The 127,985-nt window shown below is 40.7% G+C and overlaps 2 protein-coding genes and 1 pseudogene across 2 annotated transcripts; 1 reads left to right on the forward strand and 2 right to left on the reverse strand.

Annotated features, from left to right (window-relative positions):
• Positions 1 to 19,929: 19,929 nt before the first annotated feature.
• Positions 19,930 to 92,168, reverse strand: LOC118840629 (annotated as a pseudogene).
• Positions 92,157 to 108,217, forward strand: MED9 (mediator complex subunit 9). The gene is made up of 2 exons (XM_036742013.1): positions 92,157 to 92,579; positions 105,253 to 108,217. The coding sequence occupies exons 1-2, from the start codon at positions 92,167 to 92,169 to the stop codon at positions 105,467 to 105,469; spliced, it is 630 nt and encodes a 209-aa protein (XP_036597908.1). The 5' UTR covers positions 92,157 to 92,166; the 3' UTR covers positions 105,470 to 108,217.
• Positions 108,218 to 109,348: 1,131 nt separating this feature from the next.
• Positions 109,349 to 111,116, reverse strand: RASD1 (ras related dexamethasone induced 1). The gene is made up of 2 exons (XM_036751184.1): positions 110,659 to 111,116; positions 109,349 to 110,256 (listed from the first exon to the last, which is right to left on the reverse strand). The coding sequence occupies exons 1-2, from the start codon at positions 110,942 to 110,944 to the stop codon at positions 109,706 to 109,708; spliced, it is 837 nt and encodes a 278-aa protein (XP_036607079.1). The 5' UTR covers positions 110,945 to 111,116; the 3' UTR covers positions 109,349 to 109,705.
• Positions 111,117 to 127,985: the final 16,869 nt, after the last annotated feature.

A 127,985-nucleotide genomic window follows, 5' to 3' on the forward strand; every position in this document is an offset into this window, starting at 1 on the left:
CTGGTTAATTTATCCTTCATGATCTAACTTGCCATGAATTTCATTGAACAGAACAAGGATATTAACAGTTGAGATCCAGCTCAAACTAGATTCTTTGCAAGGTAAGACCCCCGGGTGTGATTCAGCTCAAACTAATCCACAGCTGTGGTTAGTCCTTCCTTCTTGAAGAAGACCATGACATCATGAAGATGATGCAATGATTTGCAAGTGAATTGAATTTAAGTGAGGGAGGACTTTGAAAAGTCACAGCCTCACTTTCTCCTCCAGAGCCATCTGGATCCATTGGCCAGATATAGATCAGGGCAACTGGAGATGGCCCCTCAATCCACAGTAAATATCTTCAGAGTAGGAATGCAAGGACATTATTAGAATTCTGACATTATTAGGATTATTAAGAAGAGTGGCAGGTAATAGGTAATATTATTTGATGTTAACAATATTTCTGTCAGGGAAGGTGCTAAACTTAAGAGGAGAACCTGGAAAGGCTTCTTGCAAAAGGTGCCCTTTTAGTTGAAGCTTGAAGGAAGCCAGAGAAGCTAGGAGGTGGAGATGAGGAAGGGAAGCATTCCAAGGGTGGGGGATATGTACCCAGAGTCAAAAGGTGGAGTGTTTTGTATGAGCAACAGCAAGGAAGCTAGTCTTGCTCAACTGTAGAATAAAGAAAGTAAGGTGTAAGAAGAATGGAGAGGTAGGAAGGCAGGCAGAAGGGTAGGAAGGAAGGGAAAGAAGAAGGAAGGAAGAAAGGTAGGAAGGAAGGAAGGGAAGGAGGGAGGAAGGGAGGGAGAAAGGAAGGAAGGAAGGAAGAGAGGGAAGGAGGAAGGGGGGGAGGAAGGAAGGAAAGGAGGGAGGGAGGAGGGAAGGAAGTGAGTGGGGGATAATTCTTGTGAAGACTTCACAGAAAGAGAAAATGTAAAAGTTACTTTTTTATTTTTGGAATAAGCAGAGGCAAAGAGAGGATGGAATGGACTTGAGATTTAATCTTGTAGGAATGTGATTACCTAACTCTCAGGAATTCCAGGCCTGGGGCAATAAGTGCCTACGGGTTGTTAGTTCCCTGCTCCAGGAAGCCCCCTCCCTCTTTCCTTATTCCTCTTCTTTACCTTAGCCATATTATTGCCACATCAGCTACTAGTTACTAAATAAGGAGATATGTTTCGAATTGGCTATACTCGATTTCCTGGTTCTTTGTCTAGCTTTTCATGCCTAGATTGTAAGCCAGCCTCCCAGCCAATGGAGAGGATGGATAGTTGTGGGTGGGAGTTCTTTTGCGATAGGATATATGTTGATGCTTTGCCTTTGTGAGCTGCCTCCTTCCACTAGTCAGTCCTAGTGGAGGTGACGCCCTTTTCTCTCCAGAACTGAATAAAATTCTTTCTGTTCCTCCTCGAGACACCTCTTTGTTTTATGAATTTTTATTTCATATTGGTAGCGGTCTTGTACTCCACACAGAAGGGAGGGAGGGAGGGAGGGAGGAAAGAAGGAAGGAAGGAAGGAAGGGAGGGAGGGAGGAAGGAAGGAAGCATTTATCAAATGCTTACTCTGTTTTACATGATCGCACATGTATAAACTACATCAAATTGCTCACCATCTCAGGGAGGGGGGCGGGGAAAGGGAGGGAGGGATAGAATTTGCAACTCAAAACTTTTTAAAATGTTAAAAAATTGTTTTAATGTGTAATAGGGGAAAAATAAAATTATATATATGTATGTATGTGTACACATACATATATATATATGTATATGTGTGTATATATATATGTATATATATATGTACACACACACACACACATATATAATGCTTACTATGTGCCAGGGACTGTATTAAGTGGAAGGGGCCAGGTTATAAGGGGATTTAAAAATCAGAAGATTTTATATTTGATTCTGAAGTAATGGGGAGCCACTGGAGTTTATTGACTAGGGAGAGGGGACATGATCACAACTGCACTTTTGGAAGATGGATTTGACAGACCAATGGAGGACGAACTGGAGTCGGGGGAGACTTGAGTCAGGGAATGCAGACTATTGCACTAGTATAGGCATGAGGTGATGGAGGATTTGTACTAGGGTGGTGTCAGTATCAGGGGAGAGAAAAGAGGTTTTGTGATAGGTGTTTTGAAGGTAGAATTGTCAGGCCTTGGTAACTGACTGGATAAGGCAGGAATCAGCATGTATTGGGCAGGCCAGGCTACTGCCACCACCTTGACCATCATCTCTTCTCAGACCCTAATGGTGATATTCCAGGATCCTGGAGTCCTGGTGACTGTTCCTCATGGAAGCTGCCACCTCTGCCTGTGATTTCCCTTGGCTCTGTACCCGATGCTGTGGAGGGCAGGCCCAGAGCAGTGCAGACTCCTTGTGTGGGTTTCTACTGACCCTAATCCTTTAAGATGGGAAGGGCTAGTTCATCAGTCAATGACCAGGTCCCATCAATCAATCATAGGTTCCAGACAGTAGTGCACTTGATAAAATAGGCAACATGCTGCTTCTCTGCCAAGAGCAAGGAGGGATGTTTCCTGACCTGTTCACTAGGCCTAAGATTTATTATTACTGTTACTCAGAATTCAACTTTCTTTTCATGTTCATTATTGTAGTCACTGAGTATGTGATTCTCTTGGTTCTATTCATTTGACTCTATATGAATTCATACAGATCTTCTCAGAGTATATGCATTTTAAGGCTTACTTCTAATTGTGAAAAGGAAACAATTCTCCATTTAAGAAATTTGAGGCATCAGGGAGTAAGTAGGTGGGAGGTTTTTTTGGCAGGAGGACCTTTTCCCAATGTCCCTGAATTCATAATATGTGAAGCCTATAAGTAAGACAGGCCTAGAGCCCAGAAGACTTAGACAAAAACCTTGTACTTACATAATCCCAGTGAAAAGGCCTTAAAGGCAGAGAAGGCCAGACCACCCTTCCTACTGAAGACTTTTACTCCAGTACAGTTAGGACTCCATGACCCAAAAGACCAACTGGGCATTTGCCCAGAGACTTGTGAGGCAATGTGTACTCTTTGTGCTCTGTGGTGAGAGAGAGAAGGAGCGTTTGAGGCCTGAGCCCCTGAAAACTGCCCAGGGGGGCCTGTTGGTGACCAGCTCCTCCCAAGTCATTGTATCCTACATCTATAGAGCCCAGAAAAATGGTTGTCAGTCATTCCCTGACTCCTTTCAGTGGACCCTTTGCTATGCTGCTGCTGTCTTCCTTCTCCCCCAGGCTGTCCCATATCCTGTATTCTATTCTTATAAGGGCCTTCCACTTAACTTAGGGGCAGTATGGTTAGAGTACTGGGTGTGGAGTCAAGAAGACTCATCTTCCTGAGTTCAAACATGGCCTCAGACACTTCCTAGTTGCGTGTCCCTGGGCAGGTCATTTAACCCTATCTGTCTCAATTTCTTCATCTGTAAAATGAGCTGGAGAAGGAAACAGCAAACCACTCCAGTATCTTTGCCAAGAAAACTCCAAATAGGGTCATGAAGAGTCAGACATAACTGAAACAACTCAGCAACAGTAACGCTGGCATAATGAATTAAGTATTGGAACTGAAGTCAAGAAGATCTACCTTTGATTTTTTTTAACTGAAAATATTTTTATTGATAGCTTTTGTTATTATATCACCTTCATTTCCAAGTAAACAATTATTAAATCAACATGCATTTATTGGGCACCTACTATGTGCCAGACACTGTGCTAAGTATTGGGGATACAAAGAAAGACAAAAACAAAACAACAAAATACCTATTCTTTTTTTTTTTTAGCTATTCCAAATATTTTAATAAGAGTTCTCTGCAAGGCATTTAAAGCACCAGTTTGTGAGGATAAACTCCGTTGGAGAGAGAGAATACAAAATGCACGTAGCCATGGACCTGAGGAATTTTCTTGATTTGGGGCAGGATCTGAAAGTCCACTGTTTTCTGATCAGCCTTGCTCTGCTCTGTTATCTCATATTTCTCTTTTTCTGTGTCAAAAATCTTTCCTTCTTGGCGTCTATGTTTATGGAGCCTCTTCTTCTTGAAGTAAGCTTCAATAGGATGATTTGGAATTTTTATACCTGAAAAGGTTAACCCTGGTAGAGGTGGCAATGACAAATTTCTGATGGGTCCTTCTCAGAGGAACACAGTTGATGGTCAGAGGTCCAGTCACGAGTAGCAAGCCACTAGCCAGCTGCTTCAGGAAAACCATTCGCTTGCCCCTTTGGAGGCCAGTGAGCATGATCAGAACTGTGCCTGGGGTGATGCTAGCTCGAAGTCTCTTCATATTCTGGCTGAAGGGCTTTTTGCCATGACTTAACAGCTTTCTAGGCACTCCCTCAGTAGGGTAATACCTAGGCATTTTTCAAATTTTTACCACACAGGTTCCTCCATTCTTCTCACCACCAACTGGCTTTGAGATAGTAGCAGGCACCTTCTCTTTCTTTTTTCCTTTCAATCCGGGTTTTTGGTGCAGCGTATTTCTGCTTGTACATAGCTCTCCGGGAATACATTGCAGACCTGGAGTATCTACCAATCCCTCGGGCCAAAACTGGGTTCTGACTACAGTGCTTTTGGGGCTTTTTCACCACCTTTCCAGCCACATCTTCCTTTTTGTTCTTCCCCTTTTTTTCCTTTTTAACCTTCCTTTCCTTTGGCTCCTTTGGGGGCTTTTTGTCCGCCATCTTGAGAGAAGAGAAAGAGCAAAACATCTATTCTTAAGGAGATCATAGTTTAATGGTCTAATTTCCAAATATATTCTGTAAGCTGATGCCTCAAGTCAGGATCCTTTTCAGGAATGAATCTTATTTCTCTCCTTTTCCATTCCCAGCAAGTCATTCCTTATAACAAAGAATCAAAAAGTAATGAGAACAAAAATGCAGGTCAGCAAATCCAACCACAAATCAATCAAAACTGGCATTATGTGTAATATCCCACACATATAATTCCATCCTTTCCTGTATAAGATAAGATGCTCAGGCTGCCTATCATCTCCACCATAAGGGCCCAAACACAAAACTGGTCTGCTCAGGGTGAGAATTTTATATCCCAGCAGTTTCTTGGGGAAGAGACATGAAGATTAGAGGAGGAGGCAGGAGAGACTAGTGAAGGGGAAGAGGAGAGAGAGGAAGGAAGTATCCAGGTTCATATTCCCCTCAGTCTGACCCATCTCTCTGGATATCTGACCCAGAAACAGTTCAGAAGGGATCTTGACAGCTGCATGGCATAGTAGATAGAGTTCTAAACCCTGAATCGAGAAGACCCAAGTTCAAATACTTCCTCAGACACTAGCTGTGTGACCTTGGGCATGTCATTTTTTTTTTTTTTGCTTTTTGGCAGGGCAATTGGGGTTAAGTGACTTGCCCAAGGTCACACAGCTAGTACTTGTGTCAAGCATCTGAGGCCGGATTTGAACTCAGGTCCTCCTGACTCCAGGGCCAGTGCTCTACTGACTGTACCACCTAGCTGCGCCCTGGACATGTCATTTAATCCTTCTCAGCCTCAGTTTCCTCATCTGTAAAAGGGGGAATAAATAATAGGTCCTACCTCACAGGGTTGTTGTGAGGCTCAAATGAGTATGTATGTATATCTAATGTTTTTTCAAACTTTAAATCAATCATCAAATATTTATGAAGCGCCTACTATGTGCCCTGTTGTGGAAGTATAGGCACAAAGAATGAAATAATTTTACTCCCAAGGAACTTACATTTTAATGGGGGAGACAATAAAATATGTGTGTATATAAGTTTAATAAATACAAATATAAACAAAATAGTTTAATACAAGGTTGTTTGGGATGGAGGATGCTAACAATTGCAGGGATCAGGAAAAGATTCATGTAGAAAATGGTGCATAAGCTTTATCTTATAGAAAAAGAAGGACTCTATAAGGTAGAGGTAAGGACAAATATTTTAGTTATTAATGTTGTTGTCTTAGAGATAATTTGTCCAGAGCCATCATTTTGCACACGAAACTGCTCTCTATATTAAATGAATTGCCCAAGACCTCACATGTAGTAAGTTGCAAAGCTAAGATTAGAGCCTAAATTCCCTAAAATTTCCTAAAATCTAACACTTTCTCTTTCACTAAGTAGTGTTATAGGATTTTAGTGGCTTGTACCAATAACATTCCCTGAAGGAGAAAAAAATGAAAAAAAAATGTATTAATGTTTTACTTTGTTCCAGGCATTGTGCTACCATGGGTGGGGAACCTGTGGCCTCGAGGCCACATACGGCCCTCTAGGTCCTCAAGTGTGGCCCTTTGACTCAATCCAAATTTCACAGAACAAATCCCTTAATAAAAAGATTTGTTCTGTAAAACTTGGACTCAGTCAAAAGGCCGAACCCGAGGACCTAGAAAGCCATGTGTGGCCTTGGGGCCGCAGGTTCTCCACCCCTATTAAATTCAAATATAAGCAAAAACAAAGACAGCCTCTGCCCTCAAGGAGCTTACCTTCTTATAGACCAAGATCACACAGAAAAGGGAGCTGAAGAGGTAGGGTGGTGGGGTGGTGAAGGAGCGCACACGGGGCGCTTTGAAGAAGTATGGAGAGTCAGGAGTGTATTCCAAAAAGAAGTGAACATGGCTGGCTTGGGCACTTCCTCAAAGCGGAGGTTCGGGGTGGAATCTCACCAGTTGTAGGAGGGAGCTCCAGGGGCAGCAAAAGGACCATTGTCTTCTACTTCTTGGAACTTGGAAAAGTGCTGATGATGGATTTTCCTCAGGACACAACACATCCTCATCTCTGACAGTTGTTGTCTGCCAATTTGCACTCGGGTAAATGAGACTCGGCACTTAGCAAAGGGCAAGTGCCCACTCCAATCCATTCTCCAGGCTGCCAACAGACACATTTTCCTAGAGTACTGACAGAGCAGTCGCCTAATTCAGAGGCTATGTGTAGCTTTATCCTTTCCTTCTTCATGCTCCTCTAGGCTTTGTTTTCTGTATTATTTTTAAGGCACTTATAAGTTTGATGTTGGAGTGTGTGGAAGTTGGGGATCATAGATTGCTAAATTTTCTGCATTAGCATTTGCACCTCGGATATCAGCAAATGCTCCAAATCAGAGCTTGATTTATTGTTTTGCTGATTGTCTAAACCAGAGGTGGGGAACCTGCTGCCTCAAGGCAACATGTGGCCTTCTAGGTCCTTGGGTGAGGCCTTTTGATTGAGTCCAAGTTTTACAGAACAAATCCTTTTATTAAGGGAATTTGTTCTGTGAAGTTTGGATTCTGGCAAAGGGTCACACTTGAGGACCTACAAGGCCTTGAGACTGCAGGTTCCCCATCCCTGAACTCTAGACTGAAGAAAGGGAAAGAGAAAATGTTAACAATGCAGAATTAAACTTGAAAGTGTGTTCTATATAAATTTATTTTCCCAGACAGCTGATTTACCAGCACATCCTTAGTTTGATACATCAGAGAGAGTTATAGACCAGAAGTGACCAGCCCTGGATTCTGGACTCAGCTCTGACACTGACTTTGGGGAAATGCAATTTTGGATAAATTATTATCTAGGTCAGGAATTGGATTACATGATCTCTGGGGCTGTTTCCAGCTAAGTGATCTATGATCATAGAACTCTACTGCCTACCACTTTCCTGTAAGCTCTATGGGGGCAAAAACCATGCCTTATGCAACTTTGCATCCCTACCAAGTTCCTAGCATAGTGACCTGTTACTATTAGGTGCCTGATAGATGTTTCTTCAGTGACTGCTAACTTTATGCCTGGGTTCTGAATCCTGTCCTTTTTTGATTGTTACCTTCTGGACATGATCCAAGCTTGGATCTGGCCTTATAGACAATAGTCAATAAGCATTTATTAAGCACCTACTATGTGCCAGACACTAGGTTAAGTGCTGGAGATATAAGTACAAGAAAAGAAAGATGAAATCTTTGTCTTCAAAGACTTTACAATCTAAGTGAGGAAGATCACACGCAAACGGAAGATGAAAACGTTGAGGTAGAGGGAGGGAAAGGGAGGTACCTGATGAGTAGGGGCATGGTAGAGAAGTCAGAGATGTCCTAGGGTGGTACAGCTAGGTGAGAAATGAGAAAGTCAGAACTCAACTCCCTCCTTAAATGGAGATTTTGGAGTTCATGGCTCTGCCCTTTGATCAGAGGGCAGCTGAAAGAGTATGTTCTCAAGCTTTCCCTGTCACTAATGGAGTGAAGTAGGGCTGTGTACTTGCTCCCATGCTTTTTAGCATGATGTTTTTCATGATATCGTCAGATGCCTTTAGTGGCATCAAGGTCAAGCTACTGTACCAAAAGAAAATTATTTAACTTGAAAAGACTACAGACCAAGACCAAAGCAGAGGGAGAGGTGGTATGTGACTTTTTGTTCACAGATGATTGTGCACTCAATGCAGCCTCTGAGGCTGAGATGCAACAGAATTTGGATTGGTTCTCTGCTACTTGTGCCAATTTTGGCCTAACAATCAACACCAAGAAAACGGAGGTTCTCTACCAGCCAGCACAGTACCATTCATACGTGGAGCCGTTGGTCACAGTAAGTGGAGAAATTTTGAATGCTGTGGATAAGTTCACTTATCTTGACAGTATACTTTCCAAGGATGTACACATAGCTAAGGTTGATGCACACATTACCACAGCTAGCTCATTGTTTGGGAAGCTGTGACAATGTGGGAGAAAAGAGGTATTAGGCTGCCTAGCAAAACCAAAAGTCTACAGAGCCATTGTGCTGACCTCATTGTTGTATGCCCATGGAACCTGGATAATCTACCAGCGTCATGCCAGGAAACTGAGCCACTTCCGCTTGAATTGTCCCAGGAAGATTCTGAAGATCACCTGGCAAGATGAAGTACAGGACACTGAGGTTTTCTCTGAGCTGAATTGCCAAGCATTCAAACTCTACTGCAGAGAGTGCAACTCGGATAGGCTGTCTGGTAGTTTGAATGCCAAGTATATGTTTGCCTAAAAGACTATTTTACAGAGAACTTGTTCAAAGCAAGTACTTACACGGAGGTCAGAGAAGCAGTACAAGGACACTCTCAGATCTCTCTGAAGAATGTTAATATTGATTGTGGACTTGTCGTCAGGAAGACCTGAGTTCAAATCTTGCTTCAGACACTAGCTGTGTGACCCTGGAGAAGTCCCTTAACCTCTGTCTCAGTTTCCTCTCTGTAAGATGGAGATAATAGTAGCACCTACCTTAGAGGGTTGTTGTGAGGACCAAATGAAGTAGCAAGTGTAAATCACTTAGCAAACCTCAAAGGGCTATATAAAGACTAGATATAAACTACCATCAATAATAATGATGAGAGGGCTTAGAAAATCCTGTACATTTCCAGAAAACTCTGTGTGTGTGTGTGTGTGTGTATGTGTGTGTGTGTGCATGTGTGTGTGTGCATGTGTGTGTGCGTGCGTGTGGCTGGGTGCATGCGTGTGTGTTTGGGCACGTGGGTGTGCACGTTTGGTGCTAGGATGACAGAGCAAGTTGCGTAATCCAGAAGCCTGGAATAGCTTTACAAATTGAGACAGCTCCTCTCTTAATGTTTCCTCGAGGGAAAAGGTTAGTGACCCTCCTAGGCAAACAATGTCTGGTGTTCTTTCCAAACCACTTGGACTTTACTCCAGTCATAATCTTACCCCACGACCCCACGACATGGTGAGTTAGTCCATTAGGTCATAAATGATTCATTGTAAGGTTGCATGCTAGGTACAGCAGGGAATTGAAAGTGTTAAGACCTTGTCTCTGCTCTTGAGGAGTTTAAAATCTAGATGGGGAGATTCGTATACAAAACAAGGTAGTTCAAATTATAAATTGGTTTAGACTATGGACCGGTATGGTCTAAGGGCTATGAGCAGCAGCTCTGTGTGACAGATAGGGTACCAGACTTGAAGTCAGAAAGACTAGAGTTCAAATGCTGCCATTTACTAGCTATGTGCCTTCAAAGCAAGTCACTTCACCTAAGACTCAATTTCCCCATCTGTAAAATGGATAACAATACCTACAATGCCTCCTTCACAGGGTTGTTATAAGGTTCAAATGAGGTTAAAATATTACACTGCTAAATAAATATCAGATATTATTATTATTACTAATATAGAGGTTCAGGGGAGGGGGAGATTTATATAGGCTGTGGTATGGGAAATTACAGAAGATTTGATGGAGGTAGGACTTGAAATGGACATTGAAAAACAGTTAATCTTTAGTTAACTTGGCCTGGGAATTCTCCTCCCTGGGTAATTGCCCCCGGTGCTCACAGAATTTCTCTGCTTTTCCCCATTGCTGGACAACATTAGGAAATTGTGCTGTTTTCACTGTCTACAAAACTTAAGTTACATAACCATCCCCAGCTAGCTTACATTTTACTCTGCTCTTATCAATTCTCTACCCCATTCCCGAGGCTGACAAGGACTGTTCCAAACCTCTCCTCCCATACATCTCCTCTTCTCCTCTTCCCTTTCCTCCCCTCTCCTCTCCTCCCATTACCTTCCTTCCCCTCTTTTCCCTTCCCCTTTCCTCTTGTTCTGTCCTGGCTTCTCCTGTCCCATCTTGTCTTCTCTTCTGCCTTGTCCTTTCCTCTCTTCTCATCTCTCATCTCACATCTCATGTCTCATTTCTTCTCCTCTGGTCTCTCCTTTCTCTGTCCTCTCTTTCCCTGCCTCCTATCATCTCCTCTCTCCTCCTCTCTCTTTTCCTTTCCTCTCCCCCCATCTCAGTCTCAACACCCTGCATTTACAGCAGATGACCTAGATCCCTAAATTATTTATTGAGATGTCTGAGAATATCTGGAATGAGCTCCTTCAACTTCCCTCTGCCATTCTTCAAAACTTTTCTCTCTTCCTTCCTTTAATTCATAGAAGAGGTATTCCTGATCCTCATTAACATAGTGCCCACTGGCATCCTTGATCACATTCTACTTCCTCCAGGACCTTGCTCCAGCAGTCATTTACTCCCTCATGAAGCTTCATTTTCTTGCCACTGACTTCTACTAATCTGCTTACGAATATGCTCAAATCTCCTCAATTCTTAAAAACAAAACAAAAATCTCCCTCTATTCCATTCAACTACCATCCATGTGTTTCTGTACCTTCAAAGCTAGAGGTGTCTATAACTGATTCCTCTACTTTACTAGCAATTGTCTCTTCAACTGCCTCCTACCCAGTTTCTGCCCCATACGCACCCTCCTCTAATGAAGTGGTCACCAATAACCTCTGAATCCCCAGGTCTAATAGTGTTTTAAAATGACTCCTTCTCCTCCTTGTAGCTTTTTATACTCTTAATTTCCCCCCTCCTATTAGATTCCCTCTTCTCCTTTGGCTTCAAAACATTATTCTCTCATACTTCTCTGCCTCCTTTTTTAGTTTCTTATCTGGTTCCCAGTCCCTAAATGGTGGTTCCTCAAGGGTCTGTCCTTTTGAAATAAATGAAAAACCTTTAGAGACAGAGTTTCTGGGTACCTACTAACCAATCTATTACTTAGGCTAGACATCAGTCAATAAATTGATGGTCAGTGGTTTCTCTCAGCAACCAAAGATGACCCATGGAGAGCCTGAAAGCTTTAAATAACCCTTGCAGGGAATTCCCTTGACAACTGAAAATCAACTCTGATTGGTGGACATTTAATGAGGAAGCGCGCTATAAGTCTTCAGCTCTTCCTGCTGAGAACATGGCTTGATCGTGAGACTTAGCCATCTTCAGCAATCTAGACATGGAAATCCATCTCCATCCAGACGGACCACTCTGGTTGTTTTCTCCTTCATGAACAGGGTCACTACAACCTCTGGTGGAGGGCTACAAAGATAGAGGCTTCTTTCCCCAGGGTAAGACCTTGCCCAGAGTGGATTGTTATTTTATTTTATTTTTTAAATTAATATTTTTAATTTTTAGTTTACAACCCTCAGTTCCACATGATTTTGAGTTCCGGATTTTCTTCCCCCCTACCCCCTCCTCCCCAAGATGGCATGGAATCTGATATATCTTCTACATATAACTTTGCATTAAACTTATTTACACAATAGTCAAGCTGTAAAGAAGAATTATGACCAATGGAATGAACCATAAGAAAGAAGAAACAAAACCCCAAAAACAGAAACAAAAACAAAAGAGAAAAGAAAACCAAAAGAAAAAAAAAAGAGAGCAAATAGTTTGCTTCAACACGCATTCAGACTCCACAGTTCTGTCTCTGGATGTAGATATCTGTTCATCATGAGTCCTTTGGAGATGTCTTTAAAGCCTGCACTGCTGAGAAGAGCGAAGTCTATCAGGGTTAGTCATCACAGAATCCATATATCTGCAGTAGTGTACAATGTACTCCTGGCTCTGCTCTGCTCATTCAGCATTATATCGTGTAGGTTTTTCCAGGTTATTATGAAGTCCATATCTTCCCCATTTCTTACAGCACAATAGCACTTCACATTCATATACCACAACCTGTCCAGCCATTCCCCAGTTGATGGGCATCCCCCAATTTCCAACTCTTTGCCACCACAAACAGTCGCTATAAATATTTTTGTACATATGGGTACCCTTCCCATTTGTGTGATCTCTTTGGGATACAGCCCTAGAAATGATATTGCTTGCTCAAAGGGCATGCACATTTTTATAGTCCTTTGGGCATAGTTCCAAACTGCTCTCCAGAATGACTGAATCAGTCCACAACTCCACCAGCAATGTAACAGTGTTCCAATTTTCCCACATCCTCTCCAGCATTTATTGTTTTCCTGTTTTGTCATGTTAACCAATCTGACAGGAGAGATGTGGTACCTAAGAGTTGTTTTGATTTGCATTTCTCTGATCAGTAGTGATTTAGAGCATTTTCTCATATGCCTATAGATATCTTTAATTTCTTCCTCTGAAAACTGCCTGTTCATCTCCTTTGACCATTTCTCAATTGGGGAATGACTTGTATTCCTATAAATTTGGCTCAGTTCCCTGTATATTTTAGAGATGAGGCCTTTATCAGAGACACTAGTTGTAAAGATTTTCTCCCAGTTCTCTGCTTCCCTCCTAATCTTTGTTGCATTGGCTTTGTTTATACAAAAGCTTTTCAATTTAACATAATCAAAATTATCCATTTTGCATTTTGTAATGCTCTCTCTCTTGTTGTGTCATGAATTCTTTCCTTTCCCATAAATCTGATAAACTATTCCTTGCTTTCCCAAATTGCTTATAGTGTCAGCCTTTATTCCTAAATCATGAACTCATTTTGATTTTATTTTGGTATATGGTATAAGATATTGGTCTGTTCCCAGTTTCTGCCCTACTGTTTTCCAATTTTCCCAGCAGTTTTTGTAAAATAGTGAATTCTTAGCCCAGAAGCTGGATTCGTTGGGTTTATCAAAGAGTAGATTGCTATAGTCGTCGACTACTGTATCTTGTGTACCTAACCTATTCCACTGATCCACCACTCTGTTTCTTAGCCAGTACCAAGTAGTTTTGATGACTGCTGCTTTATGCTAAAGTTTAATATCTGGTATGGCTAGGCCACCTTCCCTAGTATTTCTTTTCATTAATTCCCTAGATATTTTAGACCTCTTGTTCTTCCAGATGAATTTTGTTATTATTTTATCCAGCTCTGTAAAATAATTTTTTGGTGGTTTGATTGGTATGATGTGGAATAAGTAAATTAATTTAGGTAAAATTGTCATTTTTATTATATTAGCTCGGCCTAACCATGAGCAACTGATATTTTTCCATTTATTTAGATCTGACTTTATTCGCGTGAAAAGTGTTTCATAGTTATGTTCATATAGGTCCTAGGTTTGTCTTGGCAGGTAGACTCCCAAATATTTTATAGTGTCTACAGTAACTTTAAATGGAATTTCTCTTTCTATCTCTTGCTGTTGGGCTTTGTTAGTAATATATAGGAATGCTGAGGATTTACGTGGGTTTATTTTATATCCTGCAACTTTGCTAAAGTTGTTTATTATTTCAAGTAGTTTTTTACTTGAATCTCTAGGATTCTCTAAGTAAATCATCATATCATCTGCAAAAGTGATAATTTAGTTTCTTCTTTGCCTATTCTAATTCCTTCAATTTCTTTTTCTTCTCTTAATGCTAAAGCTAACATTTCTAGTACCAAATTGAATAATAGGGGTGGTAATGGACACCCTTGTTTCACCCCGGATCTTATTGGGAATGCATCTAGCTTATCCCCATTACATATAATGCTTGCTGATGGTTTTAGATAGATGTTATTTAAAATTTTAAGGAAGGCTCCATTTATTCCTATGCTTTCTAGTGTTTTTAATAGGAATGGGTGTTGTATTTTGTCAAAGGCTTTTTCTGCATCTATTGAGACAATCATATGGTTTCTGCTAGTCTTGTTGTTGATATGATCAATTATGCTTGTAGTTTTCCTAATATGGAACCAGTCTTGCATTCCTGGAATAAATCCTACCTGGTTGTAGTGTATTATTCTCCTGAAAAGTTACTGCAATCTTTTTGCTAATATTTTATTTAACATTTTTGCATCAATATTCATTAGGGAAATTGGTCTACAATTTTCTTTCTCTGTTCTGACTCTTCTTGGTTTAGGTATTAGTACCATATTTGTGTCATAAAAAGAATTTGGTAGAACTCCTTCACCTATTTTCCCCAATAGTCTGTAAAGTATAGGAATTAATTGTTCTTTAAATGTTTGATAGAATTCACATGTAAAACCATCTGGCCCTGGAGATTGTTTCCTAGGGAGTTCATTGATGACTTGCTCAATTTCTTTTTCCAAGTTGAGGTTATTTAGGTATTTTATTTCCTCTTCTGTTAACCTGGGCAATTTATATTTTTGTAAATATTCATCCATTTTCCTAAGGTTGTCAAATTTATGGGCATACAATTGGGCAAGATAATTCCTAATTATTGTTTTAACTTCCTCTTCATTGGAGGTGAATTCACCCTTTTCATTTTTGATACTGGTAATTTAGTTTTCTTTATTTTTAAATCAAATTGACCACAGGTTTATCAATTTTATTGGTTTTTTCATAAAACCAGCTCTTAGTTTTATTTATTAGTTAAATAGTTTTCTTATTTCAATTTTATTAATCTCTCCTTTGGTTTTCAGTATTTCTAATTTGGTATTTAATTAGGGATTTTCAATTTGTTCTTTTTCTGGCTTTTTCAGTTGCATGCCCACCTCATAGATCTCCTTTTTATCTATTTTATTCATGTCAGCATTTAGAGATATAAAACTTCCCCTAAGAATTGCTTTTGCTGCATCCCATAAGTTTTGGTATGTTGTCTCATTATTGTCATTCTCTTGAATGAAGTTATTAATTGTTTCCATGATTTGTTCTTTGGCCCACTCATTCTTTAGAATTAGATTATTTAGTTTCCAATTAATTTTTAGTTTATTTTTCCATGGTTCCTTATTACAAATAATTTTTTTTGCATTGTGATCTAAAAAAGATGCTTTGACTACTTCTGCCTTTCTGCACTGGATTGTGAGGTTTTTATGCCCTAGTACATGGTCAGTTTTTGAGTACCAGAGTGGATTTTGTTACACTCTAAACAGACATTTGTCTCCTAGTTGGGTGGAAGTGCAAGAATGAAGAGCATGTTCCTTAAGGGTTAGGGATAATCTCCTCAATTTACTAGTTGGTCATTAACATAATAGTAAAATCGTAATTTCTCTCACTTTGATCTCTTCTCTCAACATGGACAATTGCATTCAATCTATTGCTTTCAATTACCATCACTACATAAATCACTGGCCAATCTATATCTCCAGTCTTGACCTGTCTTTGAAGTTTCAGGCCCACATCTCCGAATGTTTAAAGCAGCATGTCTTAAACTGTGGGTTGTGACCCCACGTGGGGTTATGAAAAATTTGGCAACAGTAAAAGTTTCTGAACAACGACCAAAAATTAATTCAAAATCAAACACATAATGAGTTCGAGGTGTTTCTGGCAGTGCTTGCCCATGTTGCATTGTGCAACAACATTGCAGCTTTGGTTCTGAACACAAAGCATGTGCACTTCGCACTGCACATGCTGTCATGCTATGCAATGTCAATAAACGCTGCTGAAACCTGAAAAGAGGTCTTGAGTGAAAAATGTTTAAGAAGCCCTGCTTTAAAGGATATCCTAATCTAAAGATCCCACCACCACCTTGAACCTCAACATAGCAAAACTAAGATCATTATTTTTCTCCCATCTAAAACCTCCTCCTCATAACTTCACTATTTTTATCTGTGGCCATCCTATTTACCCTATCTTTCATTTCTGTAACCTTGGAGTTTCCTTTGACTTTCCCCCCCCTCTTACTGCTCATATCCAATCAGTTACTAGTTCTAGATCTTCGAAGTTCAGAGACTTCCTTGGTGTCTTAGGACAGAGCTCTGGGGACTTCAGAAATTAAACTATGCTACATAATGGTAATCCTCCAAAGGTTTGGTACTGATTAAAAAATAGACCAATTGATGGAACAGACAAGGTTCACAAGGTACAGAGGCAAATGGGTCTAGTAGGGTGGGGAACCTGCAGTGGGAAACTTCCCTTAATAAAAGGATTTGTTCTATAAAACTTGAACCTAGTCAAAAGGCCACACCCAAGGACCTAGAAGGCCCCATGTGGTCTCAAGGTGGTGGGTTTCCCACCTCTGGCTTAGCATTTGATAATCCCAAAGATTCCAAGTACTGGGAATAGACTTACTACTGAGAAAAATCAATGAGCAAAACTAGAAAGCAGCAATTAGGTTTAGGCTGTCGGTATGCCCATGCCAAGACCACCCCTCTCTTTTTATTCCTTTCTTTTTGCTGTTAGGAGACACCCTATTTTCCAGAGCCAAGGACCAGCAAGCAAGCTGTGCCCTGAGTTTGGCATGACAACAATCCTTTGTACTCACTCTCTGGATGAACTCTGCTATAGCAAAATCCCAGAATTGTTTCACACAAACTTCAGGGGGTCTTTGAGCTTGGATGAATTCCTGCAGAAACCCATGTTCTGGTCATGAAGCCCTGCTATGAATCAAACTTGTCTTGTTGCTGTTACGCCTCATTGTCAGGACTACAGCTCACTGAGTAATCATTGCTACATGTATTAAGATTTGACCTCACTAACTTAGAGTTAATTGTGGTTGTAATAACCTGTGTGAGCTCTTTGATATTTTTCAGAGTTAATTGTGGTTGTGATAAACTGTGAGTTCTTTGGTATTTTCAGAGTTAGTTGTGGTTGTAATAACCTGTGTGAGCTCTTTGATATTTTTCAGAGTTAATAGTGGTTGTGTAACCTCTGTGACTCTTTGGCCATTTGTTTTCAGATGTGACAAGGCCAATATCTTATTCCTAGGTAAGCTCCAAATACATAAATGATTGAGATACAATAGTTCACATCATATACAGATTAGAGGAAGAAGGAAGAGATTTCCTTGGATGGATAGGTGAAGAACTCATGACTAAACAAGGATGGAGATAACTACATAAGATAAAAATAGACTATTCTGATTATGGAAAATGAAGACTTTTTGGCAAAAAAAAAAAAAAACCAACCCCAATGTAGCTAAAAATAGAAGGGAAATATTTGGGAAAAAAAAATCATCACAGTGTTTCTGATAAAGATTTAATTTCCAAGACATGCAATGAAAATGTTTCAAATTTTTAAGAACACAGTGTTTTCCCTGATTGTTTTCAAAAGAAGACGCTAGTAGGCCTATGCCTCCAAGAGGAAAAGGACCCATATATACAAGCATATATGCATGTGTGCATGTACATATATTTATATATTATATATACATAGATTTATATAAAACAGTTCTTTTATAGAACTGAAACTAAAAGAATAGCCATCAGTTGGGGAATGGCTGAATTAAAGTATATGAATATAGTGGAATATTATTCTGTCTCAAGTAATGATGAAAATGATGCTTTCAGAGAAACCTAGAAAGATTTGTATGAAGTGATACAGGTGAATGAAGCAGAACTAGGAGAACATTTAATTTTTAAAGTCAATCAACAAGGATTTATTCAACACTTTCTATTGTCAGACACTAGAGATACAAAAGTAAAACCCTAAACAGCCTTTACTCTCAGAGTTTACATTGCATCTGGGGAAGGAAAATATATACAGACATATGATTAAATACAAAGTACATACAAAGTAAATGCAAAGTAATTTAGTGGTGGGGGAGGGGGGTCAGGGAAGGCTTCCCCGGGAGCTTTTAAGGAAACTAGAGAGGCCCACTGTCCCCAGAGGCTATTCCAACGTTACAGCTGGTGTCAAGTCAAGGGCTGAACTCAGGTCATCTCTGACTGAATTCAAGTGCTTTTGCCTACATTAACAAATTCAGAATAGCATTTATCTATCTATCTATCTATCTATTTATTTATTTATGTTTATAATAGGCTGTGGTACAATTTTAATGCAGAAGATAATGCAAGCCCACTTACTAACTAGAACACACAAGATCTTATTCCAGTAAAAGGTTTAGCAGCAAAACTGGAGCAGTAAATGACTGTAGGCACTAAGTAATCCTGGGTAAATTGACTTTTTCAAACAAACACATGAGGGAACTATATATTTGGGTAACTACAAATGACAAACATACAAAAATATAAAAAAATTTTCATTATAACAAATAAAATCTTTTCTCCCTTTTCTACATAATTTCTTAATTCCCCACAATCAAATGGGATCATATATGTAAACCACTTTGCAAATGCCAAAGCACTATATAAATGTTAGTATGATGAAGCCTTGTGGGTGAAGCAATCTTTAAGAAATGCATAGCAAGCCCCACAGGAAGACTGAAATTCTAAAATTTAAATATACTAAAACACAAAATCAGTATTTGTGCAGAGACTGCCAACAAGATTTTCTTCTCTTTCCTTTAGATGAATATTTCTGCGTAAGAACTTTTGTAAACAGCTACTTTGAGTGGGGGGTAGGGGAGAGTCTTGTTTCACAACTTTTCCTCTAGTCTGCTTTCAGAAAATTAAATATACAGGGGAAAAAATCTGGATTTACAAGAGATAAATCATTTTTTTTTTGCATTGCAAAGGGATATTCACCGCAGAGTTCTTTTAAATACTGAAGTACTTTTTAGTGCGCTTATGAATTAGTTCACACATAACTTTTCAGAAACTCATTACTATATCTATTTTTTTCCTACTCTTCCATCTCATCTGGTTTCCCTCTATTTAAAAGACAGGATATAATAGCTGATGGCTAGGTCTCTAATAGCTTCTTCAGGAGGGTCAGCTTGACTTTAAGGAAGCATGACTCAGAATTGGAAGGAAGCTCAGGAGTTCAAGCCATACTTGAACCCAAATCCCTTTTGCAATAGAACCATTCAGCCTTTGCTTGGGGACCTCCTGAAAGACTCTCCAGGAAGGGAGAACTCACCCAGTCCCTCAGAGGCAGCCTATTCCACCGTTGTTTAGTTCTATTTTTCATTGTTAAGCATTTTCCCATAGATCAACCTTAAGTTTGTTTTGGTAACTTCTAACCACAGCTCCTTGTTCTATCCTATGGGGACACCAAGAACAAGTTTACTCCCTCTACCAGGTAAACCTTTCAAATACTTGAAATCAGTTGTCAGATTCCTCTCCAGAATAAATATTCTCTCAGTTTCTTCAAAAATACTCATAAGACATGAAATGAAGGAGCATCACTATCCCGACTCTCAGCTAGAAGCTTTAAGGCACCTAGTGAAGAGGTGGCTTTCCATTGTAATAAGGCACTTTGTGACCATTGAGGAAGCTGGTGGCTTGCCCCAAGTTAAAAGAGGGGCTGCTTGAGGGTCAATGAGTTAGCTGTTACAGGTCACATACACACTTTGGGCGACTGAGAAGGCACAAGTTTCTCCCTTCACCCTTAAACATTTTAGAAAAGCTCAACCACTTCACTCTAAAATACCAGTTTGTGTGGAAGCTAGGCAGCAAGTACCTGATCTGAGAACTTTTGGGAGTCTTCCTGTTACCAACAGTATCATTTGCAGAAGATTACAAGCTGTACAATATCCTTTTCAAAATACTTGGCAACCTGGGACCCTGGCCTAGTGAAGTCTCATCTCTGAAACCAGGCGGCCAAGTTGGTCATTTTCTTGGGTTGGTTTCCAGCAATCTGTAAAGCCTGGCAGGTCCGACACCAGGCTATTCCCAGAAGGACATGATGTGCCCCGCATAACGCCAGGCAAAATAGCGTTTGTGCTCATTCCGGTTTCTATCCGGAAAGCGAAGGTAGGTGGCCAGGGCAGCCTCATTGAGAAAGTCGTCCACGTGGATGAAGGTATTTCGAGCCACAAAGCGCTCGCTCGTAGTTCGCCCGGCTGGGCCCCAGCACCCCCCGCACCGCCCTAGCCAGGAAGCAGTTTCGCCACAGTTTCTCCGTGATGTAATCCAGGTGCTGAGAGTTCTCGAAAGAGAATTTGTAGCGGGCCACCCAGGGTCCGGCACTGGCTGTCCAAAACCACCGTGGCCATACACGGCCACTTTCAGGTAGTGGCAGAGCTCGTGGTAGTATCTGACCCGGACCTGCCCTCGTTCCAGCTGCTGATCACCCCGGCCACCAACCCCTGCTTTCGGGCCAGCGGTGGGTACAGCCCCGAAGGCTGGTCCTGCGGGCTGCTCCTGGGGTACAGATAGATATCCGTAGGGCACAAAGATATCGGAATCGGCCGGGTAGGGCAGCGTCCAGTTGAAGAGGCCGCCGTCGAGACTCTCTAGTCTTGGGGTGTTGGAAGGGCACTCGAAGTTCTTCCACACCCACCGCTGTCCAGGGGCCTGGCCGGCTGGCCGTTCATCGAGGCTGAGCTACTCCTTCAGCTGCTGCTGTGCCCAGCTCCAGCTTGTCTTCGGGCTCACTCCACGTCGGGGGCCAGTCCTGGGTCCACACAAGGTCCCGGTGGTGGAAGGGAACTGCCTGGGCTTCCCTATAGGCTCTCCTGTCGGTGAGCAGGCAGCAGCCGCTCAGGTTAAATAGGCGCTGGCAGTCTGGGACCGGACTGTGTCATCTGTCCTTTCTGATGAAGGGCTCCCACAACATCAGGACGGTGACCGGGCATGGCAGGGCTGGTGGCCGCAGGTATGCCCAGGGCAGTGGAGGCAGCTGGACCAAGGAGAAGTAGACGACCAGCACCGAGAACATCAGGAGCCAAGTTGTGACCAGGGGCGAGGCTCTCCCCAACAATCCTGGGCCCCCGGGCCCGCCCCGGTGCCGGCCCTTCCAGGGCACATACCTGGGCGGAGGAGGCCGAGCTGGGGCTGCTGTAGCTGTTGCAGCTGCTGCTCACCCCAGGTCCAAAGGCGGCGGGGATGGGTAGTGGCTTGCATACTGCTACAGCTCAGCCTGCCACGGGGCTCCCCCAGGAATAGCATTTTTAAAGCGCCGAATGTACACAAAGTAATTTATTGCTAATCCAGCAGTCCCTGACTTCAAGACTCTTGCACTCTCCTGGGAGTAGATCATGTCTTCTCTTTATCTTTCTCCCCAACACTGGGCACAACAGAAATCCTCATTTGGTCTTTGAATTCTGCCCATGGCCAGAGTATTTCAGAAACACAGAGCAAGGGGCCTATAAGAAATGGAATAGATAAGAGTTCACCTATTAGGTTTTCATGAGAATTGAGGGCTGTCCCAGAACTGGAGAACTGGCCACGGACAAGCCACATAAAGTCATAAGGCATAAGAGTTTAAGGCATCTCTCTCTCAAAAGTACCCCAGATTGTGTTGGCAGCTGTAGCCTCTTTCAGAGTAGGAAGACTATTAGGCTCAGAAGCAGAAGGCCTCTGGCCCAAATTCCATTCCCATGAGGGATGATTTCACCCAAAGAAGCACCTTTCATTTCTCATCTATGAAGAGGTCTCTAAGACTTCTTCTGGCCCAGTTGTGAAGACAAGCTGGGGCATAGCCTGGTCAAGGTTCCATCACTAGGTTCGGTTCCACTATATTGGGCTTTTAAGGATGCTTTGGTCTAGATATGAGCAGCTAGGTAGCACAATGGGACCTGCAGAGTTCAAATCTGCCCTCAGACACTAGTCGTGTGACCCTGGGCAAATCACTTAACTCTGTTTGACTCAGTTTCCTCAACTGTAAAATGAGCTGGAGAAAGACATGGCAAACCACTCTAGTTATATTTGCCAGGAAAACCTCAAATGAGGTCACAAAGAGTTGGACACAAAATAACTCAACAACAACACAAATGGTCTAGGTTAGCCATATTCTTTCCCAACTGCAATTGCAGAAGGTACCTAAAACTCCCCCTGGAAAGCCTCCCTGCCAGCTAAGAACAGCATGGTGTGTGGGCATACTGTAGTCAAATGATAGTGGTCCCAACTCCAGCTCTTCCATTGTTACCCTTAAACAGCCACTTAGCTTCAAGGGGCAAGGAGGGGAGAGGGGCTGGAGGATGGTTGAGCTTAGACTCATTTTGACTTCTTCTAATCCCAGGACTCCACTGAGGGCCTCTGCAGGCATCACCTCTCCTGTCCAGTGGTGACAGCTTTCTTTGCTTCTCTCTCATTCAAGGACTGATCTGAGATGAGTGGAAATTCACCATAATCCTGCTTGTTTTCCTCATGGACCCTTTTTGGTCAGAGCTGGACCTATCTGGATGTAGGCTCTCCTTTGAGGATAGCATTGATAGAAGGTGCTCCCTCATCTGTGAGTTCCCTACACCAGTGAAATCACAGGTCTGGGTTCTAGCTTTTGTGTCCTTGGAAGACAGAGCCAGTGCAACTGTTTTCAGTGATCAGATATGCAGCCAGAGAGAGAGATATGACCCTTCTGGGAGGATATACTAGCTACATCAGCTTTGCCTTCTGAGGGTATCAGTGAGACTCCTTGGTGTAGCAGTTCAACATTGCACTGTCCTTTTCTCTTGAGTCCCTGGTTCCTTTATCATATTGCCAATTGTTGCCTGTCAAGCCCATGTCTTTGATGACTCCTGCCATCCACCTCCTTGACCATGACACATGTGCTGCTGAATGTAGGTGGAGAAAATCATACTCTCTTTCTGACTGGATCCACTACAAATTTATGGTACACAACCTCAATTGAGCCCTCACTGCTGTTAGGCAATCCTTCTACATCTCCCTTATGGATTCACTATCCCACTGTCCACAGAGGCTATTCCAAACCTTTTCATCCCTCTTCAAACATCCCATAGTTCTCCCTCCCCCTCCCCTCTTAGCTGAGAAACTTGTCTCATACTTTGCCCAAAAAACTATGAGCTCCCTCTTCTCCCCTCTTCCTCAACTCCTATCACTTATATGTCACCATCTCCTCCTGTCTCACACAAAGAAGTGGCCTAACTCTTGACCAAGGCCCACTCTTCCACTTGCACTAGGGATCCTATTCCAATCCGTCTCCTCCAAGAGATTGCTCCTTCTCTCATCCCTACTCTCTCACTTATCTTCTGATTTCTCCCTGCCTACTGGCTAGTTCCCTAGTGCCTACAAATATGCCCTTGTCTCCCCCCACCTCAAAAAACCCTACTTGACCCTTCCAACACTGCTATTGCCCTCTATTCTTCCTTCTTGTGACTAAACGTCTTTAAAACTCCATCTATAATAGTTGCCCCAACTTTTCCTCCCCTCTCTTCTTAACACCTTAGTCTGGCTTCCTACCTCATCATTCCACCGAAACCCTTTTCCAAAGTTACTAATGATCTCTCAATTGCCAAATCCAATGGCCTTTTTTTGATCCTTATTTTCCTCAGACTCTTTGCAGCCTTTTACATTGTTGATCACACTCTTCTCCTTGATACTCTCTTCTCTCTAGGTTTCTGGGACCAGAAACCTGTTCTAAATCACACCCTCTAACTTGCAGGTGTCCCTAAGGGTTCTGTCCTGGGCCCTCTTCTCTTTGCCCTCTACACTACTTCAGTTGGTGATCTCATCTACCTGTATGGATTTAATTACCATGTCTATACTAATGATTCTCAAATCCACCTAACCCTAACCTCTTTGGTGAACTCTAATTTCGAACCTCCAAATACCTTTGAGACATCTCAAACTGGATGTCCAGGAGACATCTTAAACTCAATATGTCTAAAACTGAGCTCATTATTTGTCCCCCTCCTAACTCCCTAATACTGTTGAGGACAACACCATCCTCCCAGTTCCCAAGGCTCACAACCCAGGAGTCTTCCTCACTATCTCTCACCCCACCACATATACACCTGTTTCCAAGGCCCTCTAATTTCACCTCTGCAATATCTTTTGAACACCCCCCCACCTTCTCTTCTCTGTCACCACCCTAGTGTAGGCCCTTATTACCTTGTACTTGGAGTATTGCCATAGCCTGTTGGTGGGTCCTGCTGCCTCACGTATCTCCCCTCTCCAAACAATCCTCCATTCAGCCACCAAAGTAATTTTCCTTGTCCATTCCAGCCTTTGCATGCCCCTATCTGATAAACTCCAAAGCCTTTGTGTCACCTCCAAGATAAAATACAAAATGCTTTCTTTGGCATTTAAAGCTCTGCATAACTCAGCTCCTCCTCCCACCTTTCTAATCTCCTTCCATCTTACTCCTCTATTTCCATCTAGTGACACTGGCCTCCTGGCTATTCCATGAATAAGACACCCCATTTCTCAGCTTCAGGCATTCTCTCTGGCTGCCTGCCCCAATGCCTAGAAAGCTCCTCCTCATCTCCACTTACTCACTTCCTTGACTTTCTTCAAGTCCCAATTAAAATCTCATTTTCTAGAGGAAGATTTCTCAACTCCTCTTAATTCTAGTGCCTTCCCTCTTTTGATTATTTTTTTCCTTTATATAGATAGCTTTCTGTCTCTCCCATTAGATTGTGAGCTCCTTGAGGGCAGGGACTATCTTTTGCCTCTTTTTATATTTTCAGTGCTTAAAATGCCTATACATAGTTGACACTTAATAAATGTTTATTGACTGACAATGTAGTCGCCAACCAGAATTCCAGAGGTCTGCTGACAAAGCATGCTGCCCACATCCTGACAGAGAGGTGGTAGACTCAAGATGCAAAATAAACTATACATTTTTTAATATGGCAAATGTGAGAATTCATTTTGAGTAGCTATATTTGCTCAAAGTTTGCTTTTTCTTTTCAGTGGGAAGTGGGAGAGATGAGGAAAGAAAAAAATCATTGTTAATTTATTAAAAACCAAAAATTTTAAAAGTGTCAAATAAAAAAGAGACTTTAGACAGTCACATCTCCAGTCCAGAAGCCTGAATTTCCCTGGACACATGGGCTTCCCCATGCATGTGCCTTACTACTAGGTTTCTCTGTATTTAGTCCCACTCTCCCCCCTATGGATACTGTTCATTGGTGGAAGAGTATAACCTTAGTTTATGAGTGGAATGTTACATTATGATTATTCTTGAGTTTGCCTTCTCATTAGTAAATGGTTTATGTTTGGGAGTTAATGTTGCCATTATAACTGATATGTGTAAATGGAAAGCTCACAGTTGGGGGCTCATTAGTTAGAGTTGTGAGTTTGGATTGGTTTTTTCCCTCCTTATCAGGGTTATTCCCAGACTCTGAGAGTGAGGTATAGCTCTGTGGTTGCCCCTCTGTGGAACCAACCCTGTCCTGCTCAAGTGGGTACAGGGTGGAGTGAGTGAACCAGCCCAAACCCAGTAAGAGAGAAAGGGTAGAAAAAGTTGGCAAGGTCAGTATCATACCTTCTTTACAACTGCTGTAGTAGCAAAGAAGTGAAAACAAAGTGGGTACCTACCAATTTAGGAATGCCCGATCAAAATATGGTATATGGATATAGTGGAATATTATTGTTGTATAAGAAGTAATAAAAAGTGTGGATTCAGAGGAAACTTGTATGACTTGATGAAAAGTGAGCAGAACCAAGAAAACAATTTATGAAATAACTGCAATAATATAAAGGAAAGCAACTTGGAAAGACTTAAGACTTACATAAACTTCCCTGGGTCCCTGTGGCCCTGGTAGATCTATTAAATGAAATGATAAAGGGGATGGATTCAGAGAAACCTAGGAAATTTGTATGCACTGATGGAGAATTAAGTAAGAAAGAAGAACCAAGAGAACAGCTCATAAGATGACCACAACATGGTAAAGAGAAACAACTTTGAAAGACGTTAGAACTATGACTTTGATTTATATTTGTGATGGTCAAGAATTAGAAATTGAGGGGATGCCTCCATTGGGGAATGGCTGAACGAGTTGGGGTATATGATTGTCATGGAACACTATTGCGCTATAAGAAATGAAGAGCAGGCTGCTTTCGGAAAAACCTGGGAAGACTTACATGAACTGATGCATAGTGAAGTGAGCAGAACCAGTTGAACATTGTACACAGCCACGGCAACAACAACATTGTGTGATGATCAGCTCTGAATGACTTAGCTCTTTTCAGCAATACAATGATCCAAGACAATTCCAAAAGACTCATGATGGAAAATGCTATCTATCTTCAGAGAAAGAACTGATGGAGTCTGAATGCAGATCAAAGCACGTAATTTTTCACTTTATTTTTCATTTTTTCTTTTGGTCTGTGTTTTCTATTATAACATGACTAATATGGAAATATGTTTTGCATGATTGCACATGTATAAGCTATATAAAATTGCTTACTATCTCAGGGAGGAAGGAGGGAAAGGAGGGAGGGAGAAAATACATCACTCAAAATTTTAAAAAAGTGAATGTTTAAAATTGTCTTTATATTAATTGGGAAAAAAGAAAATATTTTTTAAAAAGAGCTAAGATCATTACAGTGACCAATCATGACTTCAAAAGTCTGATGATGAAGCATCCCTCCCATCTTTTGGCAGAAAGGTGATGGACTAGAGGGGTAGAATGAAAACTTGATTTCTAAGACAAAGCCTACTACCATCTTGATCACCACTTCTCCTTGGATCCTTATATGGGCAGCCCAGGACCTCAAGCCCAAGATCCCAAAGGTAGCGTCACCCCCACCCATGCCCTTCCCCCAGACCACCAGCTCTACTGTCAGCATGGCCTCCATGTCTATATTCAGGGGAACAACCTGATACCAGTTTCCTTAGCAGCCTCAGCAACTGATGACCTGGAAAAGAATGTTCTTACCACCAAAGTCCTTGATACTTCCGTCAAATGGTTCAATATCATAAAGATATTTTTTTAAATCCTAAACTCAATATGTCCAAAACAGAACTCCTTATCTTTACCCCTAAAATTCTCCCCCACCTACCTTCCTTGTTACTGCAGAAGGCAACACCAGCTTCCCAATCCCTCAGGTTTACAACCTGGAAGTCATCCTGGATTCCTCACTATCTCTCATCACTGCTCCCCCACCTCCATATCCAATCTATTGCCAAGACCTGTAGATTTCACCTTTGAAACATCTCTTGAATACGTTCCGTCTCTCCTCTGACACAGCCGCCACTATAGCATAGACCCTCTTCACCTTATCTCTTGATTATTGCAAGGTGGATCTGTCATCCTCAAGTCTTTCTTACTCTAATCCAGCCATCAGTCACCAAAATGATTTTCTTAAAATGCAGATCTGATCATGTCAGACCCCATCTCTCTCTCCCTCCCCCTCCTCCCAACTCAATAAGACTTCCTATTGTCTTCAGGAGCAAATACAAAATGATCTGTTTAGCATTCAAAGCCCTGCATAACCTAGCCCCTTCCTATCTTTCCAATCTTCTGTAAGGGCAAACAAAGTGAGGATTTTTGTTGTCTTTTGTTTTGGAGTGCTTCTCAGCACTGGGGCAATCAAGTGCCTTTGATTGAGTCTTGCTTTTGTTTGTAGGAAGGCTCACACCCTTTTGTTGGTTAGGTCATAAGACATGTGAAACCCTCAAAAAGTGTGAAACCCTCAAGAGGTGTGAAACCCTTGAGAGGTGTGAAGCACTCTGACCCTGAAGAAGTGTATATATATTCTGAGGTTAGCATTTTGTTTGGGGTTCACTCATTGGAAGAGTGTTGGTGTGGAGACTCTAAGTAGCTGTTAAGGAACCCCTCAGCTTTGAAAAACCCAGATGCTGATGCTTTTCTCTCTGATAACTATGTATGTATAACTTTGGTCAGACAGCTAGAAGCCTGTCTGTTGATTTGTGTCATTTGCTCTGTTTATAGTTTCTCTGTTTGTAATTTCTGTTTGCATTTGCTCTGAAGTTCAGGGTGCTGACTTTTTCCCCTGAACTAAGTGAATGATATATGTATGTTTAATTAAAGTGAGATTGTAAACCCCTTAAAGCTGCTTTCCTTAGAAAAGCAGATCAAATAACCTGGGCTAGCAGCCCTCCTGTGTGCTGGTGTTATTGGTCTTACACCTCCACAGCAGCTGCTAGTAACATTTTTGTTAGATCTTCTTATACCTTACTCCTCAACAAATAGTCTTCAATCCAGTGACACTGGCCTCCTGGCTCTTCCATGAACAAGAAACTCCATTTCTTCACTCCAGCCATTTTCTCTGGCTGTTCCCCATGCCAAGAATGCTCTTCTTCCTCAGATCCTACTACTGACTTCCTTGGCTTCTTTTAAGTCCCAACTAAAATCCCCCCTTTTACAGGAAGATTTTCCTAACTCCTCTTCATTCTAGTGCCTTCCTTCTGTCAATTATTTCCTATTTATAGCTTGCTTTGTATATATTTGTTTGCTCATATGTCTCCCCTTTAGAGCATAAGCTCCTTGAGGGCAGGGATTGTCTTTTGCCTCTTTTTGTATCCTGAGGCTTAGCACAGTGCCTGGTATCTAATAGTTGTTTAACAAATGTTTATTTATTGCTTGGTTGATTTTTTTTGACAAATTATAAAATTTTATTTTATTTTAAAAAATTAACAAAAATCTATTTTCTTCCTTTTCTACTCCAAACCTCCTTCCCTGACAAACCAAACCAAACCAAACCTTTGTAACGAATATACATATTCAAGCAAAACAAATTCCCACAGTGGCCATATCCAAAAAGTATCTCTCATTCTGTACTCTGGGTCTATCACTTCTCTATGAGGAGAGGAGTAGCATGCCTCATCATCTGTCCTCTGAAATTGTTTGCTGCTGGTTATTGCATTAATTAGAGATCTCAAGTCTTTCAAAGTTGTTTATCTTTACATTGTCACTATTTGATGACCTCTTGGTTCTGCTCACTTCACTCTGCTAGACAGGCTTTTTAATCAATGAAAATTACATTAAAGAAGATATACTATCATCTGCTTTGCCACTGTACCCTTAGGACCACTGGGTCTGATTTTTATTTTTATATTTTTTCCATATAAAAAAAATTTATTCATTAAACATCTTAGACAACTTCCTCTACTTACTTGAGCAATTCCACAATAAAAAGATTTTGGTCAGAATGAAGGCTATTTTTTTTGTTTCCTGCACTCACAAAGAATGATCCAGAATGAATGAAATAACATTAAGGGGGATGCATTACCATCCAATTTCTTTTTCTCTCTGTTTTTTATGACCAATGGAATGAATCATGAGACAGAAGAAACAAAACCAAAAAATAAAACAAAAGCAAAAGAGAAAAAAAAACAAAAGAAAAAAATAGGAGAGCAATTTGTATTCAGACTCCATAGTTCTTTCTCTGGATGTAGATAGCTCTCTCCATTATGAGTCCTTTGGAGTTGTCTTTGAACCTTGTATTGCTGAGAAGAGCAAAGTCTGTCAGGGTTAGTCATCACAGAATCCATATATCTGTGGTTGTGTATAATGTTCTCCTGGTTCTGCTCCACTCACTCAGCATTATATCGTGTAGGTTTTTCCAGGTTATTAAGATTTCTTCTGATTTTTAGCTGAAACCTCCCAATATATGTTGTCTTTTCCTATGAGAATGTGAGTTCCTTGGCAGCAAGAACTGACTTGCTTTTCTGTTTGTAACCCCAGGGCTTAGCACAGTGCTTTGCACATAGTAAGCTCTTAGCAAATATTTTTTCATTCATTCATTCATAATTAAAAAAGAAAATGATAAGAAATAACAAATTTTTAAAAAAGAAAAAGAAATAACAAGAAGTCTAGGACTTCACTTTGCTATCTTCAGGGAATCCTATTACACATTACTGAAGCATTTTAATTACACACTATGGAATATGCCAGGAAAGCTGAGGCCTGAGAAGACAGCTCAGTGGGTTCAGCACATGGTATTGCATGAGTATCATGCCACCAAGAATAAAACCACAGGCCCTATTCCATATCTGCTGAGGCTGGTGAATTTTCTAACTATGCTATTTCATGAAATGCCTTTATTTTGAACTTTGATTTATTCATTTATTTATTTATTTATTTGATTTATTTGAAATTTGATTTATTGTGTTGTCAGACTGACTAGAGGAAAAAAGATTAAATGATGAGTGCTTGTGAGTTTTTTTATTAAATACTTTCTTTTTTAAAAATTGTTCATATTTTATTTTCAGTTACATGTAAAAACAACATTTAAGTTTCATTTTTTACAATTCTAAGTTCTAAATTCTCTCCCACTGTCCCTTCCCTCCTCCATCATTGAGAAGGCAAGCAATTTGGTAAAGGTTATAAATGTGCAGTCATGCAAATCATATTTCCATATTAAAGCTATTATTTTGAATGGATACGGTTGCACAGAATACCTTGAACCTGTGGCAGCTATTTTGGGTGCCTCACCTGTGAGAGTGTGGTGCCTCGGGAGCTACACTCATAAATAATACATCTTTTGACTGAAGGAAGAGTTGAAAGAGGCCTTCTACCTAACTATAATTTCAACTCAGAAGACTTCAGAGAGGATCAAACCTCATAATAATGTTCAGATTAGTTACCATGGAAACCAGTCAGGAATTAAAGGCATACTATGATATCTTGCTGCCCAGGGATCAAGAGTCTGAAGGAGAGCAGGAAGAATCCTACACATGAGACCAACAAGAAGAGAGGGTGATAGCAAAAGTTGTCTCTCCTTTTAAATTCTACTACTCTTCATGTCTAGTAGTCAATCCTCTTTGGCACATCCGACCCCTTCCCCCACTCCAAACCCTCCATTGTACAGATGAATGAATGAGCTAGGAGTTTCTATTTCAAGGCACCCTTCAGAAAGAAGCAAGACCACGTATGTCATAAGAAGTGACCCAATCATGGAGCATCTGGAAGAGACCAGGAAATATGCTCAGCTCCAAGGGAAATGTCACAGCAAGGCAGATCAGGGGAGCTCTGCTGATTATCACCACCCCCACCCCTTACATCAAATATGAAGTAGAACAAATTCTTATTTAGACACAAATTGGATGAGATGGTCTGTGAGGTTCCTTCCAATTCTGTGAATCTCAGTCATGACACTTATGGAAATGGTTGAGGTCCTGTATGGACAACACTTCACAGTCCCTTGTTGTGTGTAGGAAAGTTGATTAGACTTCCTGGTAACCAGAAGTCCAGCAGTGATGAGAGTCAGGGATGAGGCTCCAACAAGGGCCTGTCCATAAGTTTTAGACAGATTAATGCCGGATGATGGTCCATATGGAAAGGGTCTAATTTGAATGATGAGAAAATCGCATGTTAAAACCCTTTTGAGGGTTGGGGAAGTCTGCCAAGTTTGTCCTGCTCTTCGGAAGATCCTGACTCAGCCAGGTAGGAATCCTTCTCTTTCTTGCTTCTAATACAGCTCTGTAGGTCCCAAGGGAGTGAGATCTCTTCATTAAGGAGCGGAGACAGTGGCATGTAGCCTGGATCAGTCATGGATCCAGGATTAGAAATGCTTGACAAATGGCCTGAGAATAACAAAAAGGCAGCAGGGCCAGGACTATTCAACCTGTGACTAGACTGAAATATCTATGCTCTGGATAATTAGTGAAGAAATTAAACATATCACCACGTGGTCCACACCCAAGTCTGACTGCTTATTTTTGCACACCTAGGAGCTAAGAATGGTTTTCACATTTGTAAATAAAGTTTTATTGTATTTAAAAATGTAAATTTTTATTTTTTTTAAATTTTTTAGTTCTCAGACCATACAAAAACAAGGCACAAGCCTGTTTGCTTTATGAGTTATAGTTGGCTGATGTTGTTGTTGTTAGTCCTTCTTTCTCAAAGAGGACCATGACATTAGGAAGGTGAATTGATTTGAGTGAGGGAGGGCTGTGCAAAGTCACCAGTCTCACTCTCTCCTCCGGAACACTGTGGATTCAAAGTGGTGGCAGGTTTGAAGAAGCAAGCCACAGAAAGAGAGAACTCATGGAAATATCCAGTACATTATGAGGGAAGTAGCTGCCCATGGAGGCCATTTATCAGCAATTGAGAATAAAATAAGAGAATTGGGAGAAAGACCCATTTTCTTGCTGTGACCTTTTAGCTGGAGTGAGGAGAAGGAGGGAGGGCTAAATGAGTGAATCTGCAGAAGCATCCCTAAGTCTTGGAAGAATCATGACAATCCTGGCAGCAGCAAAGTGAATGATTGCATCTGAGGCATCTGGAGCTCTCTGTGCTGGCTATTGAGACCAAACTGGAAGGAGATTTCCTATTTACTTCCTGCTCTGGAAGGATAATTTTTCTGTCTTGCAGAAATTTCCTTGAGAGTTGTTAATTATTTGAAGTTAAACCTATTTGTATATGGGGGTGAGAAGTGAAAATTATTCTCTTCCTATTTTTTCTTCTATTTTTCTTTTTTCTCTTCTTTAAATACTTTGCTATTTGACTTGCTTTCTAGCATGGGCTATAAATAGATTGTGTGCATAGGAATGGGGGTTTGAGCTATACTTGCTTAATTAGGATTCCTACCAGTCTGACCTGGAGGAAGCTAGGTGTCCAAAGTTAAGTATGGTCCTGATTTACACTAGTCTTAAAAGGGTTTTCCCCACTCCCACAAAAAAAAAAAGAGTATTGAATCATTTGCTTTGAAATGTAATGGAGAGAGAATATATTACAATTCAAAGCATGAGGGATAAAAAAAAGAAAGGCCGATTTTGCATTTACCTCATAACAAAAACTCCCAACCTGTCTCAAAGCTTGCTTCCAATAACAAACTGCCGGGCATATATGATAAGGAGAACCAGGAATCTGAGTCATGGCTTAATAATGGCTATAACAAGAAAAGAGCTGAAGTCAACACAGAACATTGTATTTTTATTGACTATTAAACCAAGTCAAGTATAACCTATTGATACAATCTCGTTATAAAGCAGCAAGGATTAAAAAAGCCAAAAATAATTGTTTACTATGGGCTTTATCTCCACAGGATTCCACCAAAATAATTACCCAGAGTTCTATGAGCTATTTGCCTCAGTTTGGCTTCCACAATCAAACTTGGAGAAGCTTTTGTTTTTGTAGGTAGAAGGCCCACCTTAGCAACATATCAACAGGGCCCATTTGAGTCTGTGGAAGAGGAAAGCCAGAGGGGACAAGCAACTTTCTGTCGAAGACCGTATATCACTAACTTTGAAGAGTTTCAGTTGCTCATTGCTGGTTGGGCTTATGTATCAATTAGTCCAGTAGTGAGTATTTATTAAGCACCTATCATATGCTAAGCCTTTAGATACAAACAATAAACAGCTTCTGCCCTTGAAGAGCTGGGGAAGGCACATACACACATGTAAAAATTTAAGTGGCTATGTTTGAAAATGGGATCATGTGGACTTCATTATAACCTGGAAAGACTTATATGAACTGATGCTGAGTGAGGGGAGCAGAACCAGGAGAACATTGTACATAATTACAGACGCATTGTATCTGTGATGACTAACTTTGATAGATTTGGCTCTTCTCAGCAATACAAGGTTCTAAGACAGCTCCAAAAGACTCATGATGGAAAAAGCTATGCACATCCAGAGAAAGAATTACAGAGTCTGAATGCAGATTGAGGCAAACTATTTGCTCTCTTTTTTTCCCTTCTTTTTTTGGTTTCATTTCTTCTTTCTCATGATTCATTCCACTGGTTATAATTCTTCTTTACAACTTGACTATTATGCAAATAAGTTTAATGCAAAGGTATATATAGAACCTATATGGGATTACATGCTGTCTTGGAGGGGAGGGGGAAGGAGAGGGAGAGAAAATTTGGAACTAAAGCCTTGTGGAACTGAGTGTAGTAAACTAAAAATAAAAAAGAAATAAAAAAAAGGAAATGGAATCATGAGGTCACCAAATATGTTTCAAGGGGCCCCAGATTATTGTATAGATGTGAGAAGAGAAGATATTAGACTTTATGTCTTCTGCATCACTATTCTATGGTTTTGGGATTCCTTTCTGTGGTTAGGCCCATGGGAACGTAGCATCTCTCTCCTCCCTTCCCATATCCCCTACTCCTCCTCAGGGAACTGAGCATTTCATCATAGTGCGTTTGTGGAGAACAGAGGTCATGGGGAATAGATCACCCTTCAAACTTACTGGCTCTAAACAAAAAGACATTTGCCCAAAGAGACCAATTATATTGGAAGAGATTGGTCCAAGGATAAAGAAGGTCACTCACTCAGATGACTGCTTCTCAGAGGAATCAGAATCTTTCATCAGAACATATGAATCATTTCTAACTGGGCTGGCTAAAGTTGTAGTTGTAGAGGGGAGGAGAAGGGTGGAGACCAAGCCCCTACTGGCTGAGAGAGGATAGAACTGAGATGAGAGTTGGTGATAAGGCTGTACTTAGCTCTGGTAATTTTGAAGTTCCTCCAAAGGCTCTTAAGTCCTTACACGGATCAATGATTCTTATGGGAAGTGGGCAAGAAGTCTCTGACAGGTTAGTAACTACATTTTCTGTCTATTCTCCTACAAGAAAAGAGATGGTAAACAGACATGAGATCACAAAGTTATTCATGAATGGCCCTCAATTTCTCACCTTGGTTTTGTTCCACTTGATTCTACTTCCTTTAAATTCTCAGCCTAAACCATTCCTACCATAATGAAAGACATTAAAAAGGAGACTGTTAGGCATATTTATATATATGGGGAAGGGTGGATCCCATTGAGGGAGGGAAGGAAAAAAGACAGGAAAAAAAGCATTTATTAAGTGCCTATTCTTGCTAAATGTTTTACAAATATTTTTTCATTTGATCCCTGTAACAACAGTGTTACTTGAAGCTACTGTGGCTGTGTGAGGCCAGTAACACCAGCACACAGGAGGGCTGCTAGCACAGGTTATTTGACCTACTTTTCTAAGGAAAGCAATGTAAGGGGTTTACAATCACTTTAATCAAACATACATGTATCATTCACTTAGTTCAGGGGGGAAAGTCAGCACCTTGAACTTCAGAGCACATACAAACAGAAATTACAAGCAGAAATTATATAAATAACATATAGCAAAATAACACAAATCAACAGACAGGCTTCTATCTGTCTGACCATAGCAACATATACACAGTTACCAGAGAGAGAAGCACCAACATGTGGGTTTTCAAAGCTGAGGGGCTCCTTAACAGCTACCCAGAGTCTGGTCTGGTGAAATCACAGGAGTGCTCTTCCAATGAGTGAGCCCCAAAGCAAAATGCTAACCTCAGAGCATATATTCACTCTTTAGGACCCTGAGGGGTCCACACCCAGTCAGTTGAAAGGGTGTAGACCTGGGCTTAGCACTTAGTGAGTAAAGGGTGTAGACCTGGGGCTTTTTTGTGACTTAAGCAGGTCATCAAAGACTCTTGATTGAAACAAAGGCAAGACTGAAAGGCACTTGACTGCCTTAATGCTGAGAAGCACTCCAGAACAAAGGACAACAAAAAGTCCCACTTTGCTTGACATTCCGATCCCTCAGCAACTCTAGGGTGTAGGTGCTATTATTACTCCCATTTTACAATTAAGGAAGCTGAAGTAGACAGAGGTTAAGTGACTTGCCCAGGGTCACACAGCTAATAAATGTCTGAGGTTAGAGCTGAACTCAGGTCTTCTTGACTCCAAGCTTAGCACTCTATCTACCGTGTTAACTAACTGCAAGAGGGGCAGGAAGGAGACATCCTGGAATTCTTCTTACTTGAATATTCCTGTTAATTTTGTTTGACATATATACCATAGATAGACGATCAATATTCAAATAATTAAGATGTTCCAAGCATTAAAATCTTATTGGCTACAAGTGCCAATTTCTTTTTTCTTTTTTTAAAAATATTTTATTTTCCCTCAATGTAAAGATAATTTTTTAAGATTCTTTTTTATTGGTATCATTCATTTTAACTCATCTTCATTTTTTTTTCTTTTAAATAACATTTTATTTTTTCCAATTACATGTAAAGACAATTTTTAACATTCATTTAAAAAAATTTTGAGTTCCAAATTTTCTTCCTCCCTCTCCTTGCTCTTCCCTAAGAAGGTAAGCAATTTGATATAAGATTATATAGGCACAATCAAATTAGTCATGTTGTATACGAAAAAACAGAACAAAAAGAAACAACTATGAAAAAATAACTAGTGAACTTTTTCAACTATGAAAAAACAAATAGTATGCTTTGACCTGCATTCTGACTCCATCGGTTCTTTCTCTGAATGTGGATAGCATTTCCCATGATGAGTTTTTTGGAATTGTCTTAATTCATTGTGTTGTTGAGATGAACTAAGTCATTCATAGTTGATCATTGCACAATGTTGCTATTACTGTGTACAATGTTCTCCTGGTTCTGCTCAATTCACTTTGCATCAATTCATGTATGCCTTTCCAGGTTTTTCTGAAATCAACTTGCTCATCATTTCCTATAGCACAGTAATATTCTATTACGATCATGTTCCCCAACTTGTTCAGCCATTCCCCAATTTATGGGTATCTCTCCAATTTCCAGTTCTTTGTCACTATAAAAAGAGCTGCTATAAATATTTTTGTATAAATAGGTCCTTTCCTCTAATAAGTACCTTCTCTCGGGTTCTTCCAATAACTTGTGGTCACAAGAAGCAAAGTGGTATTTGAGGCCAAGGGTCACAGAATAGTGAGTGTCTGAGGCTAGATTTGAACTCAGGTTCAAATATGTATATGTGGAGAAGGGTGGATCTCATTGAGGGAGGGAGGGAAGGAAAAAAGTATTTATTAAGTGCCTATTCTTGCTAAGTGTTTTACAGTTATTTTTTCATTTGATCCCTGTAACTGACTCCAGACCCAAGTGCTTTATCTACTAGATATGCACTATTTGTGCACCATCTGGCTGCCTGGTAATATGTTGTATCCTCCTAATGCCCCTTTGGCACTTTGGGTTACCCACAACTTTAATTCTTGGTGACTGTGATGTTCCATGACATAATCATATATCACCAATGGAAGACTATTGTTGCTTTTGTGTCAGGTAGAAGCTTGGGGTCATTAAAAGTCCTGTAATTTCTTTAAGGCAAGTCAGCCCATCTTCTTCCTCTTGAACATCCTCCATCTTCAGTGTCTAAGAGGTCAATGAATCAGCTCTACGTATTGGCCATCCAACCATATAATTAGACAATAAATATTTTTCATCTACTTTTTTCCTATGGGTATAGTTAAACTGACCTTTTTTGAGTCTTTAAGGATCTCATTCAGGACATTCTGTAAAGTTCTAGGTTATGATTCAACCTGTAAGTCACCTACAAAGACTCTTATCCAAATACTGTATAAATATCAGTGCCTTGTACATTGTCGGAACACAAACTGAACTGAATCATTATAAACATCAATCATCAGTAAAAGACTGCAAAAGAAAATCTGGTCTTTCTGAATTTTCTGTTGGGTTGGATTGTGGAAAAAACAGAATTATTCACAAATGAGGTCAGTCCTCTTACTTATAAGGATGTTTTATAATAAGCATAACACTTTTTATATGGAATTTAAAGCTGAGAAAACTGATACCCAATTTCTGGTTTCCTTTCACTTTTGTTGTTGTTAAACTATGAAATTAAAAATCATCAGAAAAAAGTAATATTTCCATAGACAAAGAAGGAAAGAAAAAGAATATTGTATATGTGTAGTAGCAATTTGGATTTGGAGATCTTTTCCACCCATTAATAGGCCATGTGACCTGCTTAAGTCACATGAAGCCTAAGTCATGTGGTGGGAGGAGCTTCCTGACAGGAAAAGGAAGTTATGTAATGGGAAATGCTGAGAGAGAGAGAGAGAGAGATGTCATGGCTGCTAATGGCTGCTAATGGCCGCCCTCGTGATTGTTAGAACTGAACAGACTGACTTAGCTCTACTGTGAGTTTATTTTGGGGAAGACCCCAGCAGATGGTCAGAGAGGTTTCAGGATGTTGAGGCTCCATGTTGTGATATTCTGTATTGAATGTTTTGGGTTTCTTGCTGTTATGATGAAGTAAACAGACTGACTGTGGGAGCTGAGCATTTGGTTATAGGATATGGTTCTCTGGTGTCTGAATAAATGGTTTCCTTCTACCTTCTTCATGGAGAGTCTTTCATACCTTGCTATACAGAACTACATAGGAATATTCATGACTATCTTTGATGTTGTGTTTATTGCCTTACTGTTTCAATATGACACTGAGAATTACATAAAACCTTGTTGTTGTTGTTTTTAAGTAATGAAGAGATTGGCCGATGAAGGTCTAGTTTTCAGATCAGGGTGAGCCTGTTTCCAGAAATGCATGTTAGAACGATCCCTTCCCTCACCACTTCAGAATACATACAGGTATTCTCTATTTCTTGTTGACTTATTTTGTGGTGCAAGATGCCTTTTAATTGACTGCTGAGATAGTGCTGAGTGTGCATATGAAAAATTTGAACAGAAAAAGTCTCTCTGTCTCTGTCTCTCTCTCTCTCTCTCTCTTTCTTGCTGGGGAGGAAGACAAGAATTGCTGTAAGCTGCTGGGTGGGGAGGTAAAGTAGTTCCAGCAGAAGGTATAAATAAATATGGAATTCATCATGCCTATCCATGAAATCTGAAGGTTCCATTGATACTCATTTTGTCTTTTTATTTTTTTGCTATCATTATCATTATCTCTCATTTCTTTCAAAAATAAAAACTCTCCTTTGTAACAAATAGGTATAGTCAAGGCAGAAAAAAAGTATGTTGTATTGATCATGTCTGAAGATATAGGCCTCATTCTCTACTTATAGTGGATCACCCTTTTGCCAAGAAATGGGAAGCATACTTCATCATCAGTCTTCTGGAGTCATACTTGGTCATTGCATAGATCAGAGTTCTTAAGTCTTTCAAAATTGTTTTCCTTTATAATATTGTGGTCATTGTATAAACTGTTCCCGGTTCTACTCACTTCACTCTCCATCAGTTCATATGCATTTCCTAGGTTTCTCTGAATCTGTCCCTTTCATCATTCTTTTAATGAATTTACAAGGGCCACAGGGACCCAGGTGTAGCCAGAATGGACTTTGTTTTCTTTGAATGACTCAGCTCGCCTCGTTGAGCTTCCCTGGACGCTAGGGCTTGCTCTTCCGGGGCAGGACGAGAGCTTCCTGTGTGATGAGTCGTGGTGCTGGCTGAGGGGAGGTGTGTTAACATGATCTACGCTGGGGGAGGGGCCAAGTCAAGAACCAATCGGCCCTGGTCGTTCAGGCGGCGCTTGATGATGTCAAAAACTCTATAAGAGGGGAGAGGACAGCTTGAAGATTCTCCTTTCCTTTTCTGGTTGGAGCCAGAGACACCTACAGCCGAAGCTAAGCTGCCGGTAGCAGAGCTGACTAGAGGCTAGTGGGTAATCTTCTTACCGTAGAGGGGAAGCATGTATACGATTTTGCCTTATACCATCTCGCTTCTCTGTGGCCTCCTGATTACCCTTGTAAGGCGGACTTATTGGGCCTGGAAGCTTTTGATGAAAATATCAAAATGGGGACGCTGGTTTGTGGGCTTGTTATTGTGGAGTGTAAATACATGCTTTAGTTCTCCTGCCTTCTGCCTAGAGAATTCCTTGTATCCTGCGGTTCCGGACCTTTTAGGCACATATGAGATTCTCTTTGAAATCATAAATTCTGCCTTCCTAATATACCAGGGCAGCCCATGTGGCCTGGGTAAATAGATATTAGGGATGTGGAAAGACACATTCTCTGCTTCCAAAGGAGACTATGATCTCCACTTTTGATCAGGAAGAGGCTGCATGTTTACTCCATGCCCTTATGTCTAAGATGTGTATTGACCTAGAATTACAGCTACTACATATCAGATATTTTCAGTCTAGGGGTACAATACTCTTTTGTGGGTTCAGAATAAAAGTTTTTTTTTTTCCAAGAAGGTTTCTCCAAATAGAAAGTAGTCCCACCCTAGACCAGGAGGATAATAGTTGGCTTACTTTCTGCCAGCTTAGCTCCTTCTCACTGAACACTTATTACACAAAAAGAAAACACAGATAGTGACCAAACATTTACTAAAAACAAATAGTAAAACAGAAATTGGGCAAGTTATTCAGGTTAGGGTAGATAGAGTAGGGAAATGAACTCTGACTTGGGAAGAAGATAATAACTCAGCTCAACCAAGAAGGAATTATCTCACTAGAGAAGTCTGCTTTTTTGCAATTGCCAATGTTGGGAATCAATGTACATGTTGGGGTTCAAACTGTCTCCAAATATCTATGGCTCCAAGGATTCCTATCATAAAATTGGTGTCTTCTCCCTAGCCCTGTGTCTCTCAAACTTAACTTTGTTCTCTCTGAAATCTCAGAGAGGGAAGCTGAAGAGGTAGCTAGCTATATGGCACAGTGTACAGAACTTTGGGCCTGGAGTCAGAAAGACTCGAGTTCAAATCTGGCCTCAGACACGCTGTGTGATCCTGGGCAAGTCACTTAACCTCTGTTTGTCTCTATTTCCTCAACAGTGAAATGAAGATAAAAACAGGACCTGCCCCAATAGGGTTGTCATGAATGTCCAAATGAGATAAATATTTGTTGTTTTTTTTTTTTCCACGGGGGAAGGCAGGGCAATTGGGGTTAAGTGTTTTGCCCAAGGTCACATAGCTGGTAAGTGGGTCAAGTGTCTGAGGTCAGAATTGAACTCAGGTCCTTCCGACTCCAGGGCCGGTGGTCTACTCACTGTGCCACCTAGCTGCCCCTGACAAATATTTGTAAAGTGCTTAGCACAGTACCTGGCACATGGTAGGCACTGTATAAATGTTAATTCTCCCCCACTCTTCTCCTTCAAGTAAGCCATACATAGCATCTCTCAGGCAATCAGCAGTCCTCCATACATTATCACAGAGCTGTCCTAACTACACAACTCTCCTGGGTTTGAGAGTATTACACTTATAGCACAATAATATTCAATTGTATTCATATACCATAATTTATTCAGTCATTTCCCAACTGATAGGCAGCCACTGGATTTTCAGTCACTTTACATAACAAAAAGTGCTGCTATAAATATTTGTGAGCATATGGCTCCTTCCTCCTGTCTCTGATCTCTATTAGCATACCTGCCATGCCCCACCCCCCCAGTCACTCTAAAATTGTCTTTTTCTTTTCTTCATCTTTGAAGTATGAGTATCAATGTTGTCTTAACATATATTTCTCTTAATATTAGTGATTTGGAGCATTTTTATATGGTGATTGATAGCTTGTATTTTTCCTTTTGAGAATTGCTTGTTGATATCTTTTGATCATTTGTTTATTGGGAGAATGATTTTTGCTCTCATATATCAGTATCAGTTCTCTATGTATCTTAGACATCAGACCTTCACCAGAAAAATTTGCCACAAAGATTTTTTCCCCAATTAACCTTTTTCCTTTTAATTTCATTAATCTTGTTTGTGCAAAATCCTTCTAATTTTACATAATTAAAATTGCTCACTTTATCTCTCTATCCTTAGTTTGATTAAAAAAAATCTCTCATATTAATATATGTATAAAGTATCTCCTTTCCTGTTTCTCTAATTTGTTTGTGATATGACCTTTTATGTATCCTGTATGTATCATGTATGTCATGTATCCATTTGAAGATTATTATGGTATATGATGTAAGATTTTGACCTAACAAAATTTCACTCAACCTGCTTTCCAGTTCTACTGTTTTCCCAGGTCTGAGTTCAATTGAGGCATGATAAATTCTGTTCTCATTTTTTATTTGAATTTTGCTAATATTCATTTTCCAAGCTTGTTTCTTGTTTTTCTGTCTCCACCTATTTTCCTTTGGTAGTTCTGCTTTTTAATCTATTCTGCTACATTCCTCTATTTTATGGGTGAGTTCATCCCATTCACATTCACTGTTATGATTACTCATTGTATTTTAACCTTTGTCATATCTTCTTATGCTTTTAACGATCTTTACCAACCTACTCCTTTCTTTATTAAGAAGGTAGTAAAGAAAAGAAATGTGATCAATATTAGTAACCTATAATGGAAGTACTCTGATTCTTCTGTGACCTTCATCTCTTTACCTAATCCAGAGCCTGATCACTGGTTCTTCTACTTTCTTTTTATTTTTATTCCCTGAACTATCTACCCTCCAAAATTAAAGTTCATTTTGCTTGTGATTACTCAACCTATGCAACTACTTTCCAACTCAACCCTCCCTCTTAAACCATTCTCACTCCTCTGTCTCCACCCATTTTCCTGTTGAATTTATTATATTTCTACACCAAATTACTTGTGTGTTCAACCATCCTTTGCCTAGTTCAGATAAGAGTGAGGTCCACAAGATATGCTTTTCTTGTCTGCACAGTCTTTTTGAATACCCCAGTTACAAAAAATAATAAATTCAGTCCCCCTTTCCCTCACTTTTCCCAGTTCTTTTTTTTCCCCTTAAAATGAATAAAATCATCCTTAGGTGCTATTTTTGTCTTTTTTTGCTTCCTCTATCAGCCTAGGAAACAGTGGGATTCTGAAAGTACACATCTATTTTCTCCCTATTAGAATGTAAATACTTCATCATCATTTAGCATCTTCCAATTGCTCAAATGTATTTACCTCTTCTAGGTTTCTCTTGTGTTTTGTGTTTGCATTTCCATGATTCTACCCTCTCTAAATTCCATCATCAGCTCTGCTTGGTTTGAACTTCAATGAACATGATGTCCCTCTCAGGATAAGTTGATTACCTAAAATCTCTACGTCATCCTGTTAATTCATCTTTGAATACTCAATACCTTCCCATCTCTCTCAGCCTCCTCTCTCCTCTGATCAGAAGACTAGAGGGTGGAACACTAAATTCCTCCCAAAGCTTTCTTTTATAGAGGGCTGGATTTGGACTCTCCAGCTAACTTTTTCATCAAGCAGTTCTGCTTGGTTTGAACTCCAAGGAATGTGATATTCCTTTGCTAGCCCCCACCCCCCACTCCACTTTCCAGCTGTCTTTTGTGGGTTGTCTTCTCTCATTAAATTATAATCTCTTTGAGGGCAAGAACTGTTTTTCTTTTTCTTATTTGTATCCCAGCATTCAGCACAGCACCTGGCACTCAGTAAATGTTTGTTTGAATTGTATTCTAGTCAACTTCAGTCTTTTCATCGAGAATGTCTGAAAATTGAAAGTTCTTTATCTGTTAAGCTGCACTTTCTCCATAGCATTATGCTCAGTTTTTCAGGGTGAGGTATTCTTGGTTGTAAGTCTTTATGTTTAATTTTTTGAAATGTCATGTTCTGTGGTCTTTTCTCCATTAAAGTTTTTGTAGCATAGTCTTGTGTGACCCTGGCTGTGGTTTCTTGGTACTTGAACTCTTTATTTCTGGCTGCTTGAAGCAACTTTTCTTTGACTTGAATGCTCTGGATTTTGGTTATGACATTCCTAGGAGTTTTCATTTTGGGGTTTATTTTAGGAGTTAATCAGTGGATTTTTCCCCTCTCTTTTTACTTTGTTTTCTGGTTCTAGTACATCTGGACAGTTTTCTTTTATATTTTTTGAAATATGGCATGCAGATTTTTTTGTTTGGTTGTAGTTTTTAAGGAGTTAATAATTGCTAAATTATATCTCCTTAACTTGTTTTTCAGGTTAATTATTTTTAAAAATATACATTACATATACTTCTATTTTTCTATCTTTTAACTTTGTTCTAATATTTCTTGTTGCCTCATAGGGTCACTAAGCTCTTTTTTACTCTGCTGTATTTTTCAGAGAGTTCACTACATGGGCAATATTTTCTGCCTTCTCTTCTGAGCTACTTAATCTCCTTTCATTTTTTTCCTTCAAGCACTCTGATTTCATTTTTTCATTTCTTGCCTTGGAGGCCTCATGGCTAAGCCATTCTGTTCTTGAGACCTCACTTGCTGTAGTTTTACTTATTCTTGGTTTACATCTCATGCTTTTCTTAACCTATGGTATTTTTAAATTTTGTTTGGCTTTTTCTTCTATTTTATTCATATCCCTCATCTCATTTTCTGGACTGAGACTTCGGAGTGGGTAGTCCCTGCCTAGCTTTTTCTCCTCTGCAGTCTGATGTTGCTGCTATTTGGCGACTAGGACTAGGCTCCACTGTCTGCAGTATCCCCAGCTTTGGGCTCCCTTTCCTCTTGTCCCAACATTAGTCTGGGCCTTGCCTAATTCTTTGTATCCTTTCCATTTCTCAATCTTCTGACAACTGGATATTGTAGATGTCACTCGTTGAAGGTCTTTTGCAAGGCTCTTGCTTCTTGTGTGGCTTGGGTGCTGATCTGACCCAACTGTGGTTCCTGTGTAGGCTTCCTGGCAATGCACTGGACCTGTATTCTGCTATGGTGCTAGTGAGGTCTGTCCAGGTGCTGCATTGGACCTATCTCCCACCATAATTATTGATGGCTCTGGCTGCCCATATGTGGTGGCTTTCATCTCCTTGGATTATCCATGCTTGGAGTATCCACAGGCTTCTGGCAGTCTCTTGTGTAGTCTTGGACTTGATGAAGAACCTTATTTTTGTTTCTCTGTTTTTAAAAAATTATCATTATTTCTTGATGGGTGACACAGTGGATAGAGTGCTGGTTCTGGAGTCAGGAAGACCTGAGTTCAAATCTGGTCTTAGATACTTACTGGCTGTGTGAACCTAGGCCAGTCACTTAACTTCCATTTGGCACAGTTTCCTCCTCTGTAAAATGAGGATAGCAATAGCACCTACCTCCCAGAGTTGTGAGGATCAAGTGAGATAATTTTTTTTTTGGCTTTGGCAAATTTTTTTTTTTGGAATTTTTTTAAAATTTATTTAACATATTTAGTTTTCAGCATTGATTTTCACAAGAGTTTGGATTACAAATTTTCTCCCCATTTCTACCCTCCCCCCCACTCCCCTCCCATCCCCTTTTCCCTTCCTTTCTTGTAGGGCAAGATAAATTTTTACGCCCCATTGCCTGTGTATCTTATTTTCTTGTTGCATGCAAAAACATTTTTGTTTGTTTTTGAACATCTGTTTTTAAAACTTTGAGTTCCAAATTCTCTCCCCTCTTCCCTTCCCACCCACCCTCCCTAAGAAGTCAAGCAATTCAACATAGGCCACATGTGTATCATTATGTATAACCCTTCCACAATACTCATGTTGTGAAAGACTAACTATATTTTGCTCCTTCCCAACCCATCCCCCTTTATTGAATTTTCTCCCTTGACCCTGTCCCCTTTTGAAAGTGTTTGTTTTTGACTACCTCCACCCCCATCTGCCCTCCCCTCCATCATCCCCCAATTTTTTTTTTATCTTCTTCCCTCTTCTTTCCTGTGGGGTAAGATTCCCACTTGGGTATGTATGGTATTCCCTCCTTAGGCCAAATCTGATGAGAGCAATGTTCACTCATTCCCCCCTCATCCGTCCTCTCCCCTCCTCCCACAGAACTGCTTCCTCTTGCCACCTCTATGGGAGATAATCCATCCCATTCTATCTCTCCTTATCTCCCTCTCTCAGTGTGTTCCTCTCTCATCCCTTAATTTGATTTTATTTCTTTTAGATATCTTCCTTTCATCTTCAACTCACCCTGTGTCCGCGCCCTCGCTCTCTCGCTCTCTCTCTCTCTCTCTCTCTCTCTCTCTCTCTATATATATATATATATACATATATATATATACATACACACATAGATATATACATACATACACATTCACCCATATATATACATAAACATATATGTATGCATATTCCCTTCAGCTACCCTAATACTGAGGTCTCATGAATCATACACATCATCTTTCCATGTAGGAATGTCAACAAAACAGTTCACCTTTAGTAAGTCCCTTGCAATTTCTTTTTCTTGTTCTTTTTCTTGATTACCTTTTCATGCTTCTCTTGATTCTTGTGTTTGAAAGTCAAATTTTCTATTCAGTTCTGGTGTTTTCACTGAGAAAGCTTGAAAGTCCTCTATTTTATTGAAAATCCATATTTTGCCTTGGAGCATGATACTCAGTTTTGCTGGGTAGGTGATTCTAGGTTTTAATCCTAGCTCCATTGACCTCCAGAATATCGTATTCCAAGCCCTTCAATCTCTTAATGTAGAGGCTGCCAGATCTTGGGTTATTCTGATTGGGTTTCCACAATACTCAAATTGTTTCTTTCTGGCTACTTGCAGTATTTTCTCCTTGATCTGGGAGCTCTGGAATTTGGCGACAATATTCCTAGGAGATTTCTTTTTGGGATCTATTTGAGGAGGCGATCGACGGATTCTTTCAATTTCTATTTTGCCCTGTGGTTCTAGAATATCAGGGCAATTCTCCTTCATAATTTCTTGAAAGATGATATCTAGGCTCTTTTTTTGATCATGGCTTTCAGGTAGTCCAATAATTTTTAAATTATCTCTCCTGGATCTATTTTCCAGGTCAGTGGTTTTTCCAAGGAGATATTTCACAGTATCTTCCATTTTTTCATTCCTTTGGTTCTGTTTTATAATATCTTGATTTCTCATAAAATCAATAGCTTCCACTTGCTCCAATCTAATTTTTAAAGTAGTATTTTCTTCAGTGGTCTTTTGGACCTCCTTTTCCATTTGGCTAATTCTGCCTTTCAAGGCATTCTTCTCCTCATTGGCTTTTTGGAGCTCTTTTGCCATTTGAGTTAGTCTATTTTTCAAGGTGTTGTTTTCTTCAGTGTATTTTTCGGTATTTTTTTGGGTCTCCTTTAGCAAATCCTTGACTTGTTTTTCATGGTTTTCTCGCATCCTTCTCATTTCACTTCCCAATTTTTCCTCTACTTCTCTAACTTGCTTTTCCAAATCCTTTTTGAGCTCTTCCATGGCCTGAGACCAGTTCATGTTTTTCTTGGAGGCTGTTGGTGTAGGCTCTTGCACTTTATTGACTTCTTTAGGCTGTATGTTTTGGTCTTCTTTGTCAGCAAAGAAAGAATGCAAAGTCTGAGACTGAATCTCAGTGCGTTTTCGCTGCCTGGCCATATTCCCAGCCAACTAACTTGACCTTTGAGTTTTTCAGTGGGGTATGACTGCTTGTAGACTACAGAGTTCTATGTTCCATGTTTGGGGGGGAAGTGCCAGCTCTGCCACACCAGCACTGCTCCTTCCCCAACCCCCAACCTGGGCTGGGCTTAGATCTTCAGCAGGCTGTGCACTCCTGCTCTGATCTGCCACTTAATTCTTCCCACCAGGTGGGCCTGGAGCCAGAAGTAACAACAGCTGTAGCTGCCCCACCTCCGCTGCCCCCGGGGCTGGAAGCCGAACGGCGAACTCCTTCTACTCCCGCAGCTTTTCCCACTAACCTTCTCCGCAGTCTTTGGTGTTTGTGGGTTAAGGAGTCTGGTAACTGCCGCAGCTCACTAATTCAGGGCGCTAGGGCCCCCTCCGCCTGGCTTCTGGTCTGGATGGTCCACGCTGCTCAGGCTGGGCTCTGAGCCACTCCATTCCCAGCTCCCAGCTCCGTGTGGGATAGACCTCACCCAGAGACCATCCAGGCTGTCCTGGGCTGGAGCCCTGCTTCCCTCTGCTGTTTTGTGGGTTCTGCCGTTCTAGAATTGGTTCAGAGCCATTTTTTATAGGTTTTTGGAGGGACTCCGTACGGAGCTCACACTAGTTCCTGCTTACCAGCCGCCATCTTGGCTCCGAAGTGAGATAATTTTAAAAAGGGCTTAGCACAGTGCCTGGCACATAGTAGGTACTTAATAAAAACTTACTCCTTCCCTCACCTCTTCTCTTTAGCCTGAAGAATAGAGCTCAGGTTCAATCTTTGCTATCAGCCTCAGTACAATTCTTCCTTATTCTGGTACATTTACTGTAACGTTTTATACTCTCCATTCGGGATTGATAATATACATATTCATGTTAAATCCAACCCCACTGACTTACACTACATGTTTAATGCTTGTTAAAGACCCTCTATCTATATTAACACATGCATCTGAACTACTCAATCTAGACTCCTGGCCAGGAGACATTTTATCCCACCGGGCATGTATGTTGGACATATTTCTTCCTCATTTCTTTTCTTGTTCCATCTTTAGCCAAATTCTCTCCCAGGACTATTCCACTTGGGTCATGCAGAGCTGATGTGGCATAAAGAAGACTGCCTATTACTAAATGACACTCTAGGGTAATTTATATGACCTTTGCACTAGCTACAAGGGCCATGATGGAAGCACAAAGCAATATTTACCCTCAAAGGAGTGAGAGCACTCATTTTGAGGACAAGAAACCCCACCTACCAAAGAAGCCTTCCAGAAAATGGCAATAGTTCAGTAGGGGAAGAAAGCATCATCTCCCAGGTACAGCAGTACTTCAGTGGAAAATCAGCCCAGTACAAAAGCAGCCCAGCAGCAGAGGACAGCTGCCCTTTAGAGGAGCAGCAGATGGTGATTTCTGAAACAGAAAGGAGCATTAGTTTGGTCCAGGTGGTGGCCTTGAGGTGCAGTGAACTGCTAAGAGACTGATCCAACAGAACCGTGAAAGGTGTTTTAGCTGGGATGCAAACTTAGGAAGATGAATTACCTAGTCAGAGTCTTTTCTGGCCCCCTCCCTTCCCCACCACCCTCTCCCACAACAAGGGAATCTGGGAGGTTGTGCCACTACCTGTATAGGATCTTCTTTTTTATCATTACTTTACTATTTATTTAATTCATAAAATGGCTTTGCTTTGAATTCAAGTGTCATCTGGCTTAGGCCAGTATGAAGTGCTCACTGGTGGGACTTAATTTTACAGGGTTGTTGTGGAACCAGCTGAACCAGGTCTGAGAACTGATGATTACACTTTTAGTGTGGGTATTTGTACCTCAGAAATATGCAAATGCTACAAATCAGGACCTGATTTATTGTTTTGTTGGTTGTTTAGACCAGGGAATCAGCAAACAGTACTCTCCCACAGGCCAAATCTAGCTCATGGCCTGTTTATAGGCCCAGTGAACTAAGAATGGTTTTTACATTTTTAAAATAAAAGTTTATTATAGTTAAAAGTGTAAAATCCATTCTTAGCTCATCAGCTAAAAACAAGGGGTGTATAGACTTGGCCCCAGGGTTATAGTTTGCCTCTCCCTGGTCTAGATTTAAGAAAGTGATGGAGAAAAATGTTAATAATGCAAATTAAATTTAGAAATGTGCCACACATACATTCTCTCTCCCCACCCCAGCTGGTTGTTCAACATTTATCAGCACTGCCCCCACCACTGTCTTTGAACAGAAAACGACTCCCAAATATACCATGAACTTGGGTATAGCTGAGGAGTGGGCCATATCAAAGAGAGCCTCAAGCGTTATTGGCAGTGCCTTTCATATTTGTTCTCCTTCCTTTCCTTTCTAAGATCATTCCCCTAACCTAACTTCCTGTTAGAATTATCATAAAATAGAATCAATCATAACTGGTTTTCCTGCTTTTGGTTCCTCCTAGCCTTTCTGAATATAGAAGGTGCATTAATCCTCCTAAAATACCACTTTCCTAACATCACTTGTAAAGAACCTACAGTCATTCTCTAGTGCCTATCATATTGAATCCACATTGGTTAAATGTAATGTTTGGAAATTTCTGTAAGTAGACTTGATCAAACCTATTAATCTTGTAATCAACCAGTCAGTCACACAAACATTTATAAGTACTTATTTGCCAGGCATTGTGCTAAGTGCTAGAGGTGTCGAAAGGGGCAAAAATTGACCTCACCCTCAAAGAGCTTACATTCTAATGAAGGAGTTATAGGTAAAGAAATAGGTACCTACTAGGGAGGAAGGTTCAAGTTGCTGGGGACATGGGCGGGGGCAGGGGGCTGGTGGTGAGGATTTGGAAAGGCTTCCATCATAAGATATCATCTGAGCTGAGTCGTTTTTAATAGTATTTTATTTTTTCCAATTACACTTAAAGACAATTTTTTAACATTCTTTTTTTTTTTTTTGGAGGAGGGAAGGCAGGCAATTTGGGTTAAGCGACTTGCCCAATGTCACACAGCTAGCAAATGTGTCAAGTGTCTGAGGCCGAATTTGAACTCAGGTTCTCCTGACTCCAGGGCTGGTGCTCTACTCACTGCGCCATCTAGCTGCCCAACATTCCTTTTTTAATAGAATTTTGAGTTCAAAGTTTCTCCCTCCCTCTTTCCCTTACTCCTCCCTAAAATGGAAGCAATTTGATATAGGTTATATATGTGCAATCATGTAAAACATATTTCCACATCAGTCATGTTGTAAAAGAAGAAACAGACCAAAAAGGAAAAAAAAAACTATGAAAAAAAATAAAGAAGCGAAAATAGTATGCTTCTATCTGCATTTAGACTCCATCAATTTTTTCTCTGGATGTGGACAGCATTTTCCATCGTGAGTCTGTTCTAATTGTCTTGGATCATGTGCTGTTGAGAAGAGCTAAGACATTCACAGTTGATCATCACACAATGTTGCTATCACTGTGTACAATGTTTTCCTGGTTCTGCTCATTTCACTTTGCATCAATTCATACAAGTCTTTTCAGTGAACCCTTCTTTGAAAGAAAGAACATTTAAACTAAGTCAACACATACTGCCGCCAAATGGAATCTATGTCATGTTCCTCTATATAGTCTCCCACCTCACTAAAGAAAGGAGGGAAGCTGGATTTTTCAGTTTTCTTCCAATTGTCTCAAATCCTTATGGTATCTTCTTAACTAGGCTGTAAGTTTTTAATCTAAGAAAGCTAGCACTTTATGGCTTGCCAAGTGTTTTATAAGTAATATTCCACTTAATCCTCATAGCAGCCCTGGGAGGGTAGCACTACTATGATGCCCATGATATGGATGAGGAAACTGGGGCACTGGGAAGTTAAAATGACTTGACCAGGTTCATAGAGTTAGTATCTCAGGCAGGATTTAAACTCAGGCCTTCCTAACTCTCAGTCCGGTGTTCTATGCATCATGCCACCTAGCTGATTAAACCACTGAAACCTGTTTTAAAATTTCATTAATTTTCTGGTGAAATGTTGTTTAAAAAGTTTTGTATTGATATAAATGTTTGTAACTAGAAAGAAGCTCTGGAAGAGAGAAAGCTGTTTGAAAAGACAAAAGAAAGGTAGGCTGGTTAATAAGGGGCGCTGTAGCTGCTAAGGAAAGTAGCTGAGGAACTGTCAACAGCTAGAAAGTTGTCTGAATTGTAAGATGGTCCTTTCTCTCTTCTAAGAGGAAAATGGACATTTTCCCTTATGATAGAGAAGAAAATAAGCTGTCAGTGATGAAAGTCCCTACTACCAATAAAAAGATTTATTTTTGAGACAGCAATTTCATAGAATTATAGAGCTGTTCATGACCTTGGAAGTCATTGAGTTCAACACATTCATGTCACATAGATGAGTAAATTGAGACCTAGATTGGAAAAAAATGACTTCCCCAGGGTCACAAAGCTATTTAGTGATACAGCTAGAACTAGAATCTCAGCTACCTCCCTATCCAGAGTGTGTGTGTGTGTGTGTGTGTGTGTGTGCGTGTGTGTGCAAGCACTTGTATGTGCATGCAAATGCATACATTTTCTCTATATTCCTCCACTGCCTCCTCTTGCAGCTCCTATACCATGAAGAAGGACAGGGAAGTATCATTCTTTCTTTTTCTCTTCTTTCCCAAGCAGTTCTTTCTTGGGTAACAGAGTCAGGGAAAAACCTGAGGTAGCAAATATAGATCCAGTGATTCAGAAAGAACCTTCTGGCTAAATCCAGAAAGAAATTATGGGGATAAAGCTCATTTTAGGAAAAAAAGCTATGGGAATGATGCTAATTCCTAGAGAAACTTGAAAACTAGATCACAAATAAGCTACAGAATTTGAAACTATGCCCAAAGGTCTATAAAAATGTGCATACTGTCTGACCCAACAATACCACTTCTAGGGCTGTATCCCAAAGAGATCATACAAATGGGAAAAGAATGTACAAAAATATTTACAACAGCTCTTTTGTAGTGGCAAAGAACTGGAAATCAAGGGGAAGCCCATCAATTGGGGAATGGTTGAAGAAGTTGCAGTATATGATTGTAATGGAAAACCATTGTGCTATAAGAAATGATGAACAGTCAGACTTCAGAAAAACCTGGAAAGACTTCTCTGAACTGATGCAGAGTGAAATGAGCACAATCAGGAGAATATTGTACACAGTTACAGCCACATTGTGCAATGACTAACTTTGATTAACTTGGCTCTTCTCAGCAATGGAAAGTTCTAAGACAACTTCAAAAGGCTCATGATGGAAAATGATACCCACATCCAGAGAAAGAATTATGGAGTCTGAATACAGATCGAAGCATACTATTTGCTTTCTCTCTTTTTTGTTTCTTCTTTCTCATGGTTCATTCCATTGGTTATAATTCTTCTTTGCAACATGACTAATGTGAAAATATGTTTAATGTGAATGTATATGTGCATACCATCTTGGAAAGGGGCAGGGAGGGGGAGAAAATTTGGAACTCAAAAGCTTGTGGAACCAAATTTTGTAAACTAAAAATAAATAAATAAACTTTTAAAAAAAGAAAGAAGCTACAGGATTTCAAGAATGAATTGAGTAGATCATAGATAAAAATCAACTTCTCTTTAAAGTTGTAAAGGGGAAAATGAAAAAGATTACAAATCAAGTAGTTAAGACATGATAATAATACCAAATTAAACTTAGCTATTTATTAATAATAATGATGATAGCTAACATTTATACAGTGTGTAAGGTTTGTGAAGTTCTTTATAAATACTATCTCATTTTATCCTCATGATAGGTCTAGGTTGTTATTGTTCTTTCATTCAGTTGTATCCAACTCTTTGTAACCCCGTGGACCACAATACAGCAGCCCCTCCTATCCTCCACTATTTCCCAAAGTCTGTCTGAGCCCATGTTCATTGCTTCCATGACACCATCTATCCATCTCATCCTCTGCTGCACCCTTCTCCTTTAGCCTTCAATCTTTCCCAATATCTGTGTCTTTTCCAATAAGTCCCTGTCTTCTCATTATGTAGCCAAAGTATTTAAGCTTCAGCTTCAGTATTTGTCCTTCCAATGAGTAGTCGGAATTAATTTCTCTAAGTGTTAACTGATTTGATCTTGCTGTCCAAAGGACTCTCAAAAGTCTTCTCTAGCACCACAATTTGAAAGTGTTGATTCCATAGTGCTCAGCTTTCCTTATAGTTCAACTCACAGACAAATATTGCTGCTGGAAAAACTCTGGCTGAATGCAGAATTCCAGAGAATAGCAATGAGATAGGAAGGATTTCTTAAATGAGTAATGCAAACAAATAGAAGAAAACAATAGAATGGGAAAGACAAGAGATCGCTTCAGGAAAATTAGAGAGCTCAAGGGAACATTTTGTGCAAAAAATGAGCATGATAAAAGATAAAAAATGATAGAGACTTAACAGAAGTAGAAGAGATTAAGAAGAGGTAGCAAAAATATGCAGAACTATACAAGAAAGATAGCTCTAGGAGGTAGGTGCTATTATGTAATCCCCATTTTACTGAGGAGAAAAGTGAGGCTACAGAAGTTAAGTGACTTGACCAGGGTTACACAGCTAGTAAGTGAGGCTGGATTTGAATTCAGGTCTTCTTGACTCTGGGCTCAGTATTCTTCAAACCTGGCTGCTTCTTGTGCCTATATTTCACCTCCAAATAAAGTGAGTGTTCTTTAAGATTGTTATATTCAGCAGACTTTAAAAACAGCTATATTTTTAATGAAAAGATAATGGATGCAGAATAATACGAATTTCTCTCTAATTCAACCATGTCTATGGCAGAAGCTCTACAGTTCCCCAGAGCAAATTTCTTTTTTTTTGACCTCTGCCAACAGCTTCAAAACAAAGAGGTGCCAAGGGGAGAGAGGGTGGGTGGGAGGTAAAGACCTGTTCTCTTGGCTTAAGTGACACTCTGCTCCCTGAGAGGGCTTTTAGAACAGAAATTTCTCACTATGCACTTTCCTGATTGAACCCTGCTGAATGCTGCACTTGTAAACAAGTTGGCTCAGACCCTAAGGAGATTCTGACGAGTGTACCGCGCCCTTCTGACACAGAAAACACCATTAGACATACATAAGTGACCTGTAAAATATCCAGCCGGATCCAGGGGCAGTCAGCCTTTTGCTAATTCCCCCCAAGCAGGTCTCAGGAAAAACATGGTTTAGGTTCATTAGAAGTGATAATGGTTAATAAGTGAAGAGAACACACTGTGTTGAGGTCAGACCCTTGACTGTAGTCACAGTGTTGTGATAGTGACAAGAGGCAGGGGGAGGTGGAAACACCACCCAGAGCGGGAGGGCAGTAGGGGAGGGAGATAGAAGAGTCATCCATGGAAAATCTTGTCATTTTTTCATAGGATCATACATTTAGGGCTGAAAGGGACCTCAGAAGCCATGTAGTCCTACGGTTCTCAAACTTTTTAGTGTCAGGATCCATGAGGTCAGTCCTCCTCCTCCTTTTAAGGATACATTGTAGTAGGCATGGTGATTTTCATCTGGAATTTCAGACTAGAAAAAGGATTTCCTTCTATTACCTCTAGTAGTACATCCTCCTTTGTAAAATTTCCCAAGATGAGTACAATCCATGCTGTTTTTTCTGCTTCATATTGTTCTCTAATGATTTTATGTGTTCTGTCTCTCCAAGTGGATTATCAATTTTCAAAGACAAAGAACATATCCAAACTTGTAGTCTTGTATTCTTTTGCATACCCTCATAGTAGCTTACTCCTACAATGCTCAATAAATAGGATTATAAAGAACAGCGCAAGCTATGGATGGTAAATCTAGGGAGGGACCTCAGAAGCCATCCAATCTAATCCCTTCATTTTACAGATATGGGAAACTGAGACCAGGGAGGTTAACTGACTTAATTTGTACCAATGAACTGTTGGCAGAGCTATTAATCAGTCCACCCAATCTGGAAAGCAAATTGGATCCATACCCCCGAAAATCATTAAATGGCATACTCTTCAACCTGGTGTATTAACCAATAGGCATATACTCCAGAAATGTCTAAGACAGAAAGAAAGTGGCAATACATATGAAAACATCTATAGCAGCCCCCTTTTTCTTGTGACCAAGAGCCAGAAACAAAGCGGGTGCCCATCATTTGGGAAATGACTGAACAAATTATTGAATAAAAATGTAATAGAATATCATTGAGTGGTAAGGAATGACAAAAGGGATGGATTCAGAAAAGGAAGACCTATGAAATGAAACAGAGTGAAGTGAGCTTAAAAACGATTTATACAATGATGATAATAATGTAAAGGAAAACAACTTTGAAAGACTGAAGAACTATGATCAATGTAAGGACTGATTACAACTCTAGAAGACTGAGGATGCAGCATACTCCTCATCTCTTGGCAGAGAGGTGATAGTCCAGAGTGCAGAATAAGACATACATTTCACATAATATGGGAATTTGTTTTGCTTCATTATATTTATTTGTTACAAGGTAGGGCTTACATGGGGAGCTGGAATTGGGGATGATGGGTGGGTAGCCATAGTGATGCAAAGAAAGAAGAAAAGAAAGACTGGGATGTCCATAAAACACTTTAAAAACACACAGAAGAGAACAGAAATTCAGAAAGGGACAGAGGTGAGCAGGATGGTGTTGGTATTATTGTGTTCAATAAACTTAATGTATATGTTCTGAAAAATAAACAAATAAAAAAGGAAAAATATTATGAAGATTTGCAGTTTCATATATAATACTCTCTTCTCTGGCCTTCTTTGTACATGGAAATTTTCATGCTTGTTAATAATAATAATAGCTAGTATTTATATAGTACTTTAAGGTTTTCAACGTGTTTTATGTGTTATTGAATTTGATTCTCTCAACTACCTTGGGAGGCAGATGCTATTACTACCCCCCATTTTACAGATGAAAAAACTGAGGCTGAGAGAGGTTAAATGACTTGTCCAGGGTCACATAGCAAGTGTCTGAGGCTGAATTTGAACTCAATTCCTCCTGACTCCAGGCCTAGTACTCTGCACCACCTAGCTAAACAAAATTAGCTGTTTAAAAAACTACTAAAAACTCAGGTCTTTTTTTCTTTGTAAAGAGTATTTTATTTTTTCCAATTACATATAAAGATAGTTTTCAACATTCATTTTTTATTAGATTTTGAGTTCCGAATTTTTTCTCCTTCCTTCTCTCTCTTCTCCCCTCCCCAAGATGGCAAGTTGATATAAGTCATATCCAAGCAATCATGTTAAACATATTTCCACATTAGTCATATTGTGAAAGAAGAAACAGAACAAAAGGGGAAAACCTCAAAAAACCAAAAACAAAAACAAGTGAAAATAGTATACTTTGAATACTTTGATCTGTATCCAGACTCCATAGTTTTTTCTCTGGATGTGGACAGCATTTTCCATCATGAGTCTTTTGGAATTGTCTTGGATAGAGCTAAGTCCATCATATTTGATCATCGCATAATATTGCTGTTACTGTGTACAATGTTTTCCATAATTCAGGACTTCTATAGCCCGCTTATTGTTGTTATTATTGTTCAGCTGTTTCAGTTGTGTTTACTCTTTGTGACCCCATTTGGGGTTTTCCAGAGATGCTGTAGCAGTTTGCCACTTCTTTCTCCAGCTCATTTTATAGATGAGGAAACTGAGGCAAACAGGGTTAAGTGACTTGCCCAGGGTCACACAACTAGTAAGTGTCTGAAGCTGGATTTGAAGTCTGGTCTTTCTGGTCTTCTGGACTCCAAGCCTAGCATGCTATCCACTGTACCACCTAACTGCCCATATGTCTAATATATATATATATATATATGTGTGTGTATATATATATGTATATATATATGCACACACACACACACACATATATATACATATATATGTCTATATCTATACACACATATGTATGTATAAATGTATATATACACATTGACACATACATACACACGTATATATATGTGTATATGTGTATGTATATATATATAGATATACTGTCATGATTGAAATTAAGGTAAACTGAGGCACAAAGTTCCTAACATTATCAGTTTAGAATTAATTTTAATTTCTCAATACTCTACCTCATCTTCTCCCTCTTTTTACTTTACAACTTCTCATTTAAATATTAATCACCAAGCAGTGAACTGGACGTATTCTTCTCTGGTCTGGGGATAAGACTGTCCTGTTCCCTAAAAGGCCTAGAGAATTATTGCTACAGTGCTTGGAAAAATAGCTCAATTTCATTTTTTCTTTGCCTGAAAAATTACTTACTCGTCATAGAAAGGCTTGGTGATGCTGGTAAGTGATGGAAGAGGAAAGACCAGAAGGACAGTGGAAAAGCAGGAGAGGCTGGAGGTCAGTCATCCAGAGATGCTCCATTTGGAAACTTTCCTGAAAAGGTCAGCTTCTACATCAACTGGGGTTTAATAAATGAGCCTTAAATGTCTGGATACTTCCTGCTAGTCATTAAAACCCAATGTAAACAGATCCAAGAATAAAACCCAAACAGGGAACACTAAATCATGAATAAATTTAATCTGTATTGAGCATGACTTCTAAAGGAATCTGAAGCTTTTTGCAGATACTTTAAGCCCTCTCAGCTCCCTTTATTTCTTGTCAGTTTAAGGTGTTCTGCATTTGGGGTGGGGAGCATAATTAACATCCTATTAGGATCATAGGATAATAAATATTTAGATTTGAAAGGGATCTCAGAGACCATTTAGCCCAGCCCCCTAGTTTTATAAATGAGAAAACCAAAGCCCAGAGAGGTGAACAAACATTAAGTTTTTCTAACTCCAAATCTAGTGTCTTTCCCACTGTACCACATTGCCTAAGTAAGATGTGTTCTTTCATTCTTATATTAATACTGATTCTTATCTTGTCCTCAACTCCAGGGTCCAAAGCTAAAAGATACAAAAGTAGGGAGAATAAGGACGTTCAGTACCGACCAGAATAAAGTCCACAGTTTTGTGGCTGGCAGATGTAATGAGGAGTCTATAGAGTGAGCATCAAGCATCTCTGACATCTCTCCACATGGAAGAGGCTGGAATCCCGCTCCAGGGAGTCAGGATGATATGGACCTGAAGAGCCTTGGACTGATCCTGTAGTATAAAACAACATTCTGTAACTAGTTCCGGGTGGCTAAGTGCCTGGTGGAATAGGAGGCTTTTTGGCAATGGAGGCCTTCAAAAGACTTGAGTTGGGGTTTACCCATTCAGTGACAGCACCTGGTGAGAGACAATGCTGTAAGGAGTGAAGCCTTTGGCCCTCCCTATCAAGGCCAACACGTGAATACATTCCTGGTTTCTTTGCTGGCCATAGCATTTGTTTGAATCATCATGGAGTTGTTTCAGGACCTCAGTATTCTAGAGTCTAGATCAGGAGTGGGGAACCTGTGGCCTCGAGGCCACATGTGGCCCTCTAGGTCCTCAAGTGCAGCCCTTTGATTGAATCCAAACTTCACAGAACAAGTCCTTTTATTTGTTCTGTGAAGTCTGGATTCAGTCAAAGGGCCTCACTTGAGGACCTAGCGGGCTACATGTGGCCTCGATGCCACAGGTTCCCCACCCCTGGTCTAGGTTTTACAGCCATTTCATCATCAATGCTCCAAAGAGCAAGGGGTGACCTTCATGACCTAGCCCAGAAGTAGTTTGGTTGAGGATTCATCTGTCAGTCAGATTCATACCTAGATGTGAACGTGGTGGGACCAAACTTACATAGAAATTGAGCTGAGGTTAAGTTTGCTCTCCCAAGAGATGGAGGTAGGATAGAGGATAGTATAATCTCAAGGTGTTGGGGGTGGGGGATATTTGTAGTTTTGTTATTTCTTTAAAGCAAGAACATTTTGAAGCAAAGAAGTATTTTGCTTCTTTGAAGCAAATACTCCTTAGTTAAAAAGCTAATTGATATTAGATGATTAAATGGAACTGAGATACTAGTTAACAGACACCTAACAGTAGGGGGAACACAATCAGAGAGAGTCTGAGAGGAGATTAGCGGAGAGACTCCTCAAACTGCTCAGGATACTCATTGAATACTGAAAGGATAGACCCTCATTCAGGAGAATGAATCCAGAGCCTATTCACTACACAAGCATATACAATAAAGGCGAGAATGTACAGAAGGGTGGCTAGAAGGTGACTCTGCCTTCCTCACTTGAGTTCTGTTCTGACCCGTAGCTTAATTCATATGCCAACCAAAGACTATCTTGGAAACAAGGGGCTCCTACAGACCCCTGGCCTCCACACAACTGCTGGGGAGGTTTGGGAGCAGAATCCCTCTCTGAAATGCATAGTGGGGATATACCCATGTATTCAGACTGACTTTCCCTGAAGGAAGGCAAAGGTTTTCATACTAGTGTCAAGGATTTCTGGGAATTGTAGTTCTGGTAGATGGTGTGAGTTCTTCTCCACTACCCTTGTAGAGAGGGAAGTATCACACAACTCTCTGGGGAGGATGCTATGCTGAAGGAGATGCCTGAGAAATGCATTTTGGATTTGGAGAGGAACAAGGGGCAACTGTAGAGCTCTAGTTGTCATAAATTCTCTGTGACTCATGGCTGCCCATGGAGGGATGACAATGCAAGAAGGTGGGACTTTGTTGGACTTAACACAACGATAGTAAGATCTAAAAAAAAGGAAGGAAAAAGGAAAAAGAAGAGTCAATGAAGCATTTTAGAAAATCATGGAAGAGAACAGAATGAAGACTAGAAGGAAACACAGTCAAGAAGGATACCTTGAAAGTTACATGTTGAATTTATTACGTACTTGAAAGTAATAGCTATACATAATAGAGATTTTTCATTTCACACATAAGACTCTTTTCCTGTTTCATTTATGTAGAAATGTTCATAGGTATTTGTTAAGTTCAGAATTTAAAATAAAAAGATAACAAGGGTAGCCGCAGAAGGAGATACGGTCAACTGAGCCAGGTGGAGCTATACAGGAAGTTTAAACCAACATGAACTCTAACATCTAATGGGAGCTTACCAGGGGCAAAGGGGGACAGAACCAGCTTCTCACAGGGAATTGTGCAAGAGGAAGGAGAGAAAGACTAGCTGAGATCATAACCTTACTCCCCTCTTCCATGATCCAGTGACACTTGCCTCCTCTCTGTTGCTCCCACAAGACATTCTCTCTCTCGATTCCATAAATTTTCATGGTCTGTCCTCCTGTGCCTGGAATTCCCACCCTCTGATTTCCCTGGCTTTCTTCAAGTTTCAGCTAAAATCCCAACCCTCACAAGGAGCCTTTGTTGATCCCCCAGATACTAATGTCTTCCCACTGAGATTACTCATACTTTGTACATAGCTATTTCAACATTATTTACCCCATTCGAACATTATCCACTGTGAGCTCCTTGAGGGCAGGGATTGTTTGTGCCTTTCTTTTTATTCCAAGTATTTGACACAGTACCTGGCACATAGTAGGTGCTTATTAAATGCATGTTAACAATGATAATAGAAAAAAAATCTAGAGCTTTGAAGTCAAAGGAAAAAAACTAAAAGTAGCCAGATAGAAAGAGTTCAAGCCTGAGGTAACTATAATCAGGGTCATGCAAGACTATGCTGTAGTTATTATGAAGGAAAGAAAATCTTCTAATTCATTCTAAAAGGTAAAAGATAAAGGCTGACAGCCAACAATAATTTACCTGCAAAACTGAGTATAATTCCTCATGGGGGAAATGGATCTTTAATGGGATAAAAGAGTGTCAAATATTCCTAATTTTAAAAAAACGGAGCTGAATAGAAATTTTAAGATACAAACAAAAAATTCAAGAGAAAGCTAGAAAAGTAAATACATTTGAACAATTGGAGGGCAATGGGATGATGAAATGCTTACATTCTAATAGTAGCAAAACAGACAAATATCCCTTCAGAATCCCACTTTTTGAAGGCAAATACATAACTTTGTTTTGTTGGTTGGTTTCAAGAAGGGAAAGAAAAGGGAAATAAAGAGGAATAACCAAGGAATAGAGGAAGAAGAAGGGAAAGGAACTTACTATTCTAAAAATGGGGTGCATGAGAAGAATATACAAACCTGGAGGAAGGGATTAGAGGAGTAGACATCTTACGAAACTCACTTTTGTCTGAACTAGGCAAAAGAGAGTTTTGCATGCGTGTGTGTGTGTGTGTGTGTGTGTGTGTGTGTGTGTATGTGTGTGTGATGTAGGAGCAGTTATCATACTGCCAGGGGAGAAAGACGTTAAACTCAATGGTGATATAGATGGTGACAGAAAGGAAGGAGGTACATGAGGAAGAGTAATATTAGGAAAGGAATAATCACAAGCAAAACAAACTTTCATTTTGGAGGGCTGGCCATAAATGGAGAATTAAAAAGGGAGAAAGAATGATGGAAAATTCTATCTACATCCAGAAAAAGAACTATGGAGTCTGAATGCTGATCAAAGCACATTATTTGAGCTCTCTCTCTCTCTCTCTCTCTCTCTCTCTCTCTCTCAACTTCTCTCTCTCTCTCTCTCTCTCTCTCTCTCTCTCTCTCTCTCTTCTCATGGTCTCCCATTAATTCTTCTTTTTGGTCTTAGTGAAGAGTAGAGACCCTATCAATTATAGATTGCCTGTGTTGATCATATTCCTTACCCTTCTCTACCCCCTCCTTTGTGCAATAGAGATTGCACATAGCATGCATGGAAATGAACTTAAGTTTTAAGTAATTTCCCATCACTGTGCCAGACTGGGGGGATATGATAAGCCAACAAGTCTGAGAGAAGAATTCAGCCCCTTGAGCTAGATGGTCAGACTCCCCTAGGACTGAACACAGTCACCATGTTCATGGGTCCAGGTCAGAGGGGCCCCTTAGTAAAGAGGGAAAGAGTACAATGCTCTCAGATCCTTGGACCCAGCAGCTATTCTAATTGTTGTAAAGAGGGAAATGTGTAGAGGGTAACAGAAGAAAAAGTGTAAGATATTATGGAGAGATGTACACAACCCTGGGAGGTAAGTAATATTATCATCACCAGTTTATAGTTGAGGAAACTGAGACAAACAGGTTAATTGACTTGCCCAGGGTCGTTCAGCTAGTTAGTGTCTGAGGCTAAATTTGAATCCACGTCTTCTTGACTCTATATGTGTCACCTGGCTAAATAAAATTAGCTATTTTTTAAAAAAAATCTAATTTAAAAGTAACAATTGCATTACTGATGTATATGTTTTATTGCTCAAATGCAGATGAAGAAGAGTCAGTAGGCATATAGGGGAGAGATAAATAGATTTTATTATTTCCGAGACCTTCCCTGGAAAATTTGGGCTCAGAGTTAAAAGAAATTTTATTGATTTACATTTTTATAGCTTCCCCAAAGTAGGAGACAGTGATAATAATAACTGACATTTATGTGCCACTTTAAGGTTTACAAAGTGCTTTACATATATTACCTCATTAGAACCTTAAAATAATCCTGTGAGGGAGGTGGTTTTATTATCCCCATTTTATAGATGAAGGAATTATTGAGGCAGAGAAAGATTTGCCCAGGGCCACATGGTTAGCAATTGGCTGAGGCAGGATTTGAATTCAGGTCTTACTATGTCCAAGTCCACAGCTCTATTCACCTTGCCACATGATTTCCTGGAGACTAGACAACAAAGATCCAGACCAATCCTAGATAAATGAGCTTAAAGGTCTGAAATGAGTTGAGAGATAGTTTGTCTGAGATAATTACCATAGGTAATTTTTCTTGCTATTGTTTTCCTGAAACAAGTTTGAAAGGAAAACCTTTTCCCCTGAGGAGTTAGAGCTGAAGGATGTGAGGAGAGCTGAAGGATGTGAGCTGAGGGGAAGAGATGGGAGAGAGGGGCACTATCTGTGTGAGGGTGGGGTAATTAGCAATAGGTAATTAATTAATCTTCCCCTTAATAACCCAATAGCACCTACTCTACCTCATACATACAACTGTTAGATTTGGATTTTGTCTCCTGTTAATTTCTCATTATATCTACAGTTATTCTTCTACCTGTATTGAAGCTACTCTCCATGGTATTTGACTCGGTGGATATCCATAGGCAGTTGCTCTGAAATTTCTTCTTCTTTTTCATTTTAAAGACCTTTGGCTGGATATTGAAGTCTCTAGGAAAATACATTCTTAACAGCCCTTGTTAGGGACAGTACATCAATGGCTGCCATATAGCTATTTCATATTGTAAGCTGTGGTCTAGAAATCCAAATGCCATTGGCTTCTCACTTGCTAATGTATCAATTAAAACTGCACAGTCTGTAAGCATAGGATTCCCTGCTAAGCATTTCACATTCTCACTTAGGCTCTTCCAAAGGACTTTCATCAATGCTGCCCCCTTCTAGTGCAGGATGGCGTTCAGCTGGCCAAATTCACTGATATAAGGTAATGACAAGAATTCTTTTTGTCACGGTCCCAGTGTATTGTAAACAAGCCATATCCCATTTTTTACAGAAATTCTCAAATAGCCAAGAATCCTGCTTTGAATTGATGATAGTTCCAACAAGGGGATCATTTCCTCCCTCAGAATCAACTGTTCCACAGTTGTCCAGTTGTTTAAGTCATATCTGACTCTTTGTGACCCCATAGGGCTTTCTTGATGAAGATACTGAAATAGTTTGCCATTTCCTTCTCCAGCTCATTTTACAGATGAGGAAACTGAGGCAAACAGGGTTAAGTGACTTACCCAGGGTCACATAGCTAATAAGTGTCTGAGGCTGGATTTGAACTCAGATCTTCCTGACTCCAGGTCCAGCACTCTATGCGCTTTGCCAACTAGCCGCCGCTGTTCCATAGAGGGCCATCCTAATTTCCTTATCATGAATATTTCCCTATCACAAGACCACTCATTCCAGATCTAACACAAAAGTGTGAGGTTGTTTCACACTGGACCTGTAGTCGATAAGACTTGAGTTCAAAACTGGCCTCAGACACTTATTGGCTATGTGACCTTGGGCATGTCAATTCATTTCTATCTGCCTCCGTTTCCTCATCTATAAGATAGGGACAATAATAGGGACATCTGCCTCCTAAGGTTGTTGTGAGGATCAAATGAAATGATCCTTGTAAAGTGTTTTGTAAACCTTTAAATGCTACAAAAATGCCAGCTATTATTTTTTAAAATCTCATTTGTGGGGCAGCCAGGTAGCACAGCAGATAGAGCACCAGTCCTGGAGTCAAGAGGATCGCAGTGCAAATACAGCTTCAGGTACTCACTAGCTGTGTGACCCTGGGCAAGTCACTTAACCCTGTTTGACTCCAAAAACAAAATCTTGTTTACACGAGGCCAAAAAAGCCAATGCTCATTTCCACTGCCCTTGGAAGGAAGGGGACAATTTTATGACGGGCTCAAGTAGAAGCAGGACGAAGGGGCATGTAAATAGGTCACTCTCACTGAGATACTAACTTGTCAGAAACCAGCTAAAATTGTTACAACTTCTCCCCAAGACACTGAAGAAGCGTTAACAATGGAACCGTGTAGGAGGCGGTACTTGAGCTGAGAACAGAGGAGAGGCAGGGATTCTAAGAGAGGAAATCAGGAAGGGGAGCCCTCCAGGCATGGGGGAGGCTTATGTAAAAGAATGGAGACAGGATTTGGAATGTCACATACAGGGAACAGAAAGCAGCCTAGGTTTGCTGGACCACAGAACGTATAAAGGCTAAAAGTGTGTAACTGGTCTAGAAAGGTAAGCTAGAGCCAGATTCTGATAACAAACAGAGCAGTGTTTTATCCTGAGGCAGCAGGAGAAACAACATGGTCAGATGTGTCCTTTAGAAATGTTGCTATAGAGGATAATTAGAGATGGGGGAGGCAGAGAGACGAATTAGGAGGTTATTGCAATAGTCTAGGTGTGATGGAAGAAAATAGCTCTCAGTGTCTCCCACCATATGGGTCAGGCCAGTTCTTTTCATTAAAAGGTATTAGAACTATCCATGAATTTTGATTGGCCTAGGACAGTAAATCTCTGGCCATTAATTTGGCTTCCTAGTCACTTGAATACAAAAACAACAACAACCCACAAATAACACCAATAGTTCTCTGAGGCTTGACCAGTGGACCACCTTGGGCAACAGAGACAGGGAAGCTGTATTCAATTTGAATTAATGCTGTAGCCTCAGCTACAACAGTTCTTTTTTTTAATTAATTAATTAATTTTTTATTAAGATTTTTTATTTTTTAGTTTACAACACTCAGTTCTGCATGACTTTTATTTCCAGATTTTCTTCCTCTCCCTCCCCTCTCCCTTCCCAAGACCGCATAGAATCCAATATATCTTCTACATATAACTTCACATTAAACTTATTTACACAATAGTCAAGTTGTAAAGAAGAATTATGACCAATGGAATGAATCATGGGAAAGAAGAAACAAAACCAAAAAAACCAAAAACAAAAACAAAAGGGAAAAAAAGAGGAAAGCGAATAGTTTGCCTCAATCTGCATTCAGACTCCACAATTCTTTCTCTGGATGTAGATAGCTCTCTCCATCATGAGTCCTTTGGAGTTGTCTTTGAACCTTGTATTGCTGAGAAGAGCAAAGTCTATCAGGGTTGGTCATCACAGAATCCATGTATCTGTGGTTGTGTATAATGTTCTCCTAGTTCTGCTCAGCTCACTCAACATTATATCACGTAGGTTTGTCCAGGTTATTATGAAGTCTGTATCTTTCCCATTTCTTATAGCACAATAGTATTCCATTACATTCATATACCACAACTTGTTCAGCCATTCCCCAATTGATGGGCATCCCTTTGATTTCCAATTCTTTGCTACTACAAAGAGAGCCGCTATAACTATTTTTGTACATATGGGTCCTTTTCCCACTTGTGTGATCTCTTTGGGATACAACCCTAGAAGTGGTATTGCTGTGTCAAAGGGTATGAACTACAACAATTCTTTACCTGCTCTAGATGTCTTTCTCTTGCTTTGGCTAAGTAAACCTTTTATAATTGTTTGATAGACTCTAAGTGTCTCATTTCATTCTAATTTTAAACTTTAGGTATCAGCTTGACATGGTCAGCCCTGGTCTACCTCACTAAGAAGTTTAAGCACTTTGACTACAATTGTGTCCATGTGAGTGGAAAGAAAGGGATGGAGAGAAAAGATGTGGAAATAGAATTGATAAGACTTGACAACTGATTGGAGGTGAAGGGTGAGGGACAGGAAGAACTGAGGATGATGCTACTGTTGTGAGCCTAGATGATTAGAAGGATGGCTGTGGACTTGGAAGAAATAGATAGATTACAAAATGGGAGTAAGTTAAGAAGAAAAGATAACTTCTATTTTGGACATGTTGAGTTTGAGATGCCTTTGGAACTAGTTGGAAACATCCAACAAGTAGTTGGTAATGCAAGAGCTTGTATCATCAAGGCAATAATCACAACATCAACAATAATTGTGAACATGCCTGTGAGTTCTGTATTGCAAAATATAAGAGACTCTCCATATAAAAGGTAGAAGAAGTAAAACATTTATTCAGACACCAGATAACCAAATCCCAAAACCAATAAGCCTACTTCATCATAACAGCAAGGAACTTAGAACACAATATCACAGCATGGAACCTCACTATCCCATTAGCCTTCCCACAAACACTCACAACTCCTATCTCACTCCTTGCTTGTGTCCTTCTCCTCACATGGTTCTCACTCTGAGCATTTCCTGCTCCATCCTTCCAGTTCCATTCGTTCAGCAAGCTCCTCCCACCACATGTGACTTGGGCTTCCTGTGATATAAGCAGGTCACATGGGCCTATTAATAGGTGGGAAAGATCTTCAAATTTACATTACCATTACAGAGCTCAAGAGAGAGACGGGCCATATATATAGATCTGGAAGTCATCAACAAAGAGATGATAATTTAGCCCACTGGACAGATGAGGTCTCTTAAGGAAAGAGAATGGGCACAGGATAGATCCTTGGGTACACCCACAGATGGTGGAAGGACATGGATAATGATCTAGAGACTAAAATAGATTGGTCACAAAGGTAGGATGAGAAACGAGAGAGCAGTATGAATGGAGAATGTTTGGAAGAAAACAAGAGTTGGCAATGTCAAATGATGCACAGAAATCAAGGATGAGAATCAAGAAAAATCCATCAAATTTGGCTGTTAAGAGATCATTGGTAACTTTGGAGAGGCTAGTTTCATTTAAGTGAAGGGGTATGAAGCAAGATTGCAGAAGGTAAAGAAGTGAGTGATAAAAGACACAGACACAATGGGTGTAGACAGACTTTTCTAGGAGTTTAGTTGTGAAAGGAAGGAGGGATATGTAATGATAACTTGAGGGGACAGCAGAAACTAGTAAGGATTTTTTCAGGATGGAGAAAGGCATGAACATCAAAGAGTATGCCTACCTCTCTTGGCTGACTGTTTAGGGGGAGAGTGGAGGAGAGGATGAACAACAGATAGACTGTGAGATAAAGAGATAAAAGATGAAGGGAAATTTATTAACAAATCATTAGGGATTCCAGAAGGCACAATAGAACAGGAGGGCAGAGGAATGTTATGTACTGTGGTGGGTAAGATTGAAGTGGGTATGTGTGAGAGTACAAGAAGTAACAAGGGGAAGAGGAAAATTTTTGCCTCTGCAGGGCAACTCTGAATCACAGGGATGAGGAAAGCAGGGCGTGTGAGTTTTCTACATTCCATAGGTCAGTACCTGCACTAACTCTCCACCTCCTGGTCTTAAACATCACTAGCTCAGGCTCCTGACAGGGAGAGAAGGAGGAAGTTCTTTGCAAAGTTATAGCAGCCAAAAGTTTATGGAAAGGCTGGAATCTTTGAAAGGAGAAGATTTGTATTCAAGACTGCATCCTTCTACCTCCAATATTGTTTTAAATTCCAGTAATGCAGCATCCTTGGAAATTATCTCTCCATTGGGAAGTATCATACTAACTGCCTAACTGGCAGTCTACAAAATAACTGGGAAATTCTCCTTACCTGATTCCTATTGTTCCTAGGTACTTCTTGTTGTTGTTCAGTTGTGTCTGACTTTTCGGGACCCCATGGACCACAGAACGCCAGCCCTTTCTGTCCTCCACTATCTAAGTCTGTCCAAGTTCATGTTCATTGTTTCCATGACACAATCTATCCATCTTGTACTTCTCAGTCATAACAAAATACAGTGACTGACTGATAAAGAGTGCTCAACTGATTGAGTATTCAGCTGAAAGGGGAAGGGAGAGGCTGGTGTAGTTAGTCATGAATAACAGCTCGTCCTTTTGGCATAGACATGGATAAATTTCCGAAGTAATCAAAACCTAGGACAATGCACCAAGCATGATTCAGGGCCAGAACAGGAATGGCAAGGACCTCATCGTTCTTGGCTAGGACCTCCTAAATGCAGATCCTGAAATCAGGCCTTGCAAACATTTTACAGAACCTAGTGACACAAAGGTTTAGCAAATCCCCATCATGCATTTGGCATTTTCACCTCTCTGGGTCATGTTTAGAGTTCTCTTCATTGGTCCACAGAACCCTGCTTAGTTCTGGGAAACCCCAAACCCTATTTGATGGGCAGCATTTTACCCACTCTTTGTTCCAGAATCTGAATTACCGTTGTCCTTATTTTTGGCCAAACCAGGCAGGTTAGGCTGAATGGAACATCAAACCTATTTGCACTGGCTGGTTTCTACCCGTGAAGTGTTACAGACAAAAGTAGTCTTGGAAATTCAATTTAGTAGAAATCTTGACATCTGGATTCTAATTGAACAAGTAGGAATGAGCCTCACTCGAATTTGCAGGGCTCATGGTTGAACACTGGGAGCAGATAATAGCGGATTTGAAAAGAAGTATATTCAGGCTCTCCGGCTTTGATTATTTTTTTTAAACGAATATTGTTCTGTTGTAATTGTCCCTATAACAGAAAAAATATTAATTTAATGAGATTTTCAAAAAAGGAATAAAAAATCTTGGGAAAATTTCATGTTACTTGGATTAAAAGTATAAAGCAAATGATGTGGGTTTTAGCGTTTTCCAAACATTATGCATTATAATTGTTGTGGTCATCTTATTGATCACTGTGGCATGGTTATTTTCCTGTGTGAATTTTACCTTACATTCTGCTTTGATTAAACAATCTGCTATTTGATTTATGGTTTCTACTTAGGTTATGAAGAGAGACTATTGGCACTGTTGGAGGGGAGATTCAACTGTACTTTGTATAATTGATTATCTGTAATATCCCATACTGAACCCAGGAAAAACATAAAAGGATTCCAGTGGCAGTTTTCAGGGGCCTCTTCTTGCACAAAGAGTGTTCCTGAAAATATAAATTAATGTGTTTAAATTTTCTATCAGTATATTTGAATTTCATGAAGGGGCTCAGGTTCAATGTACATTTTCCAGTACTGACATCTGTTAAAATGGCATAAAATCTTATGTAAGCTAACAAATGATTATCCTTAACAGTCTGAAGGGAGTTGAAACCCCTGCTACAACAATTTGTCAATTGTTCTGCACTGCTTGGGTTTTTATATATATTCCTATATATATAAATATATTATATTTATATATATAAATTATATATATATTATATATAAATATATTATATTTATATATATAAATTATATATATTATATATTCTTGTTTTTATATAGCTATTTAATACTTGGAACTTTCATAGCAAGCTGAACACAAAAGCGAGAATTATTTATCTATTTATTTTGGGGAAGAGAATTTCTGTGCATCTCTTTCCTTTAGAAAAAAAAAGTGACAAATGCCTTCAGGAGGAGCCTTTAATTAAAGTTTTTTGAAGAAAATATCAGCTTTTCTTGACCCAATTTATGCAAACTGCTTCTAACTTGAGGCCAGCCATGGAAACGGTTCCAGTTGAATCTGATCTTCAAAGGAAACCTTGAGTGTCCCATTCAAGTCAATCAATATTAATAAATATTTATTAAGCACCTACTCTGTGCCAGGCTCTGTGCTGAGCACTGGGTGTAACAAAAGAGGCAAAAGACAGTCCCTGCCCACAAGGAACTTAGAGTCTAATGGGGAAGATGGCATGCAAACAAATATATACAAAGCAAGCTATATTTAAAATCTAGACCACCAATCAGACATGGCATGCTATGAGTACTGCGCAGAACGATGAGTGACTTTTAAGTTGAGATATTTTTAAAAACTCAATTAGAAAAAACAAATTAGACATTGATAAGAGGGAAATCTTCTGCAATGGTCTTGGTGTCAAACACCATGGAGTATAAGTAGCATATAAATGAGAGGCACGGTATATGGTATGGTGGATAACATGCTGACCTGGAGTCTAGAAAATCTTAGTTCCAATCCTACCTCTGACACTTCCTAGCTGTGAGACCATGGACAGATTACTAACGTCTCCGAGTCTCAGTTTCCTCATCTATTTTTTTTTGGAGGGGGCAAGGTAAGGCAATTGGGATTAAGTGACTTGCCCAAGGTCACACAACTAGTAAGGGTGTCAAGTGTCTGAGGCTGGATTTGAACTCAGGTCCCCCTGACTCCAGGGCTGGTGCTCTAGTCACTGCGCCACCTAGCTGACCTGGTTTCCTCATCTATAAAATGGGATAACAATAGCACCTCCCCCACGGGGTTGTCTTGAGCTTCAGATGTGATGCTATATAAAAAGTGCTTTGAAAACTGTAAAGTGGTATATGAATGTCAGAAATTATTATTAAGCAGTCACTGATGGCCAATACGACAGTGTCCAGTATGGAGAGAAGGGAAATAGGGAACCAGGATTGTTTATGGAACAAGAAACAGTAACCAAAATACCACTCCATTCCACCCTGACTCCCCAACAACCCTGACAATGTTCCTTCTGTTTCCAACTCTGGTTACTTTGGTTTTATGTTTCTTCTCAACCTCTGCCTGGAGACCATGCCATCAACAACATTCATAACGACCTAGAGAAAACAGGAATGGAAGACAAAAGGGTGAAGAGGGAGAAGAAAAGAAGGGTTAAAGACTGAAGTATCAACCCAGAAGGTTGAAGTCTAATTAATAACAGGGATAGGGAATTTATGGGATAGGGAAATCCCAGTTGAGGGGACTGCTTCTACCAATGCAAATCCTTGGAACTTAGTCTTAAAGGGCTGCCTCAGGGCCTTTACAAGGGTAACATAACCAATACATGTCAATGATGGGACTTGAATTCAGGTCTTCCAGATTCCAAAGTCAGATCTCTATTCACTACACCTCATTGCTGCTAATAATAATAGTCTACATTTAAGAAAGCTTTTTTGTCGTTACAAAACCCTTTCATATACATTTGATCCTCAAAAATGGAGAGGCAGATTTAGGTCTCCAAAAAAGAGCAGGATGGCATGTAACTACTACTGACCCTCTTTCCCTCTCCCTCACTCCCTCATATACCTGGTTGTATTCTTTCTGAGAGTTTGATGGAAAGATTAAGGAATTGTTATTTAATAAGCCTCTTGCAAAGAAGTGCAAGCCAATGAATTAAAAATATGCAGGAGTTACATTGTGCTTCTAAATTGTTAGCCAATTCTGCAGCACTCCTGGAAGAGCCATAGGACTCCAATCTTTTTATTGCAGAAACTGGGGCACAGAGTAGCCAAGCGATTTGCCCTAAATAGTCTAAACTGCCGCCTTGATGCTTTGCTGAGAGATGTGATAGCAGCATGGAAAGCTGCTCACTTCACTTCACTTATTGCCCTCACTTTGGGTGTATAGCTTGGGGCAAAATTGAAATGGAGGTACAGATTTCATAGGGAGAACTGGAAGAAACCTTAAAGTTCATTGAGTCCAAACCCTTTTAAATTAAATTAAAGTTTATTGATGCCTTTTATTTTTACCTAATAGTTATTTCCAGATATACCACTTCAAACACATATAAATCCTTCCTCTCCTCTCTCTTTTTCTGTCTCCTATTTCTCTTGCCACCTCTATTTCTTTCTCTCTCCTTCTCTCTCATCTTTCTCTCATCTTTCCTCATTCTTTTTATCTCTCTTTCCCTCTCTCCTCTCTCATCTTCTTTCTCTTCTATTTCATTTCTCTCCTCTCTTTCTATCTCTCTGTTGGCCCTTTATCATCTTTCTCTCCTCTTTTTCATCTCTTTCCTTTTTCTCTCATCTCTCTTTCTCAAGTCTTTCTCTCATTTCTCCTCTCTCTGTCATTTCTCTCTTGACTCTCATTTCTCTTTCTCTCTTTCTCTTATCCTTTACTCTTCTCTCTCTCTCTCTCTCTCTCTCTCTCTCTCTCTCTCTCCACACACACACACACACACACACACACACACACACACACACACACCCAACAGACATATGTAACAAAGGGAAAGAGTTAAGAAAAACTGAACAAGGCAGTGACAACATCTGGCATTGTAAGGAACATACCACACTCATTGTCTCCCATCTTCCCAAAGAAAGGTACATTTCCTCATTTCTTCTCTGCTGTTAAGATAATTCATTACATTTACATAGTGTTTGGTTTCCAAGGCCCATTATTTTATTGATAAAGAAATAAAACCCCAAAGAAGTTAAGTGTCTTGCTCAAGGTCACATATGGTGAATTAATGACATGGCCAGAACTAGAACCTGGATCTCTCAATTCCTGGACCAGTGAGCTTTTCATTATACCATGTTCACTCTAATTGATCAAGGCTTATCTAGGGTGAATTTACAAGAATGGGGCTGGCCTTTGTTAATTCTCTACAACCTACTATAGGACCATAGTGATTGACATTGGTGAATCGGGTTTTTTTCTTTGATATGTCCATTTCTGAATCAATTCCCTGGTTTCCTTGATCATCAGAGGTAAAATCTCTGAACTGGTAACAGCAATCTGGATTCCAGGACCATGAGGCTCAAGGAAAAGAACTCTTTACTCAACCCCTTACTTATCCAATAGAACCAAAATTGTTTCCTATGTTCAAACCACTGCATACCATGCTGCCTTTTTTTTAAACATTCCAGCATTATTACAGATAATCATAGACTGTCAGAATTTGAAGTGCCTTTAGAAAATATCTAGTCTAATGCTCTCCTTTTACAGAGGAAGAGTTCAAAGCCTAGAAAGGTGAACTGGCTTGTGTTGGAGGCCTGTAGGTAATGCCATCTAAAGATTCTTTCAATTATTTATTTACATACATGAGAATGTAACTAGGGGCTCACAAATGTTTGTCTCCTTGGAGAGCTATGGGACCAAGACTGTAAATCACCCCCCACCTTTCCCTAAGAGAGAGGAGAAAAATAGGAGATTTATCCTTCGAGGAGATAAAATTAGACAGATGGAGGGAAAGGCAAAGGTACTGGAGGAGGGTGGTGAGGAGCAGGATTGCAGCCATGATGATGAGTGGAAGCAAGAGAAGATGTTGTCTCCCTTCTCTACCCTCTCCTATCATACGGAGCCTTTGAGTTCAATGGCCCCTCACCTGAGGGGTAACCCAACGCTAAATAATAAGGAGAGGTGAGAGCTCAACACTGTTACAACCACTTGCTACAAGTCATGGAAATGAGAAAACAAAAATAAGATATTATAGCTGAGTAATGTGGGATTACTAAGAGACCATGCAGAATAGCAAAGTGGTTATAGCCCAATTTGCCAAGAAACTCAGTGGTAAAACTTCTATCCTCTTGTCTTTTACTTCATTCTGTCTCTCTCCCACAGAACCAATATATCCCATTTTGCATTTCTTTAAAAGTCTATTCTCTCTCTCCCTCCCTCCCTTTCTCTCTTTCTGTCTGTCTCTCTCTCTCTCCATATATATATACATACATATATATATATATATACACACTTTTTTGCCACAGGTTTTCAAAAGAAATGGGTTTGTCTAAAATATCATTGTCTACATGAGTGTCCTAAGCATAAAGCAATGGTCAGCTATATAGAAAGAGAGGGAAGGAAATTTTCTTGCTAAATTGCTGGAGTACCCACTGAGGCTTTAATAAATCAAAGGGATTTTATTGAAAACATATTAAACTCCCCCCAAACAGAAATTGAAATGAATCTAGACAGTTCATGGGTTTTCCTGGAAACTATTGGGATAAACAATAATCTTGGAGTGAGGGAGAAAGAGGCTTGGTAATGAAAAGTCCTATTTGTTTCCCATGCAGTTAGTTGCCTTAGATGACTCCTTGTTTTTCCCTAGCAAGTTTAAAGAAATCTTTCCTCTAAGGAGAAGAAACTGAGGGTTATGACTAGAGAAAAAAATCACCCCTAAAGGGAAGAGAAGGAAACAGATTGGCTCCATTTACACAAGGGTGAGGGCCATACAAGAGGGAGTAGTTTTCTGCAAGCTGAACACCTCCAACCCCACAGCCACTGCTACAAATATAAGGTTCTTTCCTAGTGTTTACAGGTTGCACTGTGCCGAGATGTTCAATTTGAAACTGTTAATTGTACAGAGCCCTCAGGGATGATTAATTCTAATATCTTTTGTTTCTTGGTCCCTAGAAGCTTGATATACTTGCTACTCATAAGGGAGCTGCAAATAGTTAATTCCTGCACTGAGATTCTTCCTTGGTGGTCAAGATAGAAATTTGATGTCTATTTAGCCAGAAGACAGTGGTAGCTCTGTTGTGATCTAGGGGTCTTGGGAACCCTGAAATGCAAGGGCAAAGGGCACAAATATGCCTCGAAAGAATTCGACCACTTAAGGCTTTCAGTCAGAGACAAGGTTTATTGTGTTGCCAATAGAAGTGAGCGAGATTTTAAAAATCTGTGCATTTGGTAGGGACAAGACTGACTTTTTTTTTTTTTAATAGGGAAAAAGATTGTGGAAAGATTTAGATGGGACCAAGGAGTGGCAGATAGCCTGGGGTGATCTAGAGGTAACAGAGAAGAGGTCTAGAGGGATTAGGGGGTAGGAAGTAACCTAGGATGGTTATTGTGTGATAGCAAGACAACCAGAGCCTATTTATTATGCCCTTGGCAACCAAATTTCAAAGTGCTACTGTAGTACTTGGCTTGCAATCCAATGGAAATTATTGATACCATTAAACAGGATAAATCTGGGTCACAAATTTATTTTTAAATTTAATTTATTTATTTTTAAGTTTTCAACATTCACTTTTATAAGATTTTGAGTTCTAAATTTTTTCTCCCTCCCCAAGATGGCATACAATCTGATATAGGCTATACATGTACCATCATATTAAACATATCTCCACATTCATTATGTCGTGAAAGAAGAATCAGAACAAAAGGAAAAAACTATGAGAAAGAAAGAAAAGAGAGAGAAAATAGTATGTTTCAATCTGCATTCAGACTCCATAGTTCTTTCTTTGGATGTATAGTATTTTCCATCATGAGTCTTTGGAACTGTGGGTGAGAAATTTCAAGAGGGACTCTGACAATCAATTGGTCAACAAGCACTTATGAAATACCTACTATGTGTCAAGCATTTTACTGGGTTCTAGGGATACAGAACCAAAGGTGAAACAGTCTTGTCACTCAAGGAACTTATATTCTATCAAGGAAGATGACATATGTACAATAGATATATACAAATAAATAAATACAAGGTGATTGGATGGGTTGGGCACTAGCATGCAGAAGAGTCAGGAAAGACCTCATATAGAAGGTACAATTTGGGTTGAGTCTTGAAAGAGATTAGGAATCCTAAAATGCAAAGGTAGGGACAGCATACATTCTAGGGATGGGGGAACCACTAGGGCAAAAACACAGACATGAGAAATGGAGGGCACTGTCTGTGGAACAGTAAGGACAGTTTGTCTGAACCAGAGAGTGCAGGAAAGGTTTTGTTGTTGAGTCATTTCAATTGTAGTTGACTCTTTGTGACCCCGTTTGGGGTTTTCTTGGCAAAGATACTGGACAGGTTTGTCATTTCTTTCTACAGCTCACTTTACAAATGAGGAAACTGAGGCAAATAGGGTTAAATGACTTGCCCAGAGTCACACAGCTAGTAAAAGTGTCTGAGGCCGGATCTGAACTCATGAAGATGAGTTTTTCTGACTCCAAGCCCAGTGCTCTCTCCATTGCCCCACCTATTAATAAGCCTGGGAAAGAAAGCTGGGACAGATTGTGAAGGTTTTTACATGCCAATCATTCAATCAATATACAGTCATTTATTATGTACCTTGTGCTAGGCACGGGGTATACAAATGCAAAGGATGAAACAAACAGAAGAATTTTTATTTAGACTTAATAGCGAATCCTTGGAATTTATTGAGAAGGGGAATAACGTGATCACATCTATGTCATAGAAAATATTGCTTTGATCCTTTGACCCAGTGATATCACTATTGGGCCTATATTCCAAATATACAAGAATGTTTATGGCAGCTCTTTTAGTTATAGCAAAGAATCATAAACTAAGGCAGGGAGTGTCTATCAATTGAGGGATGACTGAATAAGTTATGATATATTAAAGCAATGGAATATTGTTGCTCTGTGTGCTAAGATCACTGTCTATGAGGGATCCCCATCCCACTTGCTCCATGGGGTAAGCTAATTATTTCTTCTTAAAGGTTACCAAGCTATACTCAGGACTTTTTTGGTCTAGGGCACTAAGGTCTTGAAGCAGCTTCCTAGTAGCCTCTAGCTAACTGTGTACATTGGCTTCCTGGTTCTCTAAAGGCAAAAAAACCCGGCCCAAATGGAATTTGCAGCCCTTCAGACTTGAATTCTAAATCCCAAGGCTATGCAAATCATCACACCCTTCCCTGCTGACTAGATAGGAGAGTTTTCATATAGAGGTGAGGTAAGTCCCATCTAGCTAAGTTAAGTGCTGCAGTGTCCTAATTAAATATTCTTTTTATGTTATGACAGAGTATACTTCCTTTTATTATTTGTTGATGATCTATGAGTGCCATATTTCATTACAATATTCAACCTAAACTAATATGGAACTTGCCTGAGTCAGATCCACCCGTTACACACTGTAATGGTATATGGAAAGAATAATCTATAAGATGTAAGGGAGTGTTTCAGAAAAACCTGGGAGGATTTGCATGAACTGATACAGAATAAAATGAGCAGAACCAGAAGAAAAATTTATACAACAACATTATAAAGAAAAAAACCTTTTCAAATTCTTAAGAATTCTGCTTAATGAAATGGTCAACCACAATTCCAGGGAATGAATGAGAAAGGATGCCACTCACAACCATGACAGAGAGGTGATGGACTCAAGATGCAGAATAAGATACATTTTCAGACACAAGTAATGTTTGGAGATTTTTTTAGCTTGGCCATGCATATTTGTTATAATGGTTTAATCGTTCTCTCTCTCTTCCTTCCTTCCTTCCTTTTTTTCTTTCTTTCTTTCTTCCTTTTTTCCAATGAGGGGAGTTCTTAGGAAGGAAAGCAGGGCTTCTTTAAAGGTTTGCAAAAAAAAAAAAGAAAGAAAAAAGAAAGAAACAAAGATCTTTAAAGCATTTAATATGGTTGGAAGATAACAAGAGGAAGGTCAGAAGCAAACAAAGACAAGCAGAATGGCTTTGAAAGTTATGGATTGGGGCAGCTAGGTGGCGCAGTGAGTACAGCACCGGCCCTGGAATCAGGAGGACCCAAGTTCAAATGTGGCCTCAGACACTTGACACATGTACTAGCTGTGTGACCTTGGGGAAGTCACTTAACCCCAATTGCCTTGCCAAAAACAAACAAAAAAAGAAAAAAGAAAGTTACAGATTGACTGGGAAGACTTACATGAATGTGAAACACAAAGTGAAGTGAGCAGAACTAGAGGAACACTGTGTCCTGAAACAGCAGTATGTCCTTTCAGAGGATTGGGAGGGGCTTGAGGAACGGAAAGAATTTGGAACTCAACTTTTTTTTTTAAAGAATGTTAAAATCTTAAAAAAAAAAAGAAAGCTACATGTTAATTTATTATATAAGAGGAAAAACAAGACGTCTGTAATAGAGATTTGTGGTTTCGTGTGCAATCCTTTTTGTGTTCTACTTTGTATGTAAAAATGCTCGTTTTGTTTGGTGTTTTTTAAGTCCACAATAATTTTTTTAATGTCTTCAGCATTTAGCTGTATAAAGACTGGATTGGAATGAGGGGGGAGGGAGGACAATTAGAATATTGCAATGGTCCAGGTGTGAGGGGATGAGGGTCTAAAATCAGTCATGGTTTTTTAAATGGAGAAAAAGTGAGACTTGAGAAGAATTTTGGAGGTTCAGAGCAGGTGAAAGGAAATGATTGGTTATATGGTATGAGAGTAGAAGAGGACAATAAAGTTGTAAACCTAGTGACTGTAAGAATGCTGCTATCCTTGCTACAAATAGATGCTCAAAAGGGGGAGAAGGGTTTGGTGAAAAGGTACTGAGTTCTGGCTTTGAATGTCATGAGTTTGAGATCCTTGTGGGACAGTAGAAGTCAGAAGAAAAACTAAGGCTGTGTGTAATAAGTAGACCGTGTTTTAGAAATTTGGGGTACAGAACAGATAGAGATGCTTTTGTTATCATAAGTAATGGTAGGACAGATCAGTTGATTGCCAGGTTTCTTCTGTCAGACAAATGAACTCTGAATACAGTCCCCTATGTATATGTGATGTAGGAAGCAAAAATACGGAGTTCAGTCAGTCTTGGGTCTTGAGCTAATCTTTAAGGTAGGACAGTAAATACAGACATGGACAAAATAAATACACAGAGACTGGGGTGGGTGGGTGATGGCACTAACAACTGAGGAAAGATAATGAGCTAATCTTGAGGGGAGCTAGGAGTTCTAATAGATAAAAGTGATAGAGGGGCGTTCCATGCATTGTGATACCTTGGGTAAAAGAACAGAGATGCTAGATGGGATGGTACGTACTGGGAAAGAGCAAGGAGGGTGACAGTCATGTTGGCTGGAGTGAAGAGCATATGATGGTTAAGAAATGAATAATCAGCTGGAATGCTAGGTTGGATCAAGATTGTGAGAGCTCTTAAAAGCCAAACAAAGGAGTTTATACTTTATCCTAAAGGCAATGGGAAGCTTTTAAAGCTTCTTGAGCCAAAGGGCAACATGGCCACTGAATTAGATAGGGGAGAAATTACATATAGGGAAACCAATAAGGAGGCATTTGGAATAATACAGGCAAGAGGTGAAGAAAGCCTGAACTAGGGGAGTTGTGGCGTGAATTGAAAGATGTTGAGGAGACAGGATTGACAAGGCTTGGCAACCAATTGGATACTGGATACAGGAGGGTGGAATCAAAGCTGATGCCTAGGTTTTGAACCTGGGTGACTAGAAAGATGGTGGTGTCCCCAGCAGCAATAGAGAAATTAAGGGAATGGATGAGTTTGAGGAGAAGATGATGGGTTCTGTTTTGAATACGTTTAGTTTAAGGTGCATATATGATATTCATGTGGATATGTCAAGCAGGCAGTTGGAAATGAGGGACTGGAGCTCAGCAGATAGATTAAGGCCTTATGTCATTTTCAGTCAGTCAACAAGCATTTATTAAACACTGACTAGGTGTCAGGTACACACTGGGGACCAAAAGAAAGGCAATAACACAGTTCTCGGTCTCAATGAGCTCATATTCTTTTTTAAAAATTCATTTTTATTTTCAATTCCAAATTCCTCTCTCTCTTACACTCATCGAGAAGGCAGGGCATAACAAAATCAATTACAAATATGGAGAATCATGCAAAAACAAATTCCCACACTAGCCAAGTCCAAAATGAAAGAAAGAAAAAAAGGAAGGAAGGAAGATGGAAAGAAGAAAATACGATTTAATCTTCACTCTGAGTTATTCAGCTCTCCATCTGGAAATAGATAGCATGTTTCATCATGAGTCCTCTGAAATTGTGGTTGGTGATTGTATTGATCAGATACCAAGTTTTTCAAAGTTGATTATTTTTACACTCTTACTGTATTAAATCCTCTCCTACTTCTGCTAACTTAATTTTGTATTAGTTCATAAAAAGTCTTTCCAGGTTTATCTGGTACCATTCCCTTCATTATTTCTTAGACTAGTGGTATCAAATTCAAATAGAAATGGGGTGGCAAATTGACTTAGAAACTTAGAAAACAAATATCTGCGTTGTATTGGGAGGATAGCTAGGTGGCAAAGTGGATAAAACACCAGGCCTGGAGTCAGGAAGACTCATCTTCTTGAGTTCAAATCTGGCCTCAGATACTTGCTAGCTGTGTGACCCTGGGCAAGTCACATAACTCTCTTTGCCTCAGTTTCCTTATCTGTAAAGTGAGCTGGAGAAGGAAATGGCAAACAGCTATAGTATTTTTGCCAAGAAAACCTCAAATGGGGCCACGAAGAGTTAAACATGACTGAAAAATGTTTGAGCAACAACAAATGTGTTTTTACTTATTTTGTTAAACACTTCCCATATTTAAAGCTGGTTCTGCTGCATCTGAGTTTTGATAGGAGAGTTTGACACCTCTGTCTCATAATACAATAGTATTCTATCAAATTCATATACCATAATTTGTTTAGCCCCTCTCCCCATCCCTCAACTGATGGACGTCCCCTCAGTTTCCAATTCTTTGACATCACAGAAAAAATGCTGCTATAAATATTTTTCTACGTATAGGCCTTTTTCTTCTTTCTGTGATCTTTTTGGGGTATAGACCTAGTATCCATATTATTGGGTCGAAGGGTATGCAGTTTAATAGCTTTTTGAACGTAGTTCCAAATCGCTTTCCAGAATGGCTGGACTAGTTCACAGCTCCACCAACATTTCATCCAGCATTTGTCATTTTCCCTTTTTGTCATCTTAGCCAATCTGATGGGTGTGGAGTTCACATTGTTTAAAAAATAATTCTTATTCTAAATTTAAACACTAAATAAAATGACATTTCCATATTTATACTAGAACAGAGAGGATTAATCGTATGTGAAACTGAAGGTGTCTGTTACATACAACTTGTTCTTTCTCTAAAATATATAAGTTCAACCTGTAGCTTCAAGTGGCAAGGCAAGTAGAGAGCCTCTTAGCTTCTCTCCTTAAAAGACCAGCCCTGCACATTCTGCATATACCCCTGAAGCTGCAGCTGGGGATGAAAGACGTGGGGTGGAGTCCCTGGAGAGGCCAAGAGGGAAAGGAGGGAGGAGGAGGCCCTGACTTTCACACAGGAAGCAGGGTCATGCTTGGATAGGCCAGCCACTCTTTCCCAACAATATTTATCACCCCACTCACCACCCACATAAAACCAACATGGTGCTTACCACATGTGTCCAGGGGTAAAATTCTCAACTAAACAAGGAATATAGATGTCATAAAAAGATAAAATAGGCAATTTCTATTACATAAAATGGAAAAGCTTGTGTACAAACAGAATTAAAGCAGTTAGAAGCAGTTAACTAGCAAAAAATCCTTAAGACAAATTTTTTTCTGACAACAGTCGAGATATTGAAGGAATTGATACAATTATATAAGAACAAAAGTCATTTCTCAGTAAATGGCCAAAGGAACATTTTGTTTCTTTACAACTGGTGCATTTCCCACTTGCAACAATCTGACAAAGCTCCCTCCGGGGCTCCCTTGACAGCTAGACTCTGGAGCAGCCTATCTGTCTACTCACAGCATAGGATTTCCCCTCTGTGCTATTAGGTATTGGGGAACTATACACGTGCTTTTCCGAATAACCATTCCTTCACCAAACGGACTCAGAAGTCTTTGCAAGCATTTCAGCCCTGTGACAATGTGAAGCAGTAGAGAGGGCCCTTGCTCTGGAAACAGAGGAGCCCGGACCGAATATTTCCTTTGGTACGCATTACTGACGTAACCTTGGACATCATTTTATCACCTCATCTGTGCAACCAGAGGGTTTGACTAGATGGCTTCTACAGTGGCTTCTAGTTCTTCATCTATAATTCCATGAATAAGCATTTTTCAAAAGAAAGACCAGCATCAACAACCGTATGAAAAAAATTATCTAAATCACTAATAGATGTGTGAATGAGAACAACTCTGAGGCTGTGAAACAGCAGGTTGGCAGAGAAGACAAAGAAAGTCCAACACTGAAGAATGACTAGTTGGCCTGCAGTGGTCTAGGCTCTGTGCCCACTTCCTGTTGTGAACCTAGTAGGTAGATTTTTAGTACTGGGGGGGGGGTCTGCCTTTAATGAGAACAGTTAGGCTCTCTTCACCCACTCATTGTCTTATTGAACCCCCATATTGTACACACATATATATATATATATTATATATAATTTACATTATGACTAACATCTAGGGTTTCTCCAAAAAGGGATGATACATTTAATGTACAATGTGAATCAGGTATGGGATAGGTAATTTATTCCCATACACAAGAGATATCTTAATATAAGACACATATATGGCCATTAAAGAACAATTTGAAAACAGAATTCAGTAACAACTTAAAACTAATGTTATAGTCTGCTGTGAGGCTGATAGTTAAACCCTACAAAAACATAAAACAGCTTGTAAGACTCATAATTACACATTTTTCATTTCACCTCAGTTTTGCATTGTCTGCTAACAAAATGGCCAGGCTTGGGCCAATCTTCTTGTTTGTAGTCTTCCCTTTAAGAGCACTGGTGTAGTTCCTGGGGGCTCTTCCGTTGATGCTATTCCACTTCAACCCTATGGGACCCAGATTTCTCAGACTCATGAGGTTGTCACTAAAACTGAACTTGTCCATCTAGGGACAAGCACTTTTTCACCTAAGATCAGGAAAAGACAAACATAAAAGAGGCAGCTCTAACTCAGGCTTAGACATGCCTAAGCAAGACCTGTGCTTTAGATGTTATGTTCTCACAACTACATAGTGGACAGAGTAAGTGTGAGTGCAAATCATCCTTTCCCTCCCCTCCTTCTATGAGCAGTCTGAAATAGCCCTAAGATGATTTGCAGCCAGAAAGGAGTAGCCTAGCTATAGGGGCAGTTGTTCCCTTTTATTCATCCAAGAAGTTATCAGCTCTTCCTGATCCTCAGCCAACATTCATGCAGGGCCTATAACACAATCCAAACTTCCATATGGTCAATTGGAACAAAAATGGCAACTCTGAGCACACACCATGGGATGGTCCCTATAGGCCAATTCAACCCTGCTACAAAACGTACATGGAAATTTTTAGAGAGGCCATAAGAGGACAGGCACTGTTACTGTTGCTGGGAATTGCCCCCAGCCATTCTAGAAAACAATACGCAATTACATTGTAGCCACACTTTGGACTCATTCTCCCGACTCATACGCAATATAAATGTAGATCCTTCTGTCTATAATAAAATGGCTAGCCTTTCTGTGGCAAGTATAGATAAGATACCTGCCGGGATCTGTATCACCTAGTTTTCATGGAAGACTTCAATTTCTGCCTTTGTGGGGAGCAAAAGGAAGACCGGGTGAACATTTACTCCATTCAACTCTCAGAAGTGTATTGGACTAGAATTCTATCTATCATTAATCAAATATTGGTAGTCTAGGGATACAGTGCTTTTGTAGTTCCAGAAAAAACTGCTTTCCCTACTCACTCTTAAGGTCTTTCAGCTGATTAAAAATGATTTAAGCCCCCTCACTCCCTCTATCACTCAGCAAAGTGCCAAAGGGCTATCCTTCAGGATCTAGGAAGGTGTCTTAGGCTTCGATGGGAGAGGGGGTTACAATAACCAAAAAATCATTAGGCTGTGCATAACTTTTGACCTAACAATACCTTTCAGCAGGCTCATCAACTGGAGGACAGATGAATAAACTGTGGTGTATGAATGCAATTGAATGCTGTTGGCCATAAGAAATGTTGAATATGACCACTCAATCAACAAGCATTTATTAAGTGCCTACTATATGTGATGATGGATTCAGGAAAATTAGAAAGACTTGTTTGAACTAATGCAAAGTGAAATTAACAGAACCAGGATGTGATAACCACAATAACATAAAGGAAAACACTTTTTCAGAACTCTGGTCAACTCAGTGATCAATCAAGACATTACAAGACTGATACCGAAGCATGATTTCTACCACTTGGCAGAGAGGGGATGAACTAGACTAGAGCTTCGTTTAGAAAGAGAGATGCATTTATAGACATAGCCAAAGTGTTGATTTCTTTTAATACTTATTGGTCACAAGGGATGGCATCTACTTAATGGAGGTAGAGTGACTAATTGGAGGGTGATTTTTTAAAAAAAGGGGAAAGGAACAGAGCAATGCAACATTTTAAAAATACACAAAAAAGAGCAGAACATTTGGTCTAGGAATAAATACACAAGGAAGGTAGTTTTATTGTGTTAAATTTAATTATGTTAATTTAATAAATTTAATACAAACTTTAAAATTTTTGTAATGTTTCACATACAATCCTTTTTTTGTTCCCTATTATATAAAAATGTTCACATTTGTTGTTTGTTAAGTTGATAATAAAAAGACATTTTTATAAAATGTGTCGCAGCTTTAGTGAGTTGTTTCCTAGTATGTTAAACTACCTTCAGTGTGAATGATCAGTTAATGCCTATTTAATTTTTTAAAAATTTTGAACTTAAACACTATATAAATGAGCATTTCCATATACATAGTGGATCAAAAAAAATGATGATTGCACATGAACCTGTGAATCTCCATATGTATAGCTGCTATACCTTTAGAGGATTCTGGGAAGATAGTGGAGTAGGTCAGAAAATTCCAAGCTCTCAAGATTTTCCCCCACAAGAGATGAAATAGCACCTCAGGGTGAATGTTGAGCAGTAAAAATAAATAAGAGTAGGGGCAGAACGGGGGTCCTCCTGGGACAATCAGAGAAGATCTGAAGAAAAGTCCCAGGAGGAGGTTTGGTCTTTGGGAAGAGTAAATACCTCCAGGTTAGGTCCTAGGTCCAGGTTAAACAACAAGCAGCAAGCCCTGGGGTTAGCTGGGTTGGGAGGCTGCCTCTTTTACCCTGGGGACAATGAGGGGTGTTGGCTATATGAGCCCGTGAAGATTGAGGGAACTTCTGCTGACAAGGACCACCAGACCTAGCTGTGCTGCAGAGACTGACCTGGGCGAGAAAGAACCAGCACACCTCTGGTGAATGCAGGAGCAGTGAGACAGGAACACCACTGGTTTGGGGCACTTACAGAAGGCTAGAGGTCTTGGCTCCAGTTCCAAGCCAGAGGGGAGAACTCTAGGAGGATCTGAGGTCAGAGGCACCATCCCTCATACCCCAGGACTAGCGGTGATTATAAAAACTAAGCTACTACAATTTTTTTTTAAAATGTATAGGCATAGGAGAAAAAATTCAACCATAGAAAGTTACTATGGGAATAGAAAAAACCAGAGTTTGTCTTCAGAGTATACTGAAGCAAAGAAACCCTCTTCTACCCCCAAAGAGTAACATCAAATGGTCACCTGCTCAAAAAGAATTCATAGAACTTTAAAAAGACTTTAAAAATCAAATGAGAGAGACTGAGAAAAAAAAACTAAAAAAAAATCCAAAAAAAAAAGATTATGAAAAAAAGTCAAGCAATTAGAAAGAGAAATCCAGAGTCTTAAGGAAGAAAATGACTCCTTGAAAAATCAGAATTGGGCAAGGGAAGCCAGCAAAGCTATGAGAGATCAAGAAATAATAAAACAAAATGTAAAGAATGAAAAATAGAAGAGAATGTGAAACATCTCATAAGCAAAACAACTGATCTGGAGAACAGATCAAGAAAAGAAAACAAGAATAATCAGACTACCTGAAAGCTATGATTAAAAAAAAGAATCTTGATACAAAATAATACATGAAATAATTAATGAAAATTGTCCTGAAGCATTAGAACAAGAGGGGAAAGTAGAAACAGAGAAAATCCACTGATCATCACCTGGAAGGGATCCTATGAGGAAAAGCCACAGGAATTTTATAGTCAAATTCTGGAGCTCCCAGCCCAAGGATAAAAATATTACAAGCAATAAGGAAAAAACTATTTTAATACGGCAGTGCCACAATTAGAATCACACGAGACCTAGCAGTGGTGACCCTAAAAGACCACAGGTACTATATATCGAAGAGCAAAAGAACTGGGGTTCCGAGTGAAAATATCATACCCAGCAAAGCTAAGCATAATCTTGAATGAAAAAAAGGACATTTAATGAACTTTCAGACTTTCAGGAATGTTTAAAAAAAAACCTGAACTTAGAAGATTTTACATACAAGAACCAAGAGAAATATAAGGTACATACCAAAAATACAAGGGACTCAATAAGGACCTTTTATGTATATAAAATGTAAAATGTATGTCTAAGATTGTTATTGGTAATTGGGTAGTTTGTAAGAAAGATCAGGGTAGACCTAAGGATGATATGATTTTAAAAAGTAAAGTTGCTTAGGAACAGCTAAAAAGAGGCATTGTGTTATACGAATGAGGTGAGAGAAGAAGAATTGACACAAAGGAATTAGATGGGGGAGAAGGGCTGTTAGTTAAGGGAACCTACTTTCATTGGGAATGGGTTTAAGAGGGAATGATACATATATATCTAGAAGAGTATAAAAGTCTTCTAAATTCAGACAAAAATAAATGCTAAGGGGATAGAGAGGGGGGAAAGGATAAGGGAAGGATCTCTAGAGGGGAGGGTGAGGGAATAGGTTAAAGGTGGGGCATAGAAGGGTGTTTAGATTTAAGGGAATGGGAAGATAACCAGGGGATCCTTCAAGGGGAGCTGGGTTAAGCAATAGGAGGCCTAGGTAAAGGGTAGAAGTAAAGTAGAGGAAGAGATATGCACAAACATAAAAACAAAGATCAGAAGTAGAATTTGTTAGGAAAAGTATATGTCTATATATCATGTATGTGTGTATATGTGCATATAAGTATACATGTATCTGTGTATAAATATAGCCACACTTAAATGTAGCTGGTGGGGTGGGGAGGAAGGGGGTATAAAATAGAAAAAAAAAACTTTAAAATATGTAAAACTAATAAAAAATAAAATATACCTTTTTAAAAAATCTGCAGCATCAAAGTGTCTAGCATATTCCTCAACCCACTTTGGGTCTGAATGTCATGAAGATGAAAGAATCATGTATAAGAATATAGCTTTGATGAAAAGTCCCCTCAACAGTACTCACAATTCTTCCCTAACTACAGAAATGCCTACTTGTGGTCTCCATGTAAGAGAAACAAATTGTTTAAAGATATGCAATCACAATCTATTCATAGTCATGAATGGTATAAATTCACTTTAATAATTTGGAAGTTCAAAATTGGATATTGATAAGTGTTTAAATGAAAGAGGGGGGAAATCCCTAGTCCTTGAGAATGCAGAAGACTTAAAAATTGTGAAAAATTATTAACTTTCTGACATTTATAGCTCTATGTCCTCCCCCATATGATAAAAAATTTATGGAGAAAAAATAGCATTTTAAAACTTTTTATGCTCAGTGTAAATAGAAATATCCAGAAACAAATGTGTCATGGCTATTTCGGATTTTACAAAGCAAATGCAGCATTTTCAGTGTTTGACATCCGCATGCAAGGAAATGAGGTCAAAAACTTGCTCCTTGCCCCTAATTGTATTATTTTTTAAAAGAAAATAATAATATATTACATTCATAAAGGTTTAATAAGATTTCAACATTCTCCTGGTTCTGTTCACTTCACTGTGCATCAGTTCATGTAAGTCTAGGTTTTTCTGGAATCATCCTACTTGTCATTTCTTATAGCACAATAATATTCCATCACAATCATATACCACAGCTTGTTCAGCCATTCCCCAACTGACGGGTATCCTTTTATTTCCAACTCTTAGCTACCACAAAAAGAGCTGCTATAAATATTTTTGCACAAATAGGTCCTTTTCCATTTTTTGGATGTCTTTGGGATACAGACCTAGTAGTGGTATTGCTGGATCAAATGTATATTTGTACAAATGTACAGTTTTATAGCCCTTGGAGCATAGTTCCAAATTGCTCTCCAGAATGGTTGGATCAGTTCACAACTCCACCAGCAGTGCATTAATGTCCCAGTTTTCCCATATCCCCTCCAACACCAACATTTTGCTGGTGTGAGGTTGAGGTGTGAGGTGGTACCTCAGAGTTGTTTTAATTTGCATTTCTCTGATCAACAGTGATTCAGAGCATTTTCTGAAACCCATTTTTGCTTGTAACTTACAAGGCATGTATCATTAGAATAGTGTATCTCACATTTTATAGAGTCAAATGATAGATAATTGTCCTAGAGCATTTGGGAGTTGGCAGGAACCTCAGATGCATTTTTCATTCATCGTTTATTAAGTGCTTACTATTTGTAAAAGAGGTGTTAAAAGTTTTGTTACAACCCTACAAGGTGCAAAGAAAGAGTGTAAAGCAAGTGTTAAAGTTTTCCTAAAACCGCCTTACAAAGTATGAACATCTTTCTAAGGCATGGGGGAGTGGGGGTGCAGAGGAAACAGCCTAGCATAGGGGCACAGAGTTAGGTGCCAGCACCAGTAATGCCAAGAGAGATGCAGCACCTGGGCTCCAATGATAGGGGATAAGTGCTTAGTCCTTGGCATGGGGGTGGTGGGTGATTGAGAAACACTTGATCTGATATGGTTGGGGCACAGTCAGGCCCCATCAGGACACAGCCAGTAGACAGGGGGCCAGTGATAATGCTTAGACCCTGGCCTCTTGCCACAGCATGGGGTACTAGGTTTGGAGCCAGGAAGATCTAAATTAGAAACCTGCCTCTAGATACTTACTAGCTGCATGTCCTAGGTAAACCTCAAGGATGTCTACCTCAGTTTTCTTAAGGTAGAGAGGAGCCAGGCGGTGGAGAGGTTTTATATGCCAGGTTAAGGCAGCATAGTGTACCGGAAAGAGTTCTAGATCTGCCGTCAGAGAACTGGGGTTCAAAGCTAGGTTCTTCTACTTACTACTTCTGTGGGCTGGGCCTCAATTTCCTCAACTGCAAAATGAGGGAGCTGGGTCAGAAGGCTTCTCCAAAGTCCCTGCTAGTTTCAAAAATATTTTATATTTTATCCTAGAGGCAACAGGGAACTATGTCATCTACTCCCCCTTACCCCAGTAGAACGTGTATGTGTGTATGTATGTACACATGTATGTGTGCACTTGTCTACGTTCCCTCAGGGCAAGGACTTTATCCCCAGTGCCGAACATAGTTCCTCACACAGAGTAAGTAGTTTTTGTTGTTGTCGTGTCTGACTCTCAGTGACCCCATGGACCATAGCACACCAACACTATCCATGGGGTTTTCTCGGCAGGGATACCAGAGTGGTTTGTCATTTCCTTCTCCAGTGATGTCGCCAGGATCACACAGCTAAGAAGTGTTGGAGGCCAGATTTGAATTCAGGTCTTCCTGACTCCAGATCCAGTGCACTGAGCCACCTAAATGTTTATAGTAAGTAGCAGACTTAAATAAATATTGGTGGAAGCCAACTCCTTCCTGCTCCTGCCCCTCACCTTTCCAGTCTTCTTATACCTTATACTCTCTGTGCTCTGAGATCCAGGGACACTAGCTTCCTTGCTCTTCTCCGAAAAAGACAATCCATCTCCAGACCCCACATATTTTTCCTGCTTGTCCTCTAGGACTGAAACGTTCTCCCTCCTGTCAACCTGAAAGTTTGGTTAAAGGAGGCAAACGAGCTAGGTGATATGTAAATCCATATTGTTTATTCCCTTAAAGCTAGCCAAGCTAGTTTACTTGTACATACAAGGAACCAGACAAAATCTGACTGCCTGAACAGAAGAATGAGAAAGTTTAAATATCGTTAGAACAGTCACAATTCAGCATGTTTTTGTTACTCAATTTTATGATCCCCATGTACGTTTAACCATGATACAAGAAAAGGATTTTCCTTAATGGAATAGGTCGTAAATACAATAAGATAAGAGAGTTGACAAAGTGTCAACTGGAATTACAACCCAGGATCTCTGTGTTTAATTTACCATTAACATTCCATAACATAGTATATGCCCATAAAATATTAAGATAAGAAAAAGTCACATTACTCAGGATAGTGTCTGGGGTTAAGGTCTCACCCTTAATGGCCTTAGATAGAGGAGGAAAGAATGCTGTTAAGTCAGCCGGATCTGGCCTTGTTGACATAGGAAGAGGCATCCTCTGAGCTTACTCAGACAACAAAGAGGTTGTTTTAAGCTGGTTATATCAGTTCAGTCTCTTCCTCTGGTTAATCAGTTCAGGCTGTGGCCTTTGTTGAAAGTTACAAAAATGATATTAAATGATATTGATGATCATTGCTCCTCATCTCCCCATCTTGACCTCCCTATTTTTTTTCAGTTTCCAGCTAAAATTTCACCTTCTAGGTCCTCCTTAATTCTAGTGCCTTCTATTGATCATATCCAATTTGAACTGTATATAGCTAGTTTGTACATAGTTGTTTGTGACTGAGCGCCATGAGGGCAGGCACTGTGTTTTGGTTTCTTTGTATCCTCAGAACTTAATGCTGTGCTTAAGTAGTAGGTACTGAAAACTGACTGACTGAAATGTTTCCTGGAGGTAGGTTTGGAATTTAGTTTTGAAGGCATGAATTGGCAGTGGAGGAGAGGACAGATGAACAGATTGGAAGTATGGGAAGAGGGATGGAGGGGGTAGGTAGGTGTGAATTTCAGGCTCACCAGTCTGAGGGAGAGGAACTAGGTCTACCAATTCCAACCCCACTTCTACCCCTAGCATTTAGGAACCCTAAGGCCAATGATCTCTAGCTCCCATTCCCTGGAGAACCTCAGTCCTCCCAGAAGGAAGTCAGTCCTTCCAAAGGACAGACCTCAGGCAAGGTGAGGTACAAGATTTTGACAGATGCCTCAGGGAAGGCTAGTGTGGGACCTGATCAATCTACTGAGAACCTATTGTTAAACTTTCAGTGTGAAGCATTCCACCTTGGTAATCCGCAAAAGCTATAAATTAGATTTTAATTTATTGTTCAGTTGATTATCTAGAACTATGAAAGTAATAGGCATACTAAACTTAAAAGTGAGTATGTATGCACCTCTTTTCTTTCTTCCTTTTTTTAAGAGCCTGTCTTTAAAAATGTATCAGCATGCCCCGCCCCCATGAAGCCACATCTGACAGCTCCTTATCAGTTTCCTTCTAACCACAGTAGTCCCTCAGGGTTCTGTCCTGGACCCTCTTCTCTTCCCTCTATGCTACTTCACTTGGTGACTTCATTAGATCTCAAGAACTTAATTATCATCCCTATGCTGATGATTCTGAAATCTACTTCTCCTACCCCAACCTCTCTCCTGACCTCCAATCTCCTACCTCCAATTGCCTTTCAGACATCTTGAACTAGATGTCCAGCAGACATCTTAAACTCAGGATGTCCAAAACAGAACTCATTATCTTTCCCCCAAACCCTTCCCTATTCTTGTAGAGGGCAGTACCATTCTCCCAGTCTCTCGAGCTGGAAACCTAAGAATCATTCTGGATTCCTTACTATCTCTCAGCTCCTCACATCCCATCCGTTGCCAAGGCCTGTCGATTTCACTTTTGCAATATCTCTTGAATATGACTCCTTCTCTCTGATACTGTTACCATGCTGGGATAGGACCCCATCACCTTATGCATTGATGATTATATGCAAAAGCCTGGGTTTGGGTCTGCTGGCCTCGATGCTGTGTCGAAAAAAGCAAGTGAGACCCAGATATAAATTTCAATGTGGATTTATTCAAGCCCACGAATGTTCGGAGTAAAGACTCAAATCAAACAGCCCCGAGCAGAGGTAGGGCCAGGGTATTTACAGAGAAAAAACCCAAACTGATTTCCATGGAGATGGGAACACAAATGGTGGGACAAACTGGGGCAAGAGGGAGGGTAAACTGAGGGGCAGGGCACAACATCGAGTCTTTACCCACTCCAATCCATTCTCCATTCAGCCACTAAAAGGCACAGGTCTGATCTCACATACACACACCATAAACCCCAGTGGCTTCCTATTGCCTCAAGGTGCAAATACATAGTGCTCTACTTGGCATTCAAAGCCCTTCATAACCTACCCCTTTCCTAGTATTCTAGTCTTCTTACACCTTACTCTCCAACACATACTCTTCAGTCCATTGACACTGGCCTCTTGGCTATTCCCCTATTCTTTTCTTGCTCCACGGATCTTCTCCGGCTGTCTCCCAAACCAGGGATGCTCTCTCTCCTCAGTTCCCACAACTGACCTTGGCTTCCTTTAAATCCCAACTAAAATCCCACCTTAAATGGGAAGCCTTCCTCAACCCCTCTTAATTCCAGTGCCTTCCTTCTGTTATTTCCTTATTTATCCCGTATATATCTTGCTCAGCATTTGTATGTTTTCACCCCCGTTAGATTGTAAGCTCCTCGAGGGCAGGGACTTTTGTCTTTTTTTTTTTTTTTTTGGATACCAAGCACTCAGCACACAGTCTGGCATGTAGTACGCACTTATTAAATGTTTGATTGATTGGTGAGAAGGGAAGAGCTTTCGCTAACAGGCTTACCCTGCTGCTTAGCAACAGCCAATTGTATTCCCCGTCCGGCCCCGCCCCGCCCCGCCTCGCCCAGCCTCTCCTTCATCTCGCTTCGCCCCTCCTTCGCCTCGCCACATACCCCTGACATGCGCACTAAGAAGCGCAGGAGGGGGCGGGGCGGCGGACTCCTCGGTGGCTCGCGGCCTCTCCCGTACCCAGCTCGCCCCGGCGCGGCGCGCCCAGTGACGTGCAAAGGAAGCGACTCTCGCCTAGGCCCCGGCGATAATCGACCGAGCGCCGGGTCCACCGGCCCAACGGCCATGGCCTCCGTCGGAGTGGTCTCGGGGCGACCGGCAGAGGAGACGCTACCGCCGCCGCAGGAGCCGCCGTTGCAGGAGCAGAAGCCCCTGCCCGTTCCCCAGCCTCCGCCGCAGCCTCAGCAGCAATCATCTCAGCCGCAGCCTCCGGCGTCGGTTCCTCTGCAGCCCCCTCCGCCCCCGGGCCTCAAGGAGGAGGAGACCTACTCTTTCCTGCCTTTGGTCCATGACGTCATCAAATGGTAACGTGCTCTCGGCGCAGGCGCCTCTCGAGCCCTCTTTCCCCCCTCCTCTCTCTCCCCCCCACCTCTCCCCCCCCCCCCTCACTCTCCCCTCCCTCTCTCCCCCATCCCCTGGATAAACTGCCCGGGGTAACGTGCCCCTTCGCATTCCCAGTAAGTTCAGTGCATTTGTGGAATACCCCGAGGATATGGATCCTTGCAGTGTACATGTTACCATGGCAAAGAGCGAGATGAACCAATGATGGCTTTGGCTGCCTCAGGTGGCTGCCATCCGGTGGAAAGAGCGCAGGATCCAAGTTCTAGAGTCCAGCCCTGCCCCGATAGACCCCGGTGTCCTCTGTAAAGTGAAGGGGTTGGATTTAGGTGATTTCTAAGGGCCCTTCCAAGCCACCGATCTGTACCCCTCTGACCCCTGAGGATCCTTTCAGCTCTGCATCAGCGATCCCTCTTTTGGCAGTAAACAAGCATTTATTAGGCACTTACTGTGTAAGCTAGGCACTGTGCTTAAGCAACAGGCAAGTATTAAGTGCTTACTGTGGAAGCCAGGCACTGTGCTAAGTTAATAAACATTTATTAAGGCTTTACTGTGTAAGGCAGGCACTGTGCGCTGCATCTGGAGATTCAAAGAAAGGCAAAAACCACGGTTCCTGCCTTTAAGGAGCTCACATTCAAGTGGAGGAGACGGCATGCCGAAAAACTATGCCTTCAAGATGTAGAGGTTGTCAATGCAAGATAATTTCAGAGGGAAGGAAGACCTAGTGTGATATTTGGGGTTCAGGAATTCCTAAGCTTTGAAGTTGATGTCATGGGGGACAACCAGCCCTTAGTGCCCTTTCAGAAACTTAATCTAGGCATTGAAATGATCCAGTATGATAAACCATATGTCTTTATGCGTTCTGTTAATTAAACGGATGAGGAGAGGAACAGGGTGGCCTGCCATCACAGAACTGAGAGGGGCCATGAAGTCATGTTGTTCAACCTTTAGCTGAGCATGAATACCTCTCTTTTTTACATCTCTCCACAATATGTGAGCTGTACACAGTTGCTACCACTGTCAGAATCCTGACAGATAAGAGTTGTTTGTCCTTTGCTCTGGAAGAGGACCATGACATCAGGGAGGCGATGCCATGAGGTGCAAGTGAATTGGATTTAAGTGAGGGAGGGCTGTGCAAAGTCACCAGCCTCACTTTCTCCTCCAGACCCAGATGGCTCCAGTGGCCAGATATAGATCAGGATGACTAAAGGTGGCCTTTGTTGGAAAGAGTATGTACAACAAGAAGTTAGAAGACTTAAAAGTTTCTATTCCCATACGTGATTGGATAACTTCCTCATTCTGGGCCTAAGTTTACTTTTTTGAACAATGAAGGGATTAGATTAGATAATCTTTAAGGTCCCTTTCAGTTCTAACTTTCTAGGGTTCTAACTGCTCTCTACCTATTCTTGTTTTGTTCATTTTTTACATCTTTGATCACTCTTCTCCTGCCTGCCCTCCCCCTCCCTTTCCCTTATTTCCCAGGCTCAGTACCCTCTCATTGGGCAAATCATTCAACCTCTCTTTTCTTGTTTTCTTCTGTGGCAATCAGAATTGGAAAGATCAAATGAGATAATGCAGCATCTTGTATTTGTATAGACTTTCACATCTATTGTTACAATTATTTATACCTAATATGTAAGCCCCCCTTCCTGTCCTCTGTACTAGCCCCAGACTGGAAAAGGCTGCATAGTATAGTGTAAAGAGCACAGAAAAGCTATGTTCTAATCTCAGGTTTACGATTAACTAGTAGAGTGACTTAACTTCACCTGGCTTTCATTTCTTTCTGAAAGGGTTGGATTAGAAAACCTCTAAGGTTCCTTCTAGTTCTAAAATTATGTGATTTTTCCATTCTTTCCATCCTATGTCCCATTCCCCAACATCAGCCTAAAACTACAACCATTCTGGGTTTTGGAGTTTTCTGCAAGTCAGCAGTCAGATTTCTCACTGTTACTGTGGCCTATATTGTATCCCCCAATCCCATTTTAATCTATCAAGATTATATTCATCCATCCCTCAAGGTGCAATTCACATGATGACCTCCTCCACAATGGCTTTCTTGATGATGTCCAATACTCATATAAATCTACGAGTCAATCAATTTGTTTCATCTAAGAATTCAGAATAGAACTCATGCATGCCTACCCCTAGACTTCTTTGTGGCCTACAAGTCATAGGTCCCTCTCACATCTTTTTCTTGATACATTTTTTTTCCATTAAATTTCTTGCCATCCTCCCCTTTTTCCATCTTTGCATTGAGGTCATTGAGTGTCACCTGAAGATGTTAATTTTAATCTGGAGAATTTTATCAAGTTCTTGTAGGATTTCTATAATCCATCATGTTTCGTGACAGGTGTTGGTGCATAAGCTGCAGTTATTTCCACAGAGGCCTTTTTGCAAATAGCGTTATGAACACTGCAATACAAGATGGCCAAATGTATCGGGAAATAATGTGTCTTCTTGCCTTTGGGCTCACAAAACCAATTCTGCCAATCCCTTTATTTATCAAGGAGTACTTGGGAAAAAGCATCCTTTTATTTAATTGTAACTTCTTTCTCATTTCTACTGGTGTTATTTATAATGAGAAGTTTAAGATTGATACAATTCAGTTGTTCCAGGAATATGTTGTGATAATTGAATTTTAAAAATAGAAATTTTCACATGTCCACTGGTCATTGGACAAGAATCTCACATTTAGAGTACTAACAGCCAAGTTAAAATTTATGGACAGTCTAAAAATTGTGCTCCATCTTTCCCTTTTTCTGACACATTGCCACTTGCTGTAGAAATAAAAGGAAGGCCACATAGGACTGAGGGTCTTTTTGTATTTTTCTTTGTCTTACGGTTTTCCATTGTCAAAAAATGCATCACCAAGTAGATGGTTCTTGGAGAGCAGATTCAACTTGTTGCTTTTCCAGAATAGAAAACTTGCTTATGCTTACACTTAACCTCTCATGACCTTTGAGAAACCAGGATCCATATACATGCCACAATGAGGCAGTGGAATAGGACTTTGTATAAAACTTCTTTGATCTAAAAGTGGTATTTCATCCTTTGTGCTTTTGTTGTTATGTGACCCCCAAGTCTGATAACCTGGATTCTCCTAGCTCAGTTAAATTGCTGGATAGCTGTGGACAGATTATTTTGCCTCTCTGTGACTACTATAAAATGAAGGGCTTTGACTACACAAGTTCCTTCCAACTTTGAGTTTTCTGTTGCATATAATTTCTTGTATTGTAAATATTTTACTAGCATGCATCTGTTATCTCCTATACAAGATAATCAACTCTGTGTGTCCCATAACATTGTGTTTTGCATATAGCAGATACTCAGTAAATATTTGTCAAATGAATGAAAAAATTCATGATTAGTTTATCCATGTTTTCTTTAGAGAATACAGAACAAAAAAAGGAGGAAATCTCATTTCAATATTCTTTTTGAAAATTGGACTCATTAAGTAGAAATCACACTAGATTTAAAGTCAGGAGACCTTAGTTCAAATCCGGGCTCTGCTGCATACTACAAATGTGACTTTGAGTTGTTACTTAAATTCTCTTGATCTCAGTTCTTTCATCTGTAAATGTACAGTTCTGAAACTATAATTCTTTCGATTATAACGTCACAGAATCATCAAAGTTGGAAGGGATTCAGAAGCTGTCTAGTCCAAGCTTTACCTCTCAGAACATTTCTTCAAAATGATCAACCAGCATTTGCTTGAAGAAATCAAATGAGAAGGAACCCACCACCTCCTGCGGCGAAAAGAGAAATTGGGTAAACCATAAATTAACTCCAAAATGGAAAAAGTAAAAAAAAATCCTGGGCCAAATGAATTTACCAATGATTTGTATCAAGCAATTAGTGAGTAGATAACTCCCATACTCTGATCAATCATTTACAAAAACAGAGAAGGAAAGAATAAATAAATCCATGTTATTCAACAGGTTTAGTACTTTATTAAATAAATCTTCCTACTCACCAGCTTCAAATAATGCTGCTTCCATATCTGCCTTCTTCCCTCCTCTCCATCTGAAATTTGGACTTCTCCGGGAATTACCCTGGCCCCTGGCAGGTGAGTTTTTGCTTTCTGTTACCTTGAACCAAGCCTCTACTTCATTTTCTAGCCAACAGACCCAAACCCTTCTGCTCCTATGCCCTTCTCCCCACCTTTCAAGCTCACTTTTATGAAGTGTCTTAAGATCTCCACTAGACTGTAAGCTTCTTGAGAGCAGGGATTGTTTCACTGGTTTATATTTATATTCTTTTGCATAGCACAGTGCCTGACATCTAGTAAGGGTGTAGTGAATGCTCCCTCTGGCTTTCTATTTATCCTAAACAAATTACCCAAGAATGATGATAGTTTTTATAGTTTAGCAATAATAACAAATTCAGTTGGCATAATAAAAGGTCAAGAATAATAAAAGGCATAATAAAAACAAGAGGATGGAAGTGGGCTTGGCATGACTAGATCTTTAACTGTACCACAAAGCAATAATTATCAAAACAACCTGGAAATAGATTTTTTTAAAGCATACTACTGAATGCATGGAATAGACTAAGCAAAGGCTTAAATTGCACAGTAGTTCATAAAATCCCGAAACATGAGCTGCTTTGGGAAGGAATTACTATGTAAACTTAAAAACAGATGCATGGGCAATAGGTTTTGATTAGCATCCTGGATCTCATCCCTTACCAATTCCAATTGGACTGACACATAAGAAATCACACATACAAAAAAAAAAAAAATAGAGGAAAATGAAGGTCGTATCTTCTACAGTTAGGAATTTTGATCTAGCATCCCAGGTTGGAAATGGAGCAGGTCAAAATTTCTGTACCAATGCTACACTTCCAGCAGGGCAAGTTAGGGATACTCAGGCTCCTTAAAAACAAACAAACAAACAAACCCGAAAAACAACCTCAAATCTAACAACTAAACAAGAAGAAAAAAAAAATCATTAAAACCAATCAACACATGGGAAAAAATATCTAACATTATATGCAGTGTTTCACACCCTTGAAACCGCACCCCCCCCCCCACCTCTGCAAAGGAGCAGGGTGAGGTATCTTCTATCTTTTTTCCAAGTTGAGTTCTTTATAATTTTTCAATCTTTCACCAGGATTGTTTTGTGGTGGTCGTTCTTAGTTGTAATTACTGTGGGTATTGTTTTCCTGGCCCTGCTGGCCTCACTTTGCATTAGTTCTTCTAAGTCTGGTATTCATCATTTTTGTCATTTCCTATAGTACAGTAAGAATCCATTATATTCACATACTATAATTTGGTTCACCATTACCCAGTCAACGGACAACTACTTTGTTTCCAGTTCTTTGCTACCACAAAAAGTGCTGCTATAAATAATTGGTGTATAAAAAAGGCTTTCTTTTTGTCAGTGACAAATATATGCCCAGCAATGGAATCTCTAGGGGTATGGACATTTTAGTTTTGCATAATTCCAAATTGCTTTCCAGAATGGTTGTACCAATTAATAACTCCACCAATAAAGCATTAATGTTCTTGTCATTCTACAATCACAACAGCATTGACTGTTCCTGCCTTTTCTTGTCTTTACCCATTTGAAGTACATTTTAAAGTTGTTTAAATTGGTTTTCAAAACCTTTGATACTGTCCCAAATTCTCATCAGACCCCAGTTTTGAAATGTCTAGTTTTGGAATTCTATGCTGCAATTTTCCCTACCTTGTGTGTGGAGTGAATTACTTGCCTCAGTCATGAAAATAAGCCTTACCATGATTAATGAAAGTATCTAGAAAGGTGAGGGCCATACAGGGGTTATTTGATCCGGTTTTGAGAATACCAGGAGAGAAAGCCAACCTTGTTCACTGTGCTATTCTAGCAGGACTCCAATGTCACCTTGAGCCAAATGGCGTAAAATTAATTTAAGTATGGCTGGGGTGGGTCAGCAAGATCTTCGAGATCTCAGCAAGATTTGGTTCTTTAGAACATGATGTTGCTGACCTATTGCTGCACACACTAGTACCTCTTTTAAGCTGAGTGGGCCTTCAGGCCAGTTAGGGCCTTTGCTGGGATGGCTACAGGAAGTATGTAGCTTTATCAGGCCAACCCAGTGGAGTTGATGAGTATTTTGCCCATTAGGGGCTTGTCAGCCTTCCCATAGAATTCTAGAAACACCCCAGATCATTGGCCATCGTTGCTTCCCCAGCCATTTTCCGATAAAGAAAGTGAGTGACTTGTAGATATCATTTGAGAGAACTATCAAATTGTAGTGCCTTTTATAAAGAAGACTTTATTTTCCTTTAACTTTGGCCTTGCCAGGATTGTAATGTTTTGTTCCAAAGTAGTCGTATTTTAGTAATTTTGACAATTCTTGGATGTCACTGCCTGGTCCTTGTGATTTATCAAAATTCTGGATTTTAATGATGAGTACATGTTTGTATCACATACATAAATATTGGTCCAGTTTCTTAATAAATGGTGTTTTTTTTAATAAGTTTTTATTGTTGTCTTTTGTTTTTTTACATCACCATGGTTTTCCTGAGTGTCCGTCCATTTCCCCTCCCATATTACCATTCCATTAACAAATATTATTTTCAGAACAAAAGAAAGAAGGAAAAAAATCAACATAACTAATTAATACTTTGAAAAAAATCTGGAAATATGGGCATAAAAAGCTAAGAATTAGAAATGCCTTCTCATATCTCTTCTTTTAACCATTTTTAATTAATTTTGCTACATTCATTTTTGATTTGTGTGTGTGTGTGTTTGTGGTTGTTCTTTCTGTTTGCCTTGTTGTCCATTGTATATATTGTTTTCTTGGCTCTGCTTACTTCACTCAGCGTCAGTTCATGTAGGTCTTTCCATGCTTCTCCGGATTCATCATATTCTTTTTTCTTGGTAATATTCCATTACATTCATGTACCACAATTTATTTAGCCATCCCCCATTCAGTGGAAATCTATTTTGTTTTCAATTCTCTGCTATCACAAAAAAGAGACTGCTATAAATATTTTGGTATATTGGAGACTTTTTTCTTATCAATGGCTTCTTGGTGTATACACCCAGTAATGGAATTTCTGAGTCAAAGGGCACGGACACTTTATTTTAGTACTTTAGTCACTTTATTTGCATAATTCTAAATTGTTTTCCAAAATGGTTGTACCAATTCACAGCTTCGCGAACAATATGACAGTTTGCCTTTCTATAACCACTCTAACATTGATTATTGTCATATTTTGTCATCTTTGACAATTTCCAGGGTGTGAGGTGAAACCCCAGGGTTGTTTTGATTTGCATTTTCCTTTATTATTAGTGATCTGGAACATTCTTCCATGTGGTTGTTAATAGTTGGCAATTGTTTTGAGAGAACTATTTGTTCATATCCTTTGATCACTTATCAATCTATTATCTATTAGGGAATGACTTTTGTTTTATGTACACACACACATTTTCTGTTTCTTGGATATCAAAACCTTATTAGAGAAATTTGCTACAAAGATTTTTTTTCCCTATTCAGTCATTTCTCTCTTTATCTTAGATGAATAAATTTGTCTGTGCAGAAGCTTTTCAGTTGCATGTAATCAGTTGTCTGTTTTATCTTTTGTAATTACCTCTATCCATCATTTGGTTAAGAATTCATCTTATACCCGTAGCTGTGAGATATATGGTATGTTTCTCTTCTAATTATAATCTGAGCTTTAATGTTAAGATCATGTATCCATTTGGAATACGTTGTAGAATATGCTATAAGGTGTTGGTCTATGTCTAACTTTTGCCAAAGTGCTTTCCAGTTTTTTCAGAGGTTTTTATTAAGTAGGGTGCTCTTCCCTAAGTAATTTGTATTTTATGCCTTATTGAGTTCTCTTGCTTCTGATTCCCCCTCATCTAGTTACATTAATTTCCCTTTCTCTTTTTTTAACCAATAACAGATGATTTCGATAAATGCTTTATAATATAAATATTATGTATATAATAATGTATAATATAACTTGAGGGTCTGGAAGTGCTATTCCTTTTTTGTCCCTACCTCTTCTCATAATTTCTTTTAATATTCTAGGTCTTTTGTTTTTCCAAATGAATTTGGTTATCATTTTTTCAGGTTCTATATACTATTCCTTTGATAATTTGATCGGTATAGCATTAAAAGTCTAAGTTAACTTTGGTAGTATTGTCAGTTTTATCACAGGGCCAGGCTCACTCAGCAATTAGCACTGAATATTCCTCTAGCTTTTTAAGTTCTTTATTTCTTTAAGAATCACTTTGTAACTGAATTTTTACAAGCCTTTTGTTTGCTTTAATAGAGTGATCCCCAGATTCTTTACGAATTTTGTAGTTATTTGTAATGAAATTTCCATTTCTGTTACCGCCTTTTGTTAATATTTTATAGAGAGGCAGTTGATTTTGAGGATTTATTTTGTAGCTTTCAACTTTGCTGAAGTTATTGTCTCAATCAATACCTTTGCTTATTCCCTAGGATTTTCCAAGTATACAATCACCATCAGCAAATCCTATCTTTATGCCTTTAGTTTCTTTCTACCAGGTTGGCTTTTGAGGACGAAATAAGTATCTCATAAGAGAACTAATATAACACATACAGTTGTAATTGTCAAATGACTAGCTGTGTTTTCAGTCTTCCTTTTGGAGCATATTGGGATGATGCTAAGGTGGTCTTGACTTTGGCCTTATTTTATTCTTGCTATTCTTCTTGACCCCCATATGTTCTACTAATCTTTTTTTCTGAAGGTAGGGTTATGACTAACCTTGAACACAAAAGCCCAGGCCCATTTAAAGGCTGCTTCTTTTGTTCGTTTTTGAGGATTGGCTGCTGTATGATAAAGCTTTTTTTTTTTTGTCTGTTTGAGTGTTTCAAAGTAGTCCTAGCTTAGAAGGAACCCCGCTGAGGATGAGGCATTTCCTGAATATAGTGTTTTCCTCACCCTGAGAGCTCTGTGCTGTTTTGACTCTACAGAAATACTCTGCCCATTGGAGCTGATTTCAGTGGAGGGGAGCACTTCTCTGTACACTGTTTGACCTCCTTTCCGTTCAGCTTCTCTCTTTAAAGGACAGTTTCATATTGATTCTATATCCATATAGACTATAATATTATATTGTTATTATGGTTAGACCCGTTTTACTTTACTTGATGCATTTCTGTGGCCTAAGAAGTGAGATTGGGGAATTTAAGGTCATGTGAGTGTCTTTAATAAGTAATTGGTAATCAAGTTAGTAATAATTTAGCCTGTTATTTATATTTCCAAACCTAATTAAACCATCTTGTTCTTTGGGCTAAGAAGGAGCTTAATTTGTCTCCCAGATTAATTTTAGTTAAATCTTTTTTTGGTGATATCACAACAGACAGCTTTCCTTTCATTGTTTTTTAGCCTTAACTAAATGGCTACATGGCCAGTAGATAAGAATGCTGGGCGCCGAATCAGGAAGACCACAGTTCAGATCTGGCCACTGATACTCACTAGTCATGTGACCCTGGGCAAGTCACTTAACTTCTGTTTACATTAATCCATTGGTGAGGGAAATGGCAAACCGTTCCACCATCTTTGCCAAGAAACCCCCCTATGAGTTCATGAAGAGTCAGATACGACTAAATGACTGAACAGTAACAAATAAATGGTAATGATGTAGTCAGCAGGGATAGTTTGAGTTCGCTTTTGGATCTGGGTTCAGATTACTTCTTTTTAAAAAAAAATGTTTAAAATTCTCTCTATTTAGCTATCTTCAAAATTATTTGTAATTTTCAAGAATACCAGTTGCCCTTTTCCTGGAATTTAGCATAAGATGTACCATTGGTTGGTTATTTAAATTGAGTAGAACAGATTGAAGGTAGTAGTCAAATGGTTAGATGACTCTTGGTTCCTAAAATAAAAGCCCTATTCTTGTACTGATACAGACAATCGATAAATAGTTAATAGTCAGTGGCATTTATTTGACTTAGAGGGGAGTAATATGCTACCTTTGGAAAAAAACTACTCTGCCTGCGTAAGCTCAGCAAAAATGAATAATAAAATGAATTAGCACCATCTGGTCTGAAATGTCCCCACTAGGAAATAAATTTTATTTAAAAAAAATGGTAATTGACACATTTTGCCCTTTTCTGCCTCAATGGCTAATTTTAGAATAGCTTATTGAATTAACTGTTAGTTTTCATTGAATCAGCTGCTTGTTTTCAAAAGCTTATCCACACATTCTTTTTTTTTTTTTTAATGCATATGAGCTGCTTGTTAGGCAGCTACATTGATATAGGTGAGTTGTAATAAAGACACAGTATAGAGTAGGCTACAAGGAAGCTGGTGATTTCTCTTGTTGATGAATATGATCTTTCCTCAGTCCTCATCCTTTTTTTTAACCTCTGCTTTTCATTCGACGTTGCTGATCGTGCTCTCTTCATGAATACTTTCTTTTCTCTACATTTATGTGAGTTTACTCTCTTGATTTATCTCCTGCCTGTCTGACCACTTCTCTCATTTGAGATAATAAATTAACATGTAAAAGTACTTTGCAAAACTTAAAGTGCTATATAATGCTAGCTCTGATCTGCTAGATGGATCATCACTTAAATCACTGCCCCCTTGACTGTGGGTATTTCCCAGAGCTTTGAGGTGGACCTCTTCTTCTCTTTTCTCTATTCTCTATTCTTTCTCACTTGGTAACTTCATCACCTCCCATGGGTTGAATGATCATCTCAGTGCAGATAGCAGGCAGCTAAGAGGCACAGTCAGGTGCTGGACCTGGAGTTGGGAGGACCTGAGCTCAAACCCAGCCTTAGACATTAGCTATGTGACCCAGGGTAAATCACTCTGTCTTAGTTTCTTCATCTGTAAAATCGGGATAATGGTAGTGCCTGCTTTGTTGTAAGAATCAAATGAGATCATATTTGTAAAGCACTTTACAAACCTTAAAACCCTATGTCAGCACTATCTATTATTACTAAGATTATACATCCAGCTTCAGTAGCATGTCATTAATTGTCTACTGGGCATTTCACATTGAACGGCCTGAAGGTATCTCACATACATCACGTTCAACACAAAACTCAAATTTCCCTCCAAACCCGCTCCTCTTCCAAACTTGAATAAATGAATGAAAAAGCATTTATTAAGCAGTTACTCTGTGCCAATCGCTACGGTAAACGATGGGGGTACAAATGCAAAAATCAAGACCACCCCTTCCCTTAGGAGCTTATATTCTAATGGGGGTTGGGAGGGAGAGGAATGGTGGTCACAGAGGGATAGTGTAGTTTATAAAATTAAAGGTGTGCTGAGTGGAGCCATAAGGCAGTAGTAATGGCAGTATTGATTTGATTATGGTTCTACAACTGGAAAGTGGATGGGGAGAGGACAGTGCAGGTTACATGGTCAGTAGCGAGGCAGCTGATAAGAGATGGCTAAGGAGTAAAGTGAGGCACAGGAGGCATTCACCAGTTTAGGCAAAGGGGGCCAGGGTAGGGAAGTTTGGAGATGAAAGGGTTAAGCCTTCCAGGGTGTGGGCTCTGGTCTCGCTGGTAAAGTGTTTGGTGAGGAGGGGGCCTATTTCTGTGGAAGGCACCGCCATTCTTTCACTCTTTCATATTTGTAACCTTAGTGTTATCCCTGACTCCTCACATATCCAGCCAAATCTTACTGTTTCTATTGCCACATTTCTTTTTTCTGATTGCCTCTTTCTACTCAGAGGTACCACTTTAGTCCAAGCCCTCATCACCTCTCATTTAGACCATTTCAGTGGCTGCCTTAGTCTCCCTGCCTCAAGTCTCTCCCTGCTCCAGTCCATCCTTCACACAGCCGTGTCACTCCTCAGCAAATTCCAGTGGCTCCCTATTGCCTCTAGGCAAAATATATGTTACTCTTCTTCCCCATCCTGTCTTTCCAGCCTCATTCTATATTACTACCGTCCCCTAACTTTGCAGTCCAACTAAATGGCTCTTTTCTTTGTTTCTCACACTCCATCTCTCATCTCTGCCACTCTCACCCCACCAACACCCCCTCCTGGAATGTACTTCTTCCTTGCATCAGCTTCATAGAACGCCTCTCTTCCTTCTCCACCTTTGACATGAAGCCTTCCCTGATGTCCCCAGTTGTTAGTGCACGCCCTCCCTAACTACTCAGTATTTATTCTGTACGTATTTATATGCGTACATGCGTACATCCCCTGATAGAATGTAGGTTTTTTGAGAGTAGGGATTTTAGCCTAGAATAATGCCTAGTACATGGTAGGCATTTAAACACTTGGTGTCTGATTGATTACTAGCTGAAGTAAATAAAGTATTTAAAAGGGAACTTGGTCTGAAGCCAGGAAGGAGAGTTCAATTGACTTTATTAGTTGAGTTTATTCAGTAATAAGGGAGAACTTATTCTTATTGAAAATATCCAAATAGTAGAATTGATTTTTTAAAGCAGATAATCATTCTTGGAGCAACAAGTCTTTATGGTAACAAGTTAAAACCCCAATCTTTCAGGCTTTAGCCATTGCTAGCTTGTTAAAACCTCATGGTTGATGGGGAGGGGAATATTGGTATCTCTGAGGAGTGTCCTAAATTGAAGCAGATTCCATATTTTAGCTAACTTTGCTGTTTATCAGTAGTTTAAGCCCACATGGTGTCGTGGACACAATATGTCCTTGTTTCTAGCTATCAGTGCTAACCTTTGGTTTCTGCCTTCTGCAGTATGGACAAAGACAGTGTTGACATGCACCAGGAGTTGACTGCTCTCAAGACCAAGTTCCAGGAGATGCGAAAAGTGATTAGCACTATGCCCGGTATCAACTCGAGTCCAGAACAGCAACAGCAGCAGCTGCAGAGTCTGCGGGAACAAGTCAGAACCAAAAATGAACTTTTGCAAAAATATAAGAGTCTCTGTATGTTTGAAATCCCCAAAGAATAAAGCAGGCGTGTTACAGTGACAAAAGTGACAAAAACTGAACCAGAGAAGCCAAGATTTCATTTTTTCTTCCCTCCCCCACCCCTCTGGTGTGGTTCTGTATGGATTCCAGCTACTCATTCTCTAGGGCAGCTTTTTTCATACTTCTTTGTTGGCTATGCTCAGTGGTTAGGTCACCGTGGCTGGTTGGAGGCATGCATACGAGTGTTTTTTCTGGTGTGAATTAAAGGCTCACTAATGGAAGTGAGCAGTATACTTTCATGGGGGCTGAAACTATATGGCTGCCTCCTGGGAAGTAACCATCTGTCACATTTTCTGGTTCTGACAGCACTGCTGAAGAACACAGTGGGAAAAGAGGGTATTCTTTACTTTCTCCTCCCATCCCACACTCCCTTCCCTTTGGTTATGTTCGGTGTGTACGAGGTACATACTGTTCCTATTTATGGAAGTTTCATGAAACTTTCGCATGGAATTAATTGGCCAAATTACTCTTCATGCTGCTTGGGTTTAATGTGATTAATGGGTGGCTCTGTGAGAATGAACATAATTTTGAATGCACGGAGGCACCACAGGGAGGATTTTTATTTTTTTGTTCATGGCAGTGTCAGAGCCCTAAATAGCTTGTTTTCTTTCTGTTTGAGCCAGTAAAGATAGCAGCGTCAGTGGGGGTGTCAGTCAGTGAACCTGTGAGGCAGCTATGAAGCCCTCATGCCGTCCAGGTCTTGCTATGCCTACACATTCTTGCTACTCAGTTAGATTGTCCCCTGCTGTCTTCAATTAGCACATTTGGCCACACTTTTAGTGCCAGAGTAAACAATTATGCCAGGATGGGCAAATCGGCTCTAATTATCCTTTGGGATGGAGAGAGCAGTTGGTTCTGTTACTGCATAAGGAAAACGAGTTTTTGGGTGAGCAAAAATCCTCTCCCCTCCTCCTTGCCCCCTTTGATGTTCAGATTCAAACTGTTATACTGGGGGAAAATAATCAATATTTTTTTTTTTGCTGGTCTCCTATGACTGACTATTAACCAACACATTTAATTGAAAGGCTCATCTAAATGGCAATTCTGATTACTCCCATCTTTGGGTGTGAGACAGTCCTGTGCATATGCTCAGGCATTGGAGTTGTACATCTGCGTTCTGTTTTTCAAATATTTGTCAAGTGCCTTCACGTTTTCCCTGTCCTGCCTCTGATTTGTGAGGGTGAGCACTTGAGCTTTGTGCTGACTTCCTTGGCCATTAAATCGGCATTGAAGTTCCTTCTCTGCCTCTTACAGACAGGCAAGTTAATGTTATTTAGGGCAGGAGTTTGGGTTTCTAACCTCTGCTGATCCAGTCAAGTGCCTGGTAAGATGCTGTGCACCTCCTGCTTGCTGGGAAGTGTTCTTTGAGATCTTTTTGGAAGGGGTTCAGTCTGAAAAGTTCCTGTCTTCAGCAAGTTGAGCTGCAGTCATCTATTTATTGCATTACTGGGAGCCAAGAGCTCACCCCTAGTAGCCAGAATGTGTCTGGTATAATAAGGCAGCAGGGGACAGTGTAGTGTAGGAGGAAAAGCAGTTCTTGGTTGCTTTCTACAGAGCAGGGAGCTCTGAATTTAACTGGGTTAGCAGGGGAAGCAAAGGCCATTTAGACTAGTTCTACCTTGTGAACTATCACTGACCGAACCCTTTAGTGATTGGTAGAGGAACTAGATCTTTGATTTCATTGGCATAGGAAACACCTGGCTGAGGAAGCGCCCTCTGCCAGGACACAGCAGAACCTTTTCTGAAGCTTAGTCTTAGAGAAGTGCCGAGAGTACCAGGAGGTTAAATGACTTTCACAGGATCACACTGTGTGTGTCAGAGGGGGAACCTGAACCCGCCTTTTCTGGCTCTGAGGCAGTCTCTCTGTCCCCTATGTCACATATTACCTCTCAACTAAATCCATGATTTCCTGGAAATTTTACAGTAATTAATATGTGGGCCTCATCTAAGGCTCTGACAGAATACCCCGAAAGGAGCTCTATGTCAGATTCATTTGAATCAGGACTTGCTTGAGCTAGCTACATCAGCTACCACCTAGTTTTATTGTCTATATCTGTGAAAACCCATTTCTGGCATTTATTAAAAATGTCCAGTATTGGTAATTTTTTTTAAGCATGTAATTAACTTAATGTATCAAAAACCTGTGTCTTTTGCTATGCTGTCTCTCTCTCTCTCTCTCTCTCTCTCTCTTTCTCTCTCTCTCTCTCTCTCTATTTCTCTCTCTCTCCCCCTCTCCTTCCCCCTTCCCCTCCCCTCTTTCCCTCCCCTCTCTCTTTAGGTTTTATGAGGTAGGTACAGAGGCCTTAATAGTGTCTCTTTTGAATGTTCCTCATTCAGACACAGTGATGTTATTAAACTTGAGCTTTTATACCTCAGAAATTGGTAAATAGGAAAATTTGGGGTTTGACTTACTGCTTTGTTGATTAGCTAGACTTAAAGTGTTGGAGAAAATGTCAGTAATGTAGATTAAACTGAAAAATGTCCTGTGCACATTTCTTGAGAGCTGGTTATTAAACATTTACCAACACACTCCTTATAGGATAGTAATATTTGTCATATAGTAGCAGCCTAATGACTGTGACCTAAAACCTCCACTACTTACTCTTGTTCCTTTGTATCCCACCATAACTGTATGATTTTTGCATATATTGAGGGTTCAAGTCTTAATACTTCTGCTGCTTCTCATTTGCTTGAAAACCTTGGGCTCATTAAATACTTGTTGAACCATCTAAGTTGGACATCTGTGCCTTTGTGAACTTCTGTCCATTTCTTTATTCAAAAGAAAGTTTTCATTGCCCTGTCATGAGAACCAAAGAAATGAACTCGGTTCTCAACTCATGTAGTGTTGGAACCATAAAAGATCAGAAAGGAAAGAATGATATTGGAAAATATTAAGATCATAGAGTTGAAAGCTGGAAGCAATTTGAGAGACATTATTTAATCCAGCCCCTTCATTTTACTGAGGAGGAAACAGAGGCCCAGGGAGCTCGAGTACCTTGTCCAAGGTCATACAACTAGTAGTCGGCATTGAGAACTAAATACACAGCATACTAGAAACTTACTTGGTATGGTTTAAAAGTGAATTTGAGAAATAAGAAAACCCCTTTCCTTTGATAAGGCTATTTAACTTCAAATAAGTAGGACAAGGTAGAGATTAAATGTGAAGGGACTGGGCAGAATAATTGGTTATACAGATATTGAAATCCATTTTTCCTAGTGCTCTCTACGGTCTTCTTACATATGAAAGTGTTAGCACTAATACAAAGGTCTTGTGCCACTTTTGACTCCTTGAAGCAGTTTTTGCCTTTGAATTATTATCTGCAGCTTTTTTTCTGAGGGTGGTTTTCTTTTTGTTAAAAACACTGATGTTATTTTCAGAATGCCAAAACTTTATAGCAGAGTTCTGGCAAAAGTCATAACACTGGCTCCAGATTTAAATTCCACAACAGTGGAAAAGTTTCCTCTACTCCTCTACCCCCATCATTAAAAAAAAGAAGACAAAGCAAGTTTTTAATTTTTAATGACTTTATTTTGATAAAAAAAATTAATAATAACCATAACATTTTCACACACACACAGTATAAACACTTAAAAAAGATTTTGTTCATGTCCATGACACCATATCTACTATAAAGTGCAAGTTTTTTTTTCACTTTTTCCACTGAAAACACATGTAAACACAGTTAGCTTTTGTTGGGTTGCCTGGGTTTTTTGACCCTCAACCACATCCCAGGTTTGATACCAAGGGAAGAGGATCTTGCCAGATGCCTGTGGCAGTTCAGGAGTCTTATATTAGAAAATACCTCCCCTTTTTTGGTATTCTGGCAAAATAGATGACAAGTTGCACATTTCCAGACCACTACCCCCCCCCATTCACATTTCTGTTCTTTCCTAAGAGCCACCCCCCCCCCATGATGGGCATACCCCCTTCCCCACCATGGCTTGGATGGGGCTCTCCAGTTTAAGTCATTTCTTTCGTTCTCCCAAGTTTTAGGTGCTCCAAAGGAAGAGCACCCATAGTCTACCATGACCTCATCATATAGGGTGGGGAAGGTCAGATGGTAAGTACCCCCCAGGGAAGCTGACTTGGAGGTCAGATGCCAGCCTGGAGCCCATGCCACCGGGGTAAGGGTCAGCCAGAACATCTTGTTTTTTTCTTAAACAAAAAAAATCTTTTTTGTTTTAGTTATTAGCTTAGTAAAAGGAGTGGGTGGCTCCTAGCTGATGACACAGCGCTCTTTGTCCTTGGCCTGGCTACCTCCGATGGCTTTCTCCCGGATGTACATGAGGTCACTGTGGACACTGGGCCTTCTGGCAAAGGGAGCCACTATGCCATAGGCCTCTCCTGACCCACCTCCACTACCCTCTTTCAAGAGTTTCTTGTTCTTCAGAGCCTTCTTGTGCAATATGTCACAGTACTGTATTGAGACCTTTCGGTGAAGGTCTGGGCTCATTTCACTGGGTAGTTTGGCCATGGTGAAGAGGGCCTGGAACATCTGGTCCAGGCTGCTGTTCTTCTTTGCAGAGATCTCAAAGTAGGCACAGCGCTGAGGGTCCTCTCCAACGAGCTGTTCTATCTCCCTGGGCTCCACCTCTCTGTAAAAATCTCTGTCCCCTTTGTTGCCACAGATGACCAGGGGCACTTCAATGTTCTGCTTGGTCTTGTTCTTCAGGCAAGACTTAGTGTCTAGAATCTGCTGCTTAAGGCGCTGCACCTCCTCGAAGGAGTCTCGGTTATCCAGGCTGAAGACCAGGATAAAGACATCTCCTGCAAGAGGGAGAGAAGAAAGATACAGAAATGGTTACGCGACTGAGCAAGCCAGCAACAACTTTACCTGAGCTGGGGGGGGGGGGGCGGGGCGGTGAGGGTACTCAGTACTCTTTCTAGGGTGACTGCAATAGAAGGTCACAGACCTTAGGGGCGGAGGGGAAGGAAAGGCACGGGCGAACAGAAGCCTAACCTCCAAGGTTACTAAGCATCGGACCCAAGTTTTGAAGAATAAATGTCTTTGGGGAAGAGCAAACTGAGTTTGGTCTCGGAGGTCTGCCAGCTGCGTCTTGTGGAACGGGCAGGACAGGACAGAGATGCCTAGGTAGGGGACAAGGGGTGCTGCCTGTTCCGCTAAGGGGGGACGGCTAAGGTGGAGGAGAGGCACGAGCCCTTGTGTACCTGTGAGGATGGAGAGGCGCCGAATGGCTGGAAAGGGGTGGTTGCCCGACGTGTCGAGGATGTCCAGCTGGTAGACTTCCCCGCGGATGGAGTAGAACTTTCGGTGGAAGTCCTCGATCGTGGGCGTGTAAGTGTCCTCGAAGCGTCCCGTTAGGAAGCGCGACACGATGGCCGTCTTGCCCACCTTGGAAGAGCCCAGGATGACCATCCGGTAGCAGTTTTTGGCCGGGATGTTCAGCTCCGAATCGCTGGGGCACATCTTCTTGATCATCGCCGCCAGTTTCATCTGTAGCAGGAGACGGGAAGGGAAGAGCGAGAAAGTGAGGGACTGGAGAGGGGAAAGGCCGGTAGGTGCCGGGACGCCAGGAGCGGAGAGGGGCTCAGAGGCAGAGAGGGCTGTAGGTGAGCACAGCCGAATGGTGGGGACGATACTTGTCAGGTTCGACTATCTAGCAAAGAAGAAAGCTGGATTCTGCTTCGCTCGGCGTCGTCGCCTCCTTTTTATAGAGAACCAGGGGCGGCCGCCACGCCCTCCCAGCATCTGTGCGTCAAGCCGGGGCTGGCCGCCTCGGGCTGGTGAGCGCGGGGCGGGGGGCAGGGCTCGGCTTGGCGGGACCTGGCTCCTGGGGATGGTGGCTCTTCTTGGTTTTAATTAACTGGCTCCTCTCTCAGTCCGACCTCCGGGAGGGGGAAACTGAGTCTCAGTTTCCGTCCAGGCAGTTCCGTCCAACCGTACTGGATGGCGTTGTTTGAGTTCATTCAATTTGGGCGGGGGTGATGGTGTCGAGAACCGAAGGAAATGGGTTCTGGAGTAAGGGGGGGCGATGTGCTAGAGGGGTACAGAGGGCAGGTTCCTGGGGTGATGTGTCAGTGTCAGAGGGGCAAGGGTCCTAGTGTGTGGGGGGTGCCGGGCCGGGAGGGCTGGTGATGTGCGGGAGGGGCGCAGAGGGGGAAGGTTCTGGGAGAGGGGATGGAGTGCAGGGGGATCTCGGGAGTGGGGACTTTGCCTTCCCTCGCTGTCCCAGTGTAGGCGGCCAAATAGAATTTTGGCTTCTCTTTGCTCCTAAGAAGCCGACTGAATACAGGGAGATTCTGGGGTCTGGGACCCTGTTTTTTTAAGGACCCCTCCCGTTTATGGTGGGTGGGAGATACAAGTTCCCGGAAAGTTCGACTTTGAGCTACGATAGAGAGGCCCAGACCCCTCTTTCCTGTCCCCGGGGATCCCGACCAGCCTTGGCTAGTGGTTTTGGGTGTTTTTCTTTTTCTCTTTTCTTTCTTTTTTTCCCCTTATTTTTGGCTACAGCACCAGGCAACCAGACTGGAATGCGAACAGAGAGGTGCAGGGCCAGCCACTGGGCTAGGGACAGACTCGGTTGTAGGGCTATGTGGACGCCGTCCGCTAGGAGGCGGCAGAAGGCTACGGACCCTGGCAATAACTCAGTTCTCTAATGTGAGACTTCTTCCGAAGTGCCAGTCACTAGTGGTTGGTAGCTTTGTAGATCGAGAGGATCTAGGTTGGACCCAAGACTAAACCCCCTTTGGTTTCTTTGCTTCCTTCTGCTCTATGGGAAGCTGAGGGACTTCTTGATCCCGGAAGACCCAGAGCAAAAACAAAACAAACAAAAAACCCCAACCAACACAGAGAAAGAATTGTGGCCCGGAGTGATGCATCCCAAGCCTAGTGACAAGGTAGCCCGAGGTGCTAAGGAACATTCTGGACTTCCAGCCAGCACAGCTGCAACAAGTGAGGTCACCAGCTGGCCCCACCTTACCTCCTGAGGCCTTTTGCCTCTCTCCTTCCCAACTCACCATTTAGCTTGTTATTCACTGCCCTCCACATTGCTTTGCTTTCCTACTTAGGAGGATCCCTTTGCACTGCATCAAATTCGTCCTCACCTCCTCTCTGCCTATTCAGATCTGACCCCTTCAAGGCTCAATTCAAGCCCAGCCTCCTGAAGCCTTCCATGCCTGACTGCCCCCAGCTCACTGATCTCTCTCTTCCAGCTCCTATAGGATTTACTGTTGTTGTGGCACATTTGGGGCACGTAATTATATTGTGTCTAGTAGTTTTCTTGAATAAAAGCTAGCAGTTATGTAGCTTTAAAGTTTGTAAATCACATCTAGGTTGCATAACATTTAACAATAAGGAACCAATGTTGGGCCCAGAGAGAATAGGGTACTTCACCTACTCCCCGTGGTCCGGAGGCCTGAGGAGCCTGGCCTCTAATGAGAGGAGTAAAGTAGGCAGGATCCTTATTCTTATACCCTTTAAGTTCCAACTCCATCATAAAGTGGGGAAATTTACTTATAGCTTAGATTATGGCTTATAGCCAGAGTTTCTCGAAGGGGAACAATAACAGGGCACATAGTGCACAATATGCATCAGGTAAGGGATAGTAATTTATTCCAACATACTAAAGAAATGCTAAGTATACTAAATCATAGAGCAGCCTTAACAGATCACCTTAAGACAAGATTTAGTGATTTATAACCCCTGTTATAATCTCCTGGGAGGTTGACAGTCAAATCTCATCAGAACATAAAGCAATTTGCAGGACTGCTAAGTAAATACGTTACATTTCATCGCAGCTCTGCCCTATCCAAACGAGTCCTGGTAAGTGTCTGCTGGGAAAATGGCCATCTTATTCTTTGTGACTGATGTCTCCAAGTGAACTGGAGTAGTTGCTGGAGAATCCTCCCTTGACAACATTTAGCTCTAAACCCAGGGGACCCAGGACCTCCAGATCTTTACAATTCACTAGGTTGCCTCCAAGGCTGGACTCACCTACCTTGGGATCTTTCATCCCAAATCAGGAAAGGCCACGCACAGAAGAGGCAGCTCAAAATCAGGTTCAGCCTTGCCCAGGAAGAACATATACTTTAAATGCCATGTCTCTATAGCGACCTGGAGTCAGTGGTCAGGGTAAGGGCAGGCTACTCCTTCCCCCAACCTCCTCTTGGGGAGCAGCTCAAGACGGACCTCACATACTGGACTTCTAGAAAGGAAGAGAGGGCAGAGGGAGGAATTGCTGCCTTTTAGATATTCATTTCTGCCTCCAAAGTCAGTAAGAGGACTCTTGTTCAGTAATTGTTAAAGTGCTTATCACATTGCCTGGCATGATGACGATGAAGATGATGGTGGTGGTGATGATGAAGATGATGGTGATGATGATGGTGGTGGTGGTGGTGATGATGATGGTGATGCTGATTATGATTTCAGAGTCAATGAGTCACACATGGTATAAAGCAGGCCCTGAAGCTCCCATGTAGTTGCCCAGAGCCAGTAACAGTAACTCTGAGCACTCTACACGGCATGGCCCCTGCAGCCCCATTCGACCTTGCTACACATAAGTTATCTCATTTGAGCTTCAAGTTGCAGAGGAGATTCCTTCCATGTATGGGCTGTACAATGTGGCCTCCAGATCACTTCCAACTTTTGAATTCTGTGATTATTAGCCCCATTTTGCAGTTAAGGAAACTGAGGCAGGCAGGTTGATTGACTTGCCCATGAGAGCACAACTAGTAAATGTCAGAGGCAGGATTTGAACTCAGGTCTTCCTGACTCCAAGTCCAGCAGTCTGACCCCAGGATGCTTCTGACTGTTTCACTGGGTGTCTCTCTTCTTTTCCCAGCTACACAGTAAATGCACAAGAGCAGGAAACCCTGTCTTCTACTTCTGTTGTACTCAAAGTGTCCATCATGAGATTCAATCAATGTGGTTTTTAAAAATTAAATTGAAGTGAAAGTGTGTTAGGCAGCTAGGTGGCCCATTGGATAGAGTGCCAGGCCTGGAGTCAGGAAGACTCATCTTCCTGAGTTCAAATCCAGCCTCAGACACTTACTAGCTGTGTGACCCTGGCAAGTCACTTAACCCTGTTTGCCTCAGTTTCCTCATCTCTAAAATGAGCTGGAGAAGGAAATGGCACACCTCTCCAGCATCTTTACCAAGAAAGTCTCAGATGAAGTCCTGAAGAATTAAACACAACTGAGAAACGACTAAACAAGGAAGGTGGTTATCAATGAGTAAGTTCCCCATGTCCTTTTCCAATTAGCCTTCTTCCTACAAATTATGATTCTGGAGCCCAGAGCTGCAATGAGCTGAGTCCTTGAGGTTACCACTGTTATTCCACTAGCTGCTCTCTTGGAGTTTGTAATATGATGAAGTCTGAACATTGAGGCCTCAGTTTATCGTTCTGACCTTCCCCTGCCTCTTCCAGATATCCAGCTCTTTTTCACCTCTTGAATGCAGGCCTCATGCATTCTTTTTGTCTTAGAGTTAACTTCTTATGGGACATCTTACCCTTCTAGGTTGTAAGCTCTGCAAGGACAAGATTACACCTCAGAAACTTGCTGCCTTTGGGATTATTTAACCTCATCCTTTGTTTTCTCATCCATAAAATGTGGATTAAAAAAAAAAACCAAACAGCACTATAGGACCTGCCTCATGAGGTGGTTGTGAAGCTTAAATAAGATGATATATATAAAACACTTTGCAAACTTTAAAGATATATGTCAGCTATTTAAACTTTGTGTCTCCCCAGTGCTTAGGGGGAAATGAACAAGCATTTATTAAATACCTGCTGTGTTCCAAGCATTTAACAAATATCATCTCATTCAATCTTTGTAACAACCCTTCAAAGTAAGTGCTATTATCACCCATTTTACAGTTAAGAAACCGAGGCAAACAGGCTCAATGACTTGCCAAGGCTCACACAGCTAGACTGAGGTCACATTTGAACTTGGGTCTTCCTGATTCTAGGCCCAGCATGCTTTCCACTGTGCCACTTAGCTGCCCTTCCTCTCTCTAACCTCCTACGTACAATCATTGGTCAAGTCTTATCAATTCCACCTCCACAAGCGCTCTCCCATCTGGTCCTTTCTCTCCACTTACACTGCCATCACCTTAGTTCAGGTGCTCTTCATTTCTCTCCTTGTCTCCTAATCTGTCTCCATGTCTTTAGGCTCTCCTCCCTCTAGTCCATCCTTCATACAGTTGCTGAAACAAGATTCCTAAGTCTGAGCACATCACCCTCCTCTTTAAAAACCTTAAGTTACTCTAAGATAAAATACAAATTCTTGCTCTGGTATTTAAAACTCTCTTCAACATGGCCCTAACCAACTTCTCCAGCCTTATTTCAGATTACCCTTCTTCTTACACTTCATATTCCAGCCAAACTGGACTACAGACTCAACATTCCTTCCTTGGCTCTCAGCGTTGATTCTGATTTGTAGCAAGCTGAGGCCCTTGCTGGCCAGGAATGTACTCAATCCTTATCACTGCCTTTCAGATTCTTTATCTTCCAACAAAGCTCAGCTCATAATTCACTGTAAAAGTGGGCAGTGTGAAAGGTTAATGCTGAGCCCACTAAGAGCTTCACTGGCTAAGATTTTAAATCTTAGCACCAATATCAATACCAAGGATCAATTAAACCAAAGGAAAACACCAATGAATGCAGGCCAGGGTTGCACAAGAAGACAGCAGAAGCATGTACAAAGGAAACATGAAGCCAGTATCATATCTGGTAAACAAAGCCTGAAATCAGTGGGATCTTGGCCCTAGTCTCTTGGAGCAGCAGCAGTATACAAAAAGTCATATGCTGGTAGGTCATTGTGCAAGGACACCTAGATGAATCAGCCCCAGGCAGTGCGTCCGAGCATGTGGGTCCCCTGGGAGGCTTGAAGCCAAGGCCATGGCCACAGCAGGAGACATAGCCAGCTGCCAGTATAGGTCTGTCTAGGGAAACAGAGAGGGGGACAGTGCCTTCCAGGAGACCTGAAACTAGTGTGATCTCTAAAATTTTGTAGCTTTCCCAGAGGATCAGGGAGACAGAGCCAGAGATCATGAGCCAGAGTAAGAGGTGCCTTGGGGCCTTCCACAAGGCATGAAACCATCAGTGGTTTCTAGAATCGCATTGTGGCCTGTCAAGACTCCAGGAGGGTATAAAGCCAACTTCCATTTGGTGATTGTGCAAGAAAAAAGAGGGAAAATCAGGGATGAGGCCAGCACTCATATTGGGGTGCCAGGAGACCAAGGCAGAAGTCAGTGGTTGCAACAGAGAATGGGGCATGGTCCCAGCTCTGGAATTGAGTTCCCTTGTGTTGGACCAAGACAGCAGAAAAGGGTGGAGAAGTAGCAAGGCAGCTGTAGTAGCAGCCAGACTGAAGTAAGGATAGGATCAGACAAACTGCCCACCTCATCAAGATATATGGGGTAGGTCAGAGACTGGCCCTGGCATACGGTTCTAGTCCAGGAATTGAAGCTGGAGACATGAGAGAATAGAAGAAAACTCTGAACACAATGAAGGGAATACTGTGAATTAAAAGAGACTCAAGAGGTAAACCTAAAAGAGAGTAATTCCACAATAAGTATAATCAAAACATCAAAAAGAATTGTGACATGGCCACAAAGAGTCCGAGAGTATGTGAAGGAAATGAAGCTAGAGATAAAAAAAAAAAATGACAGAGCTTTCAAGTAAAAAAAAAATAGAAGAATAAAAAACTTAGAATAGAAGGTAGAAAACACCAGTTTTGAAATAGTGAGCTCCCTGAAAAACAGAGTAGAACACAAAACTCAGTGATTCCATGAGACAATAATAAATATTAGAACAAAGTCAGGAGCAGCTAGGTGGCACGGTGAGTAGAGCACAGGCCCTGGAGTTCAAATCTGGCCTCAGACACTTAACATGCTTCTTTAAAGCTGTGTGACCTTGGGCAAGTCACTTAACCCCAATTGCGCTGCCTCCCCCCTCCAAAAAAAGAACAAAGTCAAAAGACTAAAAAATTAGAAAAACATGTGAGATATTTATCATCAAAAACAACTAATATAGGGAATGGGTTAAGGAGAAATAATTTAACAAAATCAGATTACCTGAAAAGCATGACCAAACATAAAACATAGATACCATATCTCAAGAAATTATAAAACTGTCCAGATCCATTAGAACCAAAGGCAAAGTGAAAATAAAAATAATGTGCTAGTTACCTCCTGAAAGAAATCATGAATTGGAAACTACTAGGAATGTCACAGCCAAAATACTGAGTTTCCTGGTCAAAGAAGAAATACTATAATCAGAGAGTTTAGGTATCAAGGAATCACAATTAGGATCACATAAGACTATGCTGCAGCTATTTTAAAGGAGAGGAAATCTTGGAATATATTTCAAAAGGCAAAAGAAAAATGGCTTATAAATAACTTACCCTGCAAAACTGAATATAATCCTATAAGGGGAAAAAGTCTCTTTAATAAAAATAAAGGACTTCAAAGTCCTCTATCAACATTTCCAATGAAATGGCTAGAGAAAGGTAGAATCTTTGAAATGTAGGTATGGGAGATGAGAGAAACCTAGAAAGGAACTATAATTTGAGCATTTGGAAGTGAAAACAGATAAACAATGATAAAGTACTCACATAATATAGGAGGAGGAGAATAAAGTTTTCCTTCAGAATCCCACTGTCTTCAAAGAATCACAGAGAGAGTAAAGAAAGATAAGCTCAGACCTTGAGGATGATTTTGCCCTGTTTTGTTGGTTTTAAGAAAGGAAAGAAAAGGGTAGGGGAAAAGAATACACTAGGGCAGAGGTGGGGGATCTTTGAGAAGTGTGGATTCATTCAAAGGGCTGTACTTAAGGACTTAGAGGGCCACAGGTTCCCCACCTCTGCACTAGGGGGAAATGAAGAGGGAGAAACTTATTTCTCATAATTGGCCTGAGCCATAAGAAGGGTATACAAACATAAAGGAAAGGGTGAATTTATGGGCATCTCATGAACCTCACTCTTACATGAATTAAGTAAGGGAGAGTTGAACACACATTCCTTCTCTCCTTCCTCCTCCCCCCCTTCCTTCCTTCTTTTCTTCCTTCTTTCCTTCCTTCCTTCCTTCCTTCCTTCCTTCCTTCCTTCCTTCCTTCCTTCCTTCCTTCCTTCCTTCCTTCTTTCCTTCCTTCCTCTTTTCCTTCCTTCTTTTACTCAGCTAACTACACAGAGGAAGAGAGAGAGAGAGACATAGCCACTCTAATTGTTGAGAATGCCAAGTGGGAGCTCAAGCTAATACAAAAGCAGTTTTCTGATGAGATGAGGTGTGGTATGTGAGTGGCACTCAGTCCTGTCAGAGGCAGTGGTCTCAGGCATCTTTCCTTGCTATTGTCTCTCAGGAAGATTTTTAGAAATCTCTCTCCAATGGGAGCATCTGAGGATGATAACTAGAGAGAAAGTCCCATCAGAAGAGAAGAGTTAGGCAGTAGCAGTGCTGCCCACAAGCCACAAGAGAATAGGGACCAGAGAAAGAGAAGGTGGCCAGTTCTTCTCCTCTTAACCCTCAAATAATTCTGGAAGTCAAAATTTATCTTGGGATTTTCTTCAGACTTTTTATTTGGAGTCCATATATTGTTTTAATTCTTTTTTCCTTCTTTTAAGCCTAATTTTCTAGCACTACTTGCAAGCCTTAAAGATACCTACACTATGAAAATCTTAATTTTTTTAAAACTGCTCTTTATGTTATTTCATTTTTTCCTTTGATGCTTTGAGTTTATAATTAAATTTAGCTCACTGCTTTGCTGTCCTCGGGAAGACGGCGTTGATTGTTTAATTTTTAAATTTTTGACATAGCATTTTGTTTCCTTTTGAAGTACACTTTTCATTCCTTTTTATGCTACTTTATTTCCTTTCTCAATGGAATTTTCAATTTGATTTTGTTTTGAATCCTGTTTCTATTTCCTTTTCCTTTGATTTTATTTGTGTTGTATTTGGTTTTTCAGTTTCCCATGGGGAATTGCCTCCATTGCAACAGCTGTGCTTTGTCTCTGTGTTACATTTGCATATGAAAACCTGTTATTTAATAACACTAACTGCAACAATGGTGTTGTATTAAAGTGTTATTTGGTTGTCTGGATGAGAATGGAATGTTGTTACTATCCTTGCTGCTAATTTGCATATTTGCTTTACTCTTATTTACTATGTATCAAAGAGCCCTGCTTTCTGTTACCATTTTTACCCTGCAGTCAGTCAAATATTATTATAATAGATCAATCTTTAGAAAATTTGTTGCTTATCAGACATTAACACTCATGGGGACAACTGATATTTGAAGTAGACTATATGTATGGAGGTAGCTAGATGGTTCAGTGGATGGAGCAAAGGGCCTGAAGTAAGTTGAGTTGTTTTTCAGTCTTATCTGACTCATTTGGGGTTTTCTTGTCAGTCTTTGTGACCCCATTTGGGATTTTCTAGGCAAAGATACTGGAGTGGTTTGCCATTTCTTTCTCCACCTCATTTTACATATGAGAAAACTAAAGCAGAGTTAGATGACTTGCCCAGGGTCACACAGCTAATAAGTGTCCAAGGCTGGATTTGAACTCAAGAAGACTCGTCTTCCTGACTTCAGGCCTGGCACTCTATCCACTGCATCATCTACATGCCCCAGAGTCAAGAAGACCTGAGTTCAAATTAGACTCTTACTAGCTGTGTGACCCCTAGGCAAGTCACTTAACCTCTGTTTGCCTTAATCTGCTGGAGAAGGAAAAGGCAAACTACTCCTATCTCTGCCAAGAGAACCCCATGGACAGTATAGGTCCGTATATGGGGCATGAAGAGTCGGACACGACTTGGAGACTGAAAAGCAACAGCAGCATATGTATGGAGCTGCAGATATCACCAAAATTGTGAAGGACACAGCAGAAGAAACTGGGGTGGGCTGCTGTAGGATAATTTACGGTAAAACAAGAGTAGGAGAATCCACTACGGGCCATGTTCTGTGAATTAACGGATCCATTGGCCATTCAGTGATTCTCAACAAAATCCACATGGGAAAGCATGTAGGAATCGGCTGGCAGGCTCCCGTCTGAAGGGGAGGAATTCTGTTTTTAAAACTGCAAAGTGAATAAGTAAGTGGGTGACATAGTACAGCGACTGAGGGGCAAACTTAGGGGCTTCCTCAGAAACAGACACTTCGTTTGTGGCTGAGGTGGATTCCATATCCTCTGTGCCAGATAGGAAAGCTTTAATTCTGCAGAGAGAGGGTTAGTTCCTCTAGGCCATACAGAGGAGCATGTTCTATGCAAGAGTCAAGACTAGGCCTTGTCGCAAAAAGGGGCATCTCACCCTCGAGAAGAACCAAGGCTAGCAGCTCACCTGGAAGAAATGCCAAGTCTAGGTCTCCCATGGCAGAGGTGAGGCCTAGTTCCCTTGAGGATTCCTCTGTAAGGAGAAGCTCTTCTTAGGTAAGAGCTAGATCCCCTGGGTGTTACAGAAAAGTGTCACCTGAGAGCAAATTTGACACTATCAGGGGTGGGGAACCTGCAGCCTTGAGGCCACATGTGGCCCTCTAGGTCCTCAAGTGCACCCTCTCTACATTGCCCCTCCATATGCCCTCCTTGGGAAAAGGGTGAATGAATTTTTGCTGGCTGAGCTAGATGTAGGACACTGAATCCAATGGATTCTGTCAAAGGGCCTCACTTGAAGACCTAGAAGGCCACATGTGCCCTCGAGGCCGCAAGTTCCCCACTCTTGCACTAGATAGATACCTCATTGCAGACAGCAACAATCAGCCCAAAATAGGAATTTTCTTAAGAAAGGACCTTGGTCCTCCTGGGAAAGACTCAGGAGAAGTCTGGGAGGATCATATAGCCAAAGGATTGGCTGTACCCAACAGGGGCATGATGAATTGTTTGATGGGAAGTACCAGAAGCCCTGAGTAGGAATACTTGCTACAGAGGTAGCAGGAAAATAAACCTTGGAATCATATCTCAGGTACGATTTCAAAAGCTTGAGTAGCTCTATGGCCCCGCCCTGATGGCTGAAATGCTGTTTACTGAGTTAAAACAAAAAGAAAACCCCAAAACTATTCAGTTCAAAGGGAATTACTATCCACATTTCTATGGCAGGTGGATAGCCACTTATTGAGACCAGTAGGAAGACATTGACCTTGAAATAGCATGTATGACTAGATTGTCTCAAGCAGCCAAAGCAGAAGAGGGAGAATGTTCCAGGCATGGAAGACAGCTGGAGAAAATGTCCAGAGCTGAGAGATGGAGGGTCTTGTTCAAGGGAGGGCCAGAAGGCAAGTGTCACTGGACCTTGGTTTGTTTCCTCATCTGTAAAAGGAAGAGGCTGGACTAGGTGTCTTCTAAGACCTCTTGGAACTCTAGATTCGATCATGCTTTGAGTACCCACACTAAGAGAATTTTATGGCTGTATGGAAACAGTGAAACGAGAAGGCTTCTCATTTTTTCACCTACCAGGTGAGGCCAGCAGGTGATTCCGAAGGTGATCCTCATTGGTGGCTCCAAGTGCCTGGGAATGATACTGGGCATAGCCCAGCACAGGGATAGCTCATCTGAGGCAAGTGTCCTACATCTAGCTCAGCCAGCAAAACTTCATTTGCTCTTTTGTCCCAAGGAGGGCAGAGCTGAGGGTGATGGAGAGAGGTTGCAGAGGGCCAGGTTTCTTTCAGCTTAGCGTAAGGCAACATTCCCTAAAGATCCCAGCTGTCCAGAAGTGGACTGGGCCTTTGTAAGTGGTCTGTTCCTACCATTGGAGGACTCTTTTTCCAAGTACAAGTCTGCTGGGGATGCTGCCAAAGGGATTCCTGTTCTAGCACACATTTCTGGGTTAGAACTGTCTTATTCATGGGGGGGGGGCAAGGAGGGGCAGCTAGGTGGCACAGTTGGTAGAGCACTGGGCCTGGAGTCAGGAAGATCTGAGTTAAAATCTGTCCTCAGGCACTTCCCAGCTGTGTGACCCTGGGCAAGTCACTTAACCCTGTTTGCCTCAGTTTTCTCATCTGTAAAATGAGCTGGAGAAGGAAATGGCAAATCTCTGCAGTATCTTTACCAAGAAAACTCCATGGACTATGGGATCATGTAGAGACACTATTGAACCACTCAACAGCAAGAACAATTCATTGGTACTTTCCATCCTTTTTGAAAGCAGGCACTGTACAAAGCAGGCTTGAACGATCAATACTGAATTGAACTGAACAGAGTAAGACCCAAGAGAAACAAAATGTTTCTTCCACAAAGCTCTGATGGAGGCGGGTAGTACAAATGGGGCTCAGCTTTGGGCCTCTGGTTTGTCATGTGCCTCCAGTGACCAACCATGATCCCACAGGACTGACGAGATGATGAAGCATGCTGCCCACCTCCTGACAGAGAAGCCATGGACTCAGGCAGAAGAGCGAGCTGGGGCTTTTTTCCACACGTGGCAAGTGTAGGAATTTATTTTGTTTCTCTATGCATATTTGCTACAAGTGTTTTGCTTTTCTTTTTTTTAAAATTAGGCAAGCTTTATTTTGGAGTCTTTTTTTGGAGTGGGAAGGGAGGGTAATTGGGGTTAAGTGACTTGCCCAAGATCACACAGCTAGTAAGTGAAAAGTGTCTGAGATAGAATTTGAACTCAGGTCCTCCTGACTCCAGGGCCAATGTTCTACTAACTGCGCTACCTAGCTGCTGCCCCTGCTTTTTCTCTTCTCTTCTCTTTTCTTTTCTTTTCTCTTCTTTTCTCTTCTTTTCTTTTCTTTTCTTTTCTTTTTTTCTTCACTGATGGCAGTGGGCAGTAGTAGAGAGAAAACACTGATTTTTGTTCAATGAAAAAATTAATTTAAAAAAATGGGGCTCCATTTCTAGTCTCCTCCATACCCACCCAAGGGAAAAAGTAAGAAATGTTTCTATATGAGTCTCTCCCCCATTATCAGAGTACAGCAGCCCTGGAGGTGTGGCAAGTGTCCCAGTAGTCCCCTAACAGAGCTCCTTTGAAGAGTGGCCCCATTATGTGGTTTGCCTGGGGGTGGGCTCCCTTAGCAGGAAGGGGCCCTGGATCAGCTTCCCAGAACATCTGGCCTTGGCAGCTAATGGAACTAATGGATGATCGTCTGGTCCCCAGACTTTGCGTCCAAATGATCCCAGCAGCTGATCTGTCACTGGGAACATACGAATAGCACTTAAAAGGCTGCAGAAATAGTCCAGCCAAAACCAGTTCTCTCAAGCTTGCCTGGAATAATGGAAAATGCATTTGCTTTCTCCGGTGACAGAGGAAGCAGATGCTTTGAGGACTAGGAACCGAGACAACCTGCTGAGTTGGCAAAACCTGCCTGTCTGGATTGGGCTGAAGAGCTTTCTAACAGAGACCCACATCCAAGGGGTTAACTTAAATCTAAAGGAAAAGCTGAGGGAACATTGCTTGTTTTAAAACAAAAATAAACTGCCTTACTGAAAAATTGCTGATACTTTATCCCTTGAAATGAGTTCATTTAAATGTAAATAGTTACTAAGCAACTTTAGTCGGTTATATCGGTGCTTGGAGTTGTTTTTAATAAAACATTTAATTTAGAAAATGCACTAATTTTGCACAGCACTTTTTTCAAAATACTTCCACAGGGGACTACTTTCATCTGTTATCTCCAGCACCTCAAATGTTGCTCTTCGCATTTTTTTGATTGTTGTTCAGCCATTTTCCATCTTGTCGAACTTGTCTTGACCATTATCTAGGGGTTTCTTGGCGAAGCTGCTTGAGTGGTTTGCTATTTCCTTCTCCAGCTCACTTTACAGATGAAGAAACTGAGGCAAACAGGGTTAAATGAATTGCCTAGTGTCACACAGCTAGGAAGTATCTGAGGACAGATTTCAGTTCAGGTCTCCCTGACTCCAGGCCCTGAGCTCTAACCACTTTGCCACCTAGCTGGCCCCCCTTTTTCATATAGTAGGTACTTAATGCCGGTAAGTGACTATAATCCTCTTATAGTATCAGTCTTAACCATTTACAAAGCACTAGTACACACATTATCTCATATCATTCTCGTGACAACTCCTGAAATAGACAAGGAAGGGGTAGAGACAAGAAAACAACTGTCTAAATTCCTCATCTGATATGCCCTTTTCACTCTCCCATATTGTTTTCTCACAGCAACTTTATAAAGTAGGTAGGTACCAATGAAGAGACAGAAATCTGGAGAAGGTAAGTGACTTGGCCAAAGTCTCTCAGCACAACAATGGCAGAGCCCAAACTGGAATCTGAGGGCCCTTTCTATGTCCCCTTGCTTCCTAGATGGCTGGCTGGACAGGTCTCTCCTGCGGCAGGACTTAAAGGTGGAAGGAATGCCAAAAATCTGCCAACATCCTCTGGGACCCCTTCCCTGGGTCCTATGGTCCTCATTTTCTTCCCTCAGGCATCCCACCACATAAGGGGAACTTTCCTTCCCTCCCTTCCTTTCTCCCAAGAAACAAAGATCATCCCCGCCCCCACTTCCAAGTTCAGTTGTGAAGTAAATCCCATTCTCCCCATCCTGTTTCCTTCTTCGCTTACAGATTGCTTCTCACAGGGCTGCTCAATTTGGGTTAATTGGCTCATCACTAGTTTGTGAGATAGTCTTTCCAAGGAAGGAGCCTGGGAGGATACAGATGCTAATGCAGGTGCAGATTGGAAAGGCAAGATGGCCCAGGAGAAGAAAGAATGAATGCTGAATGGGGAATCAGAAAGGCTAGGCCGAGTCCCAGCTCTGCCACCCCCACGCCAGCCGCCTGCTCTCTGAGGATCAGCTTCCTCACTTGGAAAATAGACATATCCAAGTGGCAGGGTTGTTGTGAGGCAAGCACTGTATAAATTCAGGTCACGACTGAGGTGGCGGCACCAGAGGAAGCTGACTGCTTCTCACCCCAAAGGCTGTCCCTTAATGTCTACAATGTCAGAAATATACTCACTCTCTCCTCCCTAATACTGTTGGGTTTTTTCCTGTCTTGTTTACTTATATTTTATCCCCAGCACTTAGCATAGTACTTGGCACAGTCAGCTCTTAAATTATCTATCCGTCCATCCATCCATCTATCCATCTATCTATCTCTCTGTCATTCTGTCTGTCTGTATCTACTTCTCTGTGTGTGTTTTTCTCTGTGTCTGTGTGTCTGCGTGTCTCTGTTTCTCTCTGTCTCTTTCTTTCTCTCTATCTCTTCTCTGTCTCTCCGTCTCCCTCTCCATCTCTCTGTCTCTGTCTGTCTCTCTCTCTCCCTCTCTCTCTCCTTCTCTCTCCTTGTCTGTCTGTCTTTCCTATCAGGCAGACTTTTTTTTTCTTCCCTAGAAATGTTCAATTTTCTTTCTATTTTTTGACCTTTTTATAAATTCAATTTTTGTATATTTTCAGATCTGCATTCTTTCCTACCTTTCCTGCCCTGCTCCCTCAAGGAAACAAGAAAAACAAAACCCATTACAAACATGTATAGTCAAACAAAACAAATTCCTGTACTGGCTATGTAAAAAACAAAAAGCCTCCATCCACATTGAGTCCATCATTCTCTATCTGGAGGTGCCTCCTTCACACTAACAGGCTCCAAAAGCAACCCTCAGGCAGAGCCAGGCCAAAACATTTCCTCAACCCACGCAAGGTTTAAAAATTCCTTAACTCTCTTTCTTCCCCATGAAAGCATGAATCCAATTTTATATCTTCAGAGAGGAGCTTATTTCAGTGAGGCTGGGCTTATAGCCCAAGGAGGTCCCTGGTAAGCAGAAAATCCCCATGCACAGCAAAACATTGATAGCAGCACTTTTGTGAGGGCAAAGAATTGGCATCAAGGTAGATGCCCATCAAATGGGAAGTAAGTGGCTAAACAAATTGTGGCACATAAATGGGTTATGATTACCTTGCTATGTTGTTGTTCAGTTGTCTTCGTTGTATCTGGCTCTCCAGGATCTCATTTGGGGTTTTCTTGGCAAAGATCCTGGAGTGGTTTGTCATTTCCTTCTTCAGCCCATTTTAGAGATGAGGACCTGAGGCAAACAAGGTTATGTGACTTGCTCAAGGTCACATGGCTAGTAAGTGTCTGAGACCAGATTTGAACTTAAGAACACTGAAGAACTTAAGAAGTTCCTGACTCCAGTCCTGGCACTCTGTGCACTATGGTGCCACCTAGCAGCCTTATGCCTCATAGTGACGGGCGTCCAAAAGGAAGGAGAGAGAATAAGCATTTATCAAGCACCTGCTAAGTGCCAGGCACATATATTATCTTATTTAATCCTCACAACAACCCTGTGAGGTAGGTACTGTTATAATCCCAATTTTACAATTGGGGAAACTGAGGCAAATGGGGTTAAATGACTTGCCCAGGATCACACAGCTAGTAGGCCAGATTTGAACTCAGGAAGATGCGTCTTCCTGACCCCGGGCTCAATAGGCTGGGCTGCCCATTTCTGTGTTGTAGATGATAAGTATGACGGATATAGAGAAGCATGGGAAGATCCACCTGAACTGATGTAGAGGGAAGTGAACAGAGCCAAGAAAACAGCATGCACAATGACTTCAACAATGGAAATGGAAAGAATAACACCACACACACACACACACACACACACCCCAAATAACAAAGCCTGGCTTGAAAGAGATAAGAAGATATCCCCCACCCCTTTTCAGAAGTGGGAGGTTCATGAGTGTGGTACACTTCACTTTTTTAAATTCAGATTATGCTTTTTTCCCTCTTTCTTTTTTTGTCTCTAATTTTGTTGTCGTTACATGGAATGGCCCTCTGGGAGGGGAAGAGATGCTGGGACAAATTTTAGTGATATAAAAGAACATGTGTCACCAATAAAAACTTATTTAGAAAGGAAGGTCCAGCAGAAAGCAGCAACACCAAAAGGTCGCCATTACTGAGCTATGGAACAAATGTGAAAACAACAGTCACTGGACAACTTCTCACTTTAATGGATGCAGTCACCAAAATAAATGAGCCTTACGATATCACATTCAAGGACCATTTCATCTCTACTCCACTGAACTCTGTATCTCTCCTTTTTTTCCACACACGATAACATTTGGGTCACCTGGTTGGTTTTATGAGATCATGTTTGTATAACGGGGCGGGCAGCGTGTGTTTCAGAAATCGTGGGTGTGTGAAAGATGTCATCTAATGCCAGACAAGGCTAGGTGCAAAGCAACATGTGCTAAGTGGTAGGGTGGGGGAGGAGGGAGATACAGCCTCACCCAACTCCTCTGTCACCTCTGCCGACTGGCTCTTTTCCTTCGTAAGTTTATCTCATAAGCAGTCTAGTGTATGAATTTGATCAAATTGACCCCAAACGCAGGAAGCTTTTCTGCTTGCCCTAATCTTTGCCACTCCCTTTAGGAAGTGAGAAAAATGTGTTCTCCTTTTGGGTTAGCTTCCCAGCTCACGATCACAAATTGTGCCATTATAGACTTGGACACAAATTATAGTTAATTGGTCATGTTCTTTAATGGCCTTATCAAATAGCATAAAAACACAGATATGTATTAAACAAGTTATAGTGGGTTACACAATATGGCTTGCAGGAGGAGGAGGGAGATGGTAGGCCTGTTTTTTCCTCTCCATTAGTCA

This window comes from Trichosurus vulpecula, chromosome 1, assembly GCF_011100635.1.
Source record: "Trichosurus vulpecula isolate mTriVul1 chromosome 1, mTriVul1.pri, whole genome shotgun sequence".
Taxonomy (NCBI): Eukaryota; Metazoa; Chordata; class Mammalia; order Diprotodontia; family Phalangeridae; genus Trichosurus; species Trichosurus vulpecula.

Excerpts from the sequence above, each read along its gene's own strand:
- MED9 (XM_036742013.1), top strand. The coding sequence starts at position 92,167 with ATGCGCACTAAGAAGCGCAGGAGGGGGCGGGGCGGCGGACTCCTCGGT. Across the intron at positions 92,580-105,252 it reads GTCCATGACGTCATCAAATG|TATGGACAAAGACAGTGTTG; the intron begins GTAACGTGCTCT and ends TGCCTTCTGCAG.
- RASD1 (XM_036751184.1), bottom strand. The coding sequence starts at position 110,944 with ATGAAACTGGCGGCGATGATCAAGAAGATGTGCCCCAGCGATTCGGAG. Across the intron at positions 110,257-110,658 it reads GCGCCTCTCCATCCTCACAG|GAGATGTCTTTATCCTGGTC; the intron begins GTACACAAGGGC and ends TCCCTCTTGCAG.